The 103,570-nt window shown below is 42.4% G+C and overlaps 10 protein-coding genes and 1 long non-coding RNA gene across 16 annotated transcripts; 3 read left to right on the top strand and 8 right to left on the bottom strand.

Annotated features, from left to right (window-relative positions):
* The first annotated feature begins 3,942 nt into the window (after positions 1-3,942).
* LOC146301323 (IgGFc-binding protein-like) lies at positions 3,943-12,482 on the top strand. Its single transcript, XM_084709877.1, has 13 exons — positions 3,943-3,950; positions 4,328-4,420; positions 5,393-6,616; positions 6,840-7,177; positions 7,303-7,876; positions 7,991-8,586; positions 8,888-9,458; positions 9,608-10,203; positions 10,316-10,883; positions 10,975-11,171; positions 11,257-11,395; positions 11,652-11,980; positions 12,072-12,482. The coding sequence occupies exons 2-13, from the start codon at positions 4,372-4,374 to the stop codon at positions 12,363-12,365; spliced, it is 5,475 nt and encodes a 1,824-aa protein (XP_084566003.1). The 5' UTR covers positions 3,943-3,950; positions 4,328-4,371; the 3' UTR covers positions 12,366-12,482.
* Positions 12,483-12,565: 83 nt separating this feature from the next.
* Positions 12,566-14,309, bottom strand: LOC146301322 (uncharacterized). Its single transcript, XR_014768880.1, has 3 exons — positions 14,019-14,309; positions 13,274-13,345; positions 12,566-13,133 (listed from the first exon to the last, which is right to left on the bottom strand). It is a non-coding gene; the product is annotated as an uncharacterized LOC146301322 (long non-coding RNA).
* A 4,489-nt stretch (positions 14,310-18,798) lies between these two features.
* On the top strand, positions 18,799-27,539 carry LOC146301321 (IgGFc-binding protein-like). Its single transcript, XM_084709890.1, has 12 exons — positions 18,799-18,847; positions 19,533-20,750; positions 20,976-21,316; positions 21,456-22,029; positions 22,144-22,739; positions 23,229-23,799; positions 24,467-25,062; positions 25,181-25,748; positions 25,840-26,036; positions 26,122-26,260; positions 26,516-26,844; positions 26,936-27,539. The coding sequence occupies exons 1-12, from the start codon at positions 18,799-18,801 to the stop codon at positions 27,227-27,229; spliced, it is 5,472 nt and encodes a 1,823-aa protein (XP_084566016.1). The 3' UTR covers positions 27,230-27,539.
* Positions 27,540-28,246: 707 nt separating this feature from the next.
* On the bottom strand, positions 28,247-35,239 carry ncam3 (neural cell adhesion molecule 3). The gene is made up of 16 exons (XM_084670672.1): positions 35,179-35,239; positions 34,496-34,567; positions 34,105-34,296; positions 33,874-34,011; positions 33,314-33,457; positions 32,894-33,011; positions 32,383-32,537; positions 31,951-32,081; positions 31,719-31,854; positions 31,259-31,426; positions 30,878-30,997; positions 30,071-30,198; positions 29,819-29,984; positions 29,507-29,708; positions 29,227-29,346; positions 28,247-28,730 (listed from the first exon to the last, which is right to left on the bottom strand). Exons 1-16 carry the CDS (start codon positions 35,237-35,239, stop codon positions 28,691-28,693), a joined length of 2,091 nt encoding a protein of 696 aa, XP_084526798.1. The 3' UTR covers positions 28,247-28,690.
* Positions 35,240-45,327: 10,088 nt separating this feature from the next.
* LOC146301319 (cornifelin-like) lies at positions 45,328-48,074 on the top strand. 2 transcript variants are annotated; one of them, XR_014768877.1, is made up of 6 exons: positions 45,328-45,482; positions 46,376-46,495; positions 46,745-46,881; positions 47,002-47,593; positions 47,804-47,902; positions 48,043-48,074. XR_014768877.1 is itself a non-coding variant. In XM_084709863.1 (5 exons), exons 1-4 carry the CDS (start codon positions 45,467-45,469, stop codon positions 47,092-47,094), a joined length of 366 nt encoding a protein of 121 aa, XP_084565989.1. In that variant the 5' UTR covers positions 45,328-45,466; the 3' UTR covers positions 47,095-47,127; positions 48,043-48,061. The 2 variants fall into 2 exon arrangements, 1 of the variants encoding a protein (XP_084565989.1); XM_084709863.1 differs by lacking the exon at positions 47,804-47,902 and having other exon boundaries at positions 47,002-47,127; positions 48,043-48,061.
* A 313-nt stretch (positions 48,075-48,387) lies between these two features.
* On the bottom strand, positions 48,388-51,993 carry sult2st3 (sulfotransferase family 2, cytosolic sulfotransferase 3). Of its 2 annotated transcripts, none has more exons than XM_084709849.1 (6): positions 51,836-51,993; positions 49,964-50,172; positions 49,542-49,668; positions 49,352-49,446; positions 49,018-49,198; positions 48,388-48,817 (listed from the first exon to the last, which is right to left on the bottom strand). In XM_084709849.1, the coding sequence occupies exons 2-6, from the start codon at positions 50,159-50,161 to the stop codon at positions 48,702-48,704; spliced, it is 717 nt and encodes a 238-aa protein (XP_084565975.1). In that variant the 5' UTR covers positions 50,162-50,172; positions 51,836-51,993; the 3' UTR covers positions 48,388-48,701. The 2 variants fall into 2 exon arrangements, with proteins under 2 accessions (XP_084565975.1, XP_084565965.1); XM_084709839.1 differs by lacking the exon at positions 51,836-51,993 and adding an exon at positions 50,615-51,036.
* Positions 51,994-53,218: 1,225 nt separating this feature from the next.
* On the bottom strand, positions 53,219-56,881 carry tmem147 (transmembrane protein 147). 2 transcript variants are annotated; one of them, XM_084709817.1, is made up of 8 exons: positions 56,779-56,881; positions 56,191-56,312; positions 55,752-55,821; positions 55,564-55,629; positions 55,317-55,453; positions 55,073-55,157; positions 54,859-54,980; positions 53,219-54,142 (listed from the first exon to the last, which is right to left on the bottom strand). In XM_084709817.1, the coding sequence occupies exons 2-8, from the start codon at positions 56,265-56,267 to the stop codon at positions 54,022-54,024; spliced, it is 678 nt and encodes a 225-aa protein (XP_084565943.1). In that variant the 5' UTR covers positions 56,268-56,312; positions 56,779-56,881; the 3' UTR covers positions 53,219-54,021. The 2 variants fall into 2 exon arrangements, with proteins under 2 accessions (XP_084565943.1, XP_084565951.1); XM_084709825.1 differs by having other exon boundaries at positions 56,191-56,335; positions 56,779-56,870.
* A 601-nt stretch (positions 56,882-57,482) lies between these two features.
* gapdhs (glyceraldehyde-3-phosphate dehydrogenase, spermatogenic) lies at positions 57,483-67,789 on the bottom strand. The gene is made up of 11 exons (XM_084709785.1): positions 67,660-67,789; positions 60,923-60,982; positions 60,562-60,658; positions 59,871-59,977; positions 59,475-59,565; positions 59,149-59,267; positions 58,918-58,999; positions 58,652-58,803; positions 58,317-58,479; positions 58,022-58,119; positions 57,483-57,928 (listed from the first exon to the last, which is right to left on the bottom strand). The coding sequence occupies exons 2-11, from the start codon at positions 60,949-60,951 to the stop codon at positions 57,859-57,861; spliced, it is 1,008 nt and encodes a 335-aa protein (XP_084565911.1). The 5' UTR covers positions 60,952-60,982; positions 67,660-67,789; the 3' UTR covers positions 57,483-57,858.
* A 1,025-nt stretch (positions 67,790-68,814) lies between these two features.
* On the bottom strand, positions 68,815-76,910 carry LOC146301315 (potassium-transporting ATPase alpha chain 1). Of its 2 annotated transcripts, XM_084709805.1 has the most exons (24): positions 76,899-76,910; positions 76,560-76,682; positions 76,322-76,381; positions 76,009-76,212; positions 75,723-75,836; positions 75,322-75,456; positions 74,996-75,113; positions 74,611-74,879; positions 74,253-74,451; positions 74,015-74,124; positions 73,757-73,891; positions 73,295-73,487; positions 72,811-72,986; positions 72,470-72,606; positions 72,223-72,373; positions 71,966-72,134; positions 71,681-71,835; positions 71,408-71,531; positions 70,509-70,654; positions 70,127-70,260; positions 69,782-69,883; positions 69,283-69,374; positions 69,033-69,097; positions 68,815-68,934 (listed from the first exon to the last, which is right to left on the bottom strand). In XM_084709805.1, the coding sequence occupies exons 1-23, from the start codon at positions 76,908-76,910 to the stop codon at positions 69,069-69,071; spliced, it is 3,087 nt and encodes a 1,028-aa protein (XP_084565931.1). In that variant the 3' UTR covers positions 68,815-68,934; positions 69,033-69,068. The 2 variants fall into 2 exon arrangements, with proteins under 2 accessions (XP_084565931.1, XP_084565922.1); XM_084709796.1 differs by having other exon boundaries at positions 68,815-69,097.
* Positions 76,911-78,351: 1,441 nt separating this feature from the next.
* Positions 78,352-86,980, bottom strand: LOC146301314 (uncharacterized). The gene is made up of 3 exons (XM_084709759.1): positions 86,446-86,980; positions 85,266-85,433; positions 78,352-79,290 (listed from the first exon to the last, which is right to left on the bottom strand). Exons 1-2 carry the CDS (start codon positions 86,830-86,832, stop codon positions 85,290-85,292), a joined length of 531 nt encoding a protein of 176 aa, XP_084565885.1. The 5' UTR covers positions 86,833-86,980; the 3' UTR covers positions 78,352-79,290; positions 85,266-85,289.
* Positions 86,981-91,069: 4,089 nt separating this feature from the next.
* On the bottom strand, positions 91,070-99,166 carry fxyd3 (FXYD domain containing ion transport regulator 3). 2 transcript variants are annotated; one of them, XM_084709747.1, is made up of 7 exons: positions 99,009-99,166; positions 94,109-94,158; positions 93,533-93,565; positions 93,277-93,300; positions 93,106-93,180; positions 92,812-92,892; positions 91,070-91,609 (listed from the first exon to the last, which is right to left on the bottom strand). In XM_084709747.1, exons 2-7 carry the CDS (start codon positions 94,140-94,142, stop codon positions 91,590-91,592), a joined length of 267 nt encoding a protein of 88 aa, XP_084565873.1. In that variant the 5' UTR covers positions 94,143-94,158; positions 99,009-99,166; the 3' UTR covers positions 91,070-91,589. The 2 variants fall into 2 exon arrangements, with proteins under 2 accessions (XP_084565873.1, XP_084565866.1); XM_084709740.1 differs by lacking the exon at positions 99,009-99,166 and adding an exon at positions 94,270-94,292.
* Between the last annotated feature and the right edge of the window lie 4,404 nt (positions 99,167-103,570).

Raw genomic sequence — 103,570 nt, 5'->3', positions numbered from 1 at the left:
TGGTCAATATGACATATTCTCAGGGCTTCCCCCAGCCAGAGGTCCACTGGAACTGCCAAGACAGAGCCTTGTATGCAGCAACATCACCATCTTGGAGGAGGAAAGCAGTGGGAGCTACAGGCTGCATAGTGAGCTGACTCAAAACCACCCAGACTGTTACAGCGGAGCTAAGCCATCCAGTGTTGAACTAGAGAGCTTTATGAAATCGCTCACTCTACACCCTCTACCAGGTAGCATACTGTACTAGTCCCTTTCATGTCCACAAACAGGAAGTGAACCTACTGAGCTGTTCTCTTTGAGGTGGATGGTCTGGGAAGGATGTCATTGGACACAACTCTTTCACAAGATAAGTTGCACAGCATTCACTAACCATCGACCAGCTTCCTCGTCTCAACGGCAAGTTGTATTATAGCTCAGCTGTGAGTTTACTGGAGTGGGCTGGTAACTTGTGATCAGTAGAAGTCATACCTTCTAGTGTGAAAAAAAGGGAGGGTTTCATGTACTCATGCTCTTTACTCCCCGTCTCTTGCAGACTGCTGTAGGGTGGCAGAGAGGGACAGGATGCTGTGTTTCCGCCTGGGACTAGTGTGTAGAGTGTTGTGGTGGTACTCTTGCTCATTAGCTCAACACTGACAGTTGAAAACCTTAAACTTTTGGTAACAGAGGTACCTAAAGGTACGGTATTCAGGCTCAATCTGTGAACGTTTGTAACAAATTGTGAAATCCATATGTCTTGACTATTTATTCAAGAAACACAGCACAGTACTATAATTCATGTGTGTACATATGCCTTTACACCAAATAAATATTGTTGTAGCATTGTATTTTATATTTTGAATGAATCTGTGTACTGTGTATATGATGGAAGCAGGTGATTTGACTGCCTGAGTGAAATAACTATAACCAAAACAATTAATTGATGAGAAATGGATATTCATTTGGTGTATGAAGAAAGGCAGCAAATTGATTCCTTAAAATTATTTGTTGCTAATGTAAGCAAGTAGGCATACTATAGTCACAAGCATCTGGTAAAGAGCATGGTTTGGCCTATATACCACTCTGAAATAATTTTGTCCTGAGAATATCAGGATTCTACTACAAAATAAATTAACTTTGAGTTATGACTAATTAATTATGGAAAGCAAGTCATGATCATGTGACCCAACTTCTGGAATATTTGTGAGTATAAGTGCATTTTTGGTTATATAACAGTTGGCCTAAACTAATGGAAATCAATCTACTGTAATTGGCCATTGTAAATTGTATTTCAAAAAGTGGATGGTATATTGAGTGTAACCAATGAGAGCGGTAACAGTTTGAGGGACAGGTACAAAGGATATTTGACTACTGAATATCACATCCCAGCAAGAATGGTGTATTTATTCATGTGACAATATTACCCTATATAATACTTGATAATACTTCTTTAGCAAATCTAATGAAAATGGCAGCCATCTAAAAAATAAAACAGTTTCTAACGTTCAACATTAATTAAAATGAGACGGAAGTCTGTTAATAAAATAAGACAGGGATCTCCCGTACATTGTATTTGTATAGTATCTTGTGTTGGCACGCATCAAGGAGAGGAACCTTCATCTTCTTTACGCATACAGTATACACACCCTGAGTTTATTGAACATGTTATCATTACAAAAGATCAGGTGGCTTATGTACTTTTGATTACAAGTTTATCTAGTTTAACTGAACAATTATTTCAGTAGCTGAGCTGCAAGGGTGTTTGCTCACACCAAGGAGGGGCCCTCGTCTTCTATTACGCATACTGGGCCTCGCGTTATCCAGCCACAGACAGCATTATGACATTTAATTGCTGTAAATTTACTTATAATCGATCCCCTATTAAGTTGACAGGATGTGTTGCTTTGAAATGTTATTTTGGATGAAAGCATCTGCTAAATTATTACAAAATGTTATATCGGAGGATCAAGGACTCCTGTCATTAAATGCCTAGAATATAATGAGAATGAGTATTCAATTGAAATGTATTGAAAATGATGTTAATTATTATATTACTCAGAAATCATTTTGTCCTGAAAATATCAGGATTCTGCTACAAAAGAAATTAACTTTGAGTATGGGGATTGACCGGTGGGGTCAATCCACATACTCAAAGTATCCCCAGTGGGGATCTCATTCTATTACGACTGAAACTGTTAGCTGCTCCTGGCATTCTCTAATCCCTGTTCTCCTCTCTGTCCCCCCCACACATCCACCTGCCTGGTCGTCGGTCTACCAACGCTGGACCAGGTCGTCAACCGGAAACCAGCCTCCATGACAGCGAGTTTCCAGGTCCCATCCAACGTCTATAAAGCCGAACAATGGATTTTTGGTGTTTCAAAACCCATTGACATTGTATGACTATGTTTAGCTTGTGTTCTGCTCCTCTCTCTTACCAACCGTCTCTGGAGGAAACTTTTGATTAAAAGTTTATGCATGGAGTTTAACTGAACAATTACTTCAGTAACTGAGCTTCAATTGTGTTGGCATGCACCGAGGAGAGGGGGGCCCTCGTCTACACGTAATGAGTATTCAATTTAACTTTATTGACAATTATGTTCAACTGCCTAAACACCAAAACACAAAAAAGTTACTCACTCTACACATGCTTATGAACTGCAATATTCTGTAACTTAATGAAATTAGGTAAGTTATATTGATTGGTTACTTAGACCAGGGTTAGGTGTCTGGTTGGTCCCAAAGGCATTCTTTTCACTATGTTTTTACTATGAAAATATGTACATTTGTGCAGCAGCTAGACAAATGCTGTATATTCTTTCTTTCTGTTTTACTGTATAACAATTAGTTTACACAGTGTGCAAATAATACAATGACAGTCGGGGGGGAATGGGGGTCAACTCAGTGATTAGATAGCAATCCTTGCCTTTCTTGCACTTTCTCACAACGCAGAACACACCGCTACAACAAACCGCTATTCAACAAACTTCTGTATTGCACACTGCCTGCCCTGGTCACTCGCGCGTGGTGTTTCTTGAGTTTTATAGGGCACTGGTCACAGGCATGGACGGATTAAGAAACCATGGGCCCCTGGGCCTGGATGTGTCTTTCTTGTGACATCTTCAAAGTGAATGTTTAGGCTATTTTTTATTTTAATCAGTAGGACTTTTGGGGCCCTGTTAAAGACATTAATGACTTAAGCCTAGCATATACCGGCTACGGCGCATATCATCATATCAATACCCTAGTAAATCAAGTTAATAACAGCGACGATATGCAGAAGCTCTGGGTTATGGGCCCCCGTAGCTCATGGGCCCCTGGGCCTGGGCCCGGTAGGCCCGTTGGTTAATCCATCCCTGGTCACAGGCGCTGTGCTTATTGATTGAATTTTGACTATGGCAGTCAGTGTAAAAGTGTGTGATATTCCCTGCCATAAAGTCAACATTTCTCTGTTTCATCAACCTGTTATTGAATGAATATGGTAACTGTATTGGATATTTACGATTACAGGTAAGAACGATATATAAATGTATCAACCCCCCCGACCTGTGTTTTTTACCTCGGGGGGTCCGAACCTTAATCGGGGGGGGGGGGTCAGACCCCCCCAAATCCCCTCGTAATTTGCACACTGAGTTTACAAATTGCTTGGTTTTGTCATATAGTTTTCCATGATGTGGTTCAGATGCATATCCAATGTTTAAATACTGCACTGTTTGGATTATGACTGAGAAAAAAAAGATTGTAGTGAGCTGTTTAGTTTGTTATCTAGGATGTGGTTAAATTATATCCTGTATCAAGCATATGGTCCATACAGCATATGGTCTGTTTACAATAACTGGGGTGTTTTGTTACGCATGATGATGCATGCATCAGTCATCTTGTTGAATTATTATGATTTTAGAAGGATGGGTCTAACCTCTATATAAGAGTCTTATCCTCTTTGTACATCTCACCTCTTCTGCAAAGAGCCTTAACAGGTATAGTATGCACACTTTTAGCCATGTTTGCATTGGGTACAATACAGTTACTGTGTATGATGCATTGCCTATTCAACTGAAAGCAGCACATGGAAACTACTAAAAGCATATGAGTGTATTGCACGTTACATTGGGCACTCTTGGTCTATAGTAGGTAACACATTCAGATTCAATCCTGGTTCTGAAACTTGTTAAACAGTTGTAGAGAACCTACAAGTATGTATTATAGTAAATATTTTATTAATTATTGTGTATGATTCTATGATTATAGTTGAACGATTCAGTTTTTTTTTAATGTGTACCGTATATTGAACTCTTCTGTATTGATATGTACTTTCAATTGTATTGATGTTTATCTGACACATTATATATTACAGGGCTCAGCTTCAAAGAGAGACCTTTTTCTCACAATAGATCAGACATGAAGACTAAGCCTGTGCTGTTGTGTGTTGCCGTGGCACTGTTCTCAGGTAAGAACCAGTTTTAACTTCTCTAATGTTATTCCTGAAAGCAGTAACATCTTCCAAAAGAGGATGTAAACATTGTGTTAGGATCAACTGAAAATGTGTTAGCATTGTGGGAAAAAATTAATAGATTACTTAAAAAACTATTCTCAGCCTTATGGATATGATAAAAAACTGGTATTCCGTATTTGTTATGTTGATTTACTGTAATTACAAATATTTGTGAATTTAAAACTTGATGATTTTGCAGAACAATTGTCTTGTTGAGTTGTCGTGTTTGACAAAATAAGTATTTGAACTTGACAGTGAGAAAGCTAGATTAAATGGGTGAATTTCCTTGCTGCTTTTCAACAGCACACATTCATTTTGATTTGCTTTGATCAAAATATTATATTTTTTGTCTTAATAATAATGATAATGCAATGCTACGAAACCAAACATGGAAGAACTGTACATTGAATTTTGAAATGGCTCAGATAGATTTACAGGGGTGTGATAATTGAAGAAGCAACCAAAATATTGTACTTGAATGATGAATAATAATAGTATACACTGCATACATTTATTTGCACAGACTTTGTCAGGGAGGATCAGTATTCCAATTTCACATTTCACTGAACTCCCACAGGATTTTACTGAACTCCCAAGAGTATTATCTCCATTTAATAGAGCAAATTCATTAGTTTTGTATTGAATAGATCAGATTGAAATTTCTATTCACATTCTATATTTGGTATATAGTTTCACTGTTTGTTTTTCAGTGTATATATAACCACGTATACAGTATATACATCAACATGCATTCAAGCACTTTCAAGGTTCATGTCCTTTTTTCTAGAACCTTTAAAGATTTTCACAACCCGTGGGAACTGCAATAAAACTAAGCTTTCCCAAATGTAAATCTCCCAAATGTCTTTCTACCCTTCCACTTTCCTTTCTCCTTCTCTTCCATTCCCGTCTTCCTACTTCTGTCTGCAGTGACACAAGGCTGTTCTGTGGGAAAAGAGTTTATCACAGCATTCTTGACCAACTACGTGTGGAGTTACCCAGGTCAGAAGCTGCAACTGGCCATCACCTCCCAAGGGATCCCCGCTACCGTGCAGATCAGTCTAAATTTCCCCCCCTTCAGCACTACAGTAAGGCTTGGTGGGAAGGAAACCAAATGGGTGACGTTGCCTGGAAAAGCAGAGCTCCAAAAATCTGGCCATTCCTCCAGCGTTGTCCAGGTGTCCTCAAGCGCCGATGTTTCATTGGTTTCCTTTAACATCCGCGATCATACAAGTGACAGCTCCAGAGTACTGCCGTCCCACCAGTTGGGGGTAGAATACAGGGCTTACACCCCTGATCCTGGGCCTGACGGCATGATGAAGCTGCTGGCTGTGGTGAACGGACCCCTGCCTAACACAGTCACTTTTCAGTCACCTACCAGTGTCGAAATCAATGACAACGGAACTTGGACGGCTGGCCAGAACGTGAATGTGAACCTGGATCCGTATCAGAGCTACCTGCTGCAGAGTAAATCCAGTTTGACAGGGATGCAGGTGAAGTCAAAACACCCATTGGCAGTTTTGGCAGGCCACCAGTGCGCTAATTTACAAAGCGCTTGCAATCACGTATATGAGCAGCTTCTTCCACTTCACCTCCTGTCCACCTCCTACCTTGTCCCTGGTATGCACCCAGATGTACGCACCCTGGACCAGGCCCACATCATAGCCACTGAGGATGGCACAGAGGTGACAGTTATTCGGGGGAAGTCCAATACCATTAAAGTACTCCAGGCTGGCCAGACTTTCTATGAGCGTGTCACATTTGACTCTCCTCTGTTGATCCAAAGTAACAAGAAGGTGATGGTGATGTATTACAGCAACAACTATCCATTCGACCCCTTCCTGACCTCCATCCTACCCTCTTCCCAGTTGGCCAGCGATTGGTCTGTGGAAACCCTGGATAGTTTCCCCAGTACTGCAGTGGTTCTATCACTGCGGGAGGGGGTTCACAGTGTGGAGATCTATAGCGAGAAGACCACAAATATCCAGATTCAGTGGAAGACTTTTCTGCCAGATGACAAGTATGTGTGGAGCATTGTCAGTCTGGGTAAGGAAGAGGATCATTTCATCATCCAGGGAGACTCAATTCTGTCTGTATATGTCTATGGAGGCAGAGACTACACCGGCTATGGTACCTCAGGTGTATGCTCCTCAGGTAAATTATTTGATGTTACTTTTCACTACACTATACTCACTTATTTGATCCTACACCTTTACAATGCTTACACATAAGTATTGTTTAGAGACAGGCAACACATTTCCAGCAATATTACTGTTTAATCCTTATATATATCTGTAAACAGATATATTCTGCTAAAACTCTCAAGCTGAGAAGTGTAAAGTGTTTTATTGTGTCACCCCTCCCTGCCCACCTTTAGCTGTCGTGCCTACTCCTCCCCCGGATCCCTGTGACAAGATCAAATGCAGGGAGAAGGAAGAGTGCCAGAAAGGTGTATGTGTTCACATTTCCAAGGCAACTTGCCACGCGGTAGGAGACCCCCACTACGAGACCTTCGATGGGTATCGGTTCGACTTCCAGGGCACCTGCACCTACACCATGGCAACAGTTACTGATCTGACACAGGGCCTGGCCGCATTTACAGTACTGACCAAGAACAACCACAGAGGAAAGCGGACAGTGTCCTATGTCAGGACAGTAACCATAACTGTCTACAATCAGACTGTGGTCATCAGCAGTCAGAGGTCTATGGTGCAGGTGAGAGATCAAATGTTTAGACATACAATATGGCATAAACATATGCTGTAGGTAGGTCTGCGGTAAATAAAGATGAGGACTAATGTGTGGTATCATGCCCCTTGATCCCCCTCCTTCTTTCCCAGGTAAACGGAGAGCTGATCTACCTACCAATCAGCCTGGCTGGGGGGAAGCTGAACATAGTACAGAGAGGGGGCTATGCTGTCCTGACCACTGACTTTGGTCTGAAGGTCAAGTACAACTGGAACATGCATCTCTACATTACTGTTCCCAGCAGTTACTTCCGATTCCTTGGAGGTCTGTGTGGAAACTACAACGGTGATCGTGGAGATGATCAGACTAACCCCTTAAATACCGTTCTCCCCACGGTGCTTGAGTTTGCCAAGAGTTGGAAAGGTGATGATGAAGACAGATTTTGCAATGATGACTGTAAAGGAAGCTGTCCAGAATGCAGCCCCCAGCTCCAGAAAAGGTATGGGGAAAACGAGTTCTGTGGAATCCTGACCAAGACGGACGGGCCGTTTGCCAGCTGCCACAAGGCCCTGGAGCCGAGCATTTTCTTTGACAACTGTATCTTTGACGTGTGTATCAACAAAGGCGCCATGATGTTCTTCTGTGACAACCTGAAACTCTATGATGATGCCTGTCTGGCCAAGGGTGTACAGATCAGCCCCCAGTGGAGGATGAACGCTACATGCCGTAAGTTTTTGCACTTTATTCCTTCCCTCCGGTCCTGTGTCCTCAAATTGGATGGTGTCGTTTGCTACTTGCGCTCCTAATCCCAGATATACACTTTATGACTCCTCTCCCCAGCTCTGCAGTGTCCAGCCAACAGCCATTATAATGCCTGTGGTTCGGCCTGCCCTGCTTCTTGCACTGATCTAGACGCCCCATCCCAGTGTAAGGAACCCTGTGCGGAGGGCTGCCAATGCAACAGTGGCTTTGTCCTCAGTGGGGAAAGCTGCGTGCGCAGCACAAGCTGTGGCTGCCAGTACCAGGGCCGCTACTACCCAGCAGATACCACATTCTGGGTCGACGGCCAGTGTAATACAAGGTGCAGGTGTGTCTCTGGAAAGGCTCAGTGTGAATCGACCACATGTAAGAAGACAGAAGTGTGCGAGCTACGCAACGGCGTGAGAGACTGCTATCCAACATCCTTTGCTACGTGTCAAGCTTCTGGTGACCCCCACTACCGCACCTTTGATGGCCGGAGGTTTGACTTCCAGGGAACCTGCACCTACGTCCTGTCCCGTCTGGAGGGTACAGGCTCCCTGCTGACGCCATTTGAGGTTCAGGTTGAGAACGAGAACCGGGGGAGGAACAAGGCAGTGGCCTACACCAAGAAAGTGTCCATCACCATCCTCAACCATACCCTGACCTTGAGCAGCGACAATCCTGGAAAACTTATGGTAAGCTGTGGACACATTTCTACAGTTCTACTGCATCTTGCTGGAAGCAATTATAGAAATATAACATGTATAAGATATAAAATTAATAGAGTTTTGTGCTTTAACTGCTGTCAACCAATCTTGAGGACTTATTTATTACAAAAGCTTAAATTGACAGTAGCTGCCATTGTGATTTCATAAAAATTCTGAAATATTTTAACTTGTGACGTGCTGCAGACAGACTGACACATTCAGTGAAATGCTCACAGGACTGAATGCTCTTCTATTTTAGTTTTATTTTCCTTATGTTTTCTGTCTACAGATACTCGGCCAGTATGTAAACCTTCCGTTTGAGGTAGAGTCTGGCCAGTTGTCAGTGCTTCGTATTGGCTACTTTGGCGTGGTAAAGACAAGTTTTGGCCTCACTCTAAAGTTTGACTGGAGGAGCCACGTTGCTCTTACACTGCCCAGCTCATACTCGGCCCTCACCGCCGGCCTTTGTGGGAATTGGAATGGCCAACCGGGTGATGACTTCCTCAAACCGGACCGAAGTTCAGCACCCAATCCCACTACCTTTGGGTCGAGCTGGCAGGTGGGTGGAGCTGTGGGATGCTCCAATGATTGTCCAGGGGGCCAGTGTCCAAAATGTGACCCAACACTGAGGCAGAAATATCAGTCGGGGGTGTACTGTGGCCGGATAACTGACAAGTCGGGCCCGTTTAGACAGTGTCACGCCAAGGTAGACCCCCAGGACTACCTGGAGGACTGTGTGTTTGATCTATGTGCGTACGGAGGTCATGCATCTGTCCTGTGTAGCGCCCTCACATCCTACACCACTGCCTGCCAGGATGCACAAGCCACAGTGGAGACATGGAGGTCAGACAGTCTCTGCCGTGAGTTAAACACACATTTAAGTGCTTGCGTGTGAGCATACACCTATATTGTGCTGTTACTGTATGCATAGTGAATGAAGGACTCCTTTCTTGAAACCCTCAGCGTATTTACCGTGTATGTCTTCTCTGTGTGTATTACTGTGTTTTAGCATCGTCATGCCCAGCCAACAGCCACTACGAGGTGTGTGCTCCAGGCTGTCCTGAGACTTGCAGCCAGCTAAAGGCGGATGACAGCTGCTTTAGGGCACCCTGTAGAGAGGGATGTATATGTGATGACGGCTTCCTGCTTAGCGACAACCTGTGTGTTCCTGTGGCAGAGTGTGGCTGTGTGTACCAGGGCCAATATTATACCAGCGGCCAGGTGTTCATCCCAGGCACTGGGGGGCAGTGCAGCCCTCGCTGTGTGTGCGCTGACAATGGTGAAGTTGAATGTGACACTACCTTCACCTGTGGAGCCAATGAAGAGTGTGCGTTAAGGGATGGCCTGCTGGCCTGCGTCCCTAAAAAGATCAGCACGTGCCATGTGGGCGGAGTCAGGGAGTACAATTCGTTTGATGGGCGTGCATTCAGTGTGTACGGAGACTGTGTGTATAAGTTAGTGGAGGTGGAGCAGGATGGAGGGATGACCCCCTTCACTGTGATAGTACAGCAGCAGACCGCCGAGGGGGGAGTGACCAGGAGGGTTGAAATACAGACATCCATATACAAGATCACCATGATTCCTGGACTGGTCTGGGAAGTCATGGTAGGTATCCGTTTGATTCCATTCATCCATCAGACTCTCTCTGTTTATATCTGTCCTTTCGTATAACATAATACACTTTACACCAGCTAAAGTTATCTTTCTCCTCTGATAGGTGAATGAGATCAGGACCCATCTCCCTCTGTCCTTAGGTAAAGGAAAAGTATCGGTCAATCAGAATGGAGTAAACATTGCTGTTGTAACAGACTTTGGCCTAAAGGTGACCTATGACACCGTGGGCGGGGTTATAGTGCATCTCCCCTCCACCTACAATGGCATTACTCTTGGTCTCTGTGGTAACTATAACAACCAACGTAATGACGACTTCCGGCTGCCCAACAACACTCAGGCACTCTCAGAGGGGGCGTTCACCGCTGGGTGGGTGATATCAGAGAACGGGGTCACATGTCAGACAGGATGTAACGGGTCTGTCTGTCCAGAACCTGAGCCGCAGAAAAAGCCAGAGTCAGAGAAGGCTTGTGACATCATCAGGGCAAGCCAGGGCCCTTTTGCTGCCTGCCATGCAATAGTACCCCCATCCGGCTACTATGAGGCGTGTGTGAAAGAATTGACACTACCAGGAGGGGGACAGGAAGAATTGTGTCGACACATCCAGATTTATGCATCTCTCTGTCAGGGGGCTGGTGCCACAGTAATCAGCTGGAGAAACAACTCCTTCTGTCGTGAGTCACATTTGATATTGACAACAGAAAAAATCTGACCTACTTTTACTTCTTTGTGTCACTGATATCCCTCTTTGCCTCCCCTCTCCAGCCCTACAGTGTCCGGCAAGAACACACTATGAGCTGTGTTCTGACACCTGCTCCTCCACCTGTGCCTCCATAAGTGTCCCTGCCCGCTGCCCCCCCTGCCAGGAGGGCTGTCAGTGTGATGAAGGACGGGTGTTTGACGGGGGAGAGTGTGTTGCTATGGACACTTGTGGCTGTGTGGTGAAGGGGAGGTACTACAAGGTGACTTGACACTCATAATGCCACAAAACGAAATAACCTACTGTCAACTAGTATTGTTGTTAATGATGTTGCTTGTCGTTGTCAGTCCGGCCAGTCGGTGATGATGGAGGAGTGTCAAGAGGTGTGCAGCTGCAAAGCAGGGCAGTTTACTTGTCAGAACAACCAGTGTGACAAGGGGGATGAGTGTAGGGTGAAGGGCGGAGTCTTGGGCTGCTACTTGAAAGGTAATAACTGTAAACCTATCCTTTACCTCGGAGGTATGTGTGAAGAGATTTGTTTTGTTATTCAGACTGTGTAAAGTTGTAAAGCTGCAAACAGTACAAAAAACATACACATACTAAATAGGACCTCCTTATCAGCATATAATGTCCATAGTATATAATGCATTCTTTTCAACAAGCAGTATCGAGCAAAGAATTCAGATAAATTAAAACATTTTCTTACCCGTTTTACCTACATTTGAGTATTTTGTGTGGCCAGATCCATGTGTGGACATGAAATGCAGGGAAAAGGAGCGCTGTGTGGTGAAGAAGGACCAGGCGGTGTGCGAGGCTCTGTCTAAGGCTGTATGCTGGGTTGCGGGAGACCCCCACTTCTCCACCTTCGACGGGACCCTCTTCTCCTTCCAGGGCACCCGCTCCTACACCCTGGTCAACACCACAAGACGAGACTCCACCCTGATCGACTTCACCATCCTGACTAAGAACGAGCTGCGGGGAAACTCTAGAGGTTCCTACCTCCGCTCCACAACTGTGTACCTCTTAGGCCACCGTATCTCAATCCTGTCTGGCCAGAGGGGAAGTGTAGAGGTGGGCTTTGTTAACTCACTAGATCCCTGATGATTGTAAAAATGTCTATCTTGGTTTCTTTTAAAATATTTTTTTTCTCAACATTTCCCAGGTGGATGGTGTCCGCAAGTCCCTCCCAGTCATTCTTGAGTCTGGCAACATTGAGATCACATTGTCTGGCATTAGAGGAACCATCCATTCATCTGTGGGGTTAGAGGTCAGCTTTGACTGGAGCACACTTGTGATGGTCACAATATCGAGCAGTTACTATGGCAACCTCCAAGGTATCTGCGGCAACTACAACGGTGACCCCAAAGACGACTTCACAATGCCATCAGGGGTCTTGACAACCAACATCACTGAGTGGGCGGGGTCTTGGAGCGTTGATGATAAATATAAGCGTTAATTTACCTATGATGATTAGTCTACATGATCTAATATGTAACTCAAACATTTACGTATCCTTATCTTTTTATTATCTGCCAAGATAATACATATAATCAACAATAAATATATTTCAGCACTTTGTGATGTGTTTCCTTTTTTTGCACCAGCCATCTGTCTGTATCGGAACTTCCATCCATTTATTGTCTGAAGGTTGATGTATGTTTTAGCATTGTTTGCTTTTCATTCTACATTTGCAATAGACCAATATTCACCCGAAACCGTCCATGAAACTGCCTATCATCACAATGATCAAGACATTAATTCATGCCAACAGTGCTTGTCAAACATTATTACAGTGGAGGGTGTGCCAGGGTGCTGTCATCCTGTTCATCATTAATAGTATCCTGTAGTCTGGATTAGCTATTACATCTTGTAGTTTCAACTATTTGTAAGAGGTGAGTCAACAACATTTAGTTCCCTCAAATCCAACTGTTAACATAATACATTTTGTATTTGATATAGAACATGATGCATGTTAAAATACATGGTGGTGTATTTACAATAAATAACACAATGAAGGGTTTCAAAATGAGATCCCAGAAAGCTGGAAAAGAGGTTTACCCTGGACTCAATGCCACCTTTCCACCAATCCCAAGCCAGGCAACACGCTGACCTATTGCAACTAGCACATCCCAATACAATCAGAAACCTTCGCAGTGAGGGAGCCCCACTTACCATCTCGCCCCAAAACTTCAGCATCCCTGATCCAGCGGACTTCAACTTTAGGCTGGCCAGTCATATGTGTGTGAAATTCGAGAATACAGAATTCTTTCAGTTAAACAATCATCGGAATGGAACATTATACTTGTGTCAAACTTTCATTAAACTGATTCATTTAATCTGCAGATGATAGAATGGTGTACCAACCTTTACAGAGCAACACGTGGTCTTCTCCCAACTTCACATCAGTTGTACTTGTGATGATCTCTACCTTAGCCTCTGAGAAGGAGAGAGGGAAAGCAGGAGAAGAAAAGGGAAGAAAGGAGGGGGAGAAGAAGGTGAAGGAGGAGAGGACAATAAGGAGCAATGAAAAAAATAACGTCATACACATTAACGAGACACTATCGAAATAATATTGGCATTTGGATTTAAGTCCTTAGGACAACGAGAACTCTTGTAAGAGCCAAGAAGACAGATGCATGTGTGTATGTTGGTGTTGATTTTCTATTGTTTGTCTTCATAAATAGCCTTGAAGTTTTAAGTACAGTATGCTGACAGGCATCCAGGAAGACCTTGGCTGTGGAAGTGAGATTATTATTTATCAATCACAATTCATTATTCTGATTTAAATCGCAGAATTTGAGAAGATGCTGTAGATTACATTTTACTTTAAGATATAGAGACAAACATACAGAAAACGTGGTCACAAACATATTCACAGAGTTTTCTTCTATCTGTTCCGATTTGTAACGATAGTCTATTTTACATCTCATTGACAACGCATTGCAATTGTTATGGCAGAGATTACTGGCTGAAATTAATTGCCTATCCAATAATAAAATCTGTTCCGTAAACCAAAATTACGTAACAAATTAATTTACATAATATTAGCAATGATAACTCAACCTGCCATGGTAGCCTAGTAAAAATGTTGATGTAATATAACCTTTACCTGTTAATCCAAAAGCGAGAATCAGCATCCCTTATCTCAATTAGAACGCTTTGAGCCATCTCTAGTATCCAAGTTCAACAAACGGGAACCTGATGTGCGCATGTAGTTCAACAATGTCAGGGACATGTTCTCCGTGGTTTTATAGGCCAAGAGATGTGAACGAATGAGACAAACAGGATCCCCATGATCTTCCTCATCGCTTGTATTTAATCTTTCAATTCAGTCTCGTCGCATTACGTAGCCTACATTTGTTCTGAAATGGACTACACACGATTAGTTTCTCCTCCATCTTGAAACTCTGAAACCGAGAAATGTTTACCATGACGAACGCGGTTGCTTCGTTACAAGAAACAAGAAAACTATCCGATTGGCCAACCTCTGCGTTTAACGCTCCTCATTTACATCAAATTGAGAATATGCCAATTCGCTCCGCGCCTCCCGCTCTGCTGTAGTGGACACGCACTGACAACAGCAGCCAGCCAGAAACCTCTCAAGTAGTGTAGATGAGAAAACTGAAAATTAGTTTATTTTGCTCTTCCTCAGTCAAATTACCTTGACATATGTTTTTGTTATCATCCTCAACAGCCAGTGACAATTAACAAAGGGGAAGAAAGGAAGGTACCAACCGAAAGTGGTTGACGTACAATGAAAACAAATTATGTACTGATCTGTGTGTTTGGCATTTGCACGTTGCAGGAGATAATTATTTCATAAAGTGAGGTATGAGTGCGTGGAAACATGTTCATTAGAAGATTGAGGAACATGAGAAAAGCAATGCCCACAAAGATAGTGCAGATGCTTACTTTCAAACAGCTAAATAGGCAGATATGAGAAGTCTAATATAGATGTCACAAAAGTAATTGGCAAATGTGGACTAAGTTACAGAGGAAATAAAGGAGAGGCTGCTTATACACTTGAAAACACTGCAGTCAATCAATGGCAACTTCGTAGAGTTGATAATAGTTTTGAGCAAGTACGATATGTGTCTTCCAACAGCATCTAAAGCTGTATTGACCAAAGCAAGCAGCGCATGACACTGGGGGAAAAGGCTCTACAAGCTCTCTTGTGACTTTCCTTCCCGAAAGACATCATCTACACATTTACATTACATTTACAGTTATTCATTTAGAAGACGCTTTTATCCAAAGCGATTTCTAACAGAGTACTTTACAAAAAGTGCATGAGTCAATGATCATAAACAACGACATAGCCCCCCCAAAATATTGCGGGAAGCCAAAACATAAAGCATACGTCTTTAAAGTTGTGGATGTCAGTAGGTAAATTATAAAGAGCACAATTGCAGATAAGACAAGCCTGAAAAGGCTGAATATTGTAGCCTACTAAAGATTAATAAAAGCTTTTTTAGACAAACAATTGAGGAACAATTCTGAATTTGTTGTTGACTTAACATAATTTCATAGTTAAACGTACGTGTCAACTAGTCATTCTTAACCAAGCCTAATCCACCAATACATTCTGTGTAGAACAAGTGTACAGCATACGCACCCTGAGTATACTGAACATGTTATCATTACAAAAGGTGGCATATGTACTTTTGGTTAAAAGTTTATGTAAGAAGTTTAACTAAACAATGACTTTATTAGCTGAGCTTCAATTGTGTTGGCACGCACCAAGGAGTATACGCACCTTGAGTATATTGAACATGTTATCATTAGAAAAGATCAGGTGGCTAATGTACTTTTGATTAAAAGTTTATGTAAGGAGTTTAACTAAACAATTACTTTATTAGTTGAGCTTCAATTGTGTTGGCACGCAACAAAGGAGTATACGCACCTTGAGTATATTGAACATGTTATCATTAGAAAAGATCAGGTGACTTATGTACTTTTGATTAAAAGTTTATGTAAGGAGTTTAAACGGAACAATTACTTGGCTGAGCTTCATTTGTGTTGGCACGCACTGAGGAGAGGGGGCCCTCGTCTTATTTTACGCTTACTGGGGCTCGCGTTATCCAGTCACAGTCAGAATTATATAGGACATGTACTTGCTATAAATTTTACTTAAAATTTATCTCATATTTATTTGACAGGATGTGTTGCTCTGAAACGTTATTTTGGATGAAAGCATCTGCTAAATGATTTAAAAATGTTATTTCTGAGGGTCAAGGACTTCAGTCCATTAAATGCTTAAAATATAATGAGAATGAATATTCAATTTAACTTTATTGACCATTATGTTGAACTGCCTAAACACCAACACACAAAAATGTTTTTGTCACTGTCCAAATGCTTACAAACTGAAATATTCTGTAACTTAATGGCATTAGTTAAGTCATACTGATCTGTTAGTAGGCATTAAAGTTGGTTAGGGAGACCAGGGTTAGATGTCTGGTGGGTCCCAAAGGCTTTCTTGCTTTTTACTAAACCGTCACTATGAAAATATACAAATTTTTGCAGCAGTTAAACAAATCTGTATATATTTTCTTTCTGTTTTACTGTATAATAATTAGATTAAGTAATTGAGAAAAATTTGCTTGGTTTTGTCATATAATTTCTATGATGTGGTTCAGATGCATATCCAATGTTTTAGTACTGTACTATTTGGATAATGATGTTGATTTGGTTTTACTGGCATGATGTCCCTGCTGACAGATGATCACTCCATCACGAGCACTGGCATCCCAGACACTGCACTAGTATATTATAAGTCAATTGTACCTTTCACAATGTGTAGCTAAAGTGTAGGGGGTGGACTAGCCCACACCAATGAAAAACTACCAGAATGTAAAACGACAGCATCTAATGACAATTCCTGCAAAGCTTTACGACAAACTGTTCATAACTTATGAAAAAGGATGGGGCAAAATGGTGTGTGTGTATTTCTGAGTGTGTACAGTATGTCTGTCTCTCTGGGTGTGTCTTTCTACATATTATAGGCGTAATTCTATGGGGGGGCAGGGGGTCACTTCCCCCCACTATTGATCATAAAGTATAATTATGGGACACAAATTTTGATAGCAATACTATAGGCCTACAGGTAGTATGAATGGCACTTTTGACAAGCTAGCCGACAGCTACTTATACAGGGTAGACGATCAGAAGGAATAAAATGCCTTGTTGTGTTATTCAATTACAAACATTCAGACTTTTATTTTATTTTGATTCAAAAAAAAAATTGTGTATGCGCCAACACAGAACGTCCCACAGCTGTCCCACCCAATGCGTGATTGACAGTTTCGCCCTTGGTGGGCTACATATCAAAGTAGAAGTTGTGTGCCTTTTTGTGACAGGCTTCTCCCACTTCCATACCCCCTAAAAAAAAAAAAAAAAAAAAAACTTCCATACCTCCTTTTTGCTTGTTGGCATGAAAAGACATGCGGACACATATGCACACACACAACATTTCCATGTCAAATTTCAGCTTCCGAGGGTGAAAACTGTGACCATGAGGGGATGTTTGTGGACCAATTGACCAACCAACTGACATAGCGAACAAACTAAAGAGCTGCTGGTCGCCGCTAAAAATGTAATGTACTTATTTTAGTTTAAAGTTATGTGCAACCACGTGTGCAACCAACCAAGATTTATTATTCTGTGTAAAAACACTGGGCATATTTACAGTTCTTCTTTGTATGTTTACTGACTAATCCTAGTTTGTCACTGAACAATGTTGTGTTAAACATCAGGTGGTTAATTTACTTTTGATTTAATGTTTGTAAAAGGAGTTCAACTAAACATTTATTTAACAATATTTAGTTGCATGGTTCGATAAGGATCCCACCCACCACTGTCAAGAAGGGGTTATGGTACCATTTAGAGTAGTTTAGACACTGATTACAAGTATTTATTTATTGTTAAGCTTGACCCATAAATGTTGCATTATATTGCCAATTATTCACCTCATGCATTTATGAACCTGTCAATTTGGATATGAACGTGAAGTGTTTGATCTACTGTCTTGTTCAGTCAGCACTGTCATCCAGTAATGTCAACATCTGTTGGTGCCAGCCTGCTTTAACCTTACTAAAGCCAGTTAAATGAAGAATGTGTAAATGGTATTATGACAATGTCTTCTCTGGGAAAAAGGTTGGAATGAGCTGTTTAGTTTGTTATCTAGGATGTGGTTGAATGATATCCTGTATCAAGGCAAATGTACATTTGTAGAGCATGGATTATGGTCCGTCTATAATAACTGGAATGTTTTCCTGAAACTTCAGTAGGAGTGACATGTTTCAATGTTTGTGCTTTGTTAATAGCACTTAAATCAATATGCACAGACGTTATGCTTACATGCAGTAATCTTGTTGAATTATTAAGATTTTGAAGGATTGGTTCTCATCTCCATATAAGAGTCTTCTCCTCTTAGTACATCTCACCTCTTCTGCAAAGAGCCTTAACAGGTATAGTATGAATACTTTTAGCCATGTTTGCATTGGATACAATACAGTTACTGTGTATGATGCATTGCCTATTCAACTGAAAGCAGCACATGGAAACTACTAAAAGCATATGAGTGTATTGCACACTACATTGGGCACTCTTGGTCTATAGTAGGTAACACATTCAGATTCAATCCTGGTTCTGAAACTTGTTAAACAGTTGTAGTGAACCTACAAGTATGTATTATAGTAAATATTTTATTTATTATTTTGTATGATTCCATGATTGTATTTTAACTATTCCGTTTTTTGATGTGTACCGTATATTGAACTCTCCTGTCTTTTGATATGTACTTTCAATTGTATTGATGTTTATTTTAAACATTATATATTACAGGGCTCAGCTTCAAAGAGAGACCTTTATCTCACAATAAATCAGACATGAAGACTATGCCTGTGCTGTTGTGTGTTGCCGTGGCACTGTTCTCAGGTAAGAACCAGTTTAAACTTCTCTAATGTTATTCCTGAAAGCAGTAACATCTTCCAAAAGACGATGAATTATGGATATGATAGCAACTGGTATTCCGTTTTTATTATGTTGATTTACTGTAATTACAAATCTTTATACATTGAAAACTTGATGATGATGATTTTGCATGTCAGAACGATTAACACAATTAGTTGTATTGTTTGACAAACAAAGTATTTTAATTTGACAGTAAGAAATCTAGATTGCATGGGTGAATTTCCTTGCTGCTTGTCAACAGCACACATTCATTTTGATTTGATTTGATCAAAATATTTAAGCGAAGATGCTTTTGCCTTAATAATATTGATAATGCAATGCTAACAAACCAAACATGGAAGAAATTTAAATTGAATTTTCAAATGGCTCAGATGGATTTACATCCTATTCACATCCTATATTTGGTATATGGTTTCATGGTTTGTTTTTCAGTGTATATATAAACGTGTATACAGTATATATATCAACATGGATTCAAGTATTTTCAAGGTTCATGTCCTTTTTTCAAAAACCTTCAAGGATTTTCACAACCTGTGGGAACTACAATAAAACTAAGCTTTCCCAAATGTAAATCTCCAAAATGTCTTTCTACCCTTCCACTTTCCTTTCTCCTTCTCTTCCATTCCCGTCTTCCTACTTCTGTCTGCAGTGACACAAGGCTGTTCTGTGGGAAAAGAGTTTATCACAGCATTCTTGACCAACCACAAAGGGGGTCATAAAAGTCTGAAGCTGCAACTGGCCATCACCTCCCAAGGGATCCCTGCTACCGTGCAGATCAGTCTAAATTCCCCCCCTTTCAGCACTACAGTAAGGCTAGGTGGGAAGGAAACCAAATGGGTGAAGCTGCCTGGAAAAGCAGAGCTCCAAAAATCTGGCCATTCCTCAAGCGTTGTCCAGGTGTCCTCAAGCGCCGATGTTTCATTGGTTGCCTTTAACACCCGCAGAAATACGGGTGACGGCTCCAAAGTACTGCCGTCCCACCAGTTGGGGGTAGAATACTGGGCTTACACCCCTGCCCATGGGACTAGTTTCATGAAGCAGCTAGCTGTAGTGAACGGACCCCTGCCTAACACAGTCACTTTTCAATCACCTACCAGTGTCCAAATCAATGGCATTGGAACTTGGAAGGCTGGCCAGAACATTAATGTGATCCTGAAGCCGTATCAGAGCTACCTGCTGCAGAGTAAATCCAGTTTGACAGGGATGCAGGTGAAGTCACAACACCCCTTGGCAGTTTTGGCAGGGCACCAGTGCTCTTGGTTCAAGGGCCCTTGCAACCATGTATATGAACAGCTCCTTCCACTTCACCTCCTGTCCACCTCCTACCTTGTCCCTGCTATGCACCCAGCTGGACCCTCCCTGGACCAGGCCCATATCCTAGCCACTGAGGATGGCACAGTGGTGAAAGTTACTCGGGGGAAGTCTGCAAGAAGTCAGAAACTCCAGGCTGGCCAGACTTTCTTTGAGCATGTCACATTTGACTCTCCTCTGTTGATCCAAAGTAACAAGAAGGTGATGGTGATGTATTACAGCAACAACAAACCATTCGACCCCTTCCTGACCTCCATCCTACCCTCCTCCCAGTTGGCCAGTGATTGGTCTGTTGACACCCTGGATGGTTTCCGCAGTACTGCAGTAATTCTATCACTGCGGGAGGGGGTTCACAGTGTGAAGATCGATGGCAAAAAGAAAAAGGGCAAGATTCAGTGGAACCCTTTCCTGCCAGATGACAAGTACATGTGGAGCATTGTCAATCTGGGTAAGAAAGAGGATCATTTCATCATCGAGGGAGACTCAATTCTGTCTGTTTACGTCTATGGAGGAAAAAAGAGCGATGGCTATGGTACTTCAGGCGTATGCTCCTCCGGTAAATTATTTGATGTTACTTTTCACTACTCCATACTCACTTCTTTGATCCTACACCTTTACAATTCCTGACACAGATGTATTCCTTTAGAGACAGGCAACACTTTTCCAGCAATATAACTGTATATATTCTTATATATGTCTGTAAACAGATATATTCTGCTAAAACTATCTAGCTGAGAAGTGTAAAGTGAACACTGTGTCACCCATCCCTGCCCACCTTTAGCTGCATCGCCTCCTACTCCTCCCCCGGATCCCTGTGACAAGATCAAATGCAGGGAGAAGGAAGAGTGCCAGAAAGGTGTATGTGTTCACATTTCCAAGGCAACTTGCCACGCAGTAGGAGACCCCCACTACCGGACCTTCGATGGGTATCGGTTCGACTTCCAGGGCACCTGCACCTACACCATGGCAACAGTTACTGATCTGACACAGGGCCTGGCCGCATTTACAGTACTGACCAAGAACAACCACAGAGGAAAGCGGACAGTGTCCTATGTCAGGACAGTAACCATAACTGTCTACAATCAGACTGTGGTCATCAGCAGTCAGAGGTCTATGGTGCAGGTGAGAGATCAAATGTTCAGAAATATGAGTTCAGACATACAATATGGCATAAAAATATGCTGTAGGTAAGTCTGTGATAAATAAAGATAAGGACTAATGTGTGGTATCATGCCCCTTGATCCCCCTCCTTCTTTCCCAGGTAAACGGAGAGCTGATCTACCTACCAATCAGCCTGGCTGGGGGGAAGCTGAACATAGTACAGAGAGGGGGCTATGCTGTCCTGACCACTGACTTTGGTCTGAAGGTCAAGTACAACTGGAACATGCATCTCTACATTACTGTTCCCAGCAGTTACTTCCGATTCCTTGGAGGTCTGTGTGGAAACTACAACGGTGATCGTGGAGATGATCGTACTAACCCTTTAAATACCGTTCTCCCCACGGTGCTTGAGTTTGCCAAGAGTTGGAAAGGTGACGATAAAGACAGATTTTGCAATGATGACTGTAAAGGGAGCTGTCCGAAATGCAGCCCCCAGCTCCAGAAAAGGTATGGGGAAAACGAGTTCTGTGGAATCCTGACCAAAACGGACGGGCCATTCGCCAGCTGCCACAAGGCCCTGGACCCTAGCATTTTCTTTGACAACTGTATCTTTGACGTGTGTATCAACAAAGGCGCTAGAATGTTCTTCTGTGACAACCTGAAACTCTATGAGGATGCCTGTCTGGCCAAGGGTGTACAGATCAGCCCCCAGTGGAGGATGAACGCTACATGCCGTAAGTTTTGGCACTTTATTCCTTCCCTCCGGTCCTGTGTCCTCAAATTGGATGGTGTCGTTTGCTACTTGCGCTCCTAATCCCAGATATACACTTTATGACTCCTCTCCCCAGCTCTGCAGTGTCCAGCCAACAGCCATTATCATGACTGTGGTTCGGCCTGCCCTGCTTCTTGCACTGATCTAGACGCCCCATCCCAGTGTAAGGAACCCTGTGTGGAGGGCTGCCAGTGCAACAGTGGCTTTGTCCTCAGTGGGGAAAGCTGCGTGCGCAGCACAAGCTGTGGCTGCCAGTACCAGGGCCGCTACTACCCAGCAGATACCACATTCTGGGTCGACGGCCAGTGTAATACAAGGTGCAGGTGTGTCTCTGGAAAGGCTCAGTGTGAATCGACCACATGTAAGAAGACAGAAGTGTGCGAGCTACGCAACGGCGTGAGAGACTGCTATCCAACATCCTTTGCTACGTGTCAAGCTTCTGGTGACCCCCACTACCGCACCTTTGATGGCCGGAGGTTTGACTTCCAGGGAACCTGCACCTACGTCCTGTCCCGTCTGGTGGGTACAGGCTCCCTGCTGACGCCATTTGAGGTTCAGGTTGAGAACGAGAACCGGGGGAGGAACAAGGCAGTGGCCTACACCAAGAAAGTGTCCATCACCATCCTCAACCATACCCTGACCTTGAGCAGCGACAATCCTGGAAAACTTATGGTAAGCTGTGGACACATTTCTACTGCATCTTGCTGTAAGCAATTATAGAAATATAAGATATAAAGATTATAGAGTTTTGTGCTTTCTGCTGTCAACCAATCCTGAGGACTTATTACAAAAGCTTAAATTGACAGTAGCTGCCAATGTGATTTCATAACAATTCTGAAATGCTTGTAACGTTGCTGCAGATGAAGCCGGTGTGAATCGGTGATACTCCTCAGGTATGTAATGGGCCACCCGCGTCAACGAATAGCTAGCTTTTCTTTGGCGTAGCTGGTAGTGGTGGCGCTTGGGAAGTCAGAGATGGCGTGTTCGACCCTCGGTGAAGGGTGGACACGGTCCGGAAAAGCCTGATGGAACTCGCAAGACCACGTCCGTTGCATACCCGTCACACAGACAGACTGACACATTCAGACAGTGAAATGCTGACCGGACTGAATGCTCTTCTATATTAGTATTATTTTCCTTTTGTTTTCTGTTTGTCTACAGATACTTGGCCAGTATGTAAACCTTCCGTTTGAGGTAGAGTCTGGCCAGTTGTCAGTGCTTCGTATTGGCTACTTTGGCGTGGTAAGGACAAGTTTTGGCCTTACTCTAAAGTTTGACTGGAGGAGCCACGTTGCTCTTACACTGCCCAGCTCATACTCGGCCCTCACCGCCGGCCTTTGTGGGAATTGGAATGGCCAACCGGGTGATGACTTCCTCAAACCGGACCGAAGTTCAGCACCCAATCCCACTACCTTTGGGTCGAGCTGGCAGGTGGGTGGAGCTGTGGGATGCTCCAATGATTGTCCAGGGGGCCAGTGTCCAAAATGTGACCCAATCCAGAGGCAGAAATATCAGTCGGGGGTGTACTGTGGCCGGATAACTGACAAGTCGGGCCCGTTTAGACAGTGTCACGCCAAGGTAGACCCCCAGGACTACCTGGAGGACTGTGTGTTTGATCTATGTGCGTACGGAGGTCATGCATCTGTCCTGTGTAGCGCCCTCACATCCTACACCACTGCCTGCCAGGATGCACAAGCCACAGTGGAGACATGGAGGTCAGACAGTCTCTGCCGTGAGTTAAACACGCTTCTAAAACTGGTTGTTCCCATTCTTGATTGTGATTATCAGGTGATAGCCTATTGGACACCTCGAAGGGCATTATCCCGCTTATTGACCATTATCATGGTCACTTACCAACGATTTTTTTTTACAAACAGTAATTTATGTTTTAAGGTGTTTCGCAATATAGATTAAAGTTTTTTTTTTTTTTTACGTTAGCTTACTCAGATATTTTTATTGTCCGCTCAGCTCATAGAACCAATACTGGCTTTCCCTTGGCTGAGCTGTTAGCCCGAAAGCTAACGTTATGCTAGCAAGATTCAAAGGGAATAACATTGTGTACGGTTGACAAACAGTAAATATAATGTTACAGTATGTTTGACAAGGAGATTTGCTAGCTAACCAGTCATGTCACTGTCCCAAAATCAATATTAAGATTTTCGACAAGGTGTCCAATATCACCTGGTGATGGACGATGCGGAGGCGTGAACCGTCCGACGCGTAGCGGAGGTGATATTGGACACTTCGTAGGGCATTATCCCTTATATTTAAGTGCTTGCGTGCGAGCATACACCCATATTGTGCTGTTACTGTATGCATAGTGAATGAAGGACTCTTTTCTTGAAACCCTCAGCGTATTTACCGTGTATGTCTTCTCTGTGTGTATTACTGTGTTTTAGCATCGTCATGCCCAGCCAACAGCCACTACGAGGTGTGTGCTCCAGGCTGTCCTGAGACTTGCAGCCAGCTAAAGGAGGATGACAGCTGCAACAACACCCCCTGTAAAGAGGGATGTATATGTGATGACGAATTCCTGCTTAGCGACAACCTGTGTGTTCCTGTGGCAGAGTGTGGCTGTGTGTACCAGGGCCAATATTATACCAGCGGCCAGGTGTTCATCCCAGGCACTGGGGGGCAGTGCAGCCCTCGCTGTGTGTGCGCTGACAATGGTGAAGTTGAATGTGACACTACCTTCACCTGTGGAGCCAATGAAGAGTGTGCGTTAAGGGATGGCCTGCTGGCCTGCGTCCCTAAAAAGATCAGCACGTGCCATGTGGGCGGAGTCAGGGAGTACAATTCGTTTGATGGGCGTGCATTCAGTGTGTACGGAGACTGTGTGTATAAGTTAGTGGAGGTGGAGCAGGATGGAGGGATGACCCCCTTCACTGTGATAGTACAGCAGCAGACCGCCGAGGGGGGAGTGACCAGGAGGGTTGAAATACAGACATCCATCTACAAGATCACCATGATTCCTGGACTGGTCTGGGAAGTAGTGGTAGGTATCCGTTTGATTCCATCCATCCGAGTCTCTCTCTCTCTCTCTGTTTATATCTGTCCTTTTAAATTACATAATACACTTTATACCAGCTAAAATGATCTTTCTCCTCTGATAGGTGAATGAAATCAGGGCCCCTCTCCCGCTGTCCTTAGGTGAAGGAAAAGTATTGGTCAATCAGAATGGAGTAAACATTGTTGTTGTAACAGACTTTGGCCTAAAGGTGACCTACGACACCGTGGGCGGGGTTATAGTGCATCTCCCCTCCACCTACAATGGCATTACTCTTGGTCTCTGTGGTAACTATAACAACCAACGTAATGACGACTTCCGGCTGCCCGACAACACTCAGGCACTCTCAGAGGGGGCGTTCACCGCTGGGTGGGTGATATCAGAGAACGGGGTCACATGTCAGACAGGATGTAACGGGTCTGTCTGTCCAGAACCTGAGCCGCAGAAAAAGCCAGAGTCAGAGAAGGCTTGTGACATTATCAGGGCAAGCCAGGGCCCTTTTGCTGCCTGCCATGCAGTAGTACCCCCACCCGGCTACTATGAGGCGTGTGTGAAAGAATTGACACTACCAGGAGGGGGACAGGAAGAATTGTGTCGACACATCCAGATTTATGCATCTCTCTGTCAGGGGGCTGGTGCCACAGTAATCAGCTGGAGAAACAACTCCTTCTGTCGTGAGTCACATTTGATATTGACAACAGAAATAATCTGACCTACTTTTACTTCTTTGTGTCACTGATATCCCTCTTTCCCTCCCCTCTCCAGCCCTACAGTGTCCGGCAAGAACACACTATGAGCTGTGTTCTGACACCTGCTCCTCCACCTGTGCCTCCCTAAGTGTCCCTGCCCGCTGCCCCCCCTGCCAGGAGGGCTGTCAGTGTGATGAAGGACGGGTGTTTGACGGGGGAGAGTGTGTTGCTATGGACACTTGTGGCTGTGTGGTGAAGGGGAGGTACTACAAGGTGACTTGACACTCGTAATGCCACAAAACGAAATAACCTACTGTCAGCTAGTATTGTTGTTAATGATGTTGCTTGTTGTTGTCAGTCCGGCCAGTCGGTGATGATGGAGGAGTGTCAAGAGGTGTGCAGCTGCAAAGCAGGGCAGTTTACCTGTCAGAACAACCAGTGTGACAAGGGGGATGAGTGTAGGGTGACGGGCGGAGTCTTGGGCTGCTACTTGAAAGGTAATAACTGTAAACCTATCCTTTACCTCGGAGGTATGTGTGAAGAGATTTGTTTTGTTATTCAGACTGTGTAAAGTTGTAAACCTGCAAACAGTACAAAAAACATACACATACTAAATAGGACCTCCTTATCAGCATATAATGTCCATAGTATATAATGCATTCTTTTCAAAAGCAGTATCGAGCAAAGAGTTCAGATGAAGTAAAACATTTTCTTACCCTTCTTACCTACGTTTCTGTATTTTGTGTGGCCAGATCCATGTGTGGACATGAAATGCAGGGAAAAGGAGCGCTGTGTGGTGGACAAGGACCAGGCGGTGTGCGAGGCTCTGTCTAAGGCTGTATGCTGGGTTGCGGGAGACCCCCACTTCTCCACCTTCGACGGGACCCTCTTCTCCTTCCAGGGAACCCGCTCCTACACCCTGGTCAACACCACAAGACGAGACTCCACCCTGACTGACTTCACCATCCTGACCAAAAACGAGCTGCGGGGAAACTCTAGAGGTTCCTACCTCCGCTCCACAACTGTGTACCTCTTAGGCCACCGTATCTCAATCCTGTCTGGCCAGAGGGGAAGTGTAGAGGTGGGCTTTGTTAACTCACTAGATCCCTGATGATTGTAAAAATGTCTATCTTGGTTTCTTTTAAAATATTTTTTTTCTCAACATTTCCCAGGTGGATGGTGTCCGCAAGTCCCTCCCAGTCATTCTTGAGTCTGGCAACATTGAGATCACATTGTCTGGCATTAGAGGAACCATCCATTCATCTGTGGGGTTAGAGGTCAGCTTTGACTGGAGCACACTTGTGATGGTCACAATATCGAGCAGTTACTATGGCAACCTCCAAGGTATCTGCGGCAACTACAACGGTGACCCCAAAGACGACTTCACAATGCCATCAGGGGTCTTGACAACCAACATCACTGAGTGGGCGGGGTCTTGGAGCGTTGATGATAAATATAAGCGTTAATTTGCCTATGATGATTAGTCTTCATGATCTAATATGTAACTCAAACATTTACGTATCCTTATCTTTTTATTATCTGCCAAGATAATACATATAATCAACAATAAATATATTTCAGCATTTTTGTGATTTGTCTCCTTTTTGTGCACCAGCCATCTGTCTGTATCGGAACTTCCATCCATTTATTGTCTGAAGGTTGATGTATGTTTTATAGGGCTGGGAAAGTTAACGCGTTAATCTCATTAATTTCAAATGTTTAATGCTTTAAAAATAGTTTTGCACTATTAACGCAAGACCACGATGGTGTCTTGTTTGAAACAATGTTAGTCAGTTTGAAACAATGTTACAATGAATACAAAAAAGTTATAAATGATTATGTAATAAATAATGAATTACCAATCCTGTTTCCGGTCAATTTTGTGTAATTCATTCAATAGTCTAATAATGATTCAACAAGCACTTAAACACTTTGTTGTATATAAAGTTGCGGCACATATTTGATGGGAATGACTATTCTGTAGTTCCCAGGAGAGACTGTTTCCAATTTACGACATGTCATTATATTTTATTTTAAAAATATATTTGTGTTAATTGATTCAATTCAATTTTTTACATATTGATAACAACCCTAGGGATTCCCAACCCTAATGTTTTAGCATTGTTTGCTTTCATTCTACATTTGCAATAGACCAATATTTACCGAAACAATCCATGAAACTGCCTATCATCACAATGATTAAGTAATTAATTTATGCCAACAGTGCTTGTCAAACATTATTACAGTGGAGGGTTTGCCAGGGTGTCCTGTCATCCTGTTCATCATTAATAGCGTCCTGTAGTCTGGGATTAGCTATTAAATATTGTAATTTCAACTATTTGTAAGAGGTGAGTCAAGAACATTTAGTTCCCTCAAATCCATTTGTTAACATAATACATTTACAATTTTTCATTTTATATAGAACATGGTGCATGTTAAAATACATGGTGGTGTATTTACAATAAATAACACCATGAACGGTTTCAAATGTCATGTTCAAATATTAAAATACATAACTGTAATGTGTATATACAATGTACAGTGTGATATATATTTCAGAATCATTACACAATCAACATATATGCGGTATAAGACTGATACTGTCCTTTAAATGAATGTTAATTTCTCTTGCTGGTAGTTGTGTGAGCAGATTCTATCGTATATGTCATGATATATAAATAAATAAATAGATTACTTTGGTCACACACTGCAACAATGGCAATGAAACAGCCTTGAAGTAATACTTGGAAAAACACAATAATTACTGAACTGAGTTTGAATAATAATACTCTGATAAGATATTTCATTTTAGAGATAAATATAATTCTGCAATTGTCCCCATTCCTCTGTCCTCTGTTGAAGTCTGCTGTTGGATCCATGCCATACAATACTGTGTATGTCCTTGGTTCTGTTTTGTTACCCGTGTCTCAGGCGTCGAGGACAGGGTCTCCACTAGAGGGCGTTTTCCTGCAGGCCAGAGGAAATTAAAGGGGTTTAAGTTAGAAAAGTTACAGGGTCTTTATCAGTTGGAACAAAAGTCTTGTACAGCCTGTAGTCAGAGTTATTTGGCTGGGTAGACATTTGTATGGTTCAACACATGTTAATTAATACAGTCTGTGAACATGCAAATAGACGCAGGAGTGACAGATATCAAAGGGAGATATGAGCCGAATGTCTCTTGAAACCCCCATGCTTTCTCTTTCACTTACCTAGACCCGTCAAGACTTTAGTGATGTGAATACATGCTAGCTATCAAAAGGGTGTTAAAAATGGCCAGCCCCCCTCCACATGATGAACACGTTCTAAAGCAGCGATTGTCATGTCTGACCACCGTGCAGAGCTTCAAGAGCAAGCAGGACAGAGTTACACCATCATTGTATTGGAGGGGTTCTGACAGCCATTTTTATGGATCACAGCCCTCATGGAAGAGAGGGGTTGTCTGTGTCCACTTGGGGTGACCTACTCGAATTTCGTGAGAGAAGCTTTGTCGCAGGTGACCTCAGCCCCGCCCTGGTTGCCGTTAACAGCCTGTTGCTTAGATACACTCCCTCTGGGGGTTTCTAGCCCATTCAACTTCAAGTCTCTGCAGTGGGAACACACACATATACCAGAGGAGACTTATAACCATGTTTTAACTCCTGCTGGTCCTAAATCATATGGCACTAATCTCAATAAGATGTGTCAAATGTCTGTTTTCACTCATTGCCACAACAAATAATTTCAGGATTTTCGTACACACGTACCCATTCGTTGTGCCATCTCCCTCCTCCAGGGTCTTCAGACCTGAAACCTTCTGACCAAACAGACGGACTGCCAGGAACATGAGCAGGCCGCAGCGATTGGTATAGCAACAGGTGGCATCCACCGCTAGCAATAGCATCAGGAATATAAACAGGACGATGCCAACAACGCCTCCTTTACCCACGCCATTTCTGGCCTTGGCAACTGGGAAGCAAAAAGAAAGAGACAGACACAGAGAATATTTATTTATCTCAAGAGAGCAATACATTTCAGGTGGTAGGAGAAGGTAAAGGTTGGGTGTGGACGATACTTACCAGCCTTCGGGGTGCTAAAGTCCAGCTTGGCTGGGAAAGAGGAGCCATTCAGGTTAGCAGCCTGCAGCTCCAGGTGAAAGTCTGAGTCGTACTGCAGGTCCTGCAGGTGCAGTGCTGTAGAGTTGGAAGGTAACTTCCTCTCTGTCCACTCCTCACCTTCCTTCACCTGCACATGACAGCACAAATTTGCTAACCGACTAACTAGCTGTTCAATAATCTCAGCCCCACATGCGCACACACGTGCAGACTGACCATTCGGTAGCGGAGAATGTACTGTGTGATGGGGGAGCCTCCATTATCCAACTGTCTGAGAGGAACAGAGAAGGAATTTCCCTCCCCTTTAGCCTCATGTGCCAACAGCAGTGGGCTATCAGGCTCACCTGGGGAGACACAGAACAACATGAGGCGGTACATATTAGGGTCAGATGAGATGGCTGAGCGGTTAGGGAGTCGGGCTATTATAATCAGAAGGATGTCGGTTCGATTCCTGACAAATGACATTGTGTCCTTGGGCAAGGCACTTCACCCTACTTGCCTTGGGGAGAATGTCCCTGTACTTACTGTAAGTCGCTCTGGATAAGAGCGTCTGCTCAATGACTACATTTAAATATTAGAGAGAAGGACAGACAGACAGACAAACACCAAACATAGACAGGTAAACAGACAAGGTTTAATCTTTACCTCCTGGTTGGGTGGATGCCAATGGAATGTGATGATTTCATCATGGTTGGGGGTGGAAAAGGATTGTGAATGGGCATCGGCGAGCAGGTGATGATGTCAAGATTGCAATGAGTGAATGAGGCAGATGAGCATGTGCAGCAAGTGAAATACAGGTGATATACAATTTAGTAAACATTTACATGGGAACATGATAAAACATAAATTCTTCTGTAAGGGAAGTGGATTAAGTTACATGTTGTGTGTGTGTGTGTGTGTGTGTGTGTGAAAGATAGATGGGTAAAGAGAGAGAGAAATTTTGAGAAATGTGTTTTTTGTGAATACTAATGATATGCGTAATGTGTGTGTGTGTGCGTGTGTGCATGTGTGCGTGATACTCACGAATGCCTTGCGTTCGAACAGTCTGTTGAGTTGAGAAGTCCCCCTGACCCAGGCGGTTACTGGGGGAAAGGCGTACAGAGTAGGAGGTGTATGGTTTCAGGGATGTGATTGCCACTGGGTCTGCACAAACGCACACACACATACACACATAAAGACTTCTGCACTTTGCACTTGTTCCGTCCAATCCCATTCAATTCTACGTGAAATATACAGTATTTATCTTCATGTTGTTCTGTCTCCAACTTCCTAATTCATCCATTTGATGTAGGTTGTTTTTGCATGGTTCTGCTACAAACCAAATATTCCCATCCGGGAGAGAACACAGAAGTGCAGAAACTGCAGCAGTATTTATTAGTATGGAATGTTTTAGATGTGTTCTACCTATGGCTGGGACAGTTGTCTCATTCCAGGGGTCCTGAGCGTTTTTCCTCCACTGTATGGTGTAGTGAGTAATTGGAGAGCCCCCATCTACCTGTGTCCTCCCAAGAGAAAATATGACCGAGGTGGGGCCTGGGTAGGCACTCACCTGGCTCGGAGGGCCAGGATGGGCTGGTAAGGAGATAGAGGAAGAAAGTTGTTAGTTGGAACCAACATTAAAAAAAAAAGTTTATTTTGAATAGTGATACAATTGGCTCTGGTGATGTTGTTCAGTCCTACGGTCTGTAGTTTCTGGTGGATGAGAAAGTAAGGAGGGGCTGGAGGGTGTGAAAGAAAAGTGGGTTGGATTGAAATGGGGCTGTGGGTGAGCATGTGGAGGGGTGAGACAGATTGAGGGTGAGGAGGAATGATATTGTTGAAATATATCGGTAAAGTCTATAAAGGAGGCATACTCCAGCCTTACTCTGAAGGCTGAATTCTTTGGAGATGTTGCTAGAAGGGCTGATGGCCATGCAGCTGTACACACCACCATTGGAGGGCACCACCTTCTCCACCACCAGTGAGCCATTCTCAACCCTCACCCTACCTTCACTGGAGTTCTGGGCACAAAGTCACACAGAATTGGTCAATAAAGGTGCGTGTGGTCATGTGTTTTGTTTTTTGAATGTGTGTGTTTTTGTATGTGTGTGTCTTACTAGAGGGTGTCCTGTGTTACTGATCCACAGCAGTGAGGGTGTGGGGTGGCCTGACACGTTACATGAGACAAACACATCCTCTCCTGGATTCACATCCACCGCCTCTTGACTCAACACTACCAGCGGGTGCTCTGAAAAAAAGTCATTTTAAGATATGTTTATAAGATGTTTCACTGCACTGTACAATGTCATATTGTAGTTGAGACCGTTATTTCACGTACAACCAAATACTGTTCGAACTACACGTTTTTGGATCCTTAATTTCGGATGTAGCTTACTTTGTATATGCACTATTTTCACGCATGCTCTCTTTAGAAACCATAAGATCTGTTTTACAGTTACATTTAGTTAATGTAGCATTTTTATGTAGCTTTTTTCCCAAATTGACATGAAACAAAGGCAAACGTAGTGAGTTTGTATTTTATTCCTGACCTGAAACATCCAGCATGATGGTTGCACTGTTTTCTCCTATCTTGTTCTTGGCCGTGCAAACGTACTCTCCATAATCCTTCCTCACAACTGGGTATAGGCTCAGCTCACTACGGTCCGAGTTGAATTGGTGCCGAGTGGTGTCGAAAGTAGCAGGCCTAAGAGGGAGGAAAGAATGGGCATAAGTACTGTATGTTGCAACATTACTCTGCTGATAAGACTAAAAGGAAGTCAGACACATACAACACCACAAAACACAAACACAGTCTCTCTACACAAATACACACGCTCATTCTTCAGAACGGTACGCCACATTAGTTCACTGCAACATCGTGGTCCACATAAACAGACACACAGTAGAAAGTGTGTGGAAAGAAAATGACCACTATCGCTATCTTCCTTTCTCTTCCACTCCATCTCCGTGGGTGGGAAATTATCTCTCCATAGCAATCACATACTCATGTGTGCACATATACATACAAACACACTCAAACATATGCACAAACACACTTACAAAGTCCAGGAAATGTTAGGTTTTGGGAGCCCGTCTACCAAACAGATAAGGGAAACGTTGGTGTCTGGTCCTGCCATTACTCTCTTCACTTCCTCGTGGATTCTCACTGTAGGGGGGGCTGTGGAAGTGCAAAGCAGGGTGTACTTTTGTGTGTTTGTGCTTGAATGTTGCAATTCAAAATTTGAGGAAAGCAAAATATGTGGGATTTGGTTCCTGTGTAGTCAGTTAAGTGAGATCACCACATGGTCTCCATCCCTCCCTTGCCCCCCTCCCCTCACTCACGCACACACACACACACACAGACACACAAACAAACAAACACTCACACACACGACTCCCCACCACCTCCTTAAAGAATGAGATCTTCACTGTCCATCACTGCCCCCTCCAGCCTCCCCCATTGCCATTCCCAGGCCTCACCATTGATAGTGATAGAGATGGCAAGTTTTTCAGATATGCTTTGCCGTCCCCTGAAGCTGCCCTCACACGTGTAGGAGCCACCATCTGTCTTCCTTATGTTTTTTATTTGGAGCGAGTTGTCACTCGTAACGCTGACACGCATACCTGGGAATGGTTGGGAGGGAATAAATTAAAAGATGAACAAGTGTTCGGCATGCCACCATCAGGCCCATTCTGTCTTTTACTGAACAGCATAAAAGGCATAAGCTGTGGAAAGCTAATACGCATGGGTATAGGCAGACACACACATACACACAGGCATGCACAAGCACACTCCAATGCACACCCAGACACATTTTCTCTGTTGTCAATGGTGGCATTCTAAGCCAGGGTTAGGGTGGGTTTGAGATGGGGTTGATGTTGCTGTGAAAGGGAAGAGATCACAGAAAGCTGGAAAAGAGGTTTACCCTGGACTCATTGCCACCTTTCCACCAATCCCAAGGCAGGCAACAAGCTGAGCTATTTCAACCAGAACATCCCAATACAATCAGAAATCTTCGCTGTGAGAGAGCCCCACTTACCATCTCGCCTCACAACCTCATCATCCCTGATCCAGTGGACTTCAACTTTAGGCTGGCCAGTCACTATGCATGGAACCACTGCATCCTGGCCCACCAGGAACTCATGGAAGAGTGGGGTGGCCCCAAATGATGGGCGCTCTATAGGGATTAAATACAGTAGTGAGAGTGTGTATGGGTCTGTGCATGTATAGTACATACTGCACATGATTGTTTGTCTGTGCCCTGACTTACCATAGACAAAGATTGGGAGAGAAGTTCTGCTTACAAGTCCGCTATCAGGTGTGCACTCGCACGTGTAACGTCCAGAATCACCCATCTTCGCCTTTCTGATGAACAACTTGCTGCTGGTCTCATCCACCTTTTCCACCTCCTCATCCACTTCGTTGTCATCTTTATACCAGGTGATGTCCCCCTCCACATTTGCTAACCCACGTAAGGTGTGTGGGGGAGAGGTGTGTGTTTGTGTGTGTTTGTGAAGGGGTGATGGACAGAGATATTAGAGAATACAGAAATCTTTCAGTTAGACAGTCATCGGAAGAGAACATTGTACTTGTTTCAAACTCCTATTTGCTTTCATTAAACTGATTCATTTAATCTGTAGATGATAGAATAGTGTACCAACCTTTACAGAGCAACATGTGGTCTTCTCCCAACTTCACCTCAGTTGTACTTGTGATGATCTCTACCTTAGCCTCTGAGGAGGAGAGAGAGGGAAAGCAGGAGAAGGAAAGGGAAGAACGGAGAGGGAGAAGGAGATGGAGGAGAGGACGATGAGGAGCAATGAAAAAAATAACTTCATACACATTAACGAGACACTATGGAAATAATATTGGCATTCACACTTAAGTCTTGAGGACAGCGAGAACAAACTTGGAAGAGCCAAGAAGACAGATGTATGTGTGCTATGTTAGTGTTGATTTTCTATTGTTCAGATCATTTGTGACATTCAGTGAAACGACTGTAGAAGGGGGGGGGGAGTGTGATTATTATTAATTGAAAATGATTAATACATTCATTAATCACAATTAAAGTAAATTACATTATACTTTTAGATATAGAGAAAAACTTACCGTTTTCTCCTATCTGCTCTGATTTGTAACGATAGTCTATTTTACATTTCATTGAGAACGCATTTCCATTGTTATGGCAGAGATTACTGGTTGAAATTAATTGCCTATCCAATCATAAAAGCTGGCCCGTAAACCTAAATTAGGCTACGTAACAAATTAATTAACACAATATTAGCAGTAATAACTCAACCTGCCATGGTAGCCTAGTAAAAAAAATAATATATATAATCCTTACCTGTTAATCCCAAAGCGAGAATCAACATCCCTAATCTCAAAATGAGAACGCTTTGAGCCATCTCTACTTCTATATCACCGATTTGAACAAACGGGCACCTGCTGTGCGCATGTAGTTCAACAATGTCAGGGACATGTTCTCTGTGGTTTTATAGGGCAAGAGATGTGAACGAATGAGACAGACAGGAACCCATAATCGTCCTCATCGCTTGCATCCTCCCCCCTCCCCTCCGTCCAACACTCAAAATCCCGGGTATGACCGTGAAGGATGAATAGGCTACTCGAAAGTATCCTTCCCTCTTAGGCGCCACCGCAGCCCCGCCCTCGTTACTCAATTACCGGATGAAAGGAGTTCCGCAAGCCTCCTGAGCCCAGATGAACAATGCAATTTTCCCCCTCTTTAGTTTAAAGAGCTTATTAAATACATTGTGGTAAATCATTTTTATTTGACAAAGTTTCTGATGACCACCGAATAACGTAATTAATTTAAGAACTAAGAACTGTTAAGGAATGCGTTCTATTGTAGCCTACATTTTTATGTGTATTATAAAAGGCTACACGATAGATTGTGTTATAACCGGTTTTTTGGGTCTACATTTGAGGGTTGGAAGGATGATATTTTATTCCGTGAATATGATGATGATTTGTGTAAAGATTTAGCCTATTCCATTCTGCTTTTTCTTTTTCTTCGTATTGTATATAAAATACTGTTGGCATTGTGAAGTTACATAAAGTGTTTTGTCTAGGTACATTGAAAATAATGATTAATAACAATATTGACATTAATGTTTATATTAATACAATGAATATGATTAAGAGTGCCAGTTGTTCATTGTCATAGAATATGAGGACACATGTCTAATAGTTAGAAATGTAATTAATCAAACCCTGTCTTCTGAAAAAGAGAGCCTGAGATAGCTTGCTCTGTTACAATCCCCTCCGACATCCTCAGGACAATGACCATTGTGCTTTGCACGACACAAGTCATGCTGGAACAGATTCTGTAGATTTATAGTTGTTTATTTCTTGGAGTGGTAAATGAATTAATTTTAGCTAATTGATATCATCTTTTTCACATAGACCCATCCAAAATGAAAGCCACACACACAAAGGTGACACAACAGGTGTCTGCTTGTCTGGATTTCTGAAAGATTTTACATGGACTGTTACAAGGGGATTGCATCTCTTCTGAAATGCTTCTCAGTTTAATGTCTGTCCAGATTTGTTTATGATAAATTCCGGATGTTTGTTTTCCCATGATGTGAGGGTTGCCACCCCATCCCATACAGGCTTCCACAGACCATACAGACATCCTATAGGAAACAGGCTGGCCTCTGTAGCTGACTGCCCATTGAGACTGACATGACATGCTGACGGATGACCAAACTGTCAAGCGAGGGCGCGTTTTCTTGCCGTTGTCTGGGTACAATTTCAACATGAACTGTGGAAGTCTTAAGTATAATTATACAAAACAAAACATTCAAGAGTATGGCTGTATGCTGACCTCAGTTGCCATCCTCTTCCTGCACCACACCACGGAATTACTTAATTCCACTGTTGGGGAATGTAAGGTGAAATCTAACACATAATAAAACACACTCTGCAGATTGAAGTGGAGATTGACTGTACTCCACTGTGATGTTGTGATGTTCAGCGACTCATAGATCAAATGACGAGAGGTAGAGGAACATTTATACACACATTCCCACTGTAAACCGGGCAATCCACCAGCAATCTGGCAACTAAGGTTTTGATTCATCTTCTTTGATAGAGCACATCCTGAAAAAGGCATGGCTTCATGTTTATCCTTGGACAGTATCAAGGTAATCTCTGAGGCAAATTAAGTATTTGACCAGTGATCCTCATGATGAGAGAAGTTTACAGTTCAGTTTCTTGCCAAAAAGAAGACACAGAACTTCCCATCCAAGGCAGAGGGCCTTTTTCTTCTTAGTGGGACGTTTTCTTAGCAGTTCTGCCTTAACAGACACAGAACTGTAAGTGTGGTAGTACACACACACACACACGCACACAAACACAAACACACATATCTTAATCTGCCCAAACCTGCCATCAAGGATTGTGCCAGCCAAGGTTACTGACCAGTGTGTCACACTTTTTAGCCCAAAGACCCACAGGACCAGTCCACACCAGCCAGGGCGTGGGCTTCCAGCACCTCCACACTGATAGCCTCTCAATGGCAGGCTGGTCCCCGCCCAGCCAATGGAGTACCAGTGTGTCCACTGAGGCCACCTATCACAGTGATTATCACTGCCTCTCATTATCGCTCATTACTGGGGAGCGTGCTCTTTAGAAATTCTGGCACATGAAGGAAAATTCACAGTCCCAGCTGTGATTACAGCTACCAGCCTCCTTCCCTTTCGCACTCCCTTGTAACTCTTTTTATGTCCCCCAAGTTTCCAAATTCCCCTGTCCACTCTTTTACTCTTTTCTCAGTCCTAACTTTCAGATAGCAGTTTCTCTATGTGAGAACAAACAACAGAGACCAATACCGTTCGATTCCCGGCCGTGCCAAATGACGTTGCGTCCTTGGGCAAGGCACTTCACCTTACTTGCCTCGGGGAATGTCCCTGTACTTCCTGTAAGTAGCTTTGGATAAAAGCGTCTGCTAAATAACTACATGTAAATGTAAATACCACAGGAGTCTTAAATCCAACATCCGACTAGAGCGACATGAGTAGGCAAACAACACTCCTGGTATGTCTCCTGGTATGTTTAGCTCAAGTATCTCAGGTTCAAATCGTGGTTGATGAATGCTGTGTTGTCCAATGGGAACCCAGCTGTGTTCCCCTCTTTGTCCTCCACGTACGTTAGTAAACAAACAAAGGAGAGATGAACAATAGTCTGTTGTTGTGGAGTCAGGAGGATAACTTGGTTTAGATAACAAACACAAACCACTACGAATTCTACACATACACACAATCACACACAGATACACACACACACACAAATTCACACATTCAAGCTAAAGCATAAATTATATCCAATGTTTTGTGGTTCTTTCTTTAACTGTGGACATAAAAAAGTAAATACAATGTGTTGAACCAGGTGGATCAACCATAAATGAGGGTGAACAGTGATAATTGTCTTATACTCTGAACTCCAAGATTGGCTTGAGGGTTCTTCAGTGACTTCACTTTGTCTGACTGGCAGCTTGTTGAGGAGACATACAGGACTGTGGATATATTTAGATATATTTATTCATGTTTGAAAAGCAGGAAGGAGTCCCTTTGTGTGGGTATCTGTTAGAGAAGCCTGGCCTGTGGAGGTGCAGGGATTTGGCTAGCTCATATTGGATTCAGGGGACCAGAATAGAGCTGTTTATGTTGTTCGATGGCCAAATGCATACACCCTTAAGACACAACACGCACTGTTTGTTTTAGGACAGTTTACATGACAACAATGACTCGGATAAATATAGTAACAGTAGAGGCTGGTTCACAGAGTAGTTGAGACAGAAGACGTGTTGCATCTCAGGTGATGCCTGGAAGATGGTGAAAGTTATAATCCATAGGAAATGTTCTGTAGTCACACTTCATTACGAATTATAAGGTATTACACAAGTGAAACTTGGTAGGTTGGGCTTTCCAAGGGTGGGTAGATGTTAACATCGATGTTGTTTTGGAAACATTACCTTCAACTGCCACTTTACAGCATCTACTTGCCCCTTATACCTGTCCTCCATACTGTGCCTTCTCGCACTTCTGCAACCGCTAACACTTAAAACTATTGACTTACATAGAAATTCATATTTACCCACAATGGTTTTGCTTATGGTATTGCTATATAATTGCATGGTGGTTAATGCATCCTTAATGAAAAGTGTTTCTAAAGTCTCTAAATGTAAATTTGTGAGTTTATTGGAAGGAATACATTGCACAAACCATTTATAACTGAATGAATTAAAGTTGATGAATGATGCCTGGGATCTAGACTCTCATCTCAGCCCAAGATAATTAGGATACACTGAAGACCAATGCCTGTGGTGTTGGTTGGAAAAGCATTTGAGGTATGTTCAAGGTAAGTAATAACAAAATAACTTTTTAGGAAAGAAGGCGAACGTGATGATTATGGGGACAGCTAGGCAAGACACCTAGGTAGGGTTACATCAAGTCAGGTTGATGGGCCTAAAATGGCTGACTAGCTACACAGTTAGAAGCATACACTGTTACTAAAAATCATTCTCCAGACCAGTAGGACATAAACAAAAACAGCTGGATTCTGGTCAAAACACTTAGATATTGGGAAATAGTAGTTATGAGAAGTGCCAGAACTTTGGATGATGGATAGGATAGTTACGGTCAATAGGAGTTGAAGTTTTACTTCAAGGACCCTGGCCTGGGACTTCTGAGGGGGAGTCAGCATATATATGGGCTTTTCAGCTGCTGTAGGAAGTTCATCAACAATATTACCAGCCAAAACACCAAGCACGGGGAAAGAGTGTTAGAGTGATACCGTCATAGTAGTTCCCAGGGCGGGGAATTATTCTCATTTGGGGTATAAGACTGCGATTCTGGCTCTTGTGTTTTGTCTTCTCTCCTGTTTGTGTTGTGAACACACATTGCCTTGCCGAATAAAACATTGGGCTGCTGAAAAGTTTAATTTTCCAGCTACGGCAGCTAGCTCCGTGGTGAAGGAGTTGACTAAGGCGAACGCTAGCGATTGGTTATGTCAGATCAGAGTGGCTCTGGGCAGATCTAATAGTTTTAAACTTCAACAGAGTACCTGCCTTCAAGGAAGTTAACGCTTGTCAATGGAGCGATCCCAGACCCTCTGTACAAATTAAATGTGCGAGGGTCTGGTTAGGACCAGGCTAATATTTGACTAGTCACGTCATGATATTTACATAGTCATCAATTACATAGATATTTACACAGACGGTCAGCAGAGACTGTCTCACAGGAAAGTAAGTACTTTTCAGTGGTGCCTGAGTCAGAGAACCCTAGATCCAACGCAATGGCAAGTTATGGTGAAGTCATCTTTGACACCAGCAACTGTTTAGCAGACATATCTCAAGTGACCACTTTCCTTTTAGTATACTTCGAAGCAAAAAAGAAATTTACAAATTAATTTCCCCCCTCCACATGTCCACCCCACCTGTAACCTGTAGAACTCCCCCCGACCTCCACTTGACAATAGGTGGATGTGGAGATAACCACATCCTGAAGACAATAGGTCAAATTCGACTCAAAAGGGGTTTCAGTTTCTCGCTGCCAACGCCAAACCAGATGGCGTTGTGACATAGTCACGCAGAAGCTTCAAACCTTTCAGTAATTTAACTGTGGGCAAAGATTTCTTTGCTCCTTTGTGAGATGACTTATACTACAGTTATCCTCAATTGCTAAGACACATTTCTTGAATGTGTTTTCTCCAAACTCTAAACACACATCTTCATACTTACACTGTTTTGGCCAAACCCTTGACTTTTGGCCCAAAATCAAACACTCTAATCAAAACCATATTGTCTGTCATATAAACCTAACTTTGCTGTCAAAAATTCTAACAAAAAAGACTTTCCATTTCTGTCACTGTATGCCACACACATGGTTCATAAAATTGGACTCTGTTTGAACCAGTTACACCAGTACCTGAATATGTTGACCAAACACAACACACAAGACCAGTACTGCACACTGCTGAAAATATTTACTGTATTTTTCCACAGTACATAAAGGTTGCATTTTGTGCAGAAAATATGAACATATTTCAAATCAAATACTGTAGTAAGTTACATAGTAGTATGTAAACACAGCAAATACATTTGTGGAGACAAAAGAAAGAATACAGTAGATTAAATACAGTACATTATTTCAATCATGGACTGCAACGAATGAGTACAAAAAAAGTACTGATGTAGTGCATATAGCTGTAGCTACATGTAGCTACATTTTACTGTACTGTACTGTAGACAGTAGACAATAGTAGTTTTCACCTGTGTTATTGTCGAAATGTCCAAATTACTGTTGCAACAGTATATCTGCTGAGGTTGGGCTGTACTCTGTACAGCCCCTCTCAATGTTGCCCCATGGTTCACAGCATGGTCAACCAATGTTCAATGTTGAATTTCATTAGATACTGTAAATTTGGCCCTATTCTTCCACAGCCTCCAGGTCTACCTCTCCCTCTCTCTACCACTCTTCCTCCACGGGCTCCCCCTCTCATCTTTGATGAGGACAGGTACACTGACCTGTTGCCTTTTTATAGTGCTTACACCTGATTGGTATGTGTACAGTTTAGCACTTAAGTGCTTGTACACCTGACGCTCGTGTTTGATCCATTCCTTTACGTGTGGCATTTTACAAGGCAGTGTCTAAAAAAGGCAATGAAGTGACTTTGAAGTGAATCTTGCTAAATTTCTGTGTCTCATGTAGAAAAGTGTGTTAAGTGATTTGCAAAACACTGTGTGTAGTATTTTGCAAATAGTTTGAGGATGAGAATGTGCTTATAGTTGTGCAGGTGTGGGCTTCTGTTTTTTTCCCCTCGAGTGCCAGGTTTCACTAACTGAGTGTTATTTGACATTTTTGTGTCTAAGCAATTGGCCCAACACAAATTCATTGCTGTAAGTTGGGGAACAAAGGCTTAGAAAACAAGGAAATAAACAAATATTTGTTACCTGGGTAATAGGGTTTGAATATGCTACAGTACTGTTCATTCTGGGTCAGCATCCTGTCTCTGACCAGGGTCAGGCCAAACATTTTCTTCAACATCACAGGCAATGTTTTCTCTACTCAAACAGCAGGGAAAATGCCCTTGAATGCCTGAGCCATCCCTGACAAGACTCCATAGCAATGTCCCACAAGCTTCTTCCATGGCTTGGAGAAGGTTGTTCTGTCATAGGGATTTCTGTCATAGTGTGGCATGGATCTCATTTGAGATTGTTGTTCTTCTTACGTACTCTTCCTCTGCCTCTTCCTCTCCCTTCCACCTCCTCTCATTCTGACAATTCTGCCTCTTCCTCTGATATTTGCATCCATGATTTCAAAGTACAGATGACCTTACCTTTGTATTCATTCCAAACCCAATTGCTTGTTGAGTATATTTGCTTGTTAGTGCTTACACATGGATAATTGTTTGTTAAGGGTGTTTGAATTGCGCTGCTTTGATTTCACTTAAGAAACAGCAGTGTTTTCTGAATGACATAATGGTGACAATTGTTCTTAAAGTGAGAGGTTTAGACTTTTACAAAGAAGTGTGAATGAACCTGAGAAATGTGTCAAAAAGAGTAAATTGTGTTTAAAGACTGGGGTACATGGTCTTTCTGCTGGGATTTGGCTAAATGGTTTTGTGAGGATGGCTTACACATACAATTTTTTTCTTAGCAATCGAGAAAAACTGTATTTACTCCTTTGACGTGACTGATGTGGTGTGGAAATCAGGAGTAAGTTTAGGGATTTCATTTAATCATTTGGTATTTTATTGACCCTTGTTGACCACATACAAAGACCCATCCAGACCCATCCAGACCCATCTAGACCCACTCATCTCATTGTACATGAACAAACTGGCCAATTGGGTTTGCGTCTTTTTCTGAGTTTGAATGGAGCAAACTATTTGCTGGGGGGCATTTATGCAATTGTTGTGTCTGCCAAGATGTACAGGACTGCTCAATTTATGTTGAATGGGTTAAAACAGCAATATTTAGTTAAAGAGTGCAATGAGCTGACTTTGCCCCCGTTGTTTGTCCTTTGAAATCTTGAGATCTTTCTTGGAAGTGCCCTTATAAAGTTTGCAATGTGAATAATATTTATGTGGTAAAGAGTAATGAAAACATGCAGAAAACGTTTAAAGTCTCATCCTCAAATATTACAATAGACATGCATGTATATGCCGTCATGTGTGAGAGTACACATGCGTACATTCATGCAAGTGTGTGTGTGTGTGTGTCTCTGTGTGATCTGCTCCCAGGGCATATGACCTGAGGGCTCTCAGCCCTACGTGACTCTTGAAATGTTCATCTTTGCCAGCTGCAGCCTTGACGGCAAGTGATAAGACTAACGACCTTCCTGCAATTTACACTAATTGCCTGAGGCCAGAACCAAAAAAAAATAACAGGGTGGGGTGTTTTCAGTGTGGGTGGGTGTTTTGGGTGGGTGTGTGCATGTGTGCATGCATATGTGTGGGTGCACGTACGTGCATGTGTATTCCTCTGTGTAAAGTCATGGTATATCATCATTGACGTCAGATGTAGAGAGGTTCTTCCTTATTTTGTGGTAATGGCTGGAGAAGCGCTAGCTAGTGGAACAGACAGTCGATGACCCTGTAGAGTAAGTTATCTCAGCTATCTCATGTCTCAGTGCTGTCCCCATAGGCCTAGGTGGTTCCACGACCACTGTCTGCACTAGTCCAGACAAGTCTGGATTGCAATTCATCATCAGGAGATTTAACATCTACGTTGCTCACCAAGCTAAGCATCTAGTCAGCAATTAGACCAAAGGAACAAATCTTTGTATTCACAATTGGTTGTTCACAATGTGTGCTTCATGTTTTGGCTACCTGCAATGTTTTTGGGGCTATCCTGTTGTTATTATCAGTGACCTATGCACTTTGTAAAGCTCTCTCTTGGAAGTCGCTTTGTATAAAAGTGTCTGCTAAATGAATAAATGTAAATGTTCAAAATCATGCTAACAGCATGGTAAGCAACCTACCTGTGCGCCATATGATAGAATATGTTGCTGTAAAAAGAGCTGAGGATTTAGCCTTTAGTTAGACCGGCTATCTCTGTGTGTGTGTGTGTGCCCGGATGATGGCAATTAAAGCCTATCATGGACCTTTGCTCTTGTTCAATGGCAGCATCTGCTGGGACCACATAAAAGGCAATGATCAAAAAAGCCTAGTATCCTGTGAGCTACCCTGGGAAAACCCAACCGGCCATGCCATCATGACAGCGAAGTGGGTGTCCTGAGGTGGCCAACATTGATGCCACATGTCCCACCTTCTCCCCCAGGTACAAAGCAGAGGTATCTAATTGAGTCAGCATCTGAGCTTGATAGAAAGTGAGGAGGTGTTGTACGCACGTAAGCACTGTCTTCTCTTCACACTATGTTTTTATGGCTTGAGAGGTGGTTGGAGATCTTCTCCATCCAGACGTTTGGTGATGTTCTGTTTCAAGCTTTTTCAACAGTTTTCCAAGTTAGGCAGTGAGGATGTATTCAGTTCATCATGACGACTCTGATAATCACAGTTAGGATGCATTACTGTAAATGTAAGCTACTGTTGATAATACGTCTACGTCTAGACATTGCAATTGCTAGGACTCTTTTATTTCAGCAATTGAAAATTGGATCTGGTGAAAGTATAAGTAAGCCTACATACATGATTCATGATTAGGACTTATGTTACAAATTGTTTTCACCTCTGGCAACACCAAAACCATACACATATGTAATTTTTTTTAACTGGTAAAAATATAAAGACATAACAGTCAGTGTGTAAAACACAATCTCTGTGTTTTATTTTTGTATTTATATTTCAACAACTGATCAACCTACTGTACACAGTAGAAAATCAACTTTAGAAACGTGAGATAGACAGGCACAAACTGCAAAGGCACAAACACACGCAGTCATACACTATACACAATAACCACACTTCACACACACTATAGCCTACACTCGCGCGCGCTCGCACACACAATTTATTTTTGAATGAACTTCAGTGATCTCGAGGTGCACTTAAAGGACCTGTCATTCATTCATGTCAGTAAGCATTTTACGTTGCGTCCACTTCACAAACCGACAATTCATTGAGAATGACACCTATAACAAAACTGCCAGGATAACACATCAATGTGTGTCCGAAAAGAATCGGAAGTAGGCTATTTTGAAGAAACATCCTTTTCTTAAAGGAAATTGTGAACAATAGAAAGTGTGATAGCAACGTTTAAGCCTGGCAGCGGCATATGCAACCAAAATGCGAAATATCATTACAATTCAGAATTATCATTATATTTCTTGAAATAGCCTATTAACTTTTATTTGTCTAAATGTAAGCTCATGCTCCGGCATTCCAAATATAAATTTAACTCGCACTTTAAACGTGAATTCACCACATTCACAAAAATATAAACACGAGTAAAACTACATCGTTTTGAATGATATGCCTATTTGTCAATATTAAATTAGGCCTACAGGTCAGGTAATTTGTTGCGTCTGACTCCGACCATATTTGTATTCAACTTCAAGCAACATTCTAAGAACGCCCATCTGACAACAACCATCCAGCCTGGACCCCCGTTGGAACTATCATTAAAATAACGTTGCACTGTTTATAAAATGGACACACATGAAGGTAAAACGTTAATTGAAAAAAAAAAAACTGTAACACTATTTTGTTGGAAATAATATAGGGCCTAGATTAAAGTCAGAGCAACAGTAGGGTGTGAACATGAGAATCGGGTCCAGATTACCGGTTGCTATGGTATTAGGCTAGCTAACCATGTTGTGGTGATTAGTGCTACCTAAATGCAGGCTACTACTAGTAGTACTAGGCCTACAGTAGCGCTAATTGCTGCAGTTAGATAAAGTTAACTTTATCTAACTGCAGCACAAATCTATATTTCTGTGCACGGTAGTTATCTTTAAGTTGTGCTTCAGTTATCTAACTGCAGCACAACTTAACTTTATCTAACTGCAGCACAACTTAAAGATAACTACCGTGCACAGAAATATAGACCTACTTTATTTTGTCCTAACTTTGGCAGTGATTTAGCCTACTGTATGTAAAATGCCCGATGTCCATTAGATGGGGGTGTTTATCTTAATTCAAAATGAAGATGTGAGGCCACTGGCAACCATCCCAAGCGAAAAGAAAATTAGTCCCTATACTTTAATAGGCCACAGTATAGTCGAGCACTGCATTCTTACATAGGCTATATTAAAGTTGTCAATAAGTCTGAATGTACAACAGTATATTTTAAGTAGGTTATAGTTCCATTTGTATAGAAAAATATAAATATAATGAAAATATATTATGCTCACATATAGCCTAATAAAAAAAACATAGCCCAAGGCTATAGGCTAGGCTACTCTTTTAATGCTTGTGTTGGATGGACCTGTCTCTTTTAAATGACATGCAAAATAAATATTTTGACCGTAGGCTATAGGCCAATTGCTGCACACGGGGCCCCAGTGAGGTATGATAATCGTATTTTTTTCCCATTTTCATCCACACATTTCTTCCAGCCAACAAATTTGAGGGATTCAAAAAAACAGTAATGAGTCAGCCAAGAATGACTGGAACAGTGGTCGTCCAAACAAGATGGCACTCACGCATGTTGGAATGTTGCATTGACAAAAGAGTGTGTGAGTATGGGGAGGAAGGAGACTTGCTGTCGTGTCTCTAAGAAAGTTGTGTAATAGAAAAAGTACTATAGCAAAAAATCAGGCTCAGTGCCAGAGCTAGAGGACTGCGTCAGCAGATGCTGGTTTACGTGATTTCCCATTGTGTCAGAAGTAAGGTAGGCTACATAGAGATAGCAATGATAAATCAGTTCCATGTAGGCTAATCAGAACCTATTGCAGTTGCTTGAGATTGAGTATCCCGTCCTTCAGGTATGTGTGGAGCCTTCTGTCCCGGAGTGCTGTCCTGCCAGATGGCTGAGAAGTATGGAGAATGTTTCTGTCTCCCCATTTTGCCAGGAGCTATGATGATGATGCGTACAGGAATGCGGGAGAGATACAATATCCCTGTGAGAGTGATTACTTAAATACATAGGCTACATACAGACTATAAGACACATTTATGTTTATTTATTTTGACGCAAACATTTACACCAGTGTTTTGTCCTTTTGTCCATCTCTGTTTGCAGGGTAGCATTGTGGATGACTGGGCGGTACATATGTGCTGTGGCCCCTGTGCACTGTGTCAGATGGCTAAAGAAATTAAGCACAGAATGCGCTGAAAAGAAGCACAATTCCACAACGTAAATGCATAAGTATGCATGTTAATAAAAGTTCAGAGTACTCTAAGGTTGAACTAAACTCCAAACTCATTACCTCTTTTTTGACTCATCCTATACAGATATTATGTCCCCCAAAAAATAAGAATACAAGACAAATCACACATTCCCTGTCTGAGATATTTGTGTAGCCTAAGCAATTCAGCCAAGTTCTTATTTTTGCTTTATTTATTTGCTTGACTAGAATGTAAACTCATAATAAAAATGACTCATAATTTACCAAGCTATTGATCCCATAGACATAATAAAGAGTCAAATCTTTATTATGTCTATGATTGATCCTTCTGTGGAAGCTGTATGGAAATGTGAACGCTGCCCGTTGCTAAGAAACGTTCTTGTTCCTGAGTCCGGTTCGGGTTTGTATCATCTTGTAGCGCAAAATATAGCCAGAGGGGACTAACTCGCTAACTACTCAAAGCTAGGACAACATATTCACTGAATGGTATTTTGATATTATGTGGTACACATGTTTTCCCATTGTAGGCAATACCATTGTTATTAATCTGTTGGCTAAGCTTGTCTACGTTAAACTGTACCGTTTGCTATGGCCGCTGTAGTAGGCTATTCTCTATTTGCAGTTAACTAGCATACTGTACAGTACTGCTAGAGCTACATTTATTAATTTCAGTAAATATGTGCAACGTGCTTGAAGATGCCACATCAAGTCAACCCAAGGCCTTACCCGCCAATTCTAGACAGAAAACAGTTTGGAGCTCAAAGTTGAGTGATTGTTGTGAGGACAGAGACACCTGTAAGTCAAGCAGTTCTGACATAGTAGCTACAGCAGTTTTCTCATATGAGTAGATTTATCATATCATAATAGCAGATTGATTTTGCCATGTAGGCTAACTATCATTTACACACCTGTTATTCTTTATTCACAATAATCAGGTCTGCTTGGATGCTTCTGCCCCTTTATCCTGGGCAATTTGAATGCAGAAAAATATGGAGATTGTTTTTTGCTTCCTCTGCTTCCTGGATCTGATCTTCTGCTTCGAACAGGTTTAAGGGAGAGATATAACATTGAGGTATATGGATAACCATGTAATGATGGTCTCTCATGTAAATGTGATACATTTTACAGTGTTCTTCATACTCCGTTTATTTCTAGGGGAGCATCCTGTCAGACTGGTGTCATGGAATCTTCTGTGGCATGTGTGCTTTATGTCAGTTGGCTCGTGAGATTGATACGAGAACTTCCAAGTGACACAGAGTCCGTTAAAGTCATGTGCTATATCATTCTGTTAACATGTTTATTAAACCAGTTTATTAAAACAGCTTGAAATATCTCAAAATGTGCTTCTGTACACATACACCACCAGTTAATAAACAATATGAGTTAAATAGCTGCGCAAAATATATGGTTGCTTATGGTTGTATCAGTATATGTCAGTGGTTGATCAAATGATCTGAATGATATCTACAAAAAAAGTAATCCACATGATAAAAATGTCCTCTAATCATCGGAATGAGAACATCTAAATACTGGTTACTCTCGTCAGTGTTATTGGTTATAGGCCCAAAGACCATCCCAGCCCCATGTCTTCAGCTTACTCCTGATCCCAGGGGAACGTAATATTAATTCCAGCCATTTCCTGTTGTATAACAGCTACAAATCTGGCCTCCTGTTCAGGACTAAAATAGTTTTTCCAGTCCCCTACAACACCTGAAAATAAAACAAATACGAGTTTTACAATACATTTACTGTAAGATGCCGAATATTATGCTATGCAACACCCAACAGCAAGTAGTCCAACTACACTTTGTGTGCAAGAGGGAGAGAGACCAAGAGACAAGGAGAGAGAAGAGAAATCACAAGGTAAGAGATTAACGGAAACAAATGTGATCTAGCGCTAGCTTCAGTACCTTTTCTAAGGAAGGGAGACTTGCTGCTGTCCATGATTTCCTGCGGAACCAGAGAGTAGTTGGACATAATGTTCGTCTTCATATTGCTGAAGCAGCAATGGTTGGCCACCCGCTCCACTGTCTCCTCATCCAGGCCTTGACCCAGGAAAGATGAGAAACGCCTGATAACGCCTCGTAAGTCCTGCAGACAGTCAGGGAGACAGACTTGAATATGGACAGGTAGATGGGCATGGAAATTGAGTGACTCAAGAGACTTGAGCATGTAGGGAAATATGGAGATAGGCAGACAGACAGGGTTGCTGACTAGTAACTCTTAGGGGAGTAAATTCCTCACCTGAACCATCTCTTCATAGGTGACAAACAGGATTCTGTCCCTCAAATCGGCTTTCCTCCAGCTCTTCACATGGTCAGTCCATTTCCCAAACATGACTGTGGACATGAACACAGTTTGGGCAGAAAAATAAAAATCAAACACAGTTGTAGAATGTTATATTTGAAGAGTAAGCACAGCCTTCCGTACTGACCTTTTCCAGAAAGGAACTTTTCCAGAAACTCATCAAAAGTCCCTGGGTCATCCAGGAAGTTGGCCATTTTGTGGAAGTGGAATGAGGACACCAAGACATCTCTGGGGTTCCTGGTGACATAGATAGCCTAGAGGGACGAGGTGGGTAGCATAAAGACTCTCAGCTGGTCAAACATATACTGTAAAATAGATCATGTATTAGACATCTCATATGGCAAGTTTGCAAAGCAGTAATGGATCACAAGTACCAAACAGAAATTAAAAAAACATATTCCAGTCTTAACGTCTAAATCATAATGTATACATAGATTAAATTGGATAACAGTCCTACACAGGAGACGTGAATGAGACACATTCACAATAGCGCATGAGACGACAGGTGAAATACTATGGAAGTTTGAAATTAAGCCAACTGACTCTTACCTTAGCTTTGGAGGACATGAAAGAGGGAGGCATTAAATTGTAGGGCATGTGAGAGACCATGGCCCTGGGTGCAACCAGGTTGTCCATGACCAGAGCTGCTCGAGTCTCTTCCACCCAAGGAACACGGTCCCAGTTGGGAATAGTTTGCACTGGCGTAAGGTCCCCTCCATTGAGAACCAGAGGCAGAATTTCCTGCATCCATGTGGTGCCTTGTGAATAAAAACACTTTGTCATAATCTTAAATACTGTGTGCCATCTCTCTCCCATATAACTAAAGTCAGTGGATTTGCAGGGCATCTTTAATCATTAATTTTAAAAGGTATTTTACCATACCATGTTACTACCATCATGTTAACATCCTCAACATCCTTGAGAGCCCTGATTCTTAGCCTGTCTGTTTCAATGCATGTCTTGACATTTTGAATCTCACTCAAAAAAATGATTTCCTATGTTTCATAGGCTTCCATCAATCGTTTTTGCTCGATACATCTCGGGCTTATTTTGGTAGTTGTAAAGGTAGTGTAAATAACGCCTATGTATTCTTTGAAGCAGGAAAGTTATGCAATGCAAGCACAAAAAATATATATTTGGGGTGAAAGTTTTTTTGTTTAATTTAATATTTATTTTAGGCTACAGCCTAGCATACTTTACCTGACTTCGGATAAGTAATTGCAAATATATCGTCGTTCTGGACTTTCAGTTCTTCCGCAAATTTTAAACTCTCCGCTGAGTGAGTTTCTTTTGGCAACATTAATCCATTATAGACCCAGTATTTCCCGTGTGAAATCATCATAAACCGCCACAATCGAGGCAAGTGTTTTGTCTGTAGAAAAAAAATCGAAGACAAAATAATATGGCACAACTTTCCTAGAAACTACTTTCCTTGCAGCTGTCTGTTCTTGCCCCTTCGCTCATTAGTTGATATTTTGGACTCTTTTCCCAGTAAGTTTGTGTTGAGTCTGCGTCTTTTCGGCGTGAGCAATGTTTGAAATGCGTGACAAATACGAGGTTTCAAAAATAATTTACGAGGTTACTGCAGCATGCCCTGGTGCAGATCGAAGGCACATATGTCCGATGACATGGTAGGGGAGACTGGGGACTGTTGCAACACTTTTTGCATTTCTCTCGAGTTATTCAGAGACTATTTGGACTAGACCAAATTTGTATATATTAAACTTGCGTCTGTCTGCTAATTACTCAAACCATTTAAAGATGATTACATATGACATATTGTTCACAATATTTATTTGAATGGTAGAAGCCCAATGTTGCAACTGACCCCAACCCAGGGGACAGTTGCAACATGTTAAAAATACCTTAAATTTCACTAATTAACTATAGCTTTTTGTCTCAATAAGCATATAATTCTGAAAATATTAACGTATTTACTTTAATATTAAAGTATTATTTATTTATACAATAATATTAGGCCCTATTGTATTTTATTGATTGAATAACAGTTGAGTTTTGTTTGTGTGGAACATATAGGCCTACATAGATTCAGTGTGCATGTGTTACAGATGCTATTCAATCTCTCCATATTTCAGTGTCAGACAGGAAGAATTGAACATTTGCAATCTGATGCTCGTTCCAAAATATTGACTTGTTCATGTTGAAAAATACTGTTGTGTGGTTTGTTTTGATATGGATGCTTAGCTTGGGGATGGTTGCAACAACTTGTTGCAACCTTCCCAACACTAGCAGCCATGACAGAACATCATGTGCTGGCTGGACACACTGACCTTGACACATGCTAACCATCTCACTTAGAAGTCAACAAAACAATAATTCAAACTAAGTTTTGATTAATTCATACAAAAGGTCAGGACAGTATGACAAAAATACAGCTCATGTAAAAATTTACTTTCATACCTCCAAAACAAGTTGTATTCAATGAATGCAGCAGCAGATGTTGAATGTGTTCTGTCTTCTTGGTGGGGGGAGGGGTCTAACTGTGCATGTGCAGTATGAGTGTCATCACTCCAGCATGTTTCTGATTGGAGTAAAGAGACTTGTTGCAACTGTCCCTTGTTGCGACTGTTCCCAGTCTCCCCTACACAAGGCGTCCGTGATGGAAATGCAGGCAAGCAGGAACCTTTCGGTCCGATAAGTGCCGAGCCTTTAGTCTTGTAAAAGAAGAACGAAGGTCTGAGGGATGGAGTCCAACCCAGCTATGGGTAATCTATTCAACAAGCTCAGGAAAAAATACATTCATGAGATCGGTCGTTTATAGTCTCCACGGTTTAGCCTATATAAGTTTTGTTTCACGGTTGGATTCCTGTTGGACTGGTGGTTTAATTTACATTTTATTCATTTTGCAAATACTTATCCAAAGTGATACAAATAGTGGATATAGAGAAGACAGCAGAATATCAAGGATCAACCGTGCAGAACTGTATTTATGTGGTCCAAATCAGTGTCACTGTCTGTTTACAGTGCAAGATACCCACATCTCAGCTACTAAGCACGGTGAACTATAATTACACTTCAACTACACTACAATAGCAGGGCTCTCATTTCAACATTTTCTTGAAACCTTGTATTTCTCTCACATTTCAAACATTTCTCACGCCGAGAAGGAATAAGTTGTCCCTCTAGGCTACAATTAATGGACGAGGCGCATATTTCTGCCTAACTGATAGTTGCCTCGAGTTAAACAGCTAAAAACCAGCAAACCAGTCATAATCATCACCAGCAGCACAAACATCCCTCGAACGTTTTGTACCAAAACTTTGACATGTATGCTCATCTCTTTTTCTAAAAACTTCTAATGAAACTTGAGAGCCCTGCTATAATAGTGTATAGTAGGCTACAGTGCGGCACCATCAGCATGAGTCCAACATATGTGAGACTTGGGTAATGTGCCAACAGCACTAAGGCTAAGACACAAACGGACTCATGGTCAGATAGCCCAGTCATTGTGGACTCCTTCATAAAGAGGTCTTTGTCCTGGAAAGAGGCCCAGCAAAGGTATTTCATGAAATCGTCCGACGTGAGATACGCATCAACCCTGGCATAGAAAGGAGGCCTCGTTAAAAGGTCTTGAATCATGTTTCAGACATGATGGCGCAACCAAACCGGTTGCAAACAGGAGAGAAGTTTGTGTTGATCCAAACATTAAAAGCAGTTTGGCTTGTTGTTTTCAGGACAGTTTCTCCTAGTGGGAATAAGGGCATTGGTGGAGCTTGGGGTCCTCTTAATCCAAATGTTTGAAGTTTAGTAAAAAAAAAAAAAAAAAATGCAGACAACACAGTATCACATTTCATTCATATTTAATCATAGACATACCTCTTCAATAGAAAGGTAATTTGCTTCCTAGTCCCTTGGCATGTGGATCGAATGCCAAGATTACAAATGGCATCCTACCACTCCAGTCAGGTGATGAGGGCAACTGTCTCAGGGGAAACTTTTTAGCTCTAAAGAAATTAGTACAATTTACCCACCATGCTGCAGGACAAACATTTTCCAAACTCTACCCCTCCCATGGAACAATGCACATCTCTCCCCTTCATAGGTTCACAATTTTTGTGTGCATTTGGTCTTAGCATTTGAGCAGATCCATGACTCACATATTTTTTCAATTGATGCTTTAAATGCTTAAATGCTTCTGGAAACAGCATTGAAAATGGGGTTGTGACAACAGTAACAACAGTAGAACACCCTCAGCTAACATGGCATAGACTGGCTTCTGTCTCGAATCATGTGGTTAAAAAACAAACAAAACATCCATATTCATACACGAGTTATAAATACTTTATCTACATCCTGTACTGCTGCAGAACCAATCACACATAAGCTCATTTAAATCAAATACAAGATATAGCTGGTAAAAAAAAAGAAGGAAATGTTTTGAGGATCATATCAATGATCCTTATGTGAGCAATAAAAAATGAACCTGCAAGAGGAGCATTCTCATACACTCCTATAAACCAGTCATGTGTATATGACATTCACGGGCCAGTCCACAGACCAAAATTCTACGCACCAGACCTTCCCACTAGGGATGAACCACAGATGTCGTGTGCCAACCCCAGGCGCTCTGGCTGCCAGGGTCAGCCTCAGTTGCTGTGGACGAGCGTGACGAAGAGGATCAGTGAGGAGAGGGAGATGGCTCCAGTCAGCACGGCCTTCACCAGCAGAGCTGTCCAGCTTCCCAGCAGGAACATGTGCACAAACAGTCTGGGGTGGGGGGAGATAGACAAAGTGAGCACTGTGGGAGAAATCAAAGATTTCCTATGTGCCTATGTTAACCCCAGAAAAGACTTTGCCACTACTACTGTAGTCTGAACTGGTTATTGGTGTCATCGAGGTGTGCAGTGTTTCCCCTACCATTATATTAAGGGGGCGCCCTTTATTTATGTATTTTTTTTAATATAGCACCAGATCACAAAATAAGTCATTTAAAGTTATCTTTCCTATAAAACAGGTGTATAGTTTGCTCTTTTATCAAACAAACTAAATGGCCTTATGTTATTTACACAACGGCATGTAATTTCTGTCATTAAAAGAAACACATAAACATCATGATTCCTTTAAGTGTTTGTGTCCGTGTGTCCCCCCCAAAGCTGTAAACCTAGGGGAAACACTGGTGGTGTGTGTTACTGTCTCCAATCAGCTGGTTAACTAATACTTATAAATCCCAAACCTAAACTAATAGTCAAGTTGTTCTAGAAGGGACAGACAACTTTCTATTCCACAGCTCTCATTAGACTAGTTAACACGGTTTATAAAACTATTAAATGCTTTTGATGCCATCTAGTGGCAACTCACTACTCATAAAAATTTTACATGTCAAACCCCCTCCTTGTTCAAACCATATACATATGACTACCCATCTTCATTACATATGTAAATGTTTCTTTGCTTTTGAATGCGTGTGTGTGTGTGGTACTTACTCCATAAGGAAGGCCTTGTACACACACAGCCCAAGCAACACTGTCACGGGGAGACGGAAGGTCTTGGGTAGGTCGTACCGTGTGAACATCCAAACCACCGCTGCCATGGCAATGTAGTGCACCTGCAGAGGCAAACGGGTCAAAAATGTAAACTGGCCCGACTTTTCATAAGGAGAGACTAATGAGGTGCTGATAAGAGATCAAACTGCCTCACCAGGCTGATGTTGGAGTCAAAACTCATCTGGATGTACTTCCAGTCAAACTCTATACCTCGGGCACCAACCCACAGAGGCAGACACCTGAGAGATAGAGGAGCAAATCAACAAGGGGAAATAGGTGAGGATATTTAATATCGCAACTTTTAAAAATGAGGAAAAGGAAAAGAGAGCAGAGTAAGCTGGAGAGAACAGAAGACAGAAACACACATACAGAGTATGAGAAGAGACGGATGGACCTACCTTGACATGACCAGTTCAGCAGTGGCCCAGCCCATGGCGGCCACCATGATCTTGTACTCGCCCTTCCCAGCATTCCTGGACATGACCAGGTGAAGACCCAGCAGGTCAGCCATATCAACTGTAGCTTTCATAAACTCCTGCACACCCACAGTGTTAAAAGAAAAACGTTTGTTTCGCAGTCAATGATAAGTTAACGTAACATTCGCAAGTTATTTTTGACTGAATTTGCCACCTGAACCTCACCTACCCCAACAAAGTCATAGACACCAGCCCCTCCCTCCCAGGTGGGGAAGAATGTAGCCAGGAACAGCATCTGCAACACAGGAAAGTGGAGTTGCAGAAAGGTTATGTCACAACCGTGTGTATTTATTTATCTCCATCATTCTTGTTCCTCTCTCTTTTTACCACACACATCCACACAGAAGGGCAGCCCACCTTGCATAGCTGGACAAACAGATAGGTTGCCCCCGCCTGGACACACCTCCAGAAAGCATTGTATTCTGACCTGAAAGAATAATACAATATACTTACATAATCTGCTCAATAATAATATGTGATAATACCATGTGGAGAAATGATGGCAGTATACACATACAGTCTGCAATACCCAGAACCACTTAATGTCACATAGTTGTTTAAAGAGTATTACTGGGGGAGACGCTACCCCCACCTCAGTCCCTAAAAGGATTAGAAGAGTCCTCCCCCAAACTGCTGACATTTCAAATTAGATTACCAGTACAGATCAAATCTTTCAACCTCTGAATTACAACTAGATGATTATATAGCATATATAATATATAATAGTGACGATGGAATATTGAGAAATAATAATCCCACAATTAAGCAGTTGCTTGGATCAGTTTTCAACACTTACAATCCACTGCACTTGTAGGTGATGAAGTAGGGGAAGTAAGCCAAGGCAAAGCAGTTTCCAAAATGAAAGAGCGTCATGATCTCAAATGGTCCAGCACTGGTATGTGTTTCTCTTTGACAGTGCTGTTCAAAGAAAATCGATTACACTTAACAGAAAAAAATGAATAGTAGTTAAATCCATATCCTGTCAGTGTATCGCGTTTTTACTGGCTAGTTGGCTAGTCTGGGCCAGATATCTTAGTTCTAGCCTTGTTGATCTACCGAACGTTAGCACATGTTAGCTAAGGTAGCAAAAAGGTAACTTATAAATTACAATCTTAACACATCATGGCATTCAAATAAAATAGGTAAATAGACACGTAGATGCAACTAACAATGCGCGTTACGTTAGCTGCTCCCTAGGTAGCTAGCTAGCTACCTTGAATTTTTAATCGCAGTACACCTGCCACCAGGATTTGGAACAGACTAGCTAGCCAAGTTCTGCTTTATACCTTACAGTCTGTCATGTCACAAACATTCATTTTGTCCAGCAAACAAAAATGACCTCTGCTTAATTATTATCTGTATATAATTATGAAATGTTACTTACAGTGACTGAATGAATAACCTCTTCAATGCTAACACAAGGATGCTATCTAACCCGCTGGCTAGATATGGCAGTAAACGCGTTGCATTTTTGTGACGGAAGCTGTCAGAGGTCCCCGTGGAAAGAATTCCGTGTAAGGATTCTGCCAAATGAAGGTTCCAGTTGTCACACATCAACGGTTAGTAATATCTGGTATTATAAAACACAAACTAAATTCTCTTAACTCAGTCTACAACGAATCTAAATGGCGTGCAACGTAGACACAAACAAATATATACAATAGTTTTTCACAAATATACAGTTGTGGGTAAAGAGAAGTGCTTACTAAATGTAGTATAAGAGTATGTGCATGGTCCATTAAATTACATGGAAGCCTTACTCTTGATTTTTACATCATCCCAATTACAATAGGTGTGTTCAACTTCATGCAGCGCCGGCGGCGCCGACAGTCAGCTGCAGCCGGCTGCCTTGAAGCTGAGAATGCAATTGGCTGCTTCAAGTCAGCCGGGCTGCCGGCGGCTGCAGCCGACGCCGGCGCTGCATGAAGTCGAGCACACCTAGTGCTCATAAAGGTTTAGTCCTTTCACCTCTATTTGCTGCCATTTATATGAGGGCTTGAGTCTTAGTAGAATGGAATAATTGCTTCATGCCTTGGTCTTCTTATAATTATGAGAGAAATGTAAAAACACAACACAGAAACAAGAGCATTTAATATTTTTCATGTTTATTTGTTATTTTTAGCTGAATTACAGTTACTAGTTTCTCTCAAGAAGTGTAATCATTTAACACCAATAGTACATGGTAACACCCAGTATGAAGACTAGCATAGCAATGCTTAGGGGAGACACAGAAACAAATACTGTCAAGTCAAAACCATTCAGAGAGGAACTGTTTCATAAAGGAAAAACAAACACTCATACACACAGCCTCTTACTAGACATCTGAGAGCCTTTTAAAGAGTGGGGGCTGGGGCTGCTATAGGGTGTGACACTGTGGCTTGACTATGCTGGGACTGTGTGTAAAAGAGGGTGAGGATGGTCCCTTTGCTGGCCTCTGCTCTTGCAGAGTTGGCAAGGCAAGAAGTTACTCCTTGGAATGCATGTACAGCAACAGGTCAGCTACACGGTGGCTGTAGCCAAACTCGTTGTCGTACCTGAGGTGGGGGTAGAGAGAGGAGGAGAGAATGATTAGTGAAAGTTAAAAGACAATGCTTTTTATTTTAGTGTAAGGTGAGTGTGGGACTCACCAGGAAATCAGTTTGACAAAGTTGTCGTTCAGAGAGATGCCGGCTCCAGCATCAAAGATGGAGGAGTGAGTGTCTCCAATGAAATCAGAGGAAACCACCTACAGAGAAAAATGATAAAATTCAAGAAAAAATACTTGCACTACTTACTTTGATATGTAATTGAGTGCAGTCACCTCTTGTCCTATATTTTCCTCTCATGTATATTTCTATATATTCTTTTACTACTAAACATCAAATATACCAACATGAACTACAAGCTGGGGACAAAGTCACAGACTGATTATAAGCAACTCACAGAGTCCTCAGTGTATCCCAGGATGCCCTTCATGGGACCGTGGGCAGCTTTCTTGACAGACTCCTTGATGGCAGCATAGCTGGCGGGCCTGGTCAAACGGCAGGTCAGGTCCACCACAGAAACGTCGGCTACGGGCACTCGGAATGCCATACCGGTAAGCTTCCTGTTTTGCAGAGTGGAAAAAGCTACATGTTAGCATGATGCAGATAGTATGGTAAACTAACTCACAGAATGTCTAGATTTTCTCTTTTCATAGAGATACCACACATTTGATTTCATTGTCTTCTGTACTCTGGCTGTTCTCAGCCAGTGAGCAGTGCATGCTGGGTACTGACCCATTGAGCTCGGGGATAACCTTGCCCACGGCCTTAGCGGCGCCAGTGGACGCAGGGATGATGTTCTGGTGGGCTCCACGCCCATCACGCCAGGCCTTGGCAGAAGGCCCATCTACTGTCTTCTGGGTGGCCGTGTAGGCATGGACTGTGGTCTATAAGAAAGAGCAATGGGTTAACAGACACATAGACAGGTTAAAAAAGATTTACAGACAGGCAAAGTTAACAGGCAAGAGACACATTTAACATTTACAGAAAGATGGGCTCACCATAAGAGCCTCCTCAATGCCAAAGTTGTCCTGGATGACCTTAGCCAGTGGTGCCAGGCAGTTGGTGGTGCAGGATGCGTTGCTGTAAATCCACACAAACAATCTCTTTACAACTCTAATAACATTATCCACTGTCCACAATACACACTGTACTAGGAAGTTTGCTTGCTGTTAGATCTGACAAACCAACATCACGTATTGTTGCTCTGATGGCGGCATTTGTCAACATACCTGACGATGTTCATGCTGGAGGGGTCGTACTTGTCCTCGTTCACGCCCATCACGAACATAGGGGCGTCAGGGGAGGGGGCGGACACCACCACGCGCTTAGCTCCACCCTGGATGTGAGACTGCAGAAACAAAGAAAAAAACAAACACAAAGAATACGTTATGTTTTGCATGTATGCAACTGTGTATAGATGTCCTATTATGGAGTTTGTCCATATGTCATGCAATCTGTTTCTCATAATACATATTAGGATACTTAAATGTACTAATATATCTCTAATACTAGAAAATATATTCATGTGGCTGTGTGTGTTAGCCTGGGTACTTACAGAGGCCTTGTCCACGCTGAGGAACACTCCAGTGGACTCCACTACGTACAGGGCCCCAGAATCTCCCCATGGGATCTCAGCAGGCTTCATACTGGTGCAGAGGAATAGAGAGAGAGAGAGAGAGAGAGAGAGAGAGATAGAGAGAGACAGACAGACAGAGACAGACAGACAGACAGACAGACAGACAGACAGACAGAGGGCAGCAAAGAGTTCATCATTATTTCTCCCAAAAGTTGGACTCATGTTCTGATACATGTGACTGTGATTGCATTCTGCAGCCTGTTGGACAAAAAGAACAACCAAACTGCATGTCAATTACTTCCCACCCATGCTCCCTGCTATCAGCACTGTGTAGATACATGTTTGAGAGGATAAGTGGAACTAGGCTCCACTCACCACTGGAAGACTGAGATTTCCTGGTCATCAACGATCAGCTTGCCACCCTCCTCGCGCACCTCGCCATTGTAACGGCCATGGGTAGAGTCATACTTGAACATGTAGACCTGGGGCAGGGCAGAGCAGAGTTCTGGTGTCAGTATACATTCATGTAACCTCCTGCGTTGCTCCCTAGGTTTTGTTTTCTTTTTGTCATGTATTTTATTCTCATTACGGTTTTATTTTGAAATACTTGCCTTTCCTCTCGTCTCCACTTCCTGCATTGCCTGTGTGGTCCTGCCTGTGTGACTGTCTTCCTGTCCCTCATTATACCTCCCTTCCCAGGGAATTAAGCCCGAGGGGCCCCTCTCTGTCAGTTTGTCTTAGCACCTGTGTGTCTGGAGGCCCAGTGTTATTTCCTCTGAGTCTGAATCCTTGTGATTTCTTAATCCTGCTTTATTTGCAGGACTCTTCTTTTCGCTTACTCCATTTGCATTTGTTTGCTCTGGATTTACTGCTGTGTTCCTGGACATCTCCTTGACCTTTTCCCTTTTGGATTGTATACCTGTGTGACTGACTGCCTTGCCGTGTAACGGACCCTTGCAAGTAAAGACTTTGTTTGAATGATACCCTGCCTTTTGAGTCGTGTGTTTGACCCCTTTTGCGTAGTATCTGTGTTACAGTTAATTGTTGTAGTTAAGTGATCACTCACCATGTACTTCAGGTCGATGAAGGGGTCGTTGATGGCCACGACCTTGATGCCCTTCTGGAGGCAGGCCCTCAGGACCAGGCGGCCGATACGGCCAAATCTGGAGGGGGCAGGAGGGGAGATTAGTTACACTGGGTATGAGTTTTGATGCAATGAGTTTTGAGGGAACTATCAGTAATAAGGGTGTTGTTTGGGAGTGTCTAGCTTTGTGCGTTGGGGGTTGATACCTATAATGCCCACAGGGGATGAATGTGTATTGCAATCCTTTTCTGAACGTGTCAGCGCAAGCGCTTGCATATTTACACTGAGTCGAGGAAGAAATTTGAGGCATTTTAAGTATGTGTGTTACAGTTGAGCTGCTTACCCATTGATTCCAACACAAAGGTCTGACATGGTTGCTGTTGATTGGGTTGTAGTTGTGAACCTGCAATAATATCAAAAAGATTGTCAAAAACGGCACAGTACATAGACAACAATACCAGCACGTTGGGACGAGAGGGCTGAGAAATGGTCATACTGATCTTGAAGGAAATCAAACTCTTACAACAGTTTTCCAAACCTCCCACTGTTGCAAAAGAAACTGTTACTGTTTCAGCAACAAAGTGGCGTCACACTGGCCTTTACTAAATTACGTAACATTAGCTGCAACTAGTGTCATTTAAACAAGGTAGCCTGGTGTCGCAGACACTAGATGGGTTTGGGTGAGTTCGGAGGGGGGAGAGGGAATTGAGGAGGGTGTAGCTGGGGGCTGAGGCTGGATTGTGTGCAGGGTGTGGCTACGTTCCAGAGTGTAACTTAGCAACCACTTGGCTTGGGGAGGCTATTGTCTGCAGGTCTACTTAGCAGGCCAGTCAGAGAAGCTAAGAGCTGTAGTCTGCTCTGGGCTTCCATTCACAAGTCAGATCAGATACGCTCCATTCTGCAGCTCCAGGAGAGAGCGGGGATACACATGCAGCTATGGCCACAACGCTCATCTTTAGTTTGTCTCAACCTGTTAGGATAAAGTAATGTGTCTTCCTGAGCATATAAAAAAAAAACAGATTTTTTTTTCTCAATTCACATCATACTTCTGATGTCAAATTCTTCACTTAAAACTGTAAAGTAAGCACCATCTTTGTTAGGCCTGAATCCAGTCTAATCTTGTTCAGAGTGCAGCAGTATTGGGATTCCTACCCTATCTGACGGGCAAGCTGTAGCCTGTGTGCTGTTGTAGAGGCTGTCTACCTAGTAGCCATGCTTAACATGTAGAGAGGGGTAGTGGGTGTATTATGTAAGAGTAAGAAAGCGAGACAGCACAAGTTGAACAAGAGTTAAACAAAAAGAAGGGCTGGACAAGAGTCAAGTATGTGACCTCCCCTTCCATATAAGGATGGGTCACATGACAGGGAGGAGAAGGTCCAGCTGGAACACAGGAAGTGGACCTCGTAGAACGCATTATTGTGGACATGAGACATTTCCTGCTTGCTGATATTTGGAGAACTGTATTATAACCTATTAGTCTGAATAGTTGACCCAAGTCATAATCTTAATTGTGAACTAAATATTTTTCGTAGTTAAATGTTAGGACATTTTTTATGTGATTTTTTTTCTGGAGGTAATACCCTACTGAGCTGATTTATTAAATAAATTCAGGTATATCTTAAAACACATTGTTTAAGGCTCCCATCCCTTGGTCAACAAATGCTACTGTTGCAATAATCAGGAAATACTACCTTCCTTATTTCATGCCTTCTTCCTTCCCTATTCCCTTAATACAACAAACTACTGTGGTTGACATTCAATAATTACACAATTTTATCTGCAGAGATTTGGTACAACTGATCTACAGCACATGGGAACACACCTTAATTTCAAAGAAGCCTTAATTCCTTCTGTTGTAAACATCAAGGATTACAATTAACTCTATGCTTGACCCAAACTGATTGCAGTGAATTGCATGAAAGGCTCTACCTGTCTACAGGCGTAGTGAGAGAGAGCTGGCCCAGTCCAAGCCGACTGTAGGCTGGTGATCCAACCTTTATCAAGGATATTGAATCCCTAGTAAACTGATGCCAAAAAGAATAATAGCCTATAGCATTCTTAGGCACTTCTAGCCAGACAGGGACCATGGATGAAGTTTGTATCCTCTTTTAGCCTTTCCCCAGACAGGAACTGAAAATGGTTGGCTGAACTAAACCCATCCAATCCATAGGGCATACAGAACTATCAGATAATATGGTCCATGTCTCTGAATGTCAGACTGGTAGGGAAACAGCCTGTGGGCAAGAACACTGCGACACTTTGCACCAATCAATGTAGCACTTTGGAAAGTCAACCCTGACCATTTCCAACTTGTCTGGCACATTGTTAATTTAAACCAGTCTGGATGTTAGTGACTACTGATCCTAGTTCTGATCTAAATTACATCAAGGACAACTATAATCTTTTGTTCAGTGAATTTATCAGAGGTCACCTGGATGTGGGGTTGTCAACCTAATTTGTCGTCTGTCTGGCAACCAGTTTGAAGAGCCACGTGAGGGTTTTTCCAGTCCCTGCTTTTCCTCACTCAGCACAAGGCAAACTGACATGACAATAGATTCATCTAAAACCAAATGGTCTGCTACTGCTTTCAGCTACTGTGTTTGCCCTTGGGGGACTTGAGTTCACAACCTTGTTAAACAGAATGAGGCCTTTTTAATTTCTGTCTTTCGACATAAATTTGACAAACTAAAAATGTGAGCATTTTTTTTATGTTTCGTCTCCTAATTCATGCAAGCAACCATGCACTGTTTTAGTTGGTAGGATGCTCAGGATTGCCCTTGTAACTGTTAGGGTGTATCGTTAGAGATCCTGATAATCTCCTAATCTGTGCCTGAGTGTGTTGGTACCTGAGTGTGTGTCTGGTGTGTGTGTGTGTGTGTGCGCGCGCGCCACTGCTTTGACACTGTACTATCCCAGCGGGCTTATCCTAATCTGCTCACTTCCCCGGTAGTCTTTTTAAAGGGCCCCATGATGCACTGCGCCAGGATTGACAGTGTCCTAACTGAACCGGCAAATGACTGAATCCTCCAGTGACAATCACATGACCTGAGTGGCATCTGTGCCTCAGCTGCAGTGTCATGAGCACGAAGCTGTTACTATAGTAACAGTAACTATAGCTGCTGCACTGTACGCTGCCTCGTTTGCTACTGATTCTTTAGATTTTTACAAAATCCTTTAGAAATGTCCTTTGTCTAACCCAGGGAACTGCTGTTGTGTTATGGCATCCATTTTCTGCTCTTCTCTCTGCAGTGGCCACACTAGCATACAAGGTGACCCTAATGTGGAGGATGATGGGAGGAAAAGGGGAGAAAGAAAGAGAGCGCTCTATGTCATCATGTTCTCACATTTCCCCCTCTCTCTTTTGACATTCTGCCCACACCATCCCTCTGTTTTTCTCAGCTGTAGTCTATCCCCCATTTTCCCTACCTCCATTTTGTTGTATAGAACAGACAAGCCTATTATGGTCTCGTGATCTTCTGCAGAAAATATTTGTTCATCTCTTTTTAGTCGGCAATTGGTTGATGTTCAGACCACCCCCCTATTTTTGCAAGAAAACTGTAGGCCGACTAGCAATGCAACCCTTTGTTCAGTGTCCAGTCAATACTCAATCCTAGAATCTATTGTGTATGTAATTCATATTAGATAGAAGCTCTCTATCAAGATGTGAGGGCAGTGAATGCAGCATATTGTAGCGGGGTAGGTCGGCCTGGTGAGAGCATGGTGCTGACTAATTACAAACCAGTCCAGCAGAGACCAGAGACAGATGGCTTCTGTGTTCGAGCCTGGTTATCCAGCCTACCTTTATCTATGGCTCTACTTTAATACTCTGTACTGACTTCATACCACAGCAGAGTTTTACATCAGAGTTATTACGCAAAATAATCGTGTTAGGTGAGCATCCCCCATGCATCTCCACTTTAAGCAACACACCCACAGTGATACAGGGAATGACAGAAGAGTGCTTTGGTGTTGTGTCCTTTCTACTGGAGTGCTGTCCCTCCACACAACATACTGATGGACATTGTGTCATATCCCATTTTGTAACTTCTTTCTGCAGTCCAGGTCATGCTGATTAATCAAAAGAGAGTTACTGGGGTAGCCGCACCAGGTACACTGCTGCAGACACCCCTCCCAGCCTCTTTACTGTACCACCCTCTGTGAGCCCTGTCCTAGTTCCGAGGTCCCTCGTCCTCTTACTCTCCCCTCCCATGCCCTACCCCTCCGTAGGTACACTAACGCTTGGCTGTGCTGGGGAGACCAGGGTGCCAGCATCCTACACTAACTGGGTCAGTCTCCCCAGACCCACAGATACCCACTCAGGCAGAAACATTCATGACAATGGGACTAAAATAGACAAACCGCAGGAGAGCAGCAACGGCATTCACTGATCGGCGTTACTCGTCTTTTATTAAAATGTTAATCCGTTGGTGCGGGCTTGTTTTTACAACCAAGAACGACCCATTGTAGTATATTCTTCCTTTAGGCAAGGCATTTCACTGTTTTTACAATTACAACAAAATTGTAAAACAGAGCTGAGAAGAGAGTGAGTTTGAGTGAAGAGCAACAGGGACCACTCCGTTGAGGTGAGAGACTGGCAGCCATTTTGAAAGAGTGCTGTGTCATAGCCACCATTAACACACACAGGAAGAGATGGAGGAGGGGGGGGGGAGGTGCACGTACGCTGACAATAATGCAACAGGCTGTTACAGCAAAGTAAACAATATGCTAGTGTTTGATCAGTAAGTATGTCTTGATCTAAATGTCAATTTTTACCTGGATTTTGAGGAGGGAGAGTGTCTTAGAGACCGGAGGAAAACATATGTAAAAGACAGGAAGAGAGAGAAAATGCTGCGGACAGAGAGAGCAGGAAGAGAGAAGCATGCAGCTTGACACACCCACAACCTCGTTCTAGCGCAAATAAAGTCCTCTATGGCAGCTCAGTAGTTTTCCATTGGAGAGTTGAATGGCTGATGGTGGGTGAGCCAGGTATTTTCTCTCTACTAAGATGTCATGTAGGTGCCACGCCCCTTGCCCACATAGCAACTGCTCATTGACTGCAGATATCCTTGCTATCTTATAATCTTGCCGCCTCAATTTATCAGTAGCATGCTTACAGTAGTAGGTGGACTCTTCCCCAAGCCAATGAGAAAACTCTGAATCTAGGAGGCTTTAGTTGCAGCCTCACTGTGCTCTAGTTACGTCAGCAACCCAGTGTTACATCACAGTGGACCACTTGTCAGTTACAGTCACAAACCATCACGTCACTAGATAAAATAAGAAGATAAAGACTTAATGTCCATTAAATTAAAATAAAATGGACAATCCTGTCCATAGCCGAGCTTCAATTGCCTTTGTCAGCTGCTGTGAAGGCCGAGCCAGCAGCAATCTGTGGTGTGGTTTGGAGCACAGTAACCTGATGCAGAGTAACCTTGGCTTCCCAGACATATTGACACACCCCCTATTCTTTTCTGGACAACATGCATGATTCAATAAGTTGCAGTGTCACACTGCAGTGGCCCAGCCCCATACCCCCACCCCCTTAGGAGCAACATTTGGGCCTACAAGTTTGAGAAAAAGGAATCCTGATGGCCGTGCATTGAAAACTATAGGTTAGCGATGCTACCCCACACGTTCTATTCACGATGCATCAGTTATAGTATGTCAAGTGCAATCGTGATGGTAAAATAAAATGGAGAGGACAGTCTCCATGGCAACCTCAAAGTGATGGAGAGTTTATGCCATATAAGGGCATTGGGATGTGCATAAGCTCACCCATAGAGATTGTAAGAAGAAACTGAGTCAGAGGGGGATTTTGTATACATATTCAGAGTACTTTTATGAAAGGGAAATACACCAGCTAGTTTCTAAATCTACAGCACATACTGCTCTGTTGCAGTGAAACCTGCGCAAAGGCAACTCGACTCTGCGCACGTTAGGTCAAGTTGAATAGATAGGTCTGTCATCAGGGAATCCAAATTACTTCCCAACAATGGCACGCATTTATTAAGTTGCCCATTTCCATTCATTTAGACGTCTACTTGCAAGATTGTCGAATATAGTATCATCGACAATATTACAACATTCCCCAAATTACATTATGAGGAGAGTATGATGCTTCATGGCTACGGACGAGCTTATATGACCTTAAGTGTGATACGACCTTCAGCAGCGGCCGGATGACGACCAGACGGGCCGGAACCTGTTACTCTTAGTCGTATTCTTTTCAGCAATTTGTTGTAGTTTATATGCCCAGGCTATAGATTATTCAACACAACGATCTTAATTTCTTACGTGTAAAACCGGTAAGCTACATAACCATATTATGAAGCGGATAGAAAATGAGAGTAGGCCTCCATCTAGTAGGGCCTACATCCTATTTGACACGACTTAGGCTGAGTCGTAATAGCCCATATATTAATATTCAGTCATCATTTCCTAACCTACTGTACATTCCAGAATGCTGTGACTGACGCAAGACAATAATTCATAGGAAGGTGGTAGTGAGGCACGTAGCTGCATAAACTATTTCCTGTAAAACTCCTGCCATTTTTTACTATTTCCACTTGCATCTATACAACTACAATCCACAGGATTGGATATCCACAGGATATTGTTTAATTATATGATCAGCAACGAATTGTTTAAGGAGTTTCTCGCAGCCGGTTCTTCCGCAATATGCATCATTACGAGCTGCCACTGCTGTCACGTTACCTCGGCACTGGACATTTTGCATTCATATAAATGATGAATACACTCTTCTACTGTAAAGACGATGTTAGATACTTGAATAATAAAAACATATTAATGTACAGAACTTTATCAAACAAGTCCTTTTCGGAGAAATTATTAAGAAATGATAGCCTATGGTTATTACACAACCGCCTAGGAGGCCTCGACCGCATCCTTCCAAACCTTCAACCCGCCCCCATCATCACGCCATTCATTGTAGAGAAAACTGCGCAAGTTTAGCTATAATGAGCACTTGAACAAAATAAAACTCAATGTACCGACTGCTAGATAAATAAGTACGTGATGTGAACGTATTTAAGGTACCAGATGAGTCCAGTGACTATCGCTTACCTTTGCGGTGAGATGCTGCAGTGTCTGGACGAGGTAATGGAACTCCCTACCGAATTTATAGAGGACACGTGCACTGGTCTAGTCGCCCTGGAAACGTGACGTCACACTTTCTTCTACCAGTGGTGAGGACGGAGACAGAACGAGGAGATAGTCACGGATACCACTTTGAGCACGAGCAATAGAACCCTGTTGCTTCCGTGGGCGAATCGGGTAGGGGAGGGTTGGGCGGCGTTTCTAAGGGACAACTATCGTGAAACCGGGAGAATGCCAGAGGTAGAAGGATGGCCTATACATATTGTAAATGATAACATTTAAACGTGAAATAGAATTCTAGATGTATTACCACGTAGCATGCAATGAAAGTTAACGTAAGCCCAAAATTGAAGCTTAGTAGGATCTGGCTAGCTGAAGAATATCCTTTATTTATATAACACAGAAATGGCCTGCAGTAAACTTGGCCTATCATCATTTGTCTCTGCGCCGCTGGGCGTCGGGCCTAACAACACCCTGGAACCCGTACATTATTGACGATAAAGCACTGCCTCTCGTACTATATTGCTTAGTTGAATAAGTGACGGTGTCTTTGGAATATGGCAATCTATCCTCCATCAGCATTGTCTAGTGTAGGGCGTGACAGATGACGCGTGTCTGAGGAAACCTCGTACGTGACCATTCTGATTCACATAATTTGTCGATCTGCTAAGTACAGACCAGCTTTTAAGCCTACTCTCCTCTCATGAAAAGGATGCGAAGGAACTCAATATATGTATCACGACCAAAATTGCAATAAGAGTAGTCATCCAAACAGAACACGATCAGTTACAGCTTGCTAAGCATCCAAAACAATTTATCATGTTTACCATTTATTGAATGATTTTCTGTTAGCCTACGTTAATTGCGCCATCGTGTGGCTAAACCTATAAATGACAAATCGAGAGACATTTTCCAGAGACATGTTCACCTTGTCCTACTAGATTTGTCTAGGGTAGTTAATAAGAGTATGTGGAAGGGAGCAACGCTTTGAAATGAGCAAAACCCTGGCATGGGTTCTGCTTTAGAATCCAGCGGAGTCATTTAATAGTATTCTAGAGTTAGGAAAAATGTTGCAAGCCATTGCTGTTGTCTGCTGGAAATTAATTAGTTAAAAGTCTGATGGATATATCACTCAGTTTATTAGTACAAATACATGTGATTTCACGTTTTCACGTTCAAGGTTTTTGGCTGGACGATTTCTGTCTTGGACACAAATCATAATCATGAATATGGTGCTGGCACCTATGGAAGAAGAAACACTTGAATACTGGACCACTATGAACATTAACACTACTCTTATTCACACATGACTTGATTGTTTGAGTGTAGTGACTTAATACCGTAGGACCTAATAAAAAGACACCTGAGTATGGCTCTCAGTAGTATAGCTCCTGGTCCCACCAACCTGAGGAAATGGAAATTATGAATATTAGAAGTGAATGCTGTGTGGATGGATATAATAGGTGGTATAGATGAATAGCTGGTTAAATAGACATATTTATAATTAATTGGATGACTAAATGGATGAATGGGTGGATTGATAGGTTGGTGGGTAGAAAGGCAGGAGGATGGCGAGATGGCTAGACTCACTTCCTGGATATCGTCTCACTCCCAGTTTTCTGATCTCGTCATAAACAAAGATTAGAATTCCATATGGCACTGGAACAAACCACCATTGAACCCTGCAAACGTAGTCAAATTAATCAGTTATAATGACACAAAATCTGTTATATTTACAGAATATGTATTCTATTTAGTGTTCAATTGTACAGTTTGTGTAAACATTTACATCAGCCATTTTTTTTTCATTTACTGTAATATGCTTTCATCCGACATGCAAGTATATCCAAGTGCATGTAGAAATTACAGTAGAAGATCAAGGATCTGAAATGCATGGTTATACGGTATTTTGGTGGTCAGAGTCAATTAACAGTCTGTATTTGCAAGCCACATTGCAAATTAAACCACAACAGGTGTGTTTTTTTTTGCCAGATCATGAGTCATGGATCATGAATACAAAGTGTAATAGGCATGGATGAGGGTTTTTACCAAGATGGTCAAGGTGTAGGGTGAACAGTGTGATGTGTACCTGATGGGCATGAAGTTGAAAATGTTTGGCATCCCCGGGCAGTAACACAACAGGTTACCCAAAAGCAGCTGGAATACGATAGCACTCACTAGAACCTTGTTCCTGTCAAATGGAAAAATAGATCAAGAAAAAACATCTGTTCATTTCCAAACTATAATAAAATACAGACAGTACTGTAAACAAATATATAACAAGAATGTTTGACTGTAGGCTAACTTTGCACAAGTTCATTAGCTTATTAAATTCTTCTTATTTTAAAAACCTTTGGAATTACATACATGAATGATCCATTCAGTCCACAGTTTGAATTGGCTTGTTTATAATATGTACTGAAGCAATACTGACCTGAACAAGCCCTGCTGAAAGACCGACAGGCGACGGGTCTTCCTAATAAGGACATCTGAGATCTGGCAGATCTCTATACTGACGAAAAAGACTGTGTAACAAGTGTATTGCTGGTAGAGCCGCTGGCTAAAGGTCTGAGGAAAAAGGAGAAATAGGCAGATCACAAAAATAGAAGGAGAAAGGAAGAAATTATTAGGATTAGGAAGAGGAGGGTGAGGGATACACTCTTGTTGACAATATAACAAGAGTCCCCCTGGAAGTAGACAAGCTGTCTGTAGATATAAAGACAAGCTGGACAAGGTGAGGAGGGTTAAAACGAGGGAGACGAGAAAGAAAAGAAGGGAATAAGAACACAGAACTGAGTTTACTTTCAGACACATACCCATTCCTGGCCATAGCTGTCCTGGACGTCCTGCAGGTGAGTATTCTCCCACTGGGACCGGAGGCCAACGCACAGCAAGGGGTACCATCCTTCCTGCGCCATGGCAGTAAAGTAATCTGTAAAGCCTGCAAAGGACTGGATCGCTCCTGAGGAGGGGGAGAGAAGGGGAGAGAGGAGACATGATAATAGGCTCTGTTGATTCAGAGACATGGAAACGCACTCACACACATAGACATAATAAAGAGTAGACGCTGCATTGGCTGCTGGGCGCGAGAAATTGCGGCCGCCATCTTGGAAAGGGAAAATTCCTAGTTGCTTAGCATCAGAATAAACAAGATACCAGCACTGTGCTGCATATTCCTGCTCAAATCGGCGGACAATCGCAAACAGGACTCGGGGGGTTACTTAAGTAATGTAATGTTGAAAATAAAATTTAACATTACCATCCTGTTGGTTTTATTTTGTGAAAAGAATAACCATGTTGTGTATTATAGCTACATGTATGACTTTTGCAGCAAATCAAACCGCGTGAAAAAAATCAGTTTGGTATTCAGTTTGGTATGATTAATTAAATGTGCTGACAGCTCATTGCCCCAGCCAAACAGATTACATTGAGTGGAGCGGTTGACCTTTCCAAGATGGCGGCCCCACGGCTCGTCAGCGCCAGTAGACAGTAGCGGTCGATGCGGCGTCTACTCTTTATTATGTCTATGCTCACACACATATACAGTTGTACATTCATGTTGTCTTGACATCCCAGCAAGTTACCCTTGAGCAGGTTATTTCTGACACGAAGATTATGAATGCACATGCAGTGCTCCAGTTGTGCACAGTTTGTTCTGTAGGTACATGATTTGTATGTAGATGTGATATACACAGAAGGAAGTATGACCTCTAACCTATCTGGAAGTAGGAATAGGCAGCCAGCGCTTCGTTGACCAGCCTATCCCTGCGTGGGTTCCTGGGCTTCAGATTCATGATGTCACTCTCTGCCTTCTCATAAGCGAGTGAAACAGAGGGGTACTGTGGAATTGGAAAGGACAAGACAAGGATTGGCCTTACAGTCCAGAGAGCCTTCATACTGTAGATTTATGCAGCATATGAGAAGGGAGGAGGGGATGTGTATTGAGCCAATGACAAGTGAGAGGGGGGGGGAGAACGTAGAGACTTACAATGTCAGTGGCCAGTTCGATGAAAAGGATGGTGATGCAACCGAGAGGAAGAGGTACACTGACGGTGATGTAGATGAGGTAGGGAGTGAGCTCAGGGATGTTCTTGGTCAGGGTGTAGGCGATGGATTTCTTCAAGTTATCAAAGATCAGACGGCCTAAGGGTTTAGAGGAGGTGCACGCGTTACCATAAGGACCTGAACCAGGCTCAAACACACATACACACGCATAACTACACACACGTACGTACATGCACAAGTACACACACACACACACACACTGACTCACCCTGCTCCACCCCGGTGACAATGGAGGCAAAGTTGTCATCCAATAGGATCATGTCTGCTGCATTCTTGGCAGCATCAGAACCGGCTATTCCCATAGCGATACCAATGTCTGCCTTCTTTAAAGCTGGAGAGTCATTGACACCGTCCCCTGTCACTGCCACAATGGAACCCTGGATGGGAAGAGGCAGAGGAGTTAAAGTACATGTGTGTGTGTGTGTGTGTGTGTGTGTGCAGTTAGTGCACAGCTGTGTGCCTCACCAGGCGTTGGCAGCTTTCTACAATAATGAGTTTCTGCTGGGGGGAGGTTCGTGCAAACACCATCTCCGGATGATTCCTCAGAGTGTCATCCAGATCCTCACTGCTCATTTCTTTCAGTTGGCCCCCACTGATCACACATGCCCGTGCATCCCTGCACCCCAGGTAGACGCATACACACAATTACATTACAGAAGGATACACATGCGCATGCAGGGAGAAGTTAGGGAAATGTGTGGCAGAAACTGACCTCTTGTTGACCTGCTCCACAGGGATACGTTTCCTGGCAGCAATGTCCTCCACTGTCTCACTTCCCTCTGAGATGATCCCCACGTTTGCCGCTATGGCCTTTGCAGTGATTGGGTGGTCTCCAGTCACCATGACAACCTGCCAAGGTAAGGTGTGTTGCCATAAGAGTGTGGAGTGTGTGTACTACTTGGAACTGAAAGGCTTGAAACTGAAAATCTGTCTGATAATATTGTGTAACTACATATACAAATGTTATGCCCCCCCCACCCTTGCTCCCCCACCACCCTTGCCCCCCACACTCCCCACCCTCCCACTCCTCTGCTCCTTCCCTCCATCTCGTACCCGGATCCCAGCTGTGCGACACTTCATGACGGCATCTGGCACTGTGGCGCGGGGTGGGTCGATCATGGAGATGAGACCAGCAAAGCATAGGCCTGAGGTGGTGAAATTCATCTCATCTGAATCGAAGTGGAAACCTCTGGGAAACTCCTTCTCATTCAGGTAGATGTGACAGAAACCTGTAGGCAGCAAATACAATTATCGACAAAATACAGTCATTTTACATCCGTCCGATAAGTCCGATTTCCTAACCACTCAGCCATCTGACTCCCCGAGGAGACAGTTTACTCCTATGCTGTATGGAGTTAGATAACAAATATCCTCCTTCCCCACCTCAGCCACCACTTTTCCCAAGTCTTCCCACTTCTCCAGGTCTCTCTTTCCAAAAGATTTTCATCCCTCCCTTCAATACCCTCCCCCTGACAACCCTTCAGCACTTATTCTCTATCAGGGCCTTTCCTGGCCCTGATAGAGAATGAAGCCTCACCCAGCACTCTCTCCCCTAGGCTCCCCAGGTCCATGTATGCAGTTTGGAAGGCCTCTTTCCATTGCTCGTCCAGAGGCAACTCCTGGCCTTTGATTAGGATGGTTGAGCAACGCTCCAGGATCCTCTCTGGGGCTCCCTTCATCACCAGCAGGTAGCGCAAGTCGAGGGGGTCTTCCAGCTCATGTACTGACAGCTACTCACCACCAGAGGGAGTAGGGGAGGGAGAGAAAAGGAAAAAAAGAGGTGGGTGGAAAAGAGGGGAAGTTTTCTTTTTTTCTTGTTGAGTTCTTTAAATTAATCATTTACTCAGCTGCTTCTGCCAATATTTATAAAACCTACCCCCTGATCTTGATCTGTTATGTGAATCAATGTGAAAACATATTTACTCATACAATTCTTGTAACAAGTTGTCATAGATTTGTTTCTCAATGTTAACCAAATGTTCCATGTTAAATGTTTTACCTGGAACTTGTTTGTGGAATTGAAAGGAATCTCCACTGTTTTCTTGAACCGCTCTCTGTATTCTATTATGTTACCTATTGTCAGCTCAGTAAACTTCAGCAGGGCCGTTTCAGATGCATCGCCCACCACTATTCTCTGTGATGTAGGAGAATGAGAAATAGCGTTTACATGTATATGTTTATACTTTTTCCAGTGATGGAGTTAGTGATATAAGAGATCGTCAGATAATCTACTAGCTTTAAGTCTACATCCACTTACCCTTGGAATAGGCAGATTCTCTTGATTGGGTTTGAAGACGGCTCTGTTACACAACGCTGCCACCCTTCCCAAAGCACGCCAGGTCTCTGACGATTGGTCAAAACTCTGTCCTGACAGGCCAATGAGAAAGAACAGTTGTGAACTAATCTCATGTTTACAAATACATTTTGAATCTCTCCATCTCACAAATGTCACCTTCATAACAGAGAACACGACACCTGAATCCATGGATTCTAACCTGACTGATCTTCTGTGGTGTCGGCAGCGTGTATCGTGTTGTCGAACCACAGGTGGGCTACAGTCATTCGGTTCTGTGTGAGGGTTCCAGTTTTGTCTGAGCAGATGACTGAGGTAGAACCCAAGGTCTCCACGGCTTCCAGGTTTTTCACAACACAATTTTTCCTGGCCAGACGCTTGGCAGTCAAAGACAGACAGACCTGGGGGCGAGAGAAACAGGTGCTAAAGTCAAGGCGAGAGACACCATGGAGGGACCAGTGTAATATTGACAGTTGTGCCTTTTAAAAATAGGGCCCCTCACACCAACACTTTGGAGAAACCAGCAACACTGGAGGAACCCATATGTGTTGGAGACTCACAGTAACAGTAGCCAGCAGACCCTCGGGGACATACGCCACCACAATTGCCATGAAGAAGATCATGGCTTCCAAGAAGCGGTAGCCAATAAACATGGCCACCACAAAGAAAGTGAAACCAAAGAAGATGGCCAGCCCAGCAATGATGTCAACAAAGTGCTCAATCTCTATGGCGATGGGAGTCTTCTCATTGCCGACACCTGATGCTAAGGTGGCAATGCGCCCAATAATGGTGCGGTCTCCTGTATTGATGATGATGCCAGTGGCCACGCCTGGAAGAGGGACAAGGGAAGGTAATGGATATTTAAATATGCGTGTGTGTGTGTGTTTGAAAGAGAGAGAGAAGGAGAGAGAAAGAGAGAGGTGTAATTGAGATAGTGTCTGTAACCTTCCAGGCAAGTGGTGGAGAAGAATGCAATGTTCTTGGTCTCCAAGGGGTTCTCGTGGGTACACTCTGGTGTTTTTGACTGGGGTTCTGACTCTCCTGTCAGGGATGAGTTGTCCACCTGAGGGGAACATGGAACATGGAACATCTTACATGCACCACAACACAGTAACAAACTAGGTTGGGTAGACAGACAGATAGATAGATTGTTGGATGGAGGGATGGATGTAAGGATAGATAGATGGATTGGAGTAGAACGAGACAGTAGATAAATAGATATTTTATTTGTCACACATGGAAACTGTGTGATCTAGGTGTGAGTCACCTACCTTACAGCCATGTGAGGTGATAATGCGTATGTCAGCTGGCACACGGTCACCACCCTTAATCTCCACCAAGTCTCCCACCACCAGATCAACGGCATTGATCTCATTCTTTTGCCCGTCGCGGATCACTAGGGCTTGCTACAGGGCATGAGCAAAGCAGGCAGTACACAACATAGAAACCAAAAATACACAAAAGGAAATTTATGTAAATTCAAGATAAAATATTATGCTGAACTTCTCATAATGTACATAAATATACATCTTCATACTAATTAATGCTAACGTGTCTGTATTTCAATACATTCTTGTGGTGAAAGGGGTCAAATCAGACTGGGATATATTGTCAAAATAACACAGTTTGCTTTCAAATCAACAAATGCTTATTTTCTCCGGGCAGATTTTACCTGTGGCACCAGGTTCTTGAAGCTGGCGATAATGTTAGTACTCTTGAACTCCTGGTAGTAACCAAAGCATCCTGTCACCACCACAACAGCTATTAAAGTAATCGCTAGGTACAGCTAGTTAGGTTGAGGGAGAGAGAGGTGGAAAAGAAGAGAAATGCTTGTCTTACAATGACATTTTAAACAACACATTTCTAATGGTGTAATTTATGGTCCCTTCAGTAGCACCCCCCCCCCCCCCCCCCCCACCACCTCCCCCAACCCCTCGCATTCCCCCTCAACTCCTCACGTCGTCAAAGCTGGTGAGGTTTCCTCGACTGAGCTCAATGCCGAAAGCGATGAAGCAGATGGCCGCTGCCACCCACATCAGACACTGCAGGCCCCCGGCCAGCTGTCGAGCAAATTTCACATACTCTGGTGTACCTTTGGGGGGCTTCAATGCATTAGGGCCATCCCTCTCCTGAACCTGTTTTACAATGGTGGTGGTCAGGCCCTGTAGCAGAGGGGAAGAAGAAGAGAGAAGCAGATAAGTTTGTTTGTGTGCCTGGAGAGGATTATAAATATATGTATATTACTGTATATATATTTAGTACATCTATTACCTTGGTAATACTTGTGGTGTACCTAATCTCCAACTCTTCAAGAGCTATCTGATGGTCATCCTGTGAAGCCACAGGACAGACATTTTGATGTTAGTTCTACATGTATGAGCTTATGGGCATTGTAACAACTGACATCATCTCCGAGTAGCCTCTTATTGTTTTCATGTCAATCTTCAAGAGTAATAATCAATACATTTCCAATATTCTTATGTTTTGCTCTGAATGGCTCTCCACCTACTGTATCCATCTCTTTCTTCATGCCCTCCAGTCTCTCCTTCTTCTTCGTTTTTTTATTTTTCTTGATTTCGACATCCATCTTGTCACCCATCTTGTCCATCTCCACAAACATATCATAGTCTTTCTGACAGACAGATAGATAGACGCACAGACAGGGCAACAGACAGGCAGACATTTCAGAAATCATACAGCGGTTACATCTGTAAAAAAATAGATTTTAAAAAACCCTCCTTTGAAGAAACTCAACCCTAAAACAGGAATTCTTGGGGTAAGTTCTTTGAGGACATGATACTGGTTCTTTAAACATAAAACCAAATAAATAATAAAACATTTTTTTTACCCCTTTACTCATGGTTGCTGGCCGTCCGAAGGAGTCTCCGTCCAGATCAATAGAAGTCCAAACCCCCGAAATCTTGGCGGCCTCTTAGATCCACACCAAAGTTTTTTTTAGCTCCTCTGTCTCCAACTCCCTCGACCAGGACTGTTCTGCATGGCTAGCCTTATATACCACCCCACTCTATAACACACCTGTTGTACCCTCCCAACTTTATACTGATGCATGCAGTGGCCAATGTCACCCCTGCCCAAGACACGCACACACACTCACAGACACACGCACACAACTTGTACTTGTAGAATTGATATCTAATCTTAACCAGCACGTTTCTACACTGACTGATAAACTGAGTCACTGTAAAAGGTAAATGTCATTGCAATGTCATTAACGCTGTAGGCAGGTTAATATCACCAATGTCACTCTCAAATACCTCTTTACGTTTAACTATCACTTAAGTTTCTTAATGCTGTCTTTTCCTGGTAAACAACTGAAATGCACTGGACAAAACAATGAAACAAGTATTTTAATGATGTTGACAGTTGTGGACAGGTTCAGGGTAAGATCTGTTAGACAGCAGGGGAGGTAGAGGCGGATTTATAATAGGAATTATAAGTAAATGTCTGCCTGTGATAAAATCCTCCACACTGGTCATACACATTCAAAACAAATGAATACTTCAAATGTAATGTGCTTGCTGTAACAGGCATGTGGTCTCTATCATCATCAGGAAATCATAACGAGGTAAAGCTAAGGATGTCCTTTCCTGACCGAAGCTGAAGGTTACTCTCATCCATTCCACACAGCCCTGTTGCATTCTGGGAATATATGTCCAGACTGGAGCTGGTCCGCCAATCAGATTAAGGAACCATGTTACGTTATCATAAACACACAAGGGAAAGCTACGATCAGTCTCTCTGGTCTGATGTCAGATATTAGCACAGTTGTGTAATGACGGTGAAAGTCTCCTCCACAGCATTGACTGTGTTTACCAAAAGGGGGCAGGGGGGGGGGGGGGGGGGGAAACCTCCTCCCTGAAATGAGTCTCTGCAGGTTGGGATGTCTGAAATCGTTTAATGTTTCCACGATCATACACACGCCACCACACCACAAAGTCTCCAGACAGAAATGCCATGACCTGAATAATATGTTCCATGATGGATTTAAGATCAAATGTAGCTATAAAGAATAGAATTAAAGAATTGTTTTCATGCTTAATTTGAATTGTCATTCGTTTGCAATGACAAGTGATTTATTTTAATTGTAAAAAAAATTAAAAATGGTGGCCGAGGCTCTGGGCAACTCCCCGACTTGCCCAATGGGACGCATCGCCCCTGTACACACCCATGACACGGATAACTGACAAACGGTTGTTATCCGATATGGATACAAAACCCTCTTTAGACCTGGCCCTGAGAGCTCAGGGGAATATCGGGGAATATCTGTCATTGTTCTGAAGTTCATAGACAAGACGTTAGCCCAGTTTATTGGATTTTGGTACAGATACAGTTAAAAAAGCAGACATTAAAAACAAACTGAAATATTTTCAATGATACATGTCTTATGATCTTTCCTGTCACAATGATATTAATGACAGACATTTTTATTATCGTAACATTTAATGACAGAGATTTGGTATTATTATGTGCAAGCATCGCATTCTAAACGTTTAAACTGTGTCTACAAATATGAGTATAACACAAAGCCATAAGATCATTCATATACAATATCTAATGTTTAAAAAGTATAATGGATTTGCATGTGACAGCATTTTGCTTGTGTCATGGTACAGAAGTGAATTAACTGAATATACATTTAATTTGCTCTGTACTTGTTCTGTGAAAGCTTACAATAAAGTTGAATATCATTTAAAAAGGACAAAAGAAAATATAAACATTTAACAATTGGCTTGTATATTTTGTTTTAGTCATACTACCTATAACTGCAGCATGGAGTCCAAGACAGATTTCCCTTTGGCGACAATAGTTTTATTGTATGTTATCTTATCTTACTGGTAATTTAATCAAACTACATTTATCTGCTGCTCCCACTGATACATACATGCACATACACATTGAAGCACAAACAGGAAGATGATTGTCCCAATGATACATACATGCACATACACATTGAAGCACAAACAGGAAGATGATTGAAAAAAGTATGGAGGAGTTGTGGAATACAGGTGGTAAGATTGTGTGGGTTTGTGTATGTAGAAGGGGAGGGGGTGAGGCAAAATCAATGTTTACCAATGGCAAATTTGCCGGTGATGACAAGTAGGATGATCCAAAGGATGGTAATGGCAATGCCGGTCCCCCAGAGTGGTGTTCAGAATCCTGGCCCGACGAGAGCTCTTTAGAACCCCCTCCTGATCTCTCTGGTGGTTAACATCTCTCGTCTGGAAAGGGACACAGGGGTGGTGCAGGGAGGGGAAGAAGGGAGGTGGGGAAAGGGAGAGGAATTGGAGAAAGAAGAGGGGGATTGAAATGATGGGGAGCGGAAGAAAACAGATCAGTATTGATGGATATAAGCAGAGACAAAGAAAAGATGGGAAAGCAGGGGAAGAAATGTGGTTACTTCAGGAAATGTTACAAATGTCTGAGATATTTGGTGGCAAGTGAAGAGGTATTGACCACTGATCAAGTAACAACAAATAAAGATGACAAATAATGATTACCATATTACTTTTATACTCTTTTGAATTTTCTGTATATAACAAACAATATTTGATCTACACCCTACTATATTAACCTCATGAGAGAAATATGCCTATCTATGAATTATGTTGCTTGTAATATTGATAAATATTATATAGCCAAACCTGGCACGGATCCATTTCCTAAAAAAACTAGTCTGATTGGCTTGAGTCTTATCTTTATCTCAACTAGCTAATTGAATCTGTAATGTAGGGCCTTGCTACTGTCAGACTTTATATTTTGTTGGTTCCAAAACAGCAGAAAAGTGAAAGAGTGGCTGAGAGAGAAGAGTGAAACGAACGAAGAAAAGAGACAAAGGCAGTTTGAGCTCAGTCTTGGCAGGAAAATGTTGCGTGAGAGGAACCTGGTCTACTAATTTAAACCTCCAGATTGCTGGCAGCTGCCATCCCTCTCTGAGTTTATTTTTTGTGTTTGTATGTATTCGCACATGGGTCAAGTTACAGGTTGGTGGAACAGCAGCCCTCCAATCCAGAAGGTTTAACCAATTAGTCACCTTCTGTACTTTCAAGAACTGAAAATATTCTTTCTACAGTTCCAAGTTTTTTCCCACTCACCAGTCCTAACAGATAGGGGAAAGGTTATGAACATGGGAGGGAACAGCTTTCTGGAAGGGAATAATACCCTGGCATGTGGTATGTGAACAGAATACTGTAGCCATTGCCTTCAACTTTTCAGTGCTGGAGGACCCATGTGTTCCTAATCAATCACTGATTATCAATCTTTTAATGTATGTGGATACAGTTTACATAACATTAGAATAAACACATTTTAAGGAAAATAAACATCACAACATAGTTTTCTTAATTGTTATAATTATGCATCTACACAAAACTAGAATGACACAGCAATTCCTGAGGTCATTCACTTTTGTATCATTAGATACAAACTAAAAAGACACACTGTGTAAAGTTATTTTTGTTGGCAAGTAGCCGTGTAATAAGCAGGATAATGTATAGAACATCGGTCATTATTGGGGAAATAAGCCCCTTCAGGGCGAAACAAAACTCCTCCGCTTCGCGTCGGGGTGCAATTTCTTATTTTCCCGATAATGACCGGCGTTCTATACATTATCCCTTACAAAAGAAACATTCTCATTTCCGGTGCTTTCAAACAGTCAGTGAAGTGTGGATAGCAACGGCGGCTAGCTTGCCTCTAGCAAACTGCTTTTGAATTAGCCATGTCCCCCTAAATTTATATCAAACTTATTTATGTTTTGGGGGGCTTGTTTTCAGTTAGCAGACGGTACTATTTGAATCGCAATTCAATCTGAAATTCTGCCAGTGACATCGTTGTTACAGTAGCTTGTTTCAAAGAGGTTTCCCTGTTTCAAAGGGTGTTCTTAATGAATTATGCAATATCAGTAGGCTAAATGCTTGAAAATATCACTAGAAGGGAAAACGGACCCACCTGCAACCAGCGCAAGCAAGCACACCCTAGAATTTCCCCAGAAATTGTACCCTCTCTAGTTATTGTTATTACACATCTTCTTCTGCCATAAGAGTCTATGGCAGCCCCTAGAACCACATTGTCAGAAGTTGTGAAATTTGGCACACTCTTTGGGACCAGTCCCCTCATCAATTTCTAGCGCCCATTGTCCAAAATGAGGTATCGTTCGATTCCCTGGATCAAGACGAGTTCAACGCACTCTATGACATCATACTCAGTTCTATAAATTCTCCATTTTGAATGTAAAGGAAAAGCGTTTTTTCGCTACTCCTCCTACAATTCTAGTCGAATCTTCTTCAAAATTGCCACAGAGGATCTTCAGACCAAGCCTCACAAAAATCATCCCCTGGAGCTTTGATTTTCGCAACCGTTTGTTAGTTGAATTTGAAAAATTTGGCACCATTAATCTTCAGATCAAGCCTCACAAAAGACATCACGTTTTTTTGATTTTCTACGCTTTTGACTGGAACAGCCAATCAAAGTCGTCAGCCAATCAAAGTCGTCAACCAAGCCACCATAAAAGAAGTGAGGTCATATCTCAGCACCTCTTTTTACTGCATTGACAAGTCCAAAATAGGTCATGCCATTTCACCTCTAGGTGGCGCTGAAATAAGCAAAAATTTGCCGCCAAAACAGGAAGTGAGATCATATCTCAGGAAATATTTGCTGAATCGACATCAAACTTGGTACAGGTGCTCGGGACTCTGTTCCAAAGAGGTCCACAAAAGGCTGTGTCATCTTACCGCTAGGGGGCGGTCTTGTGTCTAACACATGTTAAATTGTGATACCAGCTGAATTGATGTGGCCGCCATTTTGAATAAATGAATGAACGTCATCATCATCTGCCGCTTGAATGAAACATTTTTGGTAAATATCAAATATTCACCTAATTTGGCAGAGATTATCTTCAGATCACAATCACCTTGACATGTCAAAATATAAATGAATTACAGCTGTTTAAACTTTGGACAAATCAAATTTTTGGCCAGTCCCTGAAATCTGTGATTTCCAGCACTGAGAATAGCTCACAAGGTTAACTAAACTGAAAACAGGAACTGGGATCCTCCAGAAACTAAAATAGGGGAATAAAAACCAATAAAATGTCAAAGAGAGCAACTGCTAAAGCAGATACATTGACAGTGTAGATAACTCTAAGTACTTTAAACCCTCCCATCAGATTCTACATACCAGTGGCCTTAAAAACACTTCTGAAGTCAGCCTTACAAACATGGCAACACACAGGGAACTAGACATGGGTCTCCTAGCAACTCTTCAGACAGAAAACAGGAAATAAAGATTGTGAATCATTTAAAACAACAGCACAAATTTCAATCTCTTTCTCACACCTAAATCTATCAATTCTATCTTTCTGCTATGAGACATGACTAATTCCCTCAACCCCCTCCCAAACCAAAATAGACTATTCTAATTATGGTCAGACAAAATATATGCGGATGTCTCTGTGCGTGCAATCTCATACAGTAAGTCTGGAAAGGTTTTACAAAGACAATTTAAGGAGTTGATAAAAGGAAAAGCAAATAAGGATGGGTTGGGTTGATACCATTATTTTCTTTGACTCTTTATAAGTTCCTGTTGAGGCTGTGTTTCTCAAGGTTGTGTTGTAAATTGATGTAAAGAGAATGAGCAACACTTTCTTTAGTGAGAGGTATTATTGCTCATTCAATCACACCAAACAAAATGTCATACATGGGAACTATGGTTGAAAAAGACGTGCTCAAAGATGTGCTTGAATTAAACAAGAACAATGTTCTGATTTATCACATGTAAAATGTCTAGTTGCCATTTCTCAGCCTGAATTGACTAGGTGTGAGTGGAGCATTGCGGTCAACAAAATGCTGATTGGTTGAGATCTAAGCCATATGTTTTTTTGAGAGCGGCTACACAACTAGATCTCCTGAACCCTGGCCCCATGGCAGGCTGTGGAATGGGGAGTGGACAGAAGAATCCAAATGTTGACAATACCACGACTGGCATTTAAGTTATTTAGGCAGAATCCCTCAGCATGTTGGCAAGCTCATTTTGTGATCTGGTCTGCATCTGACCCATTTCACAGCAACCTAATAACATTTGTAATTGTGTTTAAAGGTGAGGTTTGATCAGTAACATGTTAGGAGGTAGAATAAACTTCAAGTAGGCATCCCTCAGCAAGTAATAAAGTGAGAGATTTAGTGGAAGAACTTCTCCCATTTCACATTTAACAAAGTTAAAATGGTGTCTAGGACACTCCTTTGGAATCTGGCTGCCGGTGCCAAAAAATGTGGAGAGGCAAAACGAACATAATCGGTCTAACACACTCTTTACTGGACACCACTTCAGAACATCCTGACTGGAACCAGACCACAAAATTCCTCCATAAATGACCTCTTTTTGCCATCTGACTTGGCTCCCTTGTCCGCTGTGTTAAAAAGTATTTGTGTGTGTGAGAGAAAGACAGATTCCAGTTACTACCCCCACTTCTTCCGGCAGTAAAAACAATCCCTTCCCCCTCCCTCTTTCTGTTGCGCAAATAGACTCCATTTGGCCTTGGAATAATTAGATTACATACCAGTTTCCTTCCTCCCTAAACTGAGGAGCAATTTTGATTATTCTGGAGCCTGTGTGTGTTATCCAGTGTATAGCACGGTCTTAGCATCCAAAATATGAGGATATTTGAAAAGATCTATTAAAAAAGTAGGAATATATGAAATATCCATTTAATACTGAGAGCATGGTTCATTGGCAATCAACAGGACGTAGCCTTAATTTGCTGGATATTCCCTTTTCCAAGTAAACTTAGGCCAAAATATAAATAATCTAAGAAATAAAAATACCAAAATCCATTCAATACATAACTTCAACTAAATATTCACTCATATTTCGGAATAGTTGGTCAACACAAGCTACAATTTCCATTCAAAAATAGCACCATCCTGTCATCCTAATGAAAGGTTATGTTGAGTGACATTGTGGCACTTTGGACAGCCATGTTAAAGTTGAAAGCAGCATTGAGCCAGGGTCTAAGCCCAGAGGAGAACTGGAGGTTTGGGTGCTTACACCATAGACCTATTATTAGTAGACCGAGTATCAAAGCTGTTTAAAGATGGAGCCTGAACAACAATGGAGATGAACAATGTTCAGTCAGACCATACTCTGGCTCGTACGGTCTTGCACAGTCGATTGGCTTTCCGGAAAGGAAATGCAAAACCACCAAGAACCATTGGGGCCTTTGCTTCAAGATAAGGGTGCAAACGTGCATATCTTGTTCCAAACAACTTATGGAAACAGATCCGTAAAAATACTTCTTGAATGTATCGAAACAGTTGGGACATGATACATGTCTGGTCATTACTGTCAATTGTAGTTACTTAAACTAATTCCTGGTGTACCTTCTAACTAGGATCTCAAAATAAATTGTGCTAGTAGCTAATAAATGTTTGAATAGTGTTGCCTCATTGTCAATCAGCACCATTCAGAAAAAGAGGCTTCAGAAAAGACTTAAGGATGAGAGAGTCTGAGACAGAAGGGAAAGGCAGACAGCAAGAGAGACAGAGAGAGGGAAGGATCTTTGAAATACAAAGAAAGTCTGTGCGCAGAGTTGGGCTTTTCTAGAGTCAGAGACTGGGACAATGCTTGGAGTCACAGTCAGTGCATCTATGTGCAAAAAAAAAAAAAAAAAACTCATTTAAGTTTTGCTTAGGAGTGGTAATTTGCATAAGCACTTGGGGGAGAATAGAACAGAACTTGTTTCATTGGTGGAACATACTGATCGATAATGAGCTCACCTAAACTTATTTTTATTAAGATCTAAAGGTATTCAAAATGTCAAATTGTTAGAACTTCAAATAGCAATGGAGATGTTATTATCTGTAGTTTTATGACAATTGAAACATGTACCAACAAAATTACTGCATTATTACTGAATCACTGGACTTGACACTATCCAGTCTCTTAAACATGAAAAAACATGGGCTAGTCATGTTGCTCCCTCGCTAAACTAAACAACCATCCCCCCAGCTAGAAGTAATCCAGTAAAATTGTTTAGAATGAAGTATTTGCTATTGCATGAGATGTGTCACGTATTACATGTTGTGTGTGTGTGTGTGTGTGTGTGTGTGTGTGTGTGTGTGTGTGTGTTTTGGGGTGGAAAGTTTAGAGAAAAAGAGCCATAGTTAAAAAAAATAATGTGTAAGAAATCAGCAAAAACTATAACCTGTAGGATTGGAGCTTTTCCTTATTAGTTGCCCACAACCACAGACAAGACAATCCAGATGATGATGATGGCAAGGCCGATTCCTAGGCCAGTGTGGTTCAGGTTCCTGGCCCGACGAGAGCTCTTCTGGGCCGCTTCTGCATTTCCTTGGTTGTTAGCATCCCTGGTCTGAAGTGGGAGGAGACAGGAGAGATATGATTCATTTGAGCTCTGAGATTTGTGGCACTACACTGTTGTGGCACTACACTATTAATTGGCAGCATTTATGCCATTTAGATACTGTAAGGTGTCTTTAAGTATGCAAATGTTATTTCTTTAGGGGAAATAGGACGAAAATATGTGCAATATTACATTAGCTATTAGACTATTACATTAAGCTGCTCCAAAATATAGCACTTTGTTTTGGCCGGGGGTTTGAAAAAAATCCTAGGGGAAACACTGTATCCTTAAAAGAGGCTAAAATTATATAAAGGTTGAAAATATAAAATTGTTTTCTTTATAAAAAGGCCCAGAATGAGCGTGCACACAAACTAGAGGATGACGTAATCTCCTCTGCCAGTAAATGGGTCCATTTATCAGAAATGCTCCCTTCTCTCACATTACGTCATCATGGCCTTTCTATTGTTTATATATATAAATATTTATGTTAAATAATGTGTTTTAAACATACAAGCTGTAACAGAAAGTTGACAAGAAAAACTTTCTGGAATGGAACCGAAAGTGCTAAGAATCCCGTAGAATCATGGTGCATTATATGGTTACAGTAGTCTCACATAGCAATCTCTGTCTGATGATTCTCGATAGAAACAAGATAAAAAGAAAGACACACTCACTCACACTTGTTTCAAAAAGTCGTATGACTTGTCTGTTGTTTGCTATTGTGGTAATAGCTTTATTTCTGTCTGTTTCAATAGTTGGTAGTAATTCATTAATTACCACTGCTTTATTTTTACGTGTACAATGTTTTTATCCATATCAAAGAGAACATAATGTAGCAAAAGGCCTTGATTTGGAAAGAATTATTACTTTGCTCTGATACATTTCAGCGCAAAGAGGCGTCATTTGTAACTGTAACTGTAAAGGCATAGGCCTAGTTTTGGCTGATGGCCCATCTCAAATAACCTAGATGCAACAAGATGCTTCCGCTCAAAATCGGAACTTGGCATCAACTCCAACTCACCGAAATGGAGGAAACCAGCGCGGCGATTCCAATCGGCAAGCAACAGCACAGCATTGTGAAGATGGAATATCCCAGGTAGTCTGGGACGGGGTTAGCCAAAGGAGCGCTAGTCACGTATACCGTCGTTGGCTGTACAGCAACTGTGGCTTGGGCGCCCTGGGGGTACATGCCGCCGGGATAGGGCTGGCCGTACCCCGGGGCTCCCATGGGTTGAGGCGGCGGTACGTATCCTTGCGGGTGGCCGGGGTAGTATCCGGGCTGGGGCTGGCCTGCACCGGGGTACTGGGGATATTCCTGGTATGAAGGTGGAGGTGGTTGTCCCATCATAGACTTCTCCCCCGAATTCCAAGCCGCGGGGGGTGCGCTAGGACTCTTGTTTGGATCCATAACGGTTTTCTCTTATCTTCTTTTTACAAAAAAAGTCAGGAAAATAATGTATTTCCACAGTCTACCCAATTTCAGTTGTTTAGGAACTGCCCGGTTGCGAAACTTGATTATTTTTCTCTCGTCCTTTCTCTCTGTCTCTGGATGGTCTGATCTGGGCGGGGTTGTGAAGGGGGTGTGGATGTGTGTGTGTGTGTGTGTGGGGGGGGGGCAAAAAGTGAAGACCAAAAGTGGACAAGTTCATCCTCGTGATGTGTGTAACAAAAGAGTGTCACTGCAAACACTCTAGCGCCTCCGCATGGAAGTTTTTTTAATGGCAAATAATTAAGTAGTAGATGATGAAAAAATTGATGTCACCCTGCTGAAATGATGGACACATGGGTTACACTTATGGAACTATCTGATTGAAAAATGAATGTCTCAGTTATGCCTTATATTATACTCTTAAAGTTGTATCATTGGAAATTTGATGCTAAGCTGTGACTGAGTGTGAACAGTAGAAGTGTGGAGCATTGGTTTTAAAGGTGACATGACATGCTGTTTTTGGATGCTTTTATATAGGCCTTAGTGGTCCCCTAATACTGTATCTGAAGTCTCTTTCCCGAAATTCAGCCATGGTGCAGAATTATAGCCACTACAAGTAGTCCCACAATCGGCTTTCCTCAGAACGCGCTGTTTCTGTGTCTGTAGCTTTAAATGCTAATGAGCAGGAGAGGGGCGGCATCATGCGCTAATGTTTACAACGGATGCATCGCAATGGCTCAAGCCCCCGTTGCTGTAAGATGCCTCGAATTTAGCCATTCTCATCTGATCACCCTGGTTTGCAGAGGTGCACACTCAGTCATTTCAATGTGGAGAAAGGCGGATATCGCGCACGCCATAACACCAACAGCAGAACGGTTATCCAAATAACAAAGAAGTGTACAACACTGGCGTTACAGCGTTTGTATTCACACACACACTTGATGCCATTTGCATTTATCTTTACGTTAGCAACAGTAACTCAGCTGTTGGTTGCAGAGCTAATGTTACAGCCACATTCTACGGGTAGCAAGCTAGGTAACCATATACAGTAAAGCAACAAAATGATATAGCTAGCAGAATATGAGTCTGAGAACTCTCCGTTGGGCTTTGACTACGCGGCGTGTTTGAGCCTGGAAAACAAAGGTCTGTTCGCTCAATTGGATAGACCTACAACCAATCAGAGCAACGTAATATGTTCGTTCAAAACGAATTCAACTTAAGCGCTCTTTTGTGACGTGGGTGATTACGTTACTGTTGATCATCTGTCCATCAACGTATAAAGCCCGCCCTGGCAATTTCATTGCTACGCCCAGATTCTGGTTTTCTGTAGTTGTTCCCCAATACGAGACCCTCCAGACCCAACTTCCCGACCAATTTTTTTTGTGGGCGGGGAGAAGTTGGGCTGGCAGCCAGGCTAGGACATTAAGTAACGATCCAGAACTTAATTTCAGCAAGGCCATCATTGTGTTGGCTCACGTTGAGGAAACAGTAGGCCTAGTGGTTGAAATGTTTGGCGCAGACATGCAAAACGTTGGGAAGTTGTGTCGGCGCTTTTCCAGCGAAAATAAAATTGAGATATTGGTTGTGCAGAGGCTCGGATGAAGGAATAAAATAAAGACTTGTGCTTGCATTTGTACATCCAAGCACCGAGCAACTGTTGTGCTTCGTCTGTTTGCTCGCCATAATGTCTCTCCAGGAAAAACCGATATCGCTCTTGCTATTGCACGATGGTAGCTCAGTTTCTCATGGGCGGGCCAGATGATCTGGGCAGGCAAAGCAGAGAGAGGGGAGGTAACCTTTCTCATATCTATATGAATTAAATACGATATAGACTACAGTGTCGTATGAAATTGGGGAGGACTGGAGGAAAACCGACCAACTGCGTCATGTTATTTTATACTAGTTAGCTACTAAAGCTACTTATCTACAGATGCGCTAACCGGATGTAGTTCAGGGCCTTGCCAGAGCCTGTTTAAGGAGAGCCTTGCCACTCCCTATTAAGCCCCATTGTACCGAATTTGGTTGCAGTTCCACCAGAGTTCCACTGGGAGTGATCGCGAGCGAGTGCATGTTGAATGGGAGTCTATGGAGCGAAACGGCTAAATTTGTCTCTTTTGCCTGATTGTCGTTGATAAATCTCCGATTTGATTGTAGTTTTTGCATGTTTAACATGGATTATAGGTCGAAAGTTGAATGAACGAGACTTATGTCCTTTTGATTTCTTACAGGGTGAGTCGTTGTTGCCTATAACATGCTAGCATTCTGCTAATGAATGCTGATTGGTTAGTAAAGGACTGATACGACCAGAGCTCTTGCTTGATGGCATCCGAAGCGGAATCAGAATGTCAGAGCATTAGCAACATTAGCAACAACATTAGCAAGCCAAAAATCTTTTTAGCATGTGTATTGACAGGAAGAGCCTAACTTGTCAGCTGTGTTGTCGATGCCCTGAGAGAAAAAAGTAAGTGACCAGAGCTTGCCGTAAAGCAGTAGCTCTGGTCATACGATGTGTATGACGTCAATTACATTTTCAAAAGCTTTTTAGAACAGAAAGGCGACTAAAAAAATCTAACAGCCAGCAGTGTGTATTTGTTTTGCCTCCCCTTTCGAATTCAGAATTCAAATTACTAGACAAAAAATTATATCCTGAGAAAAGTGGATTTTGAGGGGTATAGCTCCATAGACCTCCATTCATTCTGCACTCGCTACTCGTTAGCGCCCTCACATGGAACTTCAACCAGTTCATAACCCGGAAGTTTCCCGTGAGTGGCAGTTCTCTCCATAAACATACACATGTATATATGTCTATGGTTCTCTCTATATTAGACATTCTCTGGCCTTGCGTTCTAAACTGGTCTGTTATCGTTTACGTTTCAAAAAAGCCCCCCCCCCCCCCCCTTCACACAGCCCTTTCCCCTCTGCCTGCAGGTGACGCTGTTGAAGCATTTTAATCAGAATTTTAATAATCGGGTTTTTTCCAAAGAGAGAATTTTTAACATAAATTGTTCTAAAATTAGGTAATGGTTTATTTCAACCAATTTGTCTTTTTTTATATATGGATATTATTCTCGCCTTTAAAAAATAAAGCAGGAGCATCCTCCTCTCCCTCAAATGGACCAGCCTCCACTGATAAACAGGTAGTAGATAAACATCCACTTGCTAGATTTTGTAAGCTTACAGTTCAGTGTTTTACTTTTTTTTGTACCTTTTTTTGTCATTTAGCAGACACTCTTATCCAGAGCGACTTACAGTAAGTACAGGGTATCTCCCTGAGACAAGTAGTGTGAAGTGCCTTGCCCAAGGACACAACGTCATTTGGCACTGCCAGGAATCGATTGTCCAGTTGTCCAATTGTCCAGATACCCATGACTTTCAGAAGGCCTTCAGAAGGCCATCAGAGATGCTAAATAAGCCTATGAGTTGGAGTCCCACTATTACATCTCTAGACCCAGGTACATATGGAGTGGACTGAGGTAGCAGTGAAGCCCAGTCCGTCGCATCTCTTCACAATGTGCTCAACACCACCTACCCACAGTTTGAGAAGAGCTACACCATTCCTTCAGCAAGACTAGCTAAAGACCAGGAAACCAGAACTCTGTCCCTAGACTCTATACCTACGGCTGACGAGAGCTCTGAAAAGAGTAAATTCTCAGAAGTCACCAGAGCCAGATGGCATTCAGTGTCCTCCCTGTGTGTTCCAACCAGGTAGCATAGATAATCACCTCTGTACTCAGCTTCTTTCTGAACCAATCTGCTGTCCCCTCCTTCTTCAAACAGACAACCATTGTCCCCGTATCCAAGAAACCTTTCATCACCTGCTTGACTGCCTTGCCACCCTGTAACCTATGACCTCCCGTAATTCACATACTGCCCCAATAGATCTATGGACATCGCCCCCTCCCACCTGGACAAGCACAACAAATACATGGGGAGGCTGTTTATTGATTACAGCTCAGCTTTCAACACAATTGTGCCTGCTAAATTCATCATCCCCAAGCTCAGGATTTGGGGTCTTTACACCTACATTTACAACTGGATCCTTGTTATATCCGGTCCTACTTTCATTGCTGTTTCAGGTATTTTTGCTAGAAACGTGGCTGTTGCCTTGTTGTAAGAATCCCATTGGCCAAAATGTGTGTTGCTGTTATATTGTGCATATGGCAAACAAATCTCTGACTTACTAGTTTATCAGCCACAGATGACACCAACAAGTAGAGATATAGAAACTCTGACTTTATTTAACAATCGCTTTAACCAAACATGACTGCAATTATCAACATTCTACAAAACCTAATGAACACATCAATTAACATGGTGAGATTTATGATACTGCAGTCTAGTAGTTTATAGGAATAATTTCTACAGTAACATGTATAACACCACTTAAACACACAGCAGCATCTCCTATATTTTATGTCCAATAAGTGGAAACAAGTAGCTCAGAAATATTAATATTGAAGTTGTCTTTTTTTTAAAGTTTTAAATACAAAAGAATATAATAAAAAAAAATATCCTACTTTGTGTGTTCTATGTAGTGTGTGCATGTGTTTGTGTGCATACTAGGCTGGTTCAGGTGGTAAGTGTCCAACTAAAGCAATAGGGTGGTGAAATCTTCCACTCTAAATTAACAGGTTTAAAAAAAAAAAAAAAAAAAAAGAACTTCACCTTCACACATTTAGATTGTTTATTGGTTGTTGCAGAGGCGGGAAGTCAGTTGACAGCTTCAGGTTAGGTTCCTAACACTCACTGGCCCGAGCTAGTGAAAGAGACACAGAAATAAAACGTTGGTCAGACCAGCGTGGAAATACCAACACTGATTCCAAATAGTATTTAGCTTTACAAATACACTGAGCACAGAGAAGGACATTGGGCGGGGATGCTTCTGATCTTGGGGAACACACACACACACACACACACACACACACACACACAACAGTGGCCCAGGCCCCCCTCATGGCCAGGTTGTGTGCAGCATCTTGGAACGTTTCCCGACTTAGCTGATGAGCAAGCACGGCTGTGACTCGTCAGCTAACAGACACTCCGCTCCACATCAATTGAGCCAACTGGGCTCAAAGTGAGAGAAAACACAGCAAACTACAAAGCAGGAGAGAAACGTTTGCATGATTACTGTCCATTCCTAACGTTGTTTTTTTTTTTTGCCACAGGTGTAAGTAGCCAATCCGGGTGAAGCATGGTTCCCTGAGGACAAGCCCTCCGTGGAGGAAGAGTTGACATTGCTACTTTTTTTGTTAATTAAACACATGGTAGTGCCTTTACTTGCTTTCTGTCTCAGACTCTTCAAGTATATGCATCTCACCCTGTGACTCTCAGGGGTACACACACACAAACAGCAGATGAGCCATAATGGAAACATTGACACTAGTGTTTTTCCTCTCCGTGCTACATGTGGGAAAGCGAGGACCATGACTGCGTTTCGTCTTAAGAAATGTGTTCCATCCAACATGCTCTTGTTCACAATGCAACACAAGATCTGATATTATTGTCCATATAAAAAAGATGAATTTGTGTTTTTCCAATGCCCAGTATCAGATCTGTGAGCAAAGAGGGCTAAGGCATCAGTGCTACCTGATGCTGGGCTGAATCTCTGTGCCAGTGCATGCATGCCAGATAAGCCTCTCCATGGCCGTGTGTGACATCAGGTAATCAACACAGACATATGGAGGGCAGACGGACTAGAACCCACCCACAGCCTCAAACATTCCCCCTCTACTGAGATTGAGGAGGATGTATTCTCTCCCTTCTACTACGTTTGCCTCCTTCAAATGTCTTTTGAGAGGGAGGTAGACTCATAAAGCAATACAGTAGAAACTGGAAAATAATTTGAGATTAGTATGATTCCATTTCCATCCAATTATTCAACTAATTTAACAGACAAAAAGAAAGAACATTTGATCAAATGATGTACAATATGCTTGGCAAAATAGGGTGACGTTGTACCTTGGTCATTTAGCATCTGCTGGGCGTTGCTTCCAGTCCTCCTTCTCTTGTCCTGGTTAAACTTGCATCGGCAGTGTCCACCTGCAAGTGAGCAAACACACCTATCTGCCACTGTGTCTTTGTAGTAGGCTTTCTGCGTGAAGCATGAAGGACACTGGATACGTGTGCCTGTGCGTTTGTGTGTCTGTATGTATGCATGCACATCTATATCTACAACTAATAATTATACATACACCCTCTTTCTGTATATGTAAGAGCGTGTATGAGACATTGAGTTAATGCTGATTGTCTTACTGAAGAGAATAGTGATGCCTATCAGGCAGAGGATTGCTGCCAGGATCAGACCACCGACACGAAGCCTGTGGTAATCTGGAGAGAGAGAGGAAAGAAAAAAAAAAAAGGTTAGTTTCTAGCAAGGGATCATATTACGATTTAGGACTTGACACTAGACGCTAGTGAACTTACCAAAGGTAAATGGGTCTTCTTCAGCTGTAGGGTCAGAGAGGTGACAAGTCAGTTTGAAAGTAAAAAACACCCTTCACGCAGACAATGGCTGAATAACGCAAACGGGTGCTTCTCCTTGTGGGTGAACTGCAAATTCTGCTTTCCTAATCAATGAATACCAAGGATCAGATTGCCCCATATGGTCGATATCTCCATTCAAATACACACACGCCAAACTTATTTATGAAACTGTGGCACATATAGCCTTGGTACATACGTTTCTGCTCCTCAGCGAAAACCAGGGATACAACTGGGAAGAAACAGAAATATATGGTAAGGCTGACAGAATACAAGCTGCATTAAAGGCATCCCAGCAATGGCAGCTGTGCCAGTGAATGTAGCACTTGTAACGGTTGTGTTATGTTAAGGAGATTGTCCTTAAATAGCATTCTTAAAAAAGGTCAATGGATTCATGTACTGTGCTCTTCTCATGCTCTGTACAGTTTCTTTAGTTGTATATGGACCAACAAAATCTTGTTTATATTATGACACAAACTCTTAAGACCGTGACAATTTCCTCTGTGAGAAAATTGGTGGTCATAACTGATAAGGTGTGGTCTGAGAGGACAGGTAAAGTCGGATTCAGATGACTGAGCAGTGAGGGAGTTGGGCTAGTAATCTGAAGGTTGCCAGTTTGATTCCCAGACGTGCCAAATGATGTGTCCTTGGGCGAGGCACTTCACCCTACTTGCCTCAGGGGGGGGGGGGGAATGTCCCTGTACTTACTGTAAGTCGCTCTGGATAAGAGCGTCTGCTAAATGACTAAATGTAAATGTAAAGACCCGTCACTCACTTGTCATCAAGACCCAGGCTGAGATCATGGCCATCTTGGAGCTGTTTGACCTGAATTCAACAAACAAAAGAGAGAAATGTTTGAGTACTGTACAGCCATACATGTACATGGTAAGCATACATGCATATTTGAAAATGTGCCCGGTTTATAAAACTGCATACCAGGGTTTCATGAGACGTTGGACACAAACCCTGCAATACATTCTGCTTTAGTATGTAGCGGATGTATTATTCCACTTCTCTAACCACAACAAAGATCAGTAAAACAATTAAAATAAATACAAAAAGACCTGGGAGATCTGACCACGCTGTAACCGTTTAAAAATGTGCCTATTTCAATGCAGATTGACGTAAGTCTACGGTCCTTTGTTCAGACATGGGATAGGCCAACCTCTAAAAGAACAGGAAGCCAAAGACCTTACCCTAGAAAGCACTCAAATCCATCAGGATCTTAATGACCTAAACAATCTGAGGTCAGGCTCAAGCAGTACAAGCAGGACCTAAAAGCTAACTCCTGACCACAAACCTACTAAGGCTCCAATTGTATCGGACAATTGCTGAATTAAATTACCCGAGTTCCTCCTGTCCTATACTGATTTGATCAAGCCAGCTCCAGCTTGGGCAGGCAGATAGCTATAGGTCTTCCCAGGGAACCAGAACTGGCTCGCACTGGCTCCCAAAGTCAACAGAGAAGTGACGCAACCACAAGCCATTCCCCGGAGTCTGACATTTCATCTGATTTAGATTGGTACACAATGACCTTACAGGCCAGCTGAGCCCATGCAGAGTGAGAAATGTTTAAGCTCTCCCATCTAGGATTTGCCTCAATGTTATCCTAAAAACATTGTCTAGTTCTAAAGTAATAGAACTTAACAGTAATCGGCGAGAGGTAGTTAGGTTGGTGAAAAAGGTCAGGCTTTCAGATCAGTTATGCAGTGCAAATAGAAAAACACCCACACCTGTTGAAACATGACCCCTTCAGGGGTGTAGTGACAATGGTTTGGGCTTCAGGAATGCAATGAGAATGATAAAGACGACAAGTTTTTCCACATTTCTTTGTATGTGCTAACCCTCAGCATTTACATACACAACCAAATCAGGCCTAGAGGTGGGACCAGACAAATTAGGTTTTTATCCACACCTGCACCAAATAAGAATAAAATGCATACCTTTGACTCCTAGTGCAGTAGTAGTTATAGTTAAATTTAGGGTTGAGTTATCAAATAAAAAGGGTTCCTGACTCTCAGGAGCCACATCTGTGTCCAATATTGTCTATCCATATATCCTCATTAAAACATACCAGGAAGTTCTGATTGTCCTACTGTGGCACGGATATACCATACATACTGTTGGGGGGTCAGGTAGCTGAACAGTGAGGGAATCGGGCTAGTAACCTGAACATCGTCAGATCGATTCCTGGCCGAGCCAAATGATGTTGTGTCCTTGGGCAAGTCACTTCACCCTACTTGCCTCGGGGGGAATGTACGTGTACTTACTGTAAGTCGCTCTGGATAAGAGTGTCTGCTAAATGACTAAATGTAAGTGTACTTTCTGGCAGGACCAGGCAGAAGCAGCTGCCCCAGACCCAAGCCTGGCTCGTGCATGCTTCATGTTCCAATCCAAAGGGGGATGAGAGGTGATAGAGGCAGGAGAGACAGTAGAACATGGCAAGAGGGACAGTTGAACTTAACAAGAAAAAAGGGATCGATTGAAGAGAGATATAGCTAAAAGAGTTAGAGAACTCTGAAAGGAGAGCAACAGCTCTGAAGGAAGGAAGAGTCGTATAACAAAGTAAATGTTAGTTAAGGGTGTGGGTAGGAGGAGGTCAGAGGGTTTGACAGTGCAGTTGTGGATGGTTGAGTCGAGCAGCAATTTGAAGACATACAGCAACCCTCTGTACCCATCCTTCTCCCTCAGCAGGCAGAAAGGCAAGCAGGCTGGCAGGGATGCAAGAAAACTGACATGCGGCCAGGCCACTCCCTTGTATAAAAGAAACCAGTGTTCCTGTTGGGTCATGCTGCCCTGCCTGACTACGTAGTCGTCTGACTGTATAGTTGTTTGATACGGACTACCCGTTTCTCGTTCCGGAGTTGCTAGAATAATTTAACATTTGTATTGGGGCACAAATACAGAGACTTCCTTGTCTTTGCACGCATGTACATCTTTACTAAAGCCCGCACCATCTCATCTTTCCTCCTCAGACGGCAAACCTTTTCTGTCCTTTTAACACAGAGTCTTATTTCCATCATCACTCATAACGTCACTGTTCAATTTTGTGATGCCTTTCTACCCTTCCTTATTCCCACATACACAAAACAGTGTTATTCCTTACATTTGCAGCATAATTAAAAATTGCTGAGCTTCAATCTGGCATGTTAGTCCTTTGGTCGCCACAACCTGTCACCAGTCTGCCTCAGTCTACAAAAAAGCTGTTCAAATATACAACCCAGATCTGAGTACAGGCAAGGGTGAAAGACCTAGAGGTCAGGAGCACTGTACCAGAGGGCCTCAAAAAGAAACTGAGCAGGATAAAGTTCCAAGCACCCACAGGGATAAAAGGGACAGGAGGCTGAGGCTGCTTGGCCTTGAAGGCCTTTCATTCCTGGGGTAAACACTGTGCCCAGCTGGGGCCTATAGCGATGGAGGCTGGCTGGATCAGGCCTCCTGTAATGTGGGGTTTAAAACCAGGAAATTAAAAGGAATTCCAGATCATGTGCATGACATCACGCAAACATAATGCACAACCTTTTCCCACAACATCACACATTGCCACAGACAAATGGTGAACCTAATACCTGTTGCTGATGCTCTAGGCTGTCTCAAAGTCTTACTGTAACAGTAAGTTCATTGAAGTCAATCTGAGTATGTGGTTTGTTGTATGCAAGTGTGTGCGTAAGTTACTCTCTAATATGGCAGGCCCTTTAGCTCTTCACCCCCGTTTTAAGGTTGCCTGCCCATTGATTGTGAGAGTGTGTATACATGTGTGTGTATGTGTGCGTGTTTATGTCTGGCAGCCTCATAAAGGATGTGGTGCCTGGATACAGGAATCCAAAACGCAGCTAATTTAGGAACAAAACATACCACTGAGAATAGGCATTGCCCTTTGTAGTGTGACTGTAGTGTGTGCTTGCACACACAAACGTCTGAGTGAAATTAAAGTCATACAAATGTGTCTGCAATGAGCACACTGGATCCTCTGAAATTACTTTTTGGGGGGGTAAAAACATTTTAAAAAAAGAGACCAAAAATACTTTTCAGCTGTCCTTTTGTCAGTTAACTGCTCTACTTGTTTCACCGTTTTGAAAGCTGCCATGTTGTCTACTGTCAGACAAGAGAGTAGCCACAGTAGAGTTCTGATGCGATTCTTCAAGGCTCAGCGAAGAGAGGAGGGAGCTAAGGACAGCATATTATAACCATGAGTCATCTGGGCTCGTCACAAGGTTAGCAGTTAGCAACACAGTTGGCGACAGGCTCACTAGTTCAACAGCCTCACGGGTTCTCGAGATCTCCTGCTGCCTGTGTTTCAAAAGGAGCTGGAGGGCGAGAAACAACTGTCTTGCTCAAAAGGAGAGAAAGGCTATGGAAGGATGATTTTGCTTGATAGGCCTAGGTGATACATTTACATTGTCATTTAGCAGACCCTCTTATCCAGAGCGACGGTTGAAACCCAAACGTGCATGTTCTGATGCGAGTGCTGGCGTCTCAGTGATGAATAAGAGTCATGTGAGTCTAAAGACTATGCAGATAGGAAGAAGTTCAACTGGGATTATCATCTTGTAGAGGTGTGAAGCCTACCTCAGCTAGGTGTGACACACTGCATCTTACCAGTGTCTTCTTTCCCCCTTTCTTCTCTGATCTGGACAGACTTATGTAAGTTACAGTACCTTGAGGTCAAAGTTTCAACCTCCATTCATTTGAATCTGACCAACCAAGTCAAATTCCAAAGAGATAATGGCATGAATGTGTATACACTAGGTGTAGCTCACATTAGGCTTGGATATGCTTACTCTAATGACACCGGCCGTGTCCTGATGCCCTTTTCATTCATTTCAAACCAACCATCTTCACGGCCGTGTCCTGATGCCCTTTTCATTCATTTCAAACCAACCATCTTCTATGCCATTAATACATCTTCCTTTAAGACCAGCTACAACAGTGTAGACAGGCCTATATAGAATCAAACACGCTGGGTCGAGCATTCACACGTGCAAGGCTACTTCCTTCAGACTGCACTGTTTGACATCCAGAATCCTGATAACATTTTACTCGGCTTTTCCGCATTTGAAACCTAGCAGAGGCTAGACGGAAATTATTCTAAAATGCGTAGAGGCAGACATCCATAGGCCTATCTAATGGTGAAGAAGAGAATGACATTGATGCTAGCAAAGATTCTAGATTTAACGTTCATTGTTCGTTATACGCGCACTGTACATGCGCTCGTGAGGTAGGCTACCATAGTCTTTTAGAACGTCCGGAGGTTTTTCACAAACTTCAAGGCATGTCTTCACATGCTGTACTAAAGTAGAATAATTGCAAATGTTGAGAAACATTAAATGTTCAAAAGTGGTCAAAATGATCGTATTCAAACAGCAAAAACAGCGCACATATTTTTCGTTTGGAAAAATATTATAAACAATGGGTTGAATTAGCCTACGCACAAATACGTTGTCCATCACGACAAAACACGATGAGATAGTATTTAGAACAGTAATAATAACAACAACTGGAGAGAACACTAACAGCAAAAAAATAGGGGACTTACAAGAAGCATTTGACGAGTAAAATTTGTGGAATAAAATTATATCTCAGACAAATAGTAATTTGGATACTAAAGTGGTTTTCATCTCTTTTGTCGATTTGGATAGTATTGGGCTCCTTATTTGATATAAACAGTGACTTACCTTGGATACGCGTTATACCTAAATGGAAGTGTGGAAGGAAAAATATCAGGAAATCTGGCAGCGAGATACAACAGAGAGGTAGCGTAAAGTAATGTTCAGAAGACAGCGCCAACACCCTTATGACGCTCAACAGGTTTACTGGATTTGCAATTGGGTTGAGTTTGAAGTTACACCGTTGGAGTGGGGAGGAGGCTAATTCTTTGTCGAACACGCATGTTCATGGGTTTTGACCAGCTGTTAACATTTTCTGATGTTAATTCTGTTGTCATCGTCATTACCAAAGCAGAAGCTGAATTCTGGAAACGCCGAATTACTAGGGACGTCTCTGACATGAAAGAACCGAGTTGAAAAACGACAATTTACCACAGCTTTGTTTTTTATGTTTTTTAAATAGTCATTGACATTAACTTTGAATTAAATTGTCATATTTGTACGCCTATCCTACACCAACATAAAAACATTCGATGACTTAGCTGTTCTTATTTTTCCAATCTTGCCCACCACGGAGGGACTAATTAACCACAACACTCAACTATCGTTACATTTGTTTGTTGAGTTGTATATCCACACCTTTTACAATAGATGTTTATCTCTAGAAACCCCCCAAATCTCTGGAACTACATATGCACTGAACAGTACATGGGTAGTAGGTCTAGTCTCACCCATCCCAGAATCAGTGTTCTAAACACCTGCCCCCCCCCTCCCCCCATTCTCCTTTATTATGTCAGATGGGTGGAAACGGTCTGGTTTGTTGATTCCGTCCCTCAGGCCTTAGAGTTCACTGGTGTCATCCTCCACTTTTCTACATGCGTTGAAGGGAGAGAAGGAGAATGACAATGAGAAAAAAAGACAGGGTAAAATAAAGGAAATAAGATATAGAGAGGTTCTTCAAGGTGTTTAAATTAAGAACACAAGACGTATGTGCATGTGTGAAGTGCTTACTTGTTCCTCCCAGTGCACTTGTTATCTGTAGAGAGAATCAGAAAGTGTTGCATAGTCTGAGTTTACCACACCAAAATGATAAAACTTTATAATGAAGTTGGTACATAGTCTTTAGTTACATGTTTAATGTACTAACTTAATTCAAAGTGATCAGTCTCATACTTACACAGAAGAACCGCTAGCCCTCCTACTACAAACAAACCGGCAATGACCAGACCTCCAATTCGCAGTCTTTCATAGTCTGCAGAATGAGGTAAACAATTAAAATGACATACAATTATTGACACATTCGACACATTGTCTTATTAGCTCACAGGCTTACACTGGAACTCATTTTCATGTATATCCCTTGCTCATATTGGGCTTCTAGTTCACATTACTTACTGTTGAGAGCATTATTGTGGGTAGAAATAAGTAATGATACTTACTGTAAACAAACGGATCTGCAGACGAGTGAAGTAGGGATGAAGGGAGAGAGAAAAATGGTATGAGAAAGAAGTACAGTGTACAGATGAGGAAGAGAGGGATGTAAGGAGTAGGAAAGCAGGGATTAACAGAGGGGAGGGGGCAAAATAAGGCAATAAAGCAGGTGGACCAGTCAAGAGAAGAGATGAAAAAAAGAACACAATGATTTTAAACTAACAACTAGACAGCAGTTTGATCTGCACTCATCTTCAGTGATATCATATGAAACAAGATATATGAAATACAGATTATTTCACAATTAACAAAAGAAAAATACATTTGGAAAAGAGTCTTACTGGCTTGAGTCTCAGGGAACAATGCACAGAGAACTGAGGGAAAAAGAGAGAAAAACATTCAGATATTAGTCACTGGTATAAATTCCTCAAACTCAATAATTTTTCAATCCATTTTGAGAATCTGACTTCATTGTAGCTTACTGTAGTTTGGAAAAAAAAGTTTTGTACCTATTCTGAGAAAATGTCTTATGTATGGTCAATTCTATAGTTTCATTGGTGGCTATCAATGTCTTAGAAAGCAATGGTCTTCATAAACCATGTGGGTAGCCTGGTCAAATTGTCTGGTACAGTATTACTTGGGGCAGGATGAATCAAAACATCTTCATCAGAAGCATATTATTTACCTGCCAGCAGAACCACAAGAGATAATTGGCCCATTTTAACAACCTGAGTAGGAGAAAACAAAAAAACATTGTTAGGGATCCTAAAACTCCCAAATAGATTATAAGACGGGCCTCACCATCAGTAATTTATTTGGATAATTTGGGTCTATCTAACTTTCATTTATGATGAGACAATGCAGTCTCTATTTAAACATCATTGTGTGTGTTGAACCTTGTCAGCACCTATGTTAGGGTGTTCTGCATCACAATGTCCTTGGGTGTGTGTGTGTGTTGTGTAAGGCTGCTTCACAGCAGGAGTGCCTCATGGGTGTTTGGAGAGTAAACACACTTGCAGTGCATCGTGGGACACAATTGCACTCTTCTGCGGGCAGGTGGGTGACCTTGTTTTGCCCTTGGTCCAGTGCCATGTTTAATATGACCATGTTTTGGAAATATGATGACCCTTTTGCTCTGAATTCTGGCTGAAACAAGTTCTACACTGGATACCAATTTTAACACTTAAATGCTAATGATAACATTTTAAATATTGAAAGAGAGACTTAGTTATCACTGTCACCTTCCAACACAGACACATGGACATGTTTTTTTAGATAAAATACAAATATGCACAAAATTCAACCCCCCCAAAATGTCTCTCATTGCTGTCTGCTAGATATTTTTCATTTTAAATGCCACCTTTACAATACTTTGTTCCAGGGAACCCGTCAAGGTCAGAATGGTCACTATGGTGTGCGTGATCTCATTGGCCAAGATGAAAGCCTCCAAAATAAGGATCGACCTTGATCTCCCATGTGACCCATTCATTAATCCACAAAATCACCACCAGCAACATTTGGCTTTGGGAACCCCATGGCTTGATTGCTGACCAATGCAAATGTTGTAACACAACTATCTCTGTCAATTGTCTTTCAAATGTTCCTTGCTGCTGAATAACAAAGTCCAGAATTCCACATGATACAGTGAGAAATACCCTCCTGGCTCAAAGAACGAAGAACCAGTCCCACACCAGGGTCAAGATTCTGCATTAGTCACCAGTCAACTCTACGGCAAGCAAATGGCTCAAAAAGCAATGTACATCCACACTAACCATAGTTACTGAAAACCGATGAGAGTGAGAGAAAAAATGGTTAAATTATATAATAACATGACTAATGTCATGACTTTCAACTTAATGACTTCATCAGCAGAGAGCAGAGGTCAATTCTCTACCCTTCACCCAACAAAGCGTTTTTTTCTTCTTATTCCCCCATTCCCTCCTATCTGATTCAGTTGTTATCTCTAATTAATACAGGTAATCTGAACGCAGGGTCTGAGTTGAACAGCTTAGTTATGACACCCGCAGCCCTGAGGGTGTTCTCCGCCCAATCTTCCCAGCTCTTACCTGTCAGCTCTGTGTCTTTGTCAGCGAGTGGTCCAGGGGTATCTGCTGGGCAGTTCATTCTGTGCACTTCTTTTTACCAAGACAGGTGCCGATGCTCCTCCTTATTGTTGTTATTATAAACACATAATAGGAGGATCCAAATTCATGTTGTGCATAAACGTGTTTTGTATGCACTTGTGTGACGTCACGTGACCTCTGGCGTTTTACTCCAAAGACATGCTCTTGTGTGTGTGTCTGTGTTTATGATCTTGATGATTCCTATAATGGCCCACTGTCATTGGAGTCAAAGAGGCGCGGAATAACCATGAACATAAATGTGTGAACTATATAACTATCAGACTGCGTGCAATTCCTCCTCCCTGATATCAGCTATTTCCTCACCTGTTTTCTCCCAAAAACATTTGAGAATGATTCACCTTTTTGTTTTAGTCTGCTAAATGACAATGTAAGATTGTAAAAACTGTCTCTATACTGAAATACCAGTATGGATCTGCTCCCTGACACTCCCTCACTGTTTTTGGAGTGAGAAAATGTCAGTGAATTATCAGATTAAAAGAGTTTATTTTTCTGGAGAGAGAAAAAAAACAGGAGGAGGAAGATAGCTGGAACTATATGACAGGTGGGCAGTTAGGCAAGCAGGCAGACAGACAGACAGACAGACAGACAAACATGGGAGGTGGGTATGAATTAAGAATGCCGAAGTATATTCTTCCTCTAATAGCCTCTTGGTCACCAAGAGACAGGTGTCTTGTTGACAAGATATTGTCTACTTGTCATGTAAATTAGCCTTCGCTGCTTATGAATAGTTAAACAGTGTAAAAACAAAATCAACAGAGAAACTGCTGATGAAGATGCATTTAGTACATGGACAGATATCTGTTTAACACTCTCACACTGACCATTCACAGACCATCTGATTTGACAGGCTTCACATGCTTTCCTGAGGGTCCGTATGTCTAAAGCAGCATGAGACAGTGCCGGGGTTTATGTGTGTGTGTGTGTGTGTGTGTGTGTGTGTTATTGCCACCGTGGTGATGTGTTATCTGTCGCTCTAAATATAACCCAAACTCTGCAGAGAATGAGAGTGCATGCTCCCCTCAAGTGATAATGCTACAATGTGACAGAAGATATACC

The sequence above is a fragment of the Hypomesus nipponensis genome, chromosome 2 (assembly GCF_054491055.1).
Source record: "Hypomesus nipponensis isolate SF chromosome 2, ASM5449105v1, whole genome shotgun sequence".
In the NCBI taxonomy this organism is placed as follows: Eukaryota; Metazoa; Chordata; class Actinopteri; order Osmeriformes; family Osmeridae; genus Hypomesus; species Hypomesus nipponensis.
Note: the sequence above shows the minus strand (reverse complement) of the source record. Positions and strands in the feature narration are given on the sequence as shown.

Coding starts and splice junctions, on each gene's coding strand:
- LOC146301323 (XM_084709877.1), top strand. CDS start 4,372: ATGAAGACTAAGCCTGTGCTGTTGTGTGTTGCCGTGGCACTGTTCTCA. Junction 7,877..7,990: donor GAGGATGAACGCTACATGCC/GTAAGTTTTTGC, acceptor TCCTCTCCCCAG/CTCTGCAGTGTCCAGCCAAC. Junction 8,587..8,887: donor ACAATCCTGGAAAACTTATG/GTAAGCTGTGGA, acceptor TTCTGTCTACAG/ATACTCGGCCAGTATGTAAA.
- LOC146301321 (XM_084709890.1), top strand. CDS start 18,799: ATGAAGACTATGCCTGTGCTGTTGTGTGTTGCCGTGGCACTGTTCTCA. Junction 23,800..24,466: donor GAGGTCAGACAGTCTCTGCC/GTGAGTTAAACA, acceptor ACTGTGTTTTAG/CATCGTCATGCCCAGCCAAC. Junction 25,749..25,839: donor GAGAAACAACTCCTTCTGTC/GTGAGTCACATT, acceptor TCCCCTCTCCAG/CCCTACAGTGTCCGGCAAGA.
- ncam3 (XM_084670672.1), bottom strand. CDS start 35,239: ATGGCTCAAAGCGTTCTCATTTTGAGATTAGGGATGTTGATTCTCGCT. Junction 34,012..34,104: donor TCTCCCAATCTTTGTCTATG/GTAAGTCAGGGC, acceptor TAATCCCTATAG/AGCGCCCATCATTTGGGGCC. Junction 29,347..29,506: donor GGAGATGGCACAACGAATGG/GTACGTGTGTAC, acceptor TTCCCACTGCAG/AGACTTGAAGTTGAATGGGC.
- LOC146301319 (XM_084709863.1), top strand. Junction 46,496..46,744: donor TTGCATTGACAAAAGAGTGT/GTGAGTATGGGG, acceptor CCCGTCCTTCAG/GTATGTGTGGAGCCTTCTGT. Junction 46,882..47,001: donor GGGAGAGATACAATATCCCT/GTGAGAGTGATT, acceptor CTCTGTTTGCAG/GGTAGCATTGTGGATGACTG.
- sult2st3 (XM_084709839.1), bottom strand. CDS start 50,756: ATGATGATTTCACACGGGAAATACTGGGTCTATAATGGATTAATGTTG. Junction 49,447..49,541: donor AAAGTTCCTTTCTGGAAAAG/GTCAGTACGGAA, acceptor TCATGTCCACAG/TCATGTTTGGGAAATGGACT. Junction 48,818..49,017: donor GTCTCCCTTCCTTAGAAAAG/GTACTGAAGCTA, acceptor TTTTATTTTCAG/GTGTTGTAGGGGACTGGAAA.
- tmem147 (XM_084709817.1), bottom strand. CDS start 56,267: ATGACGCTCTTTCATTTTGGAAACTGCTTTGCCTTGGCTTACTTCCCC. Junction 55,630..55,751: donor TGTTTGTCCAGCTATGCAAG/GTGGGCTGCCCT, acceptor CCTGTGTTGCAG/ATGCTGTTCCTGGCTACATT. Junction 55,158..55,316: donor GCTGAACTGGTCATGTCAAG/GTAGGTCCATCC, acceptor TCTATCTCTCAG/GTGTCTGCCTCTGTGGGTTG.
- gapdhs (XM_084709785.1), bottom strand. CDS start 60,951: ATGTCAGACCTTTGTGTTGGAATCAATGG. Junction 58,804..58,917: donor GCATTGAGGAGGCTCTTATG/GTGAGCCCATCT, acceptor TCTTTCTTATAG/ACCACAGTCCATGCCTACAC. Junction 57,929..58,021: donor TTTGTCAAACTGATTTCCTG/GTGAGTCCCACA, acceptor CCCCCACCTCAG/GTACGACAACGAGTTTGGCT.
- LOC146301315 (XM_084709796.1), bottom strand. Junction 71,836..71,965: donor TGTCACCGGGGTGGAGCAGG/GTGAGTCAGTGT, acceptor CTAAACCCTTAG/GCCGTCTGATCTTTGATAAC. Junction 70,655..71,407: donor CTATTCCTACTTCCAGATAG/GTTAGAGGTCAT, acceptor CCCCCTCCTCAG/GAGCGATCCAGTCCTTTGCA.
- LOC146301314 (XM_084709759.1), bottom strand. CDS start 86,832: ATGGATCCAAACAAGAGTCCTAGCGCACCCCCCGCGGCTTGGAATTCG. Junction 85,434..86,445: donor CGCTGGTTTCCTCCATTTCG/GTGAGTTGGAGT, acceptor CTCCCACTTCAG/ACCAGGGATGCTAACAACCA.
- fxyd3 (XM_084709740.1), bottom strand. Junction 93,566..94,108: donor AGCCTGGGTCTTGATGACAA/GTGAGTGACGGG, acceptor GTTTCTTCCCAG/TTGTATCCCTGGTTTTCGCT. Junction 93,181..93,276: donor AGAAGACCCATTTACCTTTG/GTAAGTTCACTA, acceptor CTCTCTCTCCAG/ATTACCACAGGCTTCGTGTC.